Here is a 144,179-nt window from a genome sequence, read left to right on the forward strand (position 1 = left end):
CATTTAAAAAAATATGTCTGCTATGATATTTCTCTACCTTTGCCACAGAAGGAACACCTTTTCCTGGACTATTTCTTCTGTCTGATTTCAGGGAGGCTATGTCTGCCTTCTCATCTCTGTATCTAAGCAGTAGGGCAGCTGGGGTTCCCACCACCCATCTGGACCCATTGAAGACTGCTCCTCACTCCCAAGCTGAGAAGTTCTTGAACTAGAAAGAAGTGAAAAGCGCTAAAAATAAAGAGGAAATTGAGAAAAACATCATTTACACAGTCATTTATAAACCTTTTTTAAATACATTTTTATTAAAACATTTGCTTTTAATGCCTTGTAGAAATCCACCACCTTGGAGCCATCAGAAGCTGCTGACTTTCTTCAAACATGTCAAAGGAAGAGCAGGAATATCTCCAAATCCTGCTTCAGCAGAATTTTTTCTCACTTTTAACATTAACTCGTTCGATTTAGTAAGTTACTGTGAACTTGGCAAGATTCTTCACCTTGTCCTTTTAAAAGTACGCTTTAAAGAAAACTACTTTCATAAACAGGCAGTAACTACAGATAAAGGTTCAGCATGCACCAAAGGGCTGAAGTACAGGAGAACCACAAGGAGAACACAGATGTTACCAGATTGTGCTTTTAAGAAACTACGCACAGAGACAACAGTGAATGCAGATAAGGAAGAAGGAAAGACTACTTGCAACTGAACAAGGATTAAAATGTCAGGGTTACAACAGTTTTCAGGTCATCTAACAGACTGATATACTTTAAAATTCACAGTCAGTATAAACGAGACAATACGTCTGTGATGATGCAGGGGGACAAGCTGCAGTACAGTGCCTGAACTCTCACAGAAAGGCTGGCGTGCTGATACCAGGGATGGCATGACTCTCATTCACTCAGGAATTAGGCACCAGATTTGAAAGTCTCATGTTCCTACACTGGGTGGTCTACTTTGTGAGACGAGTGGAGGAGGATGGTTGGTATCTATATCTGGTGAAGGCAGACGGAAAACCTCCCTAACTCTGACAACACTGAGCAACTGCATTAATAAGCTTTGCCTTTTGTGGTCTGTTATCAGCTTCCTCACTCAGCTGTTCAGTAGAAGGCTACCAACACTCTGGCCCATTTCTTTCATTTGCTAGCTTTCCCATTAGAAAACATCAGAGTGCACCAGCGGATGAGTTTACTTTAAGGTTGACCCCTTGGTTACTTACACAATACATACATTACACTGTTGGGACATTTGTATATGCCCTTTATCACAGGATCAAAGTGTTCTGTTTATGCCCTTGGCACATACATACTCGTTTACTGGAGTCAGGATTGGTCCTGCATGGCCTCTAATCCGTTTTTTACTTAAAACTACAAGAATACATGTTTGGTTTTTTTAAAAGGGTCTTTCTCAGGTTTGACACACATGATAATTGGGGTTTTGCTGAAGCTTTAAGCCAAAAAAATAGTGGCTTAGGTTTTAAAAAAGTTTAGATATTTGGCAGATACTTGGTAACTAATTTGTGCAAGAAGTCCAGCAAGTTTTATTTCTAACACTGATTTAAGAAATGGGCTTAGCAGAAAATAGATGTTCTTAATAGTCCATCTTATTTCATTAATGAAATGTGCAGAACCTTGCTGTGTCTATTTACAGGAGGTTAGGACTTCCCAAATTTTACATCTCTCCTCTGCTCCCTACAGCCTTTCCTATTAAGATACTTTGATACCCAGCCATTTTAATACCACATGAGGTTTCCCAGCAAACCGACTGCCATATTTCCATACTTCAGCCATGCAAAGTGTTCACAAAGCCATATGTACCTTTTGAAAGTTAATCAGGCAAGTATCATTGTAGGGATTTCACAGATAAAACTAAGAATCATCATCTTTTGATATATTATTTTCATGAAAACATATTAATAAGAAACACTTGTATATATGCTTCCCTTTTGTTTGTTTGTTTAAATTATATTTGGCACAAAAAAATCAGCCTGTAACAAATTTCAGCATAACAAAGATCCATGGGATCACACATATGATAGAAGGTGACCTTCCTCTGTCACTTAAAGCTCCTGCTCTTCCTAAGAATCCACCTTGGGAAAAATACTGACTTTATTGTTTCTGCTGATTTTTCTTTCTGCCTTACACTTAGGCTGTTTCGTCTGGATTAGCTCTTCAGGGGTATTCCCCAAAGGAGGCAGGAGCCGCTTCTTACTGTTTCGGTTTTCTGACAGCCACTGTGGAGGCAGCTCGAAGGGTCCAAAACCAAACTGCATGGAATACTTGTCATTTACCGTATCAGCTTCTGTGGGCACGGCTGGCGCCACCTGAGCTGCAGAGTCTGCAATTGTCGGTGGTATAAATTTGTGAACCAAAGTCTCTCCTACCTCTAAACTGGTGGTAGGAATGTCTTTCTGTTGAAAGTCACCAGACCCAATGGACTTGGTCTCATTCTCCTCATCTTCCATTGGCTTGAAGATTTGTTGTTGCCCGATATGAAACATCTCCAGAAGCTGGCTCCCCGAACGGACACTGGGCTCCAAATTAGCATCTGCAACACCACCTGAGCTGACAATGTTTCTCCTGCTATACCTTCGGTGCAGCTGTACTATTGTCCCCACTAAGCACTTCCGTACCGATTTGTTAACAGTTAGAAATAACAAAGGATTAGCCAGCAAAGAGACCTTGGGCAACCAAATGGCAGTGAGGAGCAAGAAGACCGAAATATCTGAAATATTGAGTATGGTGCGGTAAATCACCAAGGTCACATAGGGAACACTGCAGAAAATAAATATCATAACCATGGAAAGCAGCATGGCATGAAGCTCGGCTTCTCGCTGGGAGGCATAAGGGATAGAAATTGTATTCTGAGGGGTCCTTAAGGCAGCTATGATGACTTTTTTCTTCTGGCTGGCACTCAGTGCCCTGCGAATAAGAATCATAAAAAGAAACACTACAGCCACTGGTACAATCACAGTGGTGATGTTATAGATGATGACATATATCAGGTGGCCAAGGGAGTAACTCCAAGATTCAGAACAGGTGGACATGGCATAAATATCAGACACATTGGTTACAGCAAATACTGGAATGCTGGCCACTATTGCATGGGCCCAGATATAGATAACCAGGTCTCGGGATTTTGCATCAGATATTTTTCTTTCCAGAGGGTATAAAACAGAGTAGTACCTGTCAAAAAAAAAAAATAAAAATTACAATTGATACAATGCCAAGGGCGAAGTCTATAATGAGCACAGTGCTTATGAGAAGCCTCTCAGGATCTGTCTGAGCATAATGCTCCAAATCCCTAACTGGGTTGACAACTGACTACCTGCTTATGAGAGAAAAAAAAACCCAAAGGTCTACACCTTTGCAGGTCTGCCTGTAGAAAAAACCTGAATATTCAAACTTCAGGATCAGGTTATTGGTGGTGAACAACTCTTTTAATAATTGTGACTACATCACTTTGGCTGATTTGTATAAACATTATTTGGAGATTTCATCATTTAATTACTTGTAAACTGGACAGTATATTGCACATGGCACAAAATTCCAGAAAACATGATGGAGGCATAGATATGTCACATTGAAAGGCAAGACTCATAGTTAATTTGAAAAGCTGCTTTATGGTAGATTTTTTTTCTCTGGATATTTGGAAAAAGCTGCTGGTCACAAATTACATGTACCCATCTACTAGAAGTACAATGGGGTTTTGTTCTGCACAAGTTCTGGTTGGCAAGGCCCTGAGGAAAAGAGCAGTCAAACACTGACATTCTGTGTGCACTAAACAAAAAAGTGCATTTCTGACGTGCACTTCAAATATTTCAGGCACTAATTCATTGTTTGCTTACTACTGTGGACTTTGAAGCTCACTGAATTTTCATGGGAGACCTGTCCTTTTACACTTACCATTATGAGCAGTAATAGTTTGTGCTTTTTGTGAGGAAGATCGAAAGTTTTACCGGTGAACAGCAGATGACAGCTGTTCCACTGGCAACACTGGTGTGCATTACAGATAGTGATATTGCATTTATCAAGACATTAGCATTTAAGTAAGAGACATATCACTTCATTAGGTATACAGTTTGGTTTTGTACAGCTAACGTAATTTGTGGTGAGATATAATAACAGACTAACAATAATTTTATCTAACATGTATAAATTCCCTGTTTTAGTAATGTAAACTGTATTAAATCAGTATCTACCCTTCCTTAAAAATATCTAACTTGAAGTCACTGTCAAGATGACAGAGCTGTGCATGTAGGTGGGATCAGTGACTGCTGGTAATAATAATGAGCAAAATGAATGGAATCCAAAAACTTAGACAGTCCAAAGGGCCACTTCTGTTTTAGACTGATCTTCTACATACAAAAACCTCTCTGAATGAATTTGGGTTGTATTCATATTGTTTGGTTGTTGTTTTTTTTAAACAAATCTGCATTTTAAATTTGAAATTGATGGACAATCTGCCTAAGGCATTGGTAAATTCTTCTAACAGGCAATGGCTTTCAGCTTCCACAGTTAAAAATGTGCACCTTATCTATAGTCTGAAATTGTCTGCTTTCAAGTTCCAAGAATCATTAACAGGAAGAAAGAAAGGATAAAAACTTCTCTGAAGACAAATCTATAGACTCAAAGTCCTTTATACCCAGAGATATCAGAGTAAACTGAAAAGTAAAGGTTTTCAATGTTACAGAGAAGAATATTTATCCCAATACATTCTAGAAAGAAGCTGTACGCTGTGAGCAAACCACCAGAACAAGAGTGAGAACAATACAAAAGGAAGAAAAGGGTTTCAAAGGGAGAAAGAAGATAGAAAGATCAAGGATCCTGGCAAGTTTGCTCTCTTACCTGTCGAGGGCAATGGCTGGAAAACTAAGGATGGTCACTGAGCAGAAGACTTTGTGCAGAAACTTGGCAATTCTGCAGAAAAGCATTGTATAGATCCACCAGCAGCAGTGCGGACTGGCACTAAGAGCAATGTCAAAAGGCACACAGACTAGGCTGGCACAGATCCCCGAGCAGGCCAAATTCTTAATGAATCGGTTTGTTACAGATTTAAGTACCGATGTTCTGCAAGTTGACCACAGCACCATGATGTTACCTGCAAGTAGAGACAGGAAGGATAAACAAAGAAAAGAAAAAAAATAAACAACAAAACCAAACCAAACCAAACCCAAAGAAACAGAAAAACACCCCTAAAACCCAACAACAACAATTTTAACAGATTTTAATGTTCCCTGGTACTGCAGATAAGAATACTTGTTTGGAGTCTGCCAGGAGTTACTGATCTGAATCAACACACTGCTCAAACTAAAAAGTCTGTAATGGCCAGTAGCTTTATCAATCAGATGACTGAAAACAATTACGCCCCAGCTATCTCCTCCCAGCTTCTGGTAATGAATGAATGAGGGGATTTCAGAGGCAAATGCCTAAGTAGGATAGCCAAACCATGTTTTTAGATGCTTATCTTGACTCCTGCATTAAATTAACCATCCCGAGTATTCAAATATAGAAAATTCCTAAAGTGCTCATATTTTAATAACTAGTGCATAATTATTTTTAAAGATAAAAGTACACTGTAAGTAAGTATAAATGTAATTAAAATACAAATATATGGGTTTAATCTGCTTGTCTCTGTGTGGAAGTGGATTACAGCAGTTTGCTTTTCTTTCTACTGGCCATTTCAACTGCACAGACAGGCCTGTGTGAAGCCACATCCAGAAGAAACTTGTCTTTTTTCTTTCTTATTTCCCCCCAAATGATTCTAGATATACATAATAACATGTAATTAAACAAAGGGTCAGGCAAAAAAAAAAAAAAAAGACTCAAGGCACATAACTTACATAGCTTCACAAAAGTACACACAGAATGCAACCCACTGTTTCGGATATTCAAGCCCTATACATTTGTTTCAAATAGGGTGAATGCATGGCAGTGAAGCAGAAGTACAGAGAGAAACCAGCATTAGCTAATACAATATTTTCCCTTATCATTGTATTTTATTCTGTCCAGTTCTCAGACAGAAATATCATATCATAGAAACAAATTTTCCATCGCAGATTTCCCTATATTTCTAACTAACACAGCAAGAGCGCAAGAGTCAATGAAGCAATCATTGCATGCAGCTCTGGGCCCCTTCTAATGCATACCAAGAAGCCAGAAAACTCACTCTCAGAATATAGGATTTTATCTCTCCTTTTAAAACCTGTCTTTAGCAAGATGTGTGCTATTTTTTTAATAAATAATAAAAAAAAAAGAGTACTACCAGGAAAAATAAGGCTTAATAGAAATGTGCAAAAATGAAGATGAATTTAATATTGAAGTCTTACCTTGAATGTCATAAGCCACCTAAAATTCTCAAAGCTTTTGCCACTTCCAATTAATACAAGTTAAAGATAACGCCATAGGTGAAAGAAATGCAGACACACACTACATGACCACAGAAATGCTTACTTGCCAAAAGTACATTTTACGCGCACAAAAGCCTCCCAAAGACAGGTCAGCCCACCACGGCTGTACTTAGACGTCTGTACTTAACCACTTGCTGCAAACTGCCTGGAGGGCACTAAGCTCCACGGACCCGACGTACATGGAACTACACCACACATTGTCTCAGCAATAGCTTTCTTGGTCTGCCTTGGTCTGCTCAGGCTGAGAAGTCCCTTTCCCCTGTGTCTATATGGGCAGAGGGGAATGATCTGAAGGAGGGAGAGGGCACTGAGGAGCAGACAGGTCAGGCTTCCCTGCTCCCTGTCCTCTTGGCACTGGCTTTACCCTCCCAGGCGGGTGACACCCAACAGGCAGCAAACTCTTAGGCTGATCAAACACTGTGGCAGACACTTTCTGTGGTCCCCAAGCAGATGGAGATGTACTAGTGCAGAGGTAAGGAGGCAGAAGGACCTCTGCTAGCACAGCTGAGCGGGGCGCACACATTCTACACCAGGTAACCTGGTCCTGGCTTTCCACCCCTGCCTGCACGGACACCATTTAGGCTCAGGCTCCAGCACCTAATGCTTGGAACATTTCAGTGCCATCTTCAGACAGTCCAGCTGAAGACTCACCAGCAGCAACAGGAAATACAAACTTTCAAACTGGAAGGCAGCAGATGAATGTGCAAGGTGACCAGAACAAGTTAGAAGCACACATTTTTAAAGATACATGCAGATCATAGATTTCTAAGTAAGCTGTCCAATTCACACTGAAAGGTGCCTAATGTGTCAGCTAAGTGTTTGTCACACAAACATCATAAAAACAGCACAAAAACACACAAAGTTTTCTGAAGGGTTTCACAAGCCTTCCTTGTAAACATAGAAAACATCAGAGTTATTTTCAGAAAGCATTCACCCTGTTATGAAATGATCTGACAAAAAAATGAAAGCAAACATACTTTATACAACTCCCCCTAGTAATTCTTCACAATGGTTTTAATGGAGAAAAATCTCTAGTGCTAGAGCCCGTATCTCTTGATCATACTATCCCCTAGCTAATCAATTCTAATGTAGATTATTAAATACCTCTCTTTCCGTACGACACTAAGCAATAGAGAGTCATTCAATCATCTTACCGGACAGCAAATCCAAGACAAAAATAAAATATAATAGCTCAGTGCATGAGACTGATTAAACTATGTTCAAATTTTCATACTGAAGAAATACTGCAATAATTTTTCGTTATCCAGTTCACTGTGCACTACACAAAAATTGTCCTGAATGACAGGTACTAGTGAGTTAGTAAAATTCCCAGCATTGGCCAAATTACGCAGCTGTTCTCAGTGCATAGCTCACGTGTCTGCTAGTTGTTTTGCACCAGCAGTAACTACATGGTAAAGGCCAGTATCATCTTAATGAAATCCGATTCTCCTTTATTTTATTTCTCCCGGAGACATACCGTGCAATATCACCAGATCAAACAAAGCATCGCTACCAGCATAAAAATACTGCCTGACGAGACAACTTTTACTCTGCTGCAGCTGGACAGCATGTAAAGGAGACTTTAGCTTTCTACCTCCAAGAAAAGTCAAGTTGTTCTTACTCTATCAAAACCACATGTTGTTGATACTGTATATTGTTGGCACTTACCAGAAGTTCTTTTGAGTTGAAGTGTAATTGATTTATAAGGCAGTCAGATTTATTAGTGTTTTTGTAGGGTACCTACAAATACACATAATAAGAGAAAACATCATCTTAAGCTGCTGATTGAGATATGAAAAAGCATCTGCAGTGCCCCACACCTCTCTCTGCTGACACTACCATTTTTTGGCTTGATTTTTCCCCTGCCCAATAAAAAACATCCCAAGCTTTTACTTGCTAAGTAGAGTTTTCCTATAGTTGCCCCCATGAAATGCCAGCAAGATCATATTTTGTTCATATGGCCAATGTGTATACCAAGTGGCAAGTACCCAGAAATACCAAAGTCAAGTTTAGCTCCTTGACAAAACAGTGCACTGTTTCAATAGAAGCATACAGTATTAACTTTAAATTCTACCCCATAGATGTACTAGTTAGGTCTGCAGAGCTTGAATGTCATTTAGAATTTAATTTTCTACATAATGCGTCATGTGTCTTACGCAAATTCCTTTTTGGTAGCTGACAAAATATTGAGTTACACATTTACTATCTGTTGTGTTTTAAAGAATGGTATCATCATCTGGTTTTGGCAGGTGCTTTGGGCTTGACAGTATATTCCACAGACAGTATTCAATCAGTTGTATTCAAAGCTTCCTAAGTTGCTAGGAGATACTCAAGTCAATCAAACCGTTTGCATTCAAAAATATCTCTAACTCACCAGTTCTTAAAGATGCACTTCTCATATAGTTATAATTATTACAATGCCCTGGAGTAGGGGAGAAGCTGTTTTTTTGGTTTGGGGTTTTTTTGTTTTGTTTTTTTTTTCTTGTTTGGTTGGTTTTTTTAAAGTGTTCATCTAGCTTGAACTGCATTGATTTTATAACCTTACTTCCAAAGCAAATTTCACCTCCATTAGAATGAATATAAATGAAGAATGGAAAAATACAATAAATCAGAGGGATTTTCATTAGTACTTCAGAAGCTGTTAGAGAACTCCTGAGCTATTCTTCAGGGTCCTACAGAGGAGTTTCATTCAAGACTCCAGATTCTCAACTGGTTAATTACTTCTACAAATTATGTCATATTGTAATTTACACATCAGAGTCACAAGGAAATGAAATTAGCTCCGGTCCTGACTGATCCTAAATGGAAGTGGAAAGAAAAAAGCATAAAAAAATATTGGTTCTAAGATGAGGAAGAACTCTTTAGACAGACAAAATAAAGTCAGAGCCTCAAAGGGGAAAAAAGGATAATCAGACAGAAGTGTCCACTTGGGACACTGGAAAATTATTGAGTGAATATCCCTCAGGAAATATTCTTTTTCCACTTGCAACTATGGGTAACTTGTACACCAGTAAGCTGCTCTGATGAACCAGATCAGCTTCAGGATAGACTGGTAGATCTTTCTGCTGATGCCTTCAAACCAAGTCTTTCCCTTCATGCATCTCAAAGTCACCCACTCAGAGAAAAAATTACACCAGAAACCTTGCACGGCATTAAACATTTAGAAGCTTCAGAACAAAACTGCATGCATTTCCCATTTCATCGCTCCTCACCTTTCCCCAGCAACTCCTTTTCATGGAAGAGGATAACAACGTTCCAGGCAACAAGGTAATTCAACAAGTATTAGCAATTGCGCTCTGAATCTTTTCGTAGTGTCTAGAGGTACTTTCCTGTTCTGTATGTATTTGTCATTCACTGCTGAACCCGTGAAAGGAACTACTCAAACACCAGTATTCTCCCTGGCTTACAACTGTACAGGGCTGTTGCACATCCTCACGGTGGGCAAAGCTGTCATTTTCTACCATGGCTTAGTTTTGAGGATGTTTCTGCTGGATAACTGGTCTAGGGCTACATAAGCTTGCATTCAAACTTCCTAAATTACATGGAATTGTACTGGTTAGCTGGGAGGCATTCAGGGAAAGTTAGAGTGAACAAGCAGCTGGAAAACATGGCAACTTGCTGTTTCCTGTAAGTCAATGCTGCTTGGGACATGAGTGTCACTTAGAAACGATCACATGTGACAAAGCATATCCCACACCGGTTGCACAGAACTCCACCACTAAAAGAAAAAGATTAAGTGATTTTCATTTGAAAAGGAAAAACCTATCTTTGGTCTTCTGAGAGAACAAGCTGTGTCTAAATAAAACCCTCACTACACCTGACATTAGTTGACAACCTTGTCAGTACACAGACTGAATGAGCAGGAGGCAAGTATCCAGCTTGTCTGTGCCTTTGAAAATTTCTCCAAGTAAAAAAAGAGGAATAGGAAATACTAAAGGTAACCCTTGCATGAGAAACAGCTCTTTTCACATTAGAAATAAACACATGTACAAAGCCTGCCAAACAAGGTCAATCAGGCTTCGTTTTATCCCCATATTATCATAAGTATCAACATTCAATAAAATCTCCATGCACTGTTTACCAATCCCACTGTATTCAGATTGGAAGGATGATTGTTTCCAGTCATCCCCTACATTTTTTTTTCCAATTGAGAAATATCACAGATAAGCAGCCACGCAGTACATGAAGTTGCACAGAAGTACACTGAGAAAGTAAATACAAGACTGGCCCAACACAACATGCTGCCCAGGCAATGTCCTTTAAGCCTTTGTAGTGTTTCATGTTCACTGCATCTGCAAGGATTAACGTTCTCTGAGCATGGAATGTTCTCAGAGTGCATTAATCTGATTCAAAGCAGCAAAAAAATATTTTTGCTCCTCTTCCAAGTTGTACCCTCCTTGGATTTTACTGCCAGACACAGTGTTTGACAGAGGCATCAACAGCTGAGACAGTTTTGAAATAATAGCTCTTAGCAATAATTCAAATAACGTGAAAGATTCTTAATAATACCTTTAACAAGTAGAAGGACCATCCCCATGGAAACCAGAGACTGTAATCTAAAACAAATGCATTTGCCATGCAGTCATTCAAAGAAAAGAAGAACAAATATTGCTCTTCGTTGATTAATGCATGGAAGCCGATCCATTAGCTGGGTATGACATTCATCTTACATTTTTGTTAATGTTAATCAGCACGTAATTGAATCAAAACAAAGTCCACACTCTAGCAAAATCCTCCTCCTCACAGCTTGCCTCCCTCTGCTTGCTCATTTCCCTCCCATCCAGAGCGGGGCTCTCAGGATCCAGCCATCCTTCCCAGCAGAGCCTCTGCCTACCGGACCCGTGCTCGGAGCAGCATTACAGGGAAGGTGCTGGCAGCCCTCTTTATTTAAAACAAACAAACAAACAAACAAACCACGAAGCAACAAAAAATATTAGAAACTGGGGTTTAGCCATTAAAATCTTCCATTAAAAGCAATTAACTGAAAAAGTCACAGGTTCTGTCAATGTGAAGAATGGGAAAACTCCTCTTGTTGAAACACCAGGATAACCACATTCCCAACCCCAAACTCTCTCTTTTTAAATATTTTCTGAGGTATTTTGAGGAAGGTGTTTTCTGCAGAACTTATTTTGTTAAAAGACAAACCTCACTCAAAAGGCAGCTCACTGGAAACATTTTTGGCAACCCATGACAGGTAGCTATCAAATACCCTTCTTATGTTAAAATGTCCGTTATTTACTTATTCATGTCCAGAGGGAACAGGGATGTGTCAGGATACATGTTGGCTTACATCACTTGAAGAAATGTGTAACTTTATCAAGGAATCACAGGCTGAAAGGAATCTCTGGACATCATCTGAACCAAACCCCTGCTCAAGCAGGGCCAAATTCTTGTAATTCTTTAATTCTTGTATATTTTAGTTTTAAAAAGTATAGTCATCAGACTGACAGAATTGCCTTTATAGATGATAGAAAAACTAAAAACAAAAAGTAAACTTCCTGAAACCAAATCCAGCCTTTTTTTAACATTCTAGCTATCAACTTCAAAATTCAGTGATAAAATAACAATTGCACTCCACTTAAAAGGAGTGGGCATTAACTTTAACTTAATTTGTTGGTTTAACATATTTCTTTCATTTTCAGTTTGTGCACATATGCAACCAAATGTTTTATATCCGAGATGAAGTGTCTGCTGCAAGAGAACTACCCTGGAACAAGGTCTGCTGTATATCGAAACGTTTTTTTCCTTCATAAAACAGGTGATCTCCTTAATTTTAAGATAATGTTTCTCACTCCTATTCTTAGTATTCTCATTCACATGTTCCCACTTACATCATCACTATTGGTTTAGAAGAATCATTATGTGAGAGATTTATCAGTGTGTAGCTCTGGTCACCAAACTCCGCTCAACTGAACTACATCAAGCACAAATTTGCCCAGTACAGAGTAGTTGCCTGCTGAGCGCTTCAGCACAGATGTAATTTATACATATTCCTTTCATATAAATTAAAGGAAGCCCTTTCATTAGAGTTTGATAATTGCCTACATGGTTTCTGTTCCCCAAAAAGTGTATATTTACAAGGTAGAAAAGATTTTAGGGAAAGAGCTAGTTCATAGCAGCTTAGCCCCGGAAAGCGAACGTAAGATTTCCTTGCAGGAACAGGTAAGTCCCTGACTTCTGTTGCGGTGTTGCCTAGGGCTAGTTCAAGGCCAATACCTGCCTACACAATCCACTGACAGCACCTGCTGTGACTTCCTGTGAAGATGGAGTAAAGTTAGAAAACATATATGAAGAAATTTAAAGTTGTTCTTACAGCAAACATAACTTGTGAGATACGATAATATTTGTAATGTCAAAATCGCTATGGGGAATGATCGTTAACGTAATTCCATTTTTGACATTTTTTACTGTTGTCCTTGGTATTTTATAAATTTATTGCCTGTAGGCAGATTCTAAAGTAACTGCATCGTGCTGAAGGTCTTGGATACCCCACTTGTATTTCTTTCAGACATATCTATCTGAAGGGAGATAATAAAGTGCTGCACCAATAATTCTCCAGTTCTTCACACCCATTGACAGTTTTTCCTACCTCACTTTTTCTACTTATTGCCCTGTTTAATGGACAGAATTTCGAGGTAGGAACAACCATTTTCTCCCTTTCGATAAACTACAGTCCTTCAACAGCCACTGCGATCATTTCAGCCAATCAAGGAAATAACCATACCCGCTTATTTTTCTGAAGTACACTTGAGTCGTCTGAATTCCTTGCCTCTATTTTAAAACCAATGTCCCCGAAGAACCCGAAGATCTTCAAGCTCCTGGGAAGGAAAAAAGTTTAAAGAACATTGTGTCTGCAACTTCAGGACCTTGGATTGGTCCCACGTCAGGAAAGTATGACAAATGTGTAGCATTGCCTTTGAAACCTAAGCTAGGAAATTAAAAACCTGAAAATGAATGTCCAGATTTACTGCTGTAATCATAACAGGAATATAAATCTTTTCAAAGTTATTAACTTTTTGAATCACAGTGCCTAAGGGACCAGCTTGTTTTACTTATTGCAAAAATAGAACCAAAATTTTTTAAACCCAAGGACTTTAAATGACCCCCATGTGAATCCTCCATGACATGGGGACCAATGTTTTTACCTTTACTATAGACAAAGAAAATAGAAATAAAGGAAATAGATATAGAAGACGTAAAAATAATGAATGTCCACAACATCATTAAATCATTAGCAGAAGTACTGTATCCTACATCTCCTTTGCCAACCAAGTGTCACATCTAGAGGACCATCTGGCCTTTCTTACACCAAGCTTTGGGCCAGTCGCCCTCAGAGAGCAAAAATCTGATGTTGTTACTGAAACACTACAAGGCCAGGGATGCAAGTGAAGCAGGTAATTTTTCTGAAGAGCCAATCTCTGTTGTTCATCATCCTTGTTACAAGAGGAATAGCATCTGTCCCTTTGTTTTACAAAGAACACAGAAATGGGCCATTTTGAACCTGTGTGCCATGAAACAACTGAGGGTATGCAACAGTAGCACTTCTTATGCAAGGTGATGTCAAGCAACACAGCAATTTACTTGAGCTCCCATGACCACTGCGCTGAATAATTGTAAATAGCAGTCTTAACACAGGGAGCAAGTACATTTAAGATTTGTTTTTAAATAACAGTGCTATCTGCCAGTACTTCTTTGTTTGTAGAGAGCCTGTAGCCACTTCTGCTGGTAGCCTCGCTATGTATGTCCATGCCTCTTCAGATGCTCCTTTTTTGTCTGACTTCACCCACATGCAGGCACGCTGGTGCTGTTAAGGAGATGTGGTCACTAAAATGTGACTTTTCACATCACAGATGCGGCTCAACTTTGCTTCATTTACAAGGCCAGCCCCAGTCCCTACTAGGTTCTTCCAGGAGAAACTTGAAGGACCCCTGTCCTCTCTGCATGACATGCCAAGGTGAGATCCAGGAGGAGACTGACAGTTTTGCACCTGTGAGGCTGTGGAGAAACGTAATGTGTTTTAGAGAAACTCCAGCATTTGTCCTGGGCTGTAAGCTGCTCCAGCATCCACAGCAGACTGAAACAACTTTCTACCCTCCACTCTGGACCTGATGACCTCCTGTGCTTTGCACAGTCTTACCCACTCCTGCCTTCACCCTCACATCCGTACTAAATGCTACCAGAGTAGAATGCAAGGCGGATGTGGTCCAACAGCATTGTGCTTATGCAAACTTATTTTTTCTGTATCTAATACTTTTCCAGTTCACTCAAGATATTAAGACAAAACTTACAAAAGAAATTAGTTGCTGTGCCACATTGTAGTATAGCGGATACGTGAGATCTATACTGTCTAACAGTATACAACCAACTGGACAACTGACTAAATTACTGGTTAGCTGATTTTCCCTGGCTTATTTATTGAGGAAAAAAACAGAAATACACATAATTTAAAATGAATGATACTTAACAGAGGAGCACAATTTAAAAAGCCTGTGGTAATTACTAGTAGTTGGAAGACCGACTTTGTATTGTCCTTGGTAATTGAGGCTATCTTGCACTCTTGATTAAAAAATATAATTCCTACCCATTAGCATCAATTTTCATCCTCTGTTGCAGCTGAAATTACAGAGTTTGTAGCTGAAAGACACCATAGTAACAGCTATCTCATGGAGCAGAAATTATTTTCTGGCCTACCCCCTAGTCTTGTGACCTTTTTGTCTGCTTTATACAACTAAGAAAGATCTGATGTCATTTCTAGATCAGTTTGACTGTGCCTCCCTTTCTCCAAAGTGCCAGGTTATCAGAAACATAATTTTATTCTTTATATAGTTTTGCCATGCAGCCATTCACCATGTCACCAGCTGGGCACATTTGCTCTTGATTCTTTATACACAGATGTCTTCAGACAGAAATTACATATGCTTAATACGTCCTGCACAATAGGATTAATTTATGTTATATTTAGACACAAGGTTTTTTTCCTCCCTCCACAGCTGACTCTGTAGTGAATGGTTCTCTCCACTCCTTCCAGCCCTGCAAATGGATTCAAACAATACTCACTAGGAAGAAGAAAGTAGAGCTGGAGGCTCTGACACACATCTGAAACACCATGAGTTATAAACTCAAAAAATCAGTATGACTGTAAATCAAATACGATTTAAAAAAAAAAAACCCACATGGAAAAATATTCTGTCAAGTTACCAGAGTGAAGCATTTCACTGAAGAAAAATGAATTTACAGAGGCAAATCAGATTTATTCCAACTCGCCAAAGGGAAGAGATGTGTTCCCATGGGATCCCTCGGGGCAGACAAGGTCTTCTCTGTCAAGATCACAGTGACTTTTCTGGCCTGACTGAATGCAAACAGTGGAGTTTTGGTTTGCGGTTTTTTTCCTTAAAACATACAGAGCCCTGAAGTAAAATTTGAGATTTTGTTGATCAAGCATTTCACTTACAAAAACTATGCTTGATTGAGACGCTCCACAAATTTCCTCTCTCTCATTTTTCTACAGTCCCTCATCTATAACAGAACTCCACTGTAGGACTTCCACAGTGTCCACTCTCCATTCTGCTTTCTTTTACTCCTTTAAGAACTGAGTTCCTTTTTCTTTGCTCAGAATCTTCCCAGCAAGAGACACTGTTGTTCCCAGCTCCATTCTCTGCAAGGCAGCACTACTGAACCCAGAATAGCATTGGGCTTAGTGAAATGGGCCACAATCATTCGTCCTTCAAATGCCTTCACAGAAAACACAATTAAAAATTAATATTATTGCTTACCACTTCCCTGTTATTAAAATAAGGAAGAAATTCAGCTTGATACACGTTTTGTAACTCCTCAGCAAGGCCAAAGGGTTGTAAATCATCTAATCAGGACTGATAACTGAAAATCCAGAGACATGCAAGTGCCCAGGATTGACTGAAATAAAGGGAACCAGATCCATTACACAAACTGAAATTTTTCTTGACTTCAAGAATAAGAAAAGTTTTAAAAATTCTAGGTCTGGACACCCTCTAGCAACAAAATAGTTCTGAGGGTAAGATAACCTGTAAAACTGTGTAACACTCACCCCAAAGACTAAGGAGTGGAAAGAATTTTTAAGTTTTATTTTAACCTTCCAAGAATCCAGGTGACTGCCCTACTGGAAAAGGAAGATAATATGGCCATTTTTACGGTAAGTCTCCTTTTCTTCCCTAGTATTAGAAACACAATTAGCCATCCATATATGGATTTCATAAGCTGCTGGGCCAAGCAGAAGATACTCTACACTAAAACCTGCCATAACACTGCCAAAATTTTGCCGTATGTTTCCTTGCACTAGCATAGGCTTATGACCTAGCATGGGCTGATGACACAAACTCCCTCATCAATCATCTATACACAGTATAAAATTTTAAACTTTTCTTTTGCTGATAGATGCAGCTGAAGAGAATCTTTTTGACGATATATGGAATTTTAGGTCTATTCGCATATTAAAATCAAACTGATTTCAATATGATTTTTCAATATGAAAAAAAATTGATTCAAAGCTGGAACAACGTGACCTAAAATTAGTTCCTAGTTTTATTTCTGAAACTAAAAAATTATTTCATTGTCTTGCTACATATATAGAACCTGGTAAGGTCTACCATGTATTAGCCATATGCATGTAAACGTTAAGTGAACCTAAGACACATGTATACGACTATGCACACAACCAACCCTACATAAGAGAGCAGCCACCATCAGAACGGAGAGAGAAGAACCATATATGCATATCCTGCCTCTTCCACCAAAGAGGACTGCACACAGGCAGTGACTTGTTTGACGGGGCCAATCAGGGTGGGTGTATCAAATCACAGCTAGCTTGCTGTGTTTTCCTATACACATATACAAATACATGCTCATTAGCAAAGCTTTCCAGGGTTCTTGCATCTGTTATCTGCATTCATGTGTAAAACAACATTTCTTGTTGTGGAACAGGCAATAAATCCACAAATAACCAAGGTGTTAGTTATTGTATCTTGACCTCTGCGTATTAAACATTCAGCCCACCTATTGCTACAAACCAAGGCATGGATTATTTATATTTCAGCAGCTGTCTTTCCTATTTCTACATTTCTTGTCCACTTCTTCCTTTTTGCTTTCCTACAAAAATTACCATGTCACAATGGCTGGGAATGATGATCAGAGGGCTGGAGCACCTCTGCTATGAGGACAGGCTGAGAGAGTTGGGGTTGTTCAGCCTGGAGAAGAGAAGGCTCCAGGGAGACCTTATAGCAGCCTTCCAGTACCTAAAGGGGGCCTACAGGAAGGATGGGGAGAGACTCTTTATCAGGGAGTGTAATGAAAGGACACAGGGCAACGGCCTCAAACTGAAGGAGTGGAGATTTAGATTGGATATCAGGAAGAAATTCTTTACTGTAAGGGTAATGTGGCACTGGAACATGTTGCCCAGGGATGTTGTGTTTGAGGCCAGGCTGGATGGGGCTTTGAGCAGCCTGGTCTAGTGGGAGGGGGTCTAGTGTCCCTGCCCATGGAAGGGGGGTTGGAACTAGGTAATCTTTAAGGTCCCTTCCAACCCAAACCATTCTGTGATTCTGTGTGATTCTGTGAATACTTGCAGGATACATTTGTATAATTGCTCCTCTCTTGTACGGAATTATCCACTATCAGCAACTGAAAATGTTTCACATCTCGCGATGCCATATGGAAACAAACAAACAAACAGAAAATAAAAACAATCCAGCAATTTCTCCTGGCTCCCACAGACAAAGTAGCACCAAAAATGTATGCCATTTATGTATGAAGGAACTAAAAGGTGTCCATTTACAGATGAAACCCCTTCAGCTTGTAACTCCATTGCCTGGATGCAAAATTTTCAATTTTAAGTAAAAGCTATATAATCAGTCTTGATAGACACACTTTGCACTCTTCAGGATGAATATGAAGAGCAAGATCAAGTTTGCATATTTTACTAGTCCCCAGAAAATTGCTATTGCAAATGCAAAAGATCTTCCAAGATAGCAGAGCTAAAGAAAATGCTCTTGTTAATTTATCTACAGGTGTTTGGCATACTTCAACTGGTGACCCAAATACATGAAAAATGTGTGGATCCTTTCCTGAGGCATTTAGAGATTTGCCTGTTGAGATTTGCAACAGAGATACTAAGATCAGTCTGAATGAAACATGAATGAAAGTGAAAGTGTGTGAATGCATCAAAACAATAAAGCAAGGGTTGAAAGAACATCTCCTATTGATAAAACAAGGACACCACTGGCAGCAATAAAACTGGTAAACAGGGAGGAATGTGCTGTTTGCATCAAGACCAGGAGGCCTGTGCTCTGAAACGGCCACAGCAGAGATGACTTGTCAGCAGAGGACTCGTGCTGTCATACAGGAGGATGGCATGGAGGTTGAGATGGAGCAGTACAGTCACCGCTCTCCTGCCTGCTCCAGCAGGAATACAGACCACAGCTGTAATGATCCACTAAAAACGATGGAACAAAGACAAGGGGCAGCGACCTTCCCAAGGAATCACAGAGGGTAACTAAGAATCACAGTAAGCAGGATTCTGAGGCAGAAGATCCTCCCATAGTAACTGTTGACTCCTAACAAGTTTAAAAGACCTGTTCAAAACCCATTTCATTGTCACCCTCCCCATTGCACACAAGTAACCCAGACCACTTGAACACACACGTGTTGGCGCTTGTGAGCACGTGCGAGAGAATAACGGCTGAAATCAGTGTCGTTTAAAAAATAAAATTTTATTTCCCTTTCATAGGGTTTCACATCGATTTTCGTTACACTAAATCCTTGTAGAATTTAAGATACCAGCTTAAATTTTGTCTTCCTTTTTTATTTTGTTAAACAGGAACCTCATTCTAATACTGGTATTACCCAACACCAACTCCAAAACACGTTAATGCCTTGCAATTTGGACATTAATTCCCACTGATGGAGTTCAAATGAAGAAAAAAGTCTTAAATGACATTGAACTTCTGCTCGCAAGGTGTCAGTTATAGTCTCAGCAACTCTTCACACGCCCAGAGCCCAGCGCAGCCAGCAGGAAATAACCAGGGAGCAGAACCCAGGCTACAATTAAAGCACCCTAAAAGAAAATCCGGGATTTGTTCCAAGGGCACCACACTACTATGTTACTAGGGGTTTTTTAATTTCACGATACCCAATTTACAGTTCTGTCTGCTTCTCACCTCATGGAGCTGTTCTTTTCCAGCTACACCACTCAGTATGATGAAATATATTATTCCTCCGCAGAAACCTTACCTTGCTTATATCCTTAGACCCCAGTAACGATACTGCATCAGATAGAGGCAGTCCAAACCACTTCTGCATTTTTTCCTGGTCTTAGTCAATTGGAGCTGTTGCACCTGAAAAACTGAATTCTTCCTTATTGAAGTGTATTTGCTAACTTTCAGAAGAAACCTTTAAGAAGCTATCAGAAGGTTTAGCTTTTTTTAACCACACATTATTATTTTTGATATGGACACATTTTTTAATTGCTTCAAAACATATCTTTTTGATTCATTTATGAGGAAGATTATTTGAATTTTTAGATAGCTTTTATTTCACTGATTATACTAATTTGTATCAGCAATGATCACAAAAACAACTTAATAAAAACGTTCCATATTTTGGACAATGTCCATGACAATACAATTGTGGGTTTTTGACAATTGTCATTGTCCATGACAATACAACTGTGGGTTTTTTAGTTGTGGAATGATTTTGCATGTGTATTTGTGAATGTATTTGGGTCGTTCTATTAAAATAAGTAACTATACATAAAACTAGTGTTGGAAACAAGCAAATCTCATCAAAAATATATGATAAATGAATTGGGGAAGAAAAAAAACCAAACAGGATTGTTTAAAAAAAAAATCAAAACAACAGTATTGTACACGGTGCACCATATCACGTAACAGAAAAATTACTCACAAGTCCATTACCAAACTGTCATTAAAGTTCCAAAAGCAAACCATTGGTGTGCTTACACTAAGAATAAACCATAAAAGAATCTCAAATGCAAACTAATGAATATGTATAGGAGTTGTTTTTCTCGTGTCAATTCAATCTGGGTAGGGCATTTTATTAAAAAACAAATTAAGAAAAAGGCATTACAGAAAATCTCTTTTTCTAAGCAACATTGTAATAAGCCATTCAGGTGTTGAAGTGCCAACGCAAGCATAAGTAATGCTTAATGAGGTGGCACTCAAGTAACAGCACACGCTACTGTCAGAGGTTACCTCAAGTCTTCCTTATTTTCCAATGGGAGACAACTGATTGGCAGTAACAGTTTTAAACAGTTTGCTACCAGATATGTACTGGGGAAAACCACATTAGAATCACTCTGTAAGCTTTAAAGACAAGTTTAATGTAAGCAAACAGAGGGGGGCTTCACAGCAATGGGCATTTTAGATTGCATAATTGTAATAACCTCTCTTTCATATTTTGAAAATTACATAGATATAGCAGAAAAAACAACCACCTGTGTTCTAAAATGTCTTCATTAAGATGTCTTCATTTTAGCAAACTAGCATACGGACTTCTTTCGGATTCTGTTGAGATGATTCCATTTTCTTTTTTTTTTTTTTTAATTAAAAAAAGATAGTTTATACTGACAGACTACAACACTCCAGTGCTCTCCTAAAAAACCAAAAATATTCAGTACAGGGAGCTATATGACAACGCTCTGCCCTGTCCCGCCAACCCACTCCTATGCACAGAGAAACCTGATGATGGTCCATATCCATGATCCATTTGGATCTTTGTGCTAACACTGTAAGAATGCCACAAACATTGACACCACTTTAAAAGCCTGCATTTATGAGAAGGGCCTTTAGAAGAAGTCTCTTCTAAAAGGATAGTAGAGGAAGACTTCATCAGTAAAGTAACAAACTTGGAATTTAAAAAATAAATATTTTGGATTGCAAGTAAAGAAAGAAAAAACAAAAAGCCCGCAGCATTTCACTGAGAGTCTACAATCTCCTCTGGAGCCTACCCAATAGAAATTTAACTGCAAAAATTAGCAGTATAATGATGAAAAGAAATAAATCATTACCTGGGAACTCAAAGACATGCTGTTAAACCCTGACTCATTCTACCATCGCTTGTGTGAGTAACACAAGAGACCACAGCAGAACCTGCACACTGAGGACAGCAAGGCTGTCCCACCTCTATCCTAAAGCAGAATTTACATGATACAGCACTTTCCTGATTCCTATAAAATTATTTTTAGTGGAGATCATTCATTTTTGTTCATGCCTCAGTGTTCCAACAGCAAATAAAACCTAAAACTCCTGGTATTTCAAGGATGGAAAAGTTAATTTACCATTTCAAGCTTTGTTGGTAAAATATGCTAATAGAGAGACGTAACTGACAACTACGATGGTTAAATATTTCATAAAGCATCTTTGATATATATAATAACAATTAATAATATAATAACAATGCAATATTAATGTTTGAATTGTATATACATTAATAATTACTGTTAATGAATTGCTGTTTAATAGCCTACTTATAAGTCTTAATCTGGCAGCACAGAGCAGCAAATACTGCTAGTATGTCAATAGCCTCTTCTGAGTTTAAATGGTTAAACTAAACAATGCCTCAATTGTTCTATATCTAATTTGCAACATGTCTGGGTTTGTTTTTTAAAAAGAATAATAAAAGCAACTCTCTTGCAGGCCAAATACTCAGCCAGTGAGTTCTGCCACATGGCTCATTACAATATTAATGGCAGTCATGTAGCTTTATCTTCTGCCATGTTCTGGAACCACAGATGTGCCTGCTGGTGTACAGAGAGCTCCCTTACAAACGTCAGTGGAAGACACTGTTCTCTCAAGGCCGTAATGTTTTTCGTGGGACCTGATAATGATACTCTGCAAAGAAAACAGAAATTAAAAATAAATTTTATAATGCCATAGACTAAGAGAATTGTGGAATGACCCAAAGGACTATTTCCATTCCTTGGAAATGAGCAGACTTAATTGGGAAGCATTTTTGTATATCCTTTTTTTTGTCATTCCACTGATCTCAGGCTGCCTGTTTTATGAATTAGTTGTAGAATATTTCATAACTAGCTTTCCTTTGCTGTGATGATGGAGTCTCTGTAGGGCACACAAGGAGACATACATTATAAATAAACCTACTTAGAAAAGCTAAAACCAAAACAAAATGCAAAACTGACTTGAAGCCACTTTTCATCCTTCAAGCAGGTCACTGTCAATTAATTTGGCTGTCCCATACTTGTTTAGATGAACATGATGACAAAGCTACCTTACTGCCTTCTCAACCCTGCTAAGACTGTGACACAAGCAGTGACAAGAAAGCCAAACTTGCAGGTCATCTCTAATTCTCCCTGCTACGGACAACTGAATGAAGAGGAGAAGAAGATGGACAGTTTACACTTTCAACCCTTTTATCAGTGTTTCTTCTGTGAAATACAAAGCGAGGGGGAAAAAAGGAAGAGAAGAAGAGACTGTAAGCGTATCACACTTGCCAAGTTCAAATTCTACTGGGAGCATAAAAGTATAGCTCTAGCCTCCCAGAGCCTCCCAGAGGCACAAACTCAGAGATTGATCTGTATTGATCTGATCACCACTTTTAGTTCTCTCTGCAACAAAGGACCTAGCCCAAGCTGCCATCATACACCACCTAACGTCACCTCGGCGTGCTCAGTGTTAACATACCTCAGTGTTCCTCTCCACAGCCTACCAGAGGAACCAGAAGGCATTATCTGGCTAAATTCCTGCTTCCTTCAAACATCACATTTAGATGAATACTGATAATATGATTACTGGATTCACACTGCTCTGAAAACACATAAAAACTGGAATTCAATGCAACTGGCACTAAAATTATTCCCTCTCCTCTATTCTGACTTTTGTTTTGTTAACTTATTTTACCAATTTCATGTTGCTGGGAAACAGAGCAAATATTGAAGAAGAAATGCATACCTCCTCCTCTTTGTCCACATATATACTCTTAGGGTAATTTTTTGTTTCTAAGAAATCTTTATCACATTTAGAAACAAGAAGATTCACAAAGACTGTTTTCACGCTGTGTTGGCTACAATAGATATTAGTGGGTAAATTTTTTTCCCCTCAGTGTATCCTCTTTCTGCCAAGTGTTACATTTGTGAACATTATTAATTCTATTTACTTATTCATTTTCCATTTTTACCCTATTTGAATTGTTCATGGTTGCTTGGTTTTTTAAACACATTTTCAATACCTATTACTAAAGCTATATTGGAATAGTCATGTACTTTTCATGGAATTGCTCTGCAGGTGAGGTCTTTGCATCTTTTCAGATGATGAAGGGGAAAAAAAATCTAATCTCAAATTACCATTTCAGTACAACAAACACCCACAAGAACCACAGCTCTGCAAAGTAATGAGAGGCAAAGATGGTACAGGAGGCAGTATCTTTTATTAAACCAACTGCGCGTTCAGGCTGCAGACAGACCTCTCAGACATGAGAGTTGTTCAGTACTCTTTGATCTATTATTTATTCTTTGATTATTATTTACAAGAGCTCTGTTTTATCTGGTTTAGCACAAACCTGGTAGAATATTTCTTACATTTACTGAAATGCAAGTAAACAAAATGCAAAATAAAGCAGAGTTCATGACAAATGTGAATACTAAGTAATCTTCAAAGCTAAGTTTTGTGACTCTAATGATGCTGTCATCGTGACAAATACTGTATTAATATTGTAACGTGTACACAGCTCACCTGTTTATTTGGATGCAATAATAGTACTTAGCTATTTCCATAAGCACTTTCCAGCATATTTACCTAAAAACGTTTACTTATGCGCCCTTAAACTTAAATTTTGTCTATTTGGATTATCATGGCACTTGCTCCACACAATACCACACAGCCTGCAATCAGAGCAGCTGGAGGTAAAACTGCAGTGTTATTTCACTTTTTTTATGTTTGGTACCAGTGGCAGGATCATCCAGAGCCCTCTATTTTGCTGTTTGTAGACAAAAATGATTTGTGCTTTTGTGACCTTTAGCAAAAAATGTTTAAAAAACACAGGGGAACATTAACAGTCAAATACATTAAGGAAATCTCTCATATTCTTTACTCTGCACCTTTCAAAATAAAATCTTGCAAATATTTACTGGGCCAGAAGAGGCTTAGTTCTGATCATGCTAACCCAACTGAATTAAGGATAAGACACTGAAAATAAACTAACTTGATTAAAGACAACCTCTTTTTTTACCCTGGAATAGTTGATAATCTACAAATTTACAGCTTTAACAATGTTAAAATTGCCTTTATCATGAAAAACCTGTATAAATGCAGAAAAATGTTTTAACAACACTTGAAAGGCAGGCCAACATTTCTATTTTTAGAAGCTTTGGGTCATCCCGAACTCCATTAATCTGCTGGAACAAAACAACCTTACAAAATGAGCCCTCTCAGTACGGCATCGTGCCACAAAGATTTTGTTTTGCAAGGAACAGCCATGAGGAGTCTGAATGCTTGTTTCTTAAGTACAAATCACATCCATGACTTCATAGCTTTGGATGCAGAGGATGATAAACACTTCAGCGTACTCCCACTGTACCTTGAGCCCACACAGTCAGGACAGAGCAGTCCCACTACTCCAGGGACGACACTGAGTTCCCTGACACCTACTCATTTGTGCAAGGAAAACCAAAGCAAACTCCCGTACTTTCTTTGTTACAGTTCTGAGGTCCTGGTTGGACCCATAAAAGAAAACTCAGACCTGCCAGCAGTTTCTGAGCTCAGATGTTACAAAAAAATATAGGCTGCTGTCCTTGTTAGCAGCAGTAAATAAAAGGTTAGCCAGTTATCAACTCTCACATTTATAACTTTTGAGCAAGTTTTCTATTCTATTTTGAAAACATTTTGCTCTGATGACTGACTTCCCTACAAATCTTCCTGTGAAAACCTTCATGAAAAGTAACCACGGCTAACAGCCACACCGAGATTTCAGTCTCTTTCTCTTACCAGTTACCAGAGGGTACGAGATGCTGCAGAGAGCTGAGTGTACGTTTTTCCCCTTATTATGCCTGAGTGACCAGAGCAGGGAGAGGGAAGCATATTACAGATCTGGCTGCACTGCCTGACGGGTTTTCAGCAAGGTACCGCACCTATCACTTTTCTTAGCTTTTTAAGTGGGGATGTAGATTGGGCAAGATTGGGCAAGAAAGGCAGAAAGCAGGCCACCCTCTCTCTGCCAGAAAGGTGTTCAGAGAAGCACTAACCATTGCCACAAACACTCAAAGTAAGGTTACAGATGTACCTTCACACAGACATAATGTCTTGTATTACCATTAATCTTGCACGCACGCTTTTTACGATTATGTGCCAAAGCGGATTTCACACAGGCCAACTATGAGGGCCTCAAGGGCCCCCACTGGCCTCACCTGGGACCACCAGCCCCTGCCCTTGGCTCCAGCAGCTGCCTTTACGCTCTGACCTTGGCACGCCGTCCTGGCATCAGCCATGTTACAGGTCTGCCTGTCTCTTGCCCTCTCTCTTGCATGGATCTCAGACCTATGTCACTTCATTTTCCAGTTAAAGAGATTGAACAGTGTGTGCTGCCCCTTTCCTCCTCCATAAGAGAGAGAACATCAAAAAGATAGCAAACATCTCACACAAAATCTACTCTTAACCTGTACGTAGCTTCTTTTTTTATTTTGACTAGAGAAGCTCCCTCTCCATTACAGCTGGGGTAGCTATCTCTGTGGCTGGTTTCCTAACATGAAAGAAAGTTAAATACAACAAATCAAAAGCTCTCATTTATACTTAAGAGCAAACCCAGGCTCCCCACTGCTTCACTGAAATGCATGGCACTGTCTAACATGTATTTCTTGGGTGCGGTGCAGGTCTATAAGTTATTAGCTGCAGTACTTATTGCTGCAGTACAAGTCTGTAAGTAAATACTCGCTGCTGACTACTAACATACTACTAGTATCCGTGACTGCTATTACATGCTGCTGTTGCAGTAGTTACCATGCCAAAAAGACAATTCTCAAAAAAATCTCTCTGATTGCACTCAGGAGGTTTAGCAACAAAGCAAGAGTCAAAAGGTTACAGGAAAAAGGAGATGCGAGGAAACTCTTCAGTCTGATTGCTGTCTTCTCCATAGACCAAAATAATTTTCTGTAACTTACCTCTGCATCTGCAGTCAGATTTCAGTCTTTATTCCAGTTCTTTACAAGCTTTGCAACTTTCATAGTTAAAACCACCCAGAATGATTTTATTTTTTTTATTGCATGCTCCTGTGATGGTCTCGGTTTATAATCAATCTTTTGGGAACCCCTGAGCAGCAGCAAATTGTTCAAAAGACTCCCCAAGTTGTGGCAGAATTATTCCACGCAGTGGTAGTACCCGATTAATCAGAGTAACTCAAAGCACTCAACAGCCAGCAGGGATGTTCTAATTAAGACTCTTCCAATGTAGTGAATCATTCTGCAAATCAAAATCTATTTTAAAAATAGCTTAGCTGAAGCAAAATAGAGTGGGTTTTTTGTGTGTGTGGTTTGTTTTTCTTAAATCAAAAGTATATGAAAATTTGATTTCTAGAGCTTCCAAAGGTACAGCCTGGCAACTGTCTAGAATGAGAGATCCAAAATAGAAGTATTGAGACAAGATCACATCACAGGGTTCCCCAAGTAGACACGTTACCTTTGGAAGTCACTTATGGCCCAATTTTGCAAGAGCAGATAATGATTCTGCTGGGTGACACCCTAAGCCATCAGGAGATGGTGAACATCCATCTGTACAGCTTCTCAGGACAGCCAGCCAGAACTCACTCATAATTTCCAACAACTTCGCCTGTATGGACATATATGCACACCACAACCATTGCTCCTTCTGCTATTAACCTTCACATACTCTAGCTTCTTTTACATGTTCTTTTACTCTTTGGGCTTAAGAAATCTAAACTAGAAGCTCTTCAGACAACTTCAGGCAAAATCAAGAGTGACTTACACAAACATGTTGAAGGGTTCCAAATGCTGGGGAAGCACAATTCCAAATATTGATCCATAATACACAATACAAGCTCATTTTGAGTTTAAAACTTAACCAAAATTGTTAAGTCAGGAAAGAATAAAAGAACAGTAAATTAGTTCAAGACATAGGTAAGGAAACCACTCTAGAAATTAGAAGCATTATAGCCATGAAGTAAATTGTTACAGCAAAAAGCAAAGTTACATAGTCTTGACTAGTCTGAGCACTTTCCATTCATTGTCCAAAGCATTTTGACGCCAGCTTAAACGCACAAAAATTTATTCATGGGGTCCATAGCTGATGGCATGCATGGACTTCAAAGTTAATTTACAGATTAAAAAAAACAAAGGAGAGAAAGCTAGAGAGAAGGGAAATAAGAAAAACTCTCCCCCATAGTGACAGGGAGGGGAAGCAATGGGGTCTCAAGACAAATGTCCTCCCTTTGGTGTCCTTGCGAGTGCAGTAGGTGGTGATGTTGAAGATGGTGAGGCTGCTGATGACTTTCACTATGCTTTTCCATAGTAAAAACAGTACTTTTCATCAGGACACGCTCAAATGCCACGATTCCCACACACGCTTATGACACTCAGCACTGCCTGGAGCACACCTCATCAGGTTTAAGAGCTGCACATTGCTTATTGCTAAGCTTTGTGTACGTACATGATTGGGGGATGCTTATCAGATATTTAAATAGCTGTAACTTACATTGATATTCACTAAGTCTTGTTCTTCCCCCAGTGTTAAACTAAAGGTTACAAAACAAGAGGCTGGAGAAGGCAAGGGAAAGAAGGGGAGAATTTTTTCCGCTAGGGCCAATCACGTGTGTGTGTGAAATTTTAATTTCATAAGTTTAATGACAAAAGTATCAAAGCTCAAGAGAAATGACTGTGCTATCAGAGTAAACTAAGTGGTTAAAGCACCTGTCACTTAATAAGGCCAGGCACCAAAAAACCTCAGCCCGGGATGCCAATATGCTTGTCCCCGGGGTGTGGTAGTTCAATTCAAGTGTCACCCCAAGCACACTATGGCTCTCTTACCAGGTGCAAGAGACCATTTGAACATTTCTTCATTTTAATCTGAACAGAGGTGCTGACATTGAATAAGAGTGATCATTTATAACAGGTATATGTAAATGAATGCACTTCGTGTGTTAACACAGCTTACAAATTATAATGTTAGCTAGTATAATAGCCTGAATAAGAAGAGACACCAGATAAAAGCTTTGCTCTTAGATGAGAGAGATAATGTATTAGGTAAATAATCTCAACTACTAGTCAGCAAAGCAAAAGTGTGTACAAAGATGGATACTGTCTCTTTTTCTTTTTTTAAACAGGAAGGCGAGCCTTTTGGGACAGTTTGCTCTCTCTCCCAGAAAACCCATCTTTAAAAGATGACTAGATAAACAGATTTAATTTGTTGCACAACAAAAGTATGTTCTTCTTTAGTGTGCTCAGGTAAGTCAGTGGTAAAGCCAAACACATCAAGTCATTAAGTCCATGTCTAAAAGAAAACAAAGATATTTGAGAAATTCTATACCTTAAAAGCAAACAATTAACCAAAAATTACTTTATTTAAAGAGTTGCTGCTACCTTATATTGATCATGTTGTACTTTATGCAATGCAGTAGCGTTTTTGCCACCTGAGGCTCCAACACAGACTGCATAGAGCCATTTACTTGCCATATAATATGTGTAGAATTGGTCACGTTGAGTCTATTCTTACTGCTTGGGTTTACATGTTCTTTCTACCCTGCAGCAACATAAGACAGTCATCTCACCCCAAGCTGCCACACCAGTCTCAGAGATAATCTACCTTCGAACTAGAGCTGGATATACAGCACAGATAATCCATAGAGTCAGATTTCAACATTTTATTGGATAGATATGACAATACAATATATGAAGATGGCCTTGACCGAAAACCAAAGCAGCCTGCCTCTCTCCCGGTCCACAGGGAAGCCTTGCAGACAGCCTGCAAGCATCTTAACTCACCTAGGGACAGACCTGAACCTGGTCTCCCTCCAGCCCTCCAAACAAAAATCAAAGAAATTCTCTTGCAGATGTCAGATTCTCGGGACTGCAAAGTTACCTGCTCTCTGAAAACAGCGGAATGTATGGACAGAGACTGTTAACAACACTGCATCAACGATGCTAAGATGCATCTAATTGTAACATTATTAAGAGACTACTGTGCAAATAGCTACCATCTTTGTTAGCTCTCTACATGATATTAAACGAAGACCACTTACTAGCAGCTCATATAGACACCAGAGGTTCTAGGGCTCTATTTGCCCTTCCTAGACACTTCCACATATAATTTATTTGTTTTAGACCCTATCACATAGACATGTCTTTGACCATGTAACCTGCGTTTTCAGCTGCGAAGCAATCACCTCTGACCATTGGATTGGCCCCATCAAATATAAGGTTTTCTCAGAGAGCTACTTATTTGGATCTGACCACATTATGCTCTTAGAAATTACTGGAGAAACAGAATCCAAAGAGTAGTTCAGTGTTTTTCAGCTCCTTTGGAACGTGAAGTGCAATTTTACTTCCTTAAACGCCTAAAATAATCAAAATAAGCCTCCAGAGTCTGGTACCACATCTGCCTCTGCCAAAGGCATGGATGTTTTAGTATCTCCTTTAATGAGATTCTTTTCTTCTGCTGACAATGTTTTAAAAAATGAATGTTACAGACGCTTGTTACAGTCAGAAAAGTTTCAGTGTGGTGTGGTGGCAGTTTATTTCTTTTTTCAAATTAAATTGCAGACATAGAATACTGAACTTAGCCAAATCTAGCATGAGCACTAAAGAACTGTACTGGATGAAAATAAGGATAATAGATAAAATTTTTTATAAGTGAAATAAAAGAACATTCTGTAATACACTATTGCACTCTGTAGCTTTTTCTGGAAGTATTATAGTAATTCTGCTGACCTGTACATGATGTTCCTTGCAATGTTCCCTTTTTCTATTAATGCATCAATGTTTGGTGAAGTGGGCAAAATAAGAACTGTATCTTTTAAAACATGCGCTCCAAAAAAATATGGACATGTCACAGAGTAGTGTATGTGGCAACATCCCAGTATAATTTCCTGATTATTAGTGGTCATATACACGGTGTTACTGTATACATATGTGTAATTTCCCAGACTTAATCTACACCCAATGGAGACACGATCTACCTGCAAAAAAACAGATGGCTGTTACGTCCAGCCATGACAAGGTATTTGTGCACTCCAAACAAAACGGGATGAAAGCTTATCTCTCTGCAGTGGGAGTACATGTAGCAAACAAAGACCAATCAAACAGGGCAGGTGGCACAGCTGTTTTGCCCAGGAAAGACAGGAAGGCAAGCAAGACTGGTGGGTTTGGGGCTGGCCTGCTTCCTTTGGTGGCCATGTGTTTTGGGTAGGTGGGAGTTTGCTGAGGCTGCTCTGAGTGTTTGACAAGCAACTGCAGTGGAGGGTGTGAGGGGCTGGGATGCAAAGGGGTCTGCAAGGTGGTCCCTTGATCCTGACAAGGGGGCTGAGCATACCCAGGGCGGAGGTGACAAGAGGGCAAAAGGCAGAAGCCAAATAACCAGAGGAGTGTAGTGAACGGGGCAGCCAAGACGGCAGAGTGCACCGGGAGCCTGCACTGGTAAAGGTACAGATGAGCCTGCTTCTCCACACAGCCTCACACACATGTGCACACACTCACTCCTCAGTTTATCTCATATATGCTACATCTTACTTCACTGCTAAGCATCTTTAAAAGGGTACAGTACAGTAGGAGGACATCAATCTTAATCACTGTAGCAAAAGACTAGCTAAACTAATAAAACTAAAAAACTAAAACTCTAAAATGTTAAGCTCAACGTGCCAAAGTCCAGAAACAGATAGTGCTACTGGCTGGAGTGTAGCACATGCGATTAACTATTCAGGGGCAAGGTTTTTGTCTGTGTGTGTAAAGTGCAAGGAGTTCCTGGCCCTCATCCCCTTCAGGTAGCCATGGCTAAATTGGAACAGCTCAGAGAAATAAAAAGGTCCCAGATAAGGCCTACAGGGACACTGCTGCATAGTCTCACCTCCACTGCAGCAGCTCGTGCTGGGGACACGAGTCTCAGGGAAGGACAGTATCCATCTGGGCAAGAGTGTCCTCTTGCATACTGGACGTCCTGCAGAGAAAGGACTCCAATGACAAGAAGCAGCAGTGGCAGGAGGCTGCTTTAGTAGGCACAGAGTTAGCTGGCTTTGAGATATCATAGAGGAAGGACTGCACAGTAACTTGCCAGTCAGTTGCAAAGAGAACGGACCTCCAGGGATCTCCAAATAGGTCTCAAGGAAGAACAGGGCCAATGCTCAGTCTGTATCAGTACTGGCGACACAGGGAAGTGTTGGAGGGACGTTCTGAACGCTCATTTCAGGCGATCAATCAGGATACTGAAGCCAAGGACCTCCATAACCACTTCCATTACAAGACTTTTTAAGAGCCCTGTATGTTAAGGGCAGGCAGAGATCTGGAGTCTCAATGCATGAATGAGATGGTCATGCTGAGAAGGGGGTTTTAGATACGTTAAGAAATGTGATACCTTTTGGGACAAGACAGACCTGTAAAAGAAAGACAGGCTGGCTGTACCTTAACCAAAATGGAGTCAGGCTGAAAACTGTAGCAAAACATTTAAACTAAAAGCTGAGGAAAGCCAAAAGGCACAAAGGGGTTTCTGATTTAGACTGACACAGTCCCAAAGGGGTTGTAGCTAATGCTCCTCTGAAAAGTCTAAGGGAAATAAACAGCCTAATACAGCAAATGGAAAAGGCGAATCAGACTACCCTTATGTTCTAGATACTGATTAAAATTACAGCTACTAGAATGAAACAATCACAAAAAACACCCTACCTCAATATTTTCCACTTTTTCCAATCAATTCAGGCAATAGCAGTAGAAAATGTATTTTAGCTCCCTGTAGGACTGACTTTGTTCTTTGTTCTACAGTATCACAGAAATGATCCGGTTATGCCATAAGAAACACAGGCACACAGCAAAAGTAAGGCCTGCTGGCATCTGAACACAAGCCGAGTGATACAGGAGTTTACATGAGAAGCAAAATCACTTCATATTTTATCAGTCTCCTGGAAAAAATTGTTGAGTTATTGCATGGAATTGCTTTGACAGACAAGAGAGTAAGTCAAAGGTGGTAGAAAACAGCAGACAAAAACCAGAGCCTGTCCGCCCCAGAAATCACAGGCTTTTTCCCCCCCACCACCAAGAGAATTAGGAGAACAGAAGGAAGGACCACATTTGTCAGGAAGTCAGCCAGACTATTCATGATGGAGAAGACTGTAAATTACAAGGTTGAATATAATAACTAATACAGCATTTAAAAAGGCAGCAGCCCACAGCAATCTCCCAGCAATTCCCAACAACAGCAAAAGACCACGAGCAGAGACGAAGACAATTATAGCCCTCCCTGCCATCACCATTTCAGCTTCACTACTGCTTTTGTTACTACCCTAATTGCCATTTGCATTGTCTGGTTGATCTAATGCCTTACCATGAGAGGTTATGTGACTTCTTATCCAACCAGCCTTCCAATACAGGATTTTCTCCTTATTGCAATGTTTTTATGGAAGCTGGCTGACTACAAGGCATCACTTCTCGTCCTTGCTTCCAGCTGCTAAATTTAATTTAAAGATGCTAAAAATAAAAAGGCTTACATGTAATAGTACTGTTCAGAAAGCAAGAGGCCGTACTTCCTACAGGGATAGCATTTAATCATCAGTGAAATGAAGAGAGGTACAATACAATAATTGTTTCACTGTTATTTCCGCCATTTGCAAACATTCTAGCGGTACCTAGCCCACTCTGAGAACATTTTGAGAACTCCTTCTATGTTAGATATTGAGACAGCAAGTATAAGAAACATAACACAGAGAAGTCCCAAGTCTTTGGACTTCCAGTTCAGGTGTTGCCTCAGTGACCACCTTTACTGGACACCCAAGAATGCAGAGTCATTTACAAATTCGAAGATGGACCAGGGGGGAGGGGGAGAATCAAAAGAAGTACAGCAGGAAAACAAAATATTATCTCGATTATTTGGGAATTTTTCCTTAAATATATACAGGATATGTATAAAATCCACTTTTGGTTTTCTCTGCAAAACACTTCAAATTGATCCTCCTACTAGTATGCAGAGCCTCATTATACTCAAATTATCAAAAAGAATTGCAGTTTGTAGCTTATATTAGGAAACGTGGTTACAGTCTTGTCTCTATAAAGAAAAAGGAGTAGAAAGGCACAACAGCAGGTGGGGGAACCCCAATAACCCACCTACTCAGGGAAAGGAGCCCCAGCCCCTCCCAGGGCTGCTGCTGCAGGGGAGCCTCAGCCCCATGAGCCAGAGGTGAACGTCATCCGTGAGTGTTTGGGGGAGGCTCTCTGGGACTTCCTTCAGACTGAGAGGGTTTAACCTTGGGGTGTGGGAGTCATTGTGGGATGCAGGGGACGAACATTGTGGGACTGTACAAAACCTATTGTGATAAGGGAAAAAGGGAGAGTTCAAGGTGGTTTGGGGAGAAACAAGTGTGGGAGACTAGAGGGAAAAAGGGATAAAAGCCATCTACAACTAGCATTTGGTCAGTATGCTTGTCTGGCCATGCCCTGCACCTGATTAGCACAGTCTATCCTGTCTTCTCATTAAACTCCGTTTTCAGCTCTTCTCGTGGGTGAGGGGCTCACTACTCCATGGGTCTGTGTGCACGCAGAGATCCAAGTGCAGTAACTGGGAGTCAGACTACGAGGCAGTGTGCATTTGTGTGGGTGTGTACGTTGGCGTGTAATCACAACTGAACATCAAGCTATACTAGCCAGCAAGTAGGACAAGATGCTTAGGAGGCAAGTATTGGTGTGGCCATAAATCTGGGCTAGATACCCGAGGGGGACAAGAGGGCTCTGAAAGTTGACTAGTCGAAGACCAGAAGGTCCAAGCCAGCTACCAGAGAGACCTTGGGATTTGGAGGTCAGCTACTGGTAAGGTCAATAGTTCCAGGCCAGCAACTGGAGAGATCCATCTACATCTGTGCATCTTGTGTGTGAGGCAACAGGGAGACTAGGGAATCCTGGGCCAGCTACTGTATAGATGGGTGTCTAAGACCAGCTACTACAGAGGGATCCATACTGATGTGCATATATATATACGCTCACATATTTTACACTAATGAGCTTTCATCCTGAGCGACCAGAGAGGGGAAGATGAAGAGGCTGTTGCTGCTCTTTGTGTTTGCATGAGTGCTGCATTTTCTTCTGTGTCAGCGTGGCTGGCTGCTCATACATGTATGTACATATGTTATTATGTGCCTGTGTGCCTCTTGGAAATATGTGCTCAGCCTTGCTATGGCTGGACCCAAGGACACAGAGCTGCAGTGGGCTCACCTCTATTGGCCGCTGGGGTTCAGCAGCACCTAAACACTTAGCAGCATCTTTTCTGAGTGGGAGAAAAGTATACAATTTCCTAGATCTTGAAAAAGTGTTCCCAATAAGTGGCAAACTTACTTTTTCCAACTCCACACAAATAAGACATTAATTACTAGAGATGAACAGAAGAAAATAAAAACCTCATTTGATTGCTCATGGCACCTTCTCAATAGCAAGCCAATAAATGAGATCAGCAACAGAACTAACACCATTCCTAAGTGCTTGGGTTCATTCAAGCCTGAAACACTTACTGCCCATAATATCCAATACAAAACCTTGATGTATCTAAACTTTCATTGAAATTCAAAACAGTCAGTGATATATACACCAGCTGGCATTTGAGCAAATGTAACTCACAATGAAAAGCAAAACATGACATCCAGTCACTTACTTAAACAGCTCATAGTTGTCATTAAAGTGCTCACATGGGGGCTACAGACAATAAAGTGACTGATATCAATCAGTTTCAGCCTAAACAGGGATCAGTTTAACATTCTCAACCACAATGTTTAAAGACATCGGCTAACACAGTATATGTCTGAGGAATGCTCTAGCATACAGTACCCCCAGAATACCAGGCACTTGCATGACAAGTATAAATCACTGCATCTCACACATTTCCAGACTGGGTAAGTCGTTATTTTCCCCATATCTCTCTCTTAAAATACGGTGGTGCTATCCAAGTAGCCCCTCAGCCAAAGCCAGATAAGGCGCCTCTGCTGAAGCCGAGGAAGAAGAGAGGTCTCCATAGCAACGGGGACCACGGGGGCTCTCACAACCCCTCCTCTTCACCCACTCCCCAAATTCAATTTTTCTTCCAAAGAGAATGGCTTAGTAGCCCACCTGAAGACGCACACACAAAGCAAAAGCATAATACCTATTCCAGACAGACTTTATCAAGGGTGCGGCCTGAACTGAGCTTACTGCTGCAGGGCCCGTTATTCCTGAGGCTTGGAACCACCCATAGGAAAATGCACAGGAAAATCGTTACTGCAATGATACTGTAATATGTTATTACTGTGCAATTATTATTACATGAACATATTACCACTCATATCATTACATTTGCCTGAGGCTTCTCATTAGACTTGGTTTTCATTCACTTTTTGCTTTGCCGAACTTTAACTATTCCAGCTGATCACCCACAAAACTCCTCTGTGCAAAGTGCTTGGTTTAACAGATTCCATCTAAAACAATCCTAGTTTTTTAAGAGTGACACCAGTAGAAACAAAACATCATCCTTCCCATCCCCAAATCATTAGTACACTTTTTTTTGCCCTCTGATGGTTCCCCTTTTTGGGGGGCAGGGATACAAATTTTTGCTGGAGCTATTGCAGATGTGCCTCTCCTTCTTTAGAACTTCACTCAGTCTAGCCTTTAATCGTGTACCTGCAGTATTTTTTACTGCAAGACTCCCTGCTTCATCCTTTAGAGAAGATGCTTGTGGCAAACTTCTCTGGTAGCTATTTCAAAATACAAACATTTATTCATTACGCTACTATGCATTTGCCTTTACAAACACGTTACCTAGCCTGCCAGATAATGTAGGATTGTATCCCGGAAAGGATCCATCCCTTTATAAATTAGGTGCTGTAACAATTCCATTTTACATCTGCTGTGCACAGATGTCAAGACAGGGAGATGAAAATCAGTTTCAAGAGCAGGGAGACACCGGAGCCAAACAGCTCATGGGAAGTGCTCAGGAAAAGGGGTGAGCCTGAAGCCTTGCCCCTGCTTGTCCTGCAGGACACTGGGAAGGCCGCAGGGCTTCACTTTTCACTTGGAAATCTGGTATCTCTTTCAAAGCGCACTGTTTTCTTTCAAAGGACACCTCCCTTGGATATCACCACAGTGTGGTTAGAAACCAGGAGGTAACCAATCTAACCCACAGCTTCCCAAAAAGTGCTGTAACCACTAGATTAGAGTGCAAACTGTATCAGAGCATCCTCAACCTGTCCAGTAAAGTTTCCTTCTGTACAAGACAGATTTGGGAAGACAGAAGAGTAAGTAACAAAAGAGCCTCATTCTACAAACCCTAATTAAGGCACTGATTTACAAGGTTTGGGGAAGCTTCCTAGATTTAGGATTTTTTGGGATATTTTCTGTGCATTTTTTACTAACTGTAAGATGCATATTCAGTCTGAGGAGTAGATACTGGCACTGAGGACATCTCTCTCTCATTATAATTTTCATCAATTGTCTAGGGTAGGGTGTTTTTTTCCTGAAAGGAATGGTTTTGTAAAGAAGAGATTCATGCAGTTTTACCTACGTGGCTAACACGAAAATTATGAAAAGACTCAAATAACCTCAGGAGCACCTGCAGACTCTCAGAGCTGGGAAATATGAAAAGAATAGAAACTACAAACCATGGTAATGGGATATAATCGCACCTAAGCCTAACATGACATGAACATTCAGCTACACGCAGGCTACCGCCAGTAACAGCACAACTCATATAAGCTCCCCCATTTAACTGCAGTTATAATAGTATGTAAATTTGTACATAAATAAGTGTCAAAACAGTCATTCCTGGTCTTCTTTTTCCTTCTCCTGAGAATAACGGAAGGTCCATTGCATTTCATCCATCAATTTTATCTCCTTTTCAAGTTAAGCTCAATGTGCATGCTGGCTACAAGCACTCTTTGGAGATTCTCTTCTTCATTTCCAAGATCCCCTCTCACTGCTTGCACTCAACTGCAAGCAGCTGCAGCCACCTCCAGTGACCTCTCCCCAACAAAGCTCAGAAGTAATACTCCCTCTTCCTTATGTCAAAGATTTGGTTGCTGTGCTAAAGTAATAATTAATCTCTGCAGATTGATCACCTCTAATGGCAAGAGAAAAAATAACCTTTGTAGAGCAATATTGATGTATTCCTATATTCACTGCAAATCTGATCTCAAGAATCTTCTTTGATAAAAAGGAAGCTATTAAAAATTTACTCACTGAAAAGGAGCCCTATGTCATCCCTAGCTTTAAAAAAAAAAAAAAAAGCCATTCATCAGTTAAATTGTCATCTATTTGAAAGTTATTGTCCACATATATCCTTTTTCAAACCACAAGAGTAAAAGCAGTAACTCCATATTCTAATGAATCAAATAGCTAGTATTCTTTCACAGTTACCATGTTCAAATATTCTATTTTCATAAACTGTTAATTCATGTTTGAAGAGCAGCCAAGAATACACTAGAGCTTTTTGCCGGTTTCTTTTCATGCTGGAGGAGGGGGTGGAGGGAATAAATTATCTGAATTTAAAAAATACTATAAATTTCAGGTTACAAATTTAAATTCTTAAATCAAATTAAAAACAACCTATAAACTTTGCTCTACCCCTCTGACCTCGGACTGAAAGATCTGAAGCCTCTATTTCTTCTGACTGTGAGTGTGTGGATGAGTAACACCAACAGCATTAATGATCCCCTTTGCAGCCTGGCTGCTCTGCTGTGCGTTGCTGAAACATACTGCAGTCCCAGTTGCAATCCTACCATGCTGCAGTTAATCCTCACAGCATGCTCGGTATATTAGAAGCCCACACAGCCTGAGACTTGCCCCAAAAAAAATGGAAGAGAGCCCACTGCATGAGCTCCATCTCACTATATGGTCTTCACAATGAGAGAACAAACGAGAACATGTAGAATGCACCCAGCTTACTCAGGTCTCAGGAGGGGGAGAATGGAAAACAAAAACCAAGACATCCTTTCCTAGGGTAATATAACAGAATTGCTGCGCAGCATGCTTCTCAAATAGCAGGAATTTCTTTACCTTAGGGTACTCTTATATGTAAAGCCACTGCAGATACATCTGCACAGCCAGATGTAGCTCCCAGGCTATTAGTCACTATGGGAGAAGCCAGTGGAGTCTCGCTTTCCTGGCACATTGATCTCAGCCAGTCAAATCATACTCTTCACCACAGCAGCAGGCAACAAAAACTGGTCTCCCCTTGAAAGGCTCCTGAACTTCCCGGTTCCTCACCTTGCCCTGTGAGGACAAGCCTATCCACATACGGTAAGGTACAGACGAGCTAGCATAATGATGGTCATGGGCACAACCACCAGTGCCCTGCATTGCTCTGGGACATGCCAATCATTATGATCACAACAAACTATACAAAAGCTGAAGCATAACTGTTCTCCAGCAAGGGGAACCAACTTCCCATGGACATGGGAACACTATAAACTTTCCTCCTCTGCCATTCAAATCGTACTTGTCAGTCATTTTCTAAATAAATCCCTACACAATCAGCACAACTCATCAAATTTCTTTTTTTGATTTAAAGAAGAAAAAAAAATCCCAAGCAGAACTTTACTCCTGCTCAAAGTGAAGCAACTTTAGAAACTACATGAAAAACTGCGCTTTTGTTATGGATTTGTATCTCTGATGCCACTCTGCTATTACGGCAATAGGTGGCAGAACAACATCGTGGACAGACTCAGAAGACTCTGAAACAAGAACCCAGAGACAGACAAACAGGGTAACAGGCCAAAAAAAATTATGAGGATGGAGAATGCAGTTTCCATCTTCAAAACGTCAGTAATTCAACAAGACCGTAGTTATAAACCTAAATTTTATTTACCCTTCCTTTTATCAACCTCACATGAACAGCATCATCCCTTCGATAGCAGCCATTTGAATTTGCCAGCTAATGACCCTAGCCAGTAATGCCGTGAGTGCAAATCATCATTCACGTGCACAAGTAATCCTGACTGTGTCATCTTAGCCACATCCACTTGGTGGCAGGTGGAGGCAACTGGCCTGAAACACCGGTGAGACAAAGCAAAACAGTTCCTGCAGTTCTTACAAGGCAGTAAAAAATGGATCTACCCTGAGTCGGGCAGAATACTCAGGGACCCGCAGAGCAGATAGATCTGTGCAGGATTAGCGGAAGTGAAGCAATCAATCTCAAAGCGATTCTCCACCATTCTTGTTCTTCCATTGACGACTTCTACATCCTTTCAAAACAAGTTTGGACATGCAAAGCTCGAATCTCTTGACACCTTTCACCACACAAGATTAAGTCAACCACAGGGAATCAGTACTGACAGCATGTGTTGCTGCTCATGTCACGCTGCTCCCATCTGCATCATTCCAGTGGCCACTAAAATCATATAGTTCTTGCCATTGGTGCCTTTCAGTTTCCCTCACATTTAAGGTAATGAAAGTTGCTGCATTACACACAGAAATTCAACACATCAGCTTTCCTTTTGCTAAGCCAATGAGGGACAATTGAGGGATCCAAAAAACAGGTAGTCAGACGACAGAGTTGACAGAAGCAGCATAATTATTTTAGCTTCTATTCTCCTATAGTAACTTTTCTTAGAAGCAACAGATTTAATCATACTGTACCTGCACAACTATGGCCTAAGCATACTACTGAGTGCAACTCACCTGACCCTACACCAGAAACACATCTCCACACATGCGCTTGTCATTCCAGAGTTCCTGACGCACCCGCTCTCTTGATTTCAGGGAGTACGAAGTACACATGTGGATCAGCAAAGGAAAGTGGTAAGGAGAAGTTCCTAGTCCTAGTTCTTCTGCTGATACTCAGCACACTTGTATTTTTTTCTGTAACATGGTCCACAGTCCCTGATCCAAGCATAGTTCAAACAGCGGAACGAGAAACATCGGTGGCAAGTGTTTGCACTGTTTTCTCCTAGCCCTGCCCTGAGTTGATGGCTTACAGGCTAGGAAATGCCATTACTATGAGAACTGCCATTACTAGCCATGGAGCTGCACAGGAAGACAGTGTTAACAAGGCCTTCTAGTCTCATACATACTTGGTACCTCACCTCGTGCATTTGGTAAATAAGTCCGTCAACATGTGCAAAGAATTTAAAGCTCCCCAGATGAATTCCCCAGTTCATGCACTCAGTTAAGCGTCACAGAAATGCCTTGCAAGTCCTGAATATACTGCAAATCTTTCCTTCACAGAGGCAAACCGAGCCGCTGATCAGCATAACTAAATTGACCAAATTCCTCCCTCCAATGCTTCCTGTCCTGTGCAGAAACCTCGTGGTAGGCTACAGCCAAAGGAGTGCGTAACGGGCAGTACCAGCTGGGTTCAAAGTATAGAGATGCAGATTTACCCCATCTTATTCCTCACTCCTTGAATATTAAAATCATAGGTAGTCTGCTAGGTGAGAACTTCCACACAAGCAGTGGAAGAGCAACAGTAGTAAGTTTGTGCAAGCAGACTCAAAGTCACAGGAACAGCTATTTAAAACTGGAGCATATAAGCACATCATGGCTTCATTAACTCAGTAGCTCATGACCAAGTTATCTGAAGAACTCTCATCTCTAAATGCCCTAAATTATAAGTGATTTTTAGACTAATAATTATGTTTTGTTCATTCCAAACATGGAATAATCTGATTTTTTACAGAATCAGAAATCTTTAACAATGAAAACTTTCTGCAAATTAGGACAAAAAACAGTAGGAAAAAAATCTACCAATTAACAAGCCTCTTCTTGATACTTCTTGTTCATTCTACCAGTTAGATCCTCTGACATGTATGTGAAGATCACAGCCAGGTTCAAGCTTTGGCAAGCTTGTGACAGCTACATAATCCCTTTTAAAGACAAACAAAAATTCTAAAGTCAGGTATCATCATTATTGCTTGCTAAAATAAGTAAATAAATAAATTAAGGATGTGCTTTCAATGTATTGTAAAGTAACCATAAGCAAGAACAGTTTGACTCTTTCTTGCCCTTCGCAGGTATCATGAGACACTCACCATAGCCCTGTCCTTTCACAAAACAGCAAAAACTAACACAAGAATTTCTCATAGTGTTACAAGTCTCCCCACAGGCCTCTAATAAGGGTCTTAAACAGAAGAAAAAAAGCAGTGTACATCTCTCTCACAACTGACTACCACATTCTTCTGTGCAACAGGAACCCAAATTAAATTCACAACCCCGACTGTGATTCATCCCTCTTGTAGGACCTGGACCCCTCCATGCTGTAGACCGCCGCTTATGTCAGAGCCCAGTATTCACTATCAAGACTGAGGCATATACGTTTGTTCCCTTTCAAGCTGGAAGTAGAAATCATTCCTTCCTTTTAAAAGGGCAGAGATATTTTATCCAATAGCAAAGTGGCCCGGATGTACAAGTTGTGCATCCACCCAAACCAGAAAGGATTCAAGCACGCACATCCTACCTCTGAGGAGAGTGCTCCCCATCTCATGCTCTGGGGGAAGGAGAGTCCTAATTCCCCTTTAAGGGTTTCCCCTGTGCAAAGAGGAACATGAGACTCACCAGACCAAAGAACTGCTATTCTGCAGCTCAACTGAGGGGCCTACCTGATGGAGAAAAGAGCTGGATGCCACCCATGCTCTAAGGACCATGGCAGAGAAAAAATGAAGATGAAAACTTAATTACTGGCATTTGTACAAGTATAAGAGTGAGGTAAATATCAAGTTGTTTCCATCACTGTAAATTCTTGAGGCCTGCTGCTAACATTTGTCATTGGACTACTGCATTTTCCTATTTTAAAAACACGTTTCCTCTCCTGTTTTGCTCTTTGAAGGGCCTGGTGAAGTTACTAATCTGGAAGCTTCATCAGCCTCCCACACATCCAATTTGCAGATAAACCCCTTATAACAGGTCTAAGTCTTTTCACAGAATCTACATCTCGAAAGCAAACTGCAGGACTGCCAAACCATGACTTACAGTAGTCTTGCAAAATGTATAGCTATGGTATTTTTTGGCTGGTTGATTTTCATAAACTCCTGGCTGCTGAAGGTGTGATTCCTTGAGAGCGTCTGTTTTTTTCTTCAAATAAAATTCAAGAATCCATGCTCATGAAAATAAGTCTGGACATACGACCCAAAAGATAATGAACTAAAAGTCTGACTTTTCTCATCTAATCTTGTTATTCTTAGGACACTATTTGCTGGCTACCATTTTGTGCCAGGGACTATCCAACACATGGAAAAAGACAGTTCCTTCCCCATACTACCTATGCACTACATAGAAGAAAAGCAAGAAACATGAGGATTAACCCCACTGAAAAGAGGAATAATTGAGGCCAGAAGACTCAGTGACTCACAGTAATAACCAGTAAGCGTATTGCTGACTGACCTCAGAGCTCAACGCTGTTTCAAGACTATGCTTACCATCTTCTTCAAAATTATTTAAGTGATATTAAGTATTACCAAGAAGAAATTGATATTAGAATTAATTACCATGACCACAGAAACAGATTTTAGCATTACTCAAGATCAAGAAAAACAAAACCAAATCCTTGATAATAAGAGCCAACGACCATCAGCAAAGTCCTGCCGAACTCTCCTAAGAGAGCTGGAGACTTGTGTGAAAAGCCTCACCATTTCCAGTAACCAGCTTTGAATGATTTAACTAGCAGTGGCATTTTACTGAAATCCAGCCTACTGATCTCCCAAACAGTGCTAACTTGAGCTATGGTGAGCTAACAGTGCTCACCATAAGGCTTATTTTGGTTTTTGGGTATTTTTGGTAAGAAATGCACATGTATTCCTAACAAATCAACACTATAAGTAGCTAGAAAGCAAACATACACACATTCGCAAAGTTATATGGCAATATATTACTTATTTACTACCGTGTATCTAAAATGTATGATTCCTACTTTGAGGATAACAAGTAAGCAAAACTGCACGTGGTTATACATATTTACAGCATACAGTACTTTCAAAGGATTAATTTAAATCTGCAGGACACAAACACAGAATTACTATAGCATGAAACCAACATTCAGTAAAACTTGTTTAAAACACTCCGCATCTTTTTCTGTGGTAAAGACAACAGATCCCTTTACAGTGTAATATAAGGGTGTAACCAACCCATTTTGGTTTTGCCTGTTTAAATTCCGATAGAAAAGTTTACTAAGCAATACAAGCAATACACGCATGTAACGTACCAGTTCTCATCTGTGATGAATAGCATTTTATAGCAATAGCTTTTACACATCAAAAACCCACAAGGAACTCGAAATCATACACCTGTGGGTTTAAAATGCAGAAAGAAGAGTCACTAAGGCAGCAAATGATGGTGGTTCCCATTTGGTCTGCAGTCCCTGACCGACAGGATAAACAAACCTCATCAACAAAAAAAACTCCAGCAGCGCTCACTCACCCAGCAAAGAGCCAACGAAGATGACGATTTGCACGGTGGTAGTGAAATGACGGTAGGTCTGCTCTTCGCTGTGCTCCTCGCTCTCCGGCGCGCCGGTCTGGCTGCCGTTCCCACCCTGCCACACCATCTGCCCAGTCGAGGTGTTCCTCATCTCCAGAGCGCTACCGGCAGCCTGGAACGGGGCGTGATGGCTTTCGTTCCTCGAGATCCAGCTTTTGTCGTACCCCATGGTGAAGTTCCTGCCGTCCTCAATGCCACCTGATAACCACAGGTTATTATTGAGCCTTTAATGACTGAACAGAGCCCACAGGCAAAAAAGCGCTTCTGAGGATAAAGCCCCCTCTCTGACACTCGGAGGCATCTTCACCACATTTCTGTGTCCCAGAAAGCAGGGATGGCTTTTCACGTTTCTACCTCGTAAATCATCATAGCCAGTACAGAAAAGCAGAAAATAAAGCAGGCTCCTCCTTGCCATCAGCTGTCCCATATTTCCTCCTTCACGATACCAGAGCGTTTCCTCAGCACGCTTTACTGCAATAAACGTGAGCGAGAAGATGACAATCCACACGGCGGCTCATCTTCCCAACCCCGCCAGAAGGTCACCTGGCGCCCGCCGCGCACAGGGGCTCCCTGCACACCGACGCCGCTTTGGGAAAGTTGGTGGACAATCCGCTCTGTCCCCCCCGCTCCGCCCTCGGCGTTAAGCCCTGAGAAGGCAAGGACACCCCTTTCCCCCTGGCACATCTCCTAGCGCTCCCTTCCCTCCTCCTGCCTGCTCCTCCTGGGGCAAGCCATGGCTCTGTCCCTCCTCGCTCTGCGCCGCGCTGGACGCCCAGAAGACCCTTACACAGCGCCCAGAGAAGTAAATGACTGCTCAGTGGCTTCCACTGCACTCTCGGGGAAGATTAATTTGCTTTTGAATCCCAAGGCGGTGGGCACTCGAGCCTCCAATGAACCAAAAAGCCTCCGTATGATGATCCCGCTCCGAGCGCGGCCCGCAGCCAGCGCGGCCGCCGGTGACACCCCTGCTCCTCGTACGTGCCCCAACATCCCGGCCCAGCCGCCGCGCTGCGCCGCCACCGCTGCCCGCCACCCCGCCGCTCCACACTGCGGACGGCCGCCAAGCCCCGCCACCCGCGGGAGGCGGTAGCCCGGCGGGGCGGGCTAGGCCGGGGGCGGGCCGCCGAGCTCCCGCCTCCGCCGCGCTCCCCAGGGGCGGGGGGCGCCGCCATCACGTGGCCGCGGGGCTGGGCAGGGGGTGCGGGGCCGCCATTTTGAGCGGGAGGCCGGCGGCTGCGGCCCGGCCTTGCGCCTGCAGCCCCTTTTCGGGAGGCGAGTGCTGTCTGGGAGTCACAATCTCTAAACCGGTATTTTAAAACAGGTCCGTAATTTCGAGGGCAGAATTTCAAAAGACAGTGATGACTTCTAGACACGCTAAGGCACAATTTGCCAGGAAGGCTCCTCTGTAAGCGTAATAAGTTTGTGTTTTAATTGTGCAAAAAGTGTGTATCCACATAGCAGGTGCACAGTTGCCTTTAATTTAAACATTTTAGGAGGACAGCTAGACAAAATGCCAAAATTTTTTCAGCTGTTAGCCGGCAGATCTGGAAGCGCCTGCTGGAAGAAGAGCTGCCCATGAGCAGAACCCCCACACAGCGAGGCCGCCTCAGGGACCCCAGACCGACAAAACGTGTTTCCGTGGGCTGTCCCCCATCTGCTGTGAACTGGGATGATCCAGAAAAAGAGCTGGGTGCTCTGCCCCATGTTCAAAGACATCTGCTGACCACAGGGAAACGGGGGCTGCCACTGCTCCGTCCCACCACAGGCCCTGAGGCTGTTGGACAAACCTCCCTTTTGCCTCCCTGCTTTCAGGGCCTGCCCTCGGCAGCCTCCTCTTGCTCCTCTGGGAGCCCAGGTCTCTCAGCTCCCTGCTCCAGGCTCTTTTCTAGTAATTTATGGCTTTCCCCACTCCCAGCCTGGCCCCAGGCTCACTCACTCTCCTACCCTTTCCTATCCCAACCCTTTCACCTTGTCCAGACAGTCCCATATGTATCCCAGCTCCCCCAGGCAATAGCAGCTTCCACCTTGCTTTCCCCTCATCCTTGTTTCCTGGGACTCCTGAATTGGCTTCTTCCTCCTTTTCGTCCCCCAATCTTCCTGTGGCCATTCTGGCCAGTCTCTGTGACCAGGCTGTGTCCTCCCCCCCCTTCATCTCCCCACCACCCACAAGGTGCTTCTCCTCGCACAGCTCCTCCCTCTGGGACCCTTCCCCTCTCTCAGGAGACTCACCTCCTCTCACCATGCCCAGGGGGAAGTGAGAGCACACTCTCACCTCATTACATTTTAGTGTTGTGGGATGCAAGAGTTTTAAATTTTGGAAGGGAAGCTTCTGTCCGGATGCAGTCTGGCACATGTTCAGGGCAGGTGGACTCTTCAATGATGCTCACTGTACTCCGGTAAATCTGTGCAGAGCATGTGAATACTTACTTTTTTTTTTCCTCCCCAAATAACAGAATTTGGTTTACTTTGTGCAGGTTTTCACAAGGCTAGTGAGCAAAGCCACAGCACTGAAAAACGTTGTCTCTTCGCCCTCACTCATCAAATTTTCACACTTCTGTTGGGGTACAAGACTTTTTAAAAGAAATCCTCAGAATGCTTGTATTATGATGTTATTTTTCTCTGGTTTCTTCTTGGAAACAATGAATCATTGTAGAAGAAATTAAGAGCAAAAAAATTAAACAGACTGAGGTAGACGTCTGGTCTAGAAGATTTCATCCCAACTGGTTAAAATTTTGCCACGTCATGAAGAACGGGAATCATCGGGCAGCTTTAACAATGCTTAACGTTACCTGACCCACCCATCATTACGCAATCTAACACGGGAGAAGTTTCCCATGTGCTGGGCTGCGTGCCCCACACAAAACCCCATGATTTGTGTTAAAGAACATTTTACTCAAGTTTCTTAATTACTTACTGCATCATGTCTTCAAATTGGCCATTCTTGCTGTGTCTTTGTGGGGGAGAGAAGATGAATCTGTGGTCTGGAAACTTTTATTTCTGGTCTTTAACACAAAGAGACTATTTATACAAATTGATAGATCAGCATACCCAATTGCAGCAGTGGGTCAAACATAGCAGTTACTTCTAAGAAAGTGCAAGAAACTACTGGACGATTCCAATCCCCCAGGTCACATTTGACTGTGCAAAAGAAGATTTCTGGTGTTGTTAGATAAACACTACACAGCTTTGGTCATGCATTTCCCATCAAAAAAAAAAGATGAGACAGAAAAACGCTACCACTAACGATACATTCCAGGCATTCCAACGCATGGTAAGGAACAGAGAATAGCATCGGAACAGTGATACAGTTTAAGATTTGGTTTTGGTTAGATACTGATGACATTATGAAACTGCCAGTTATCAGATAAATTATAATCCCAGCGGGGCCATAAGAATTATGGAAATATAAACAAAAGTATGCATGTAACAAGTTTTCAATTTCAGAAGGACAAACTGAGGGCTACAGAAATTACTCATTAGAGTACGTCCCTCCTTAAGTATCTATTAATAACAAAAAGTCCGTACTTGAACGTGAGGGATTAACGTGAAGATCACCAGAACTCCACTGCTAAAAACCTTGTAACTAAAAAGGAAGCATCAGAAGATGTTCCATGCAGTTACAAAACTAAAGAAAAAATGGGTCTATTATACTGCAACAGCAGAGATGTAAAATAATGCAAGTATGGCTCTGAAACTTGTTTTAGAGCCACACTGGTTTTCAATTAAGAAGAAGGAATTTGATCTTTAGAGAAAAGATAAAGTAACTAATCGGGATCCTGGTACGAACATGACTAGGTCTAAGGCAGAAGGAAAACTCCCAAGATTCAGTTAATTCCATTTCAGAGGATCACACTTGTTCCCTACATTTCCTAACAAATGAAATCACCTAAGTATGTATAGTCTGTGGGTGCATGGTAGCAAGCTACGGACTACTCTGGCATTTTTCTTTGCCTGGGGATTACAAACTTAGTAGATAATTTACTTGGGGGTTTTTCATTAAGAACCCAAAACCTTACAGGCCACATCATCTTGTGGCAATCCTTCACTAGTTAGCACACAAAGTGACTGAAGAAAAGCACATTTCCTTCCCCGCTTGCTGCCACTCCTCTGAAAACCCCCAGCTGCCTCTCCAGCACGTCCCACCGAGGAGACCCCGGGGCTGGGGGGTGCGCACAGGGTCTCGCCTGGCTTTGTGTGGGCACCTCAGCCAAAGACCGATACTGCTCACCTTCTACCTCCTCATAGTCACTGAAGTAATCCTCAGTGGAAATGGGTTTTTTTAGTTTCCACATGGGTTTGTATCCTGGCCCAGCTCTACGTGAAATCCATTCTCAGTTTTGTGGTTCTTTTTCCCCCTTTGCTAATCTCTCTCAAGGTCTACAAAAGAAATCCACAGTAACTATTTGTATTTGTTGTTGTATCTCTTGCAGATATACCTGGGGGCGTATCTTGGGGAAGCTCAGACTGGACGTTGGGAAGAGGTTCTTCACTGGGCGAGCGGTCGGTCTCTGGAAGGGGGAAGGGGCCACGGTACCAAGCCTGAGAGTGTTCAGGGACCGTCTGGGCGATGCTCTTAGTCACAGGGCTTAGTTTCAGGTAGTCCTGCGAGAAGCCGGGACGGGGACTCCATGATCCTTACGGGTCCCTTCCGACTCTCGGCAGCCCGCGATTCTCTGCGGCACAGCCACTCGAGGCCTCGGCAGCTGTGAGGGCCGGGACGAGGCAGGCGGGACCACCGGTGACCGCGGGGGCTGAGCGGGGCACGGCGGCGGCAGGCAGTGCGCCGCGCTCCCTCACCCGGTGGCTCCGCAGCCCCTCTTACCGGAGGCACCACCCGTTCCGAAGCGCGACGGGCCCACCCTGGCCCCCCTCGGCTCCTCCTCCCGCCGCTGCGGAGGCGGGGCTGGGGAGCGCGGCCGCCCCTTGGGCCGCCGCCACTTCCAGGGTGGCAGCGCGGCGGGTCCGCCCGCCATGGCTGCCGCCCGCCCCCGCCCGGGGAGCTGACATGGCCCGGGCGAGCGGCGCCCAGCAGCTGCCGCGGGAGGTGGCCGCCGAGCCGCCGGAGAGCTACCAGCTGCGGCAGGAGAATGAGCTCCAGGTGCTGGAGTCCATTTACGGGCAGGACTTCCAGGATCTGCGGCAGAACCAGGCCTGGAAGGTAACGAGCGGGCCCCCGCGGCCGGCCCGCTGCCTGCGTGGAGCTGGCCGGGCGCCGGGGCGCGGGGAGGCCGGCGGGGTCCCGCCGGGCTGTCCGCCCCCGCGTCCCTTCTCTGTCTCCCTCGCAAGAGAGGAAGAGCCCCTGGTTCTCCTCCCTGCCGGGCCAAGGGGGAGTAGCAGGAGGCAGAGCGGGTCCTTGTCGTTTGCGGGGCTGGGTGGGGGCACCTCGGTCACTGGTGCTTTCCCGTTGCTGTCAAGTCCCTTTATTTCTTGCCGGGCGCATCCCGGCCTCTGGCTGTTTGCCCCTGTCCTCCCCCGCCTCGGTAGGCGGCCGTCTGACTGGCCGCCTTCGCAGTTAATCCTCTCGATCCATGCCTTCGCGCTGTAATTAGCGCTGTGGCTGTAACCTGCCTTTTGATTAATTGTCAGGTTTGTTTTTTAAATTGCCTCTTAATTCATCCCTTAACCAACAAATTACATACTTGTTTAGTTAATTCATCTCATTGGTGTATACGTGTTGCTGATTTTTGCACATTTGTTATATACTGTGGTTTACTCAAACTGTGTGTTTTCATGAGAACTTTTATTTTTATAGTTTTGCTTTGGGTTTGTTTTGTTTTTGTTTTTTTTTTTGTTTTAATTACAACTAACTAATGTTCAGGTCTAGTACTCAGTATTCTTTCCCATTTCTCTTTCGTGTCCACAATGTCTAATTGAGAATTTTTTTTCCAGCTGCATCTGTGGCACTGTTTTCCTGTACCTGGAGGTACTTGGTCACCCTTTTCAGTTCCCCAAGTTCACTGTTACTGTCATATCTGCTTCCGTTCTTTGGTCTTTTAGTTTCTACGAAATGTCGTAGCCCGTGCTGTTGTTTTCTGCTATGAAGAACTTGAAATTCTTGCAGAAGCCTATGACTTCTTTTTGTTGGTCGTGGTTTTGGGGTTTTGTTGTGGGTTTTTGTTTTGGTTGGGTTTTGTGTTGTTTTTTGGGGTTTTTTTGCACAGTTTCATGTGAACACTGTTAGTAATTTGTTGGATTTTCAGAAGTGTTGCAGATCTCACTCTATTAAATTCATACCTGATGTACTCTTGACTTAACCTGTTCTTTTCCCTGTTAGAAATGCAAAGGGAAAGCAGAGGGGGTAGTGACCATCTTTTAACCTGTTTCCATATTTGTCATTACATGTGGTGTTACTTCCTGACCTTTTTGTCAAGTTACTAAGGTCTGGATTGTTTTGTGGGTTTTTTCCAATTTTTTTTTTTCTAATTGAAAAGAAAAAGTTTAGAGTGTTTATACAGGCATGTTTTACTTTAATCTGATTTTGAGTAGGCAGCTTGAACAGGATGGAGAGGAATGGCAATACTTGTTAAAATTCTGGTTTATGCCAAACATGAAAATGTAAATAGGAAAAGAAGTACTGTCCATTTGTTTGGCCACACAGGGTGTACATAGATGTGATTTTATAGTCTGTTGTCATGTCAGAAAATAAAATATTAACTGGTGTTTTATCAGTGATCCAAAACAAACACAAAAGAAACAATATTATTCTTATAATGAGTGGTTTAATTTGCAATATACCATAGACAACCTGTGTTACGCTTATTTTCCTACTACTAGCTTACAGTAAGCATAATACAAAGACTGTATTGTAAAACCTCTTTTTTGCTCAGTCTGAATTATCTTTTTAATAACTCTAACTACACTTATTGAAGAAGTTCTAAAAATATACTGGCTAAACTGTGATAATCAGTGAACCTGTTCACTCTCATTGAACAACGTCAATACATTAATATATTTTTTTCATGGTTTGGATGGTCTAACCTGAATTCTGCCATAATACAGGTTGAAAGAGTTGTGTGCTTTCATTAAAACAAAACCAAAAAAACCTTTTAAATCAAACATTTTGTTTTCCATTTTAGGTACGACAGCCTCCTGAAATTAATTTAGTTCTGCGTCCTCAGGGATTGACTGGTGATAATGAAGTATATGCCAAAGTTGATCTGTGGGTCAAGTGTCCACATACTTACCCTGATACGTGAGTGAACATTAAAATACAGCCTTTTTTCCCTGAATATTTTTTCTGTTTTCCATAGTAAAGTGTAAATTGAAAAAAACCATATAGTTTTATTCACCTTATTCTTGCTTTCTGCATGTCAGTATTTGTTAAGCCTGTGGTATTTCATAATAGGTGACTATAAAATTTGGCACCTGAGTTGGATGTGTTGTCATGTGCAATGGAGAATAATAGGGGTGCATTTGTTAGTGCAAGACTGCAGCTCCAGTTTGTAGCTTGAAGAGGCATAAACTCAGGTGTACCTGCTAGCATCTTAGTCCCCTTTTTAAACGTTTTGAGCTCATGAACTGCTGAGGGAAGGACTGAATCTTCGTTTTTAAAGCAGTCTGGTGTTCCTGTTTATTGCTGGGTTAGCGTTTTGGGAGAGTTCTCCATGCAAAAAAAAATTGCAGGTGATGAGCCCCCCCCCCGGCTTTTTGGGCTGGCAAGTGATTTCTGGGTTAACAGTTGCTCTGTGAGCCTAGTTTTGTTCAGTCCTTATGCCACTGGTTGTGTCCACAGCATAACTCCCCTTAGTTCATGCATTTGTGCTGTGGCATGAGCAGTGTGCAGGGGAGTGCTATTCCTTACCAAGTGATAACTCAGTTATAACCTGTAACAAGGGATATAACAGCCACTCTTATTTTTTTTTTTAATTTAACGTAGCACAGCTACAGATATTTTACTTGTTTACTTTATTATAAACATTTTTGTAATGTAGCTGGTATTTATTTATTGCCCATTTTTCTTTAAGTTTGTGTAACCTATATAGTGGTAATAAATTTTAGGTACCTGAACGTTGTGCTAGTAATATTTTTAAAGGACTGTTATGTAAATTACTGATTAGAGCTGAATTATTAGTGTCAGGAGGGTTTCTTTGATAGTTCTTATGCTAAGTATAACTGACAATCTGCAGCCAGAAAATTTAATGTCAGGAAATATAAAACATTATTTCTGGCTTTATTCTATATTGTATATGTAATATTTATATACTGCTTATTTGAGCATTGGCTAATTGACAGGTGACTACAAACTCCATTCCTTTTCCCTCACCTACAAATTTTTATCAACATTCTGTGTCTTACACAATTACTTTTTACATTCAGTTTTTCTAATGAGGACTTTTCTTATGTTTTGTTGCTGTCCCCCAGTGTCCCCGAAATACAACTGAAAAATTCAAAAGGCTTGTCAAATGAGAAAATCAATGAATTAAAATCCAGACTAGCTGAACTGGCAAAACAGCGCTGTGGAGAGGTAAGAGCTTTTTACTTACTTGAGAAATATACTCTGGACCTAAATAGTTCTAAAAGAATGCGTGGTATAATATAATGAAATACTTAAATATTGGAAGTATATATTTCATTGCTCCTAAGGAAGGAGACACTTACCTTCTTTCTTAATAATGTTTCTGATTAAGGAAAGTTCAGAATATGCACGCTGTTAAATAATGCGAGCTTTGTCCCTGTTTAAAGGCAGATTTAAAGGTTCATGTCATTCTCAGATTTATTTCACAGTATGAAGGGCAATACTAACTCTAAAATAGTTTTCTGCACTTTTCAGATAATTTCGAATATTGTAAGTTGCTATACTTGTTTAAGCAAACAGTTATTACTTGGGGAGTTTTTCAGTGTGATCTTGTTCATCTAATGCTGAACTGAAGAGCAGGAGACCTTAGTTATAATGCTTGCTCAACAGTTGACTTTTGTGGCTGTAGCACAGTTACTCCGTGGCATTATCCTCTTTTTTTTTTTTTTTTTTCTACTTGACTTCCCTCTGAATAGGATAAAAAGAGTAAGATGGAGAAATACGTGAAGCTTAGAACTTGTATTTATTTTAAGGGATTTTGTAAGTCCCCAGGTATGTTTGGTATTAACAATACCTTTCCATTGTTGCGGAGGACTGAAATGATTCAAAGAATTATTAGCAAACATTAAATTCTTGGCGAAAGGGCTTATGGTGTGTTCTTATCACTATTTGTAAATGTTACAGGTGAACTCATTTGATTTGCTTAAGTTTCCTTTTTAAAAGTGAGAAATACACAGCTGTGGAAGTTTATTATATGCTGAAATGGGATAATAGTCTGTTTTCAGTTTATGAAGCCTGTCAGCTTTACACGTTTGGATGGGGTTGCCCATCGTTTAGTCTTGCCACATGAAGCCTTTTTTCCATTTGTATACTATACTTCTGGTTTGATTGTAAATTTTTATGCAGATGCCATCAAAAGAACTGTTTTAGCCACATAATGTTTTGTTCATTCTGTTCAGTAACCAAGAACTTCCTAAATTTTTTCAGTATCTTTGGAAATTGGCAGTTTAACAGCATATTCTGGAGTTATTTTTTTTTCTTTTTTGTAATGACTGTGCTATGGACAATTGATAGGAAATACAAGGCTCAATTTCCCTAAGTAACCACTAAACCATGCGATATATACTCAGTCTGCTCACACTTGACCCCAGGAGAGCTATTGGCCTATAGGGCTTCAAATCCCAGTTTGATTTCTGATCTCATTAAAAGGAGATAAAAATGTGTCATAGGTTTTCCTAACTTTTATTTCCCAAAGCAAGAACTGTGCTTGCTCCAGCAATGTGTAGATGCAGTTATGAGTTACAGGTATGATACACATTTTTGGTGAATGACGTACACAGTACAGTCCTGAACTACTTTCTCTGCAGGGAAAGGGAGATAACTGTTCTCTCTGCCTTGACAGGTATTCTCTATTAAAAGTGTATCATGCAATATGTAAAATTTGAAAATACCTCAGTTACCTGTCAAACTGAACAGCAGATTGTTTGTGGTTTTTTAATTAATTGAGATTCATCCTTTTTTTTTTTTTAATATGTGTGTGCGGGCATGATTGATTGCCTTGCCTTCTGAATGGTAACCTGGGAAAGATATTTTAGTTTGTACATGTCAGATACATGCATATTGTGCTATTCTTTCTGTTCTGACTTGCCTCTTGGCTTCATTCTTTTTCAAGCAGGGGATTCAGAGTTTGAGAATCTTCTAAATGTCAGCCTGTTACAGGCAGATGGTAGAATTTAGTTTGGCTGTTCTCCCACCCATACATGCAGATCCAGCTCAGTGCTGCTGCTGACTGCTGGGATGCATCTTTCTGACATACTGCTCTTTAATTTTGGAGATATGATGGTCTGTTAGCACTGTGTATTGCTTGAATTAATAAAGGGATGCTACTAGACTGATGAAAGCTTAAGCCCTTGACAGGTCAACAGATCATCAATACATACCCAGTTCAAGTAAACAGTAACTGAAAATCGATTCCAACCTTGCAGACCATGTAGCAGAATTCAGCTGATACTTCAGTGCAATCTTTATTTTAGTAGTTGTGGTTATATCAAGGCGGAATGATTTAAGTGGCTTTACAGTTCTAGTTAGAACTCTAACTGGGCAGTCCAGTTTGCAGAGGAAGGATTGGATTTCATGTTAGCAGTGAAAGAAGTATTTCATAGCAGTAGATACAGTAATAGAAAATTGCAAAGGATTTATTCTGTTGTGGCCCATATGTCATAAACATATCCTTGTGAATGGCAAAATATGCCTAAAAGAAGATGAGAAGAGGAAAAATTTTTTTAACTTCAAATTTTTTTTAGAAAAAGAAGATATTTGAAGTTGGCTGTCTTTCAGTAATTTTTGCTGTATTTGCTACTGTGGTCAGGGATTTTTCATGTTACAGTTTATTAATAAATAGTTCTGACAAAAAATACCAAAATACAGTAAATTCTCCCTGATAAGTAACAAAATGAGCAGTTGTGGTGCTGCTGTGTTGCTTTTTTGAGTTGGGTGTCATTTTACTGTGTGATCTACTTGTGATCCCTGCGTGTGATTCGTGTTTGTTTTCTTTCAGGTGATGATATTTGAACTTGCTGACCATGTACAGTCATTTCTCAGTGAGTACAATAAACCACCTTCCAAGTCTTTTCATGAAGAAATGCTGAAAAATCATCAAAAAGAACAGGAAAGACTGGCTCAGGAGGAATTGCGTAGGGCACAAGAAGTTAAGAGAAGAGAGGAGCAGGAGGTAAGAGAAATTAAAGTGTGAACAACTCCGCATTCTTAAAATAACATAAACAATCATGATTCTGTAAATCATCCTGCATAGCAGTGGGTTTTAGTGAATTATTACTTTGTCAGACCTGTCAGTGTGAGTTGATCAATGTGTACTATATGAACTATCTGCTGCTGCAATTGTAATATTTTAATTGTGTGTTTTTAAACCTGAGAAATAGTTATGCCTGAAACAAGCCTTAATGTTGATTTCTGGTCCTATGGAAATCACTTACAAAGAGGACCTTATACAAAAGCATAAGCAAATATATATATTAAGTGTGTTCCATCTTAAACTAGGAAGTATTAGCTGCAGAGATATGTAATCATACCTTCATTCACCTATAGGGTGACTCAAATGTTCACTGTGACAAAATTCTCTAGAGAGCATAATACATTTATTGTAAGGGGACCTTGGACCCACATACATTCTTCACTAGAAATGAGGGGATTTATTAATAGTCTCACAGAGACTAGTAGCGTGGAGTCTCCACGCTGGGAATATGAATAGAATATATCTTTTTTTTTTAAAAAAATGTTTTAGCTTATTCCGCAGTGTTTCCTGTGTATGAAACTTTATTGCTGGGTCTGTCAGGAGCAGTAATTTTCTTCTGTCAACACCTCTGTTCTCCTATATTATACAACTAATGCTGTTAAATTGCTTAGGAGAGATAATTTGACTTCTATATTTTTATTCTTGTGAGATCCACAAGTTGTCTTTAACGCTTTTGAAAAATCAGCATAAAATCGTTTTTTGTGTTTTGTTTGTTTTTTTAACCAGGGTAAAATTAGCAGTTATATTTTATGTACTGTTGCATCTCTAACAACACTGAAATTAATTTCAGCAACGTGAAATCCTTAAAGAAATTCAGAGAAGGGAAGAAGAGAAAAGAGAAGAAAGAAAAAAGAAAGAGATTGCCAAACAGGTATTCTTTCTAAGCAGGCGTGCAAAAACCATCGCAGTAACTTTTTCCCAGGACTGTAGCATATGCTTATAAAAATTTGAGAAATTTACATGACTGAATTGTCCTGGACATCTTTTCTCATACAGTGCTTTTAATAGACCTAGGTTAAAATAAGTTCTTGATTATATGGGGTTTATTTCTGGAACAAAATCAACTGTAAGGCAAAGTAATTTAATATATTAGCATCTTAAGTGTACTGAGATGGACATTTTCAAGCAGATGTAGAAAAAAGCCAGTGTGTTAATGTTTCCAGTTTCATTATAAAGAATCTTTACTTCTTTCCCATGGGCAGTGCTGAAAGGTATTTTCTAAATCTCAGCACATCTTTCTCAGCCTATTTCTTCTGTGATCTGGGTGACTTTATAGAATGGTAGTCAAGTACAGGCATATTTTGAGGATAGGAAGCAGTTTCTGTACTTATTTGGTGTTTTTCCTGATTTATAGGAACGTTTAGAAATAGCTGCTCTGACAAATCAAGAAAATTCTCAGAGGAGAGATGCTGCAGGATATAGAGTTGGTTCCAGTTTAAATGGGAGCTGTTTGGAACATAAAGTGAATAATAAACACCGACCAAATTCAGCTGGACGTTCAAAGTAAGTATGTCTGTTTGCATGTGGATTTTTTTATTAATTTTTTTTCAAACGTTAGATTTCAAAGTGAAATTTGAAGGCAAGAGAGTAATGTGCTGTGTTGCTTAGCTGTTTGTTTTGGTCTGCCCCCTCCCGTTCCTCCCCCACTTCATTTGTTATGGTTTAACTCATTCACATGCTGTAGTTGGGAACTTTCCAATTAAGAGAGTCAGCTTGGCCCTTAGTTTACCTTAGAAAGTATTTGGCCATCATTGGAAGGTATATTCAGGGCTTACTTAGTTTCTTAAAAGTATGCAATATATTGGCAGTTGCAGAAAAAAATGATTTAAAATCAGCTAATGAAGGTTTTGTAATAGCACAGTAACTTAAAGCTTGTATTGATCTCAAAACATTTGCTGTGAAGATACATCAGTATAAAGTTCCTTGTTGGAGAATGGGATAATGCTGATTGCATTTGCAGAGCAACTTATTGCAGGGAAGATCAGAGTTATTGGAGGATTCTTTTGCTGGTACATAACTTATCTAGGTGAGGATTGGTAGGTTGGGGTTTTGGTTTTGTTTTGAGGTTTTGGGGTTTTTTTTAATTTTCTTTTTTCCCCCCTTTCCTGTGTTCATAGCTAATATAACTGTCAAAGACAGTGGAGATATCCTGGTATTAATTTTCCTAGTTTTCATTCAGGTTGTGCCAATGACTTGTTATTTGGACTGCTGTTTTAATCGAAATAGTGCATTCCTGCTTTTTTGTCTTGTCTATAGACTTCAAAATTGTTTTCGCATCATGCATCAGCAACACTGGCTACCTGAAGCAGAAGTTTTTCTTTGATCTATCCTACTTTGACTCTTGCTGTCATCTCTTCCCTTTGCCTATCCCAAGTCGTATTTGGCAGTTGTTTCTATATAGTGTTTGATAGTCCATAAATCTCTTTCTATCCTCTTGCTAACAAATGAGACACTGTCTGTGCTTGCGGAACATGATGTGCGTCTCAAAGGTTTGTTACTATGCTTTAATGAAGAGCACAGTGGACTTATATTGACTTTCCACACAAATTCTTATATTATGTATTCTTATTAAGAAAAAAACCAAAACCTAACAAAACCAAAAAGGCAGAGTTACTTATTTTAACAGTGGTGAAAATAATCACAAAGGATTTTGAAATGTTGAAACTTCTAATGATGCCATGTTTGTAGAGTTAAGCAAAAGCTAGATGTGTATAGTTTTGAGGTCTCTCTTCACAGGAAGAATGGTGCTGTATTTTTATCTGTTTATGAAGCCTGAAACTTTGGATATTGTGGTACAAACTTTTAGAAGACTATTAAAATCTAAAATAATTTCCTTTATAAAATATATATATATGAATTCAGAAAGCCAGATGCTTTCTTTTGTCTATTTTTCTTTATGAAGCAATTGTAAGAAGTTCCCTGTGGTACCTCCTTTCTATGTAGCACTTTTTACCTCTTTTTGTTTTCTTTTAATAAATTCAATATTTTAAAAGAGCGTCTACATTACCCTTCATACACTCCTGTGATCTCTATACGTGATTGCATTTATTTGGAGGATACTCTTACAGTGGTGATATTTCTATTAATTTTTAAATAGATTGTACCAAGAAGGAGTGGAGGTTGATTTGGTTTAGTGGTCTTGAGTTCTTTCTGGTCTTGAGTGCAGCTCCGTACATGAACGTGAGAAGAAACACCCTAATCATACTTGCTTTGAAAGTTTTTTGCAAAACTTCCCTTTTCTTGAAGGAGGAGTTTAGGGTAGTAAAGGAGGCAAATGGGAAATCCATTTTCAATTAGGAAAAATAATTAAGCTAAAGCTGGAATGAACTTCCAAAATTGTATTTATTTGCTTTGTTTGTAATGTTTTGAAAGAGAACGCAAATCAAGTCAAACTTATGTATTTTTCAGAGCTGTAAAATGTTTACTATGAGTGTCATCCTAAGATGCAGAAGTTTTCAGTTTTGGGTTCTATTTCTGGCTTTGAATATAGCGACCCAGTGTAGCATGAGGTTGCTGCTAAAATGCTGGATTTCTAATCAAACATATATCTTTGCACTAACTCAGTGTCTTTGAAATCAGTGGATATTATCATTGGATGCAAAAGTCTCTGAAAGCTAATCCTCTTGCAAAACTGATACCTTTAAGGACTTAGGGACTGCAACAATAATATTTTTGAGGTGGAGACAAATGTTCTGTTCACATTGCAGACGAGAACGCCACTTTTCCGTTAGTAATAACGAAGAGTCTCCTGGAAATTACGAAGTTTTGAACTTCAGCACAAGTGGTTCTGGACAACTTATTGTCCATAAAGGAAAATGTCTAGGTAAGCAAAATTACCATTGCAGCTCGAAATATTGGGGTTTGGGCTGTTGCTCTTTTTGAGAGGGAGAACTTAAACAATGTTAAGAGGTAGTAGCAGCAAGGGCGGAGAGAATGTTGTTGTGGAGTGTGAAATGTCCCAGTCGAGTGGGAGAGCGTACTAGGAAAAGTTACTTTGTGGTAAATATTTTGTATTTTCTTAGGACTATTTTAAGTAAAAATTTGCTTCTCCGGATACAATTACGTAACTGAATGGCCATACAAAAAAACCCTGCACTTTCTCAACATTTTATATTCTCTATGTAACTAAAATAATACTGAAAACTATTTACTTGTAAATTTAAATAGCTAGCTTGTCAGATACACATGACTACCAAGCAAGAAGTCATTTAGCTTTCAGTAACGTGTGAAACCAGTGATGAGCACAGGGTTAGAAATGCATGCTTACTGTCCTTCCATTGCTGCTGATAGCAATGGCATAAAAGCAGACATTTTAGCGAAAACATAAATACAGGCAACGATATGAGACCGTCAGAGCTGAAAGACCTCCATGAACGAACCATCAAATGTTTTCATTGTTGATTGTTAACATAGCACTTCCTCAGTGCTATACACCTTCAGGTATAGCCAGAAAGACTCTAGGGCAAAGAGAATTTTATTGTTTTGCAGTTTGAGGATAAACAATTATGTTACTGAGTGTAGAGCTTGGGATTTGCTCAGCAGGAAGAGTGTTCGTTTATTAAAACCTGTAATTCTTTAAAATGTGCAGCAGTTTTTTGCCAAAGTGTTATTGCTTTCATTTGACTACTGCCGCATAGCATTCAGTCTCATCATACCATTTTCTGTACCTACCATGGTGGGTATGGAGCTTGTTTAGTTGTAATTAGGTTTGTGTTTCTGAAATTGTAGAAACAGGCTTACTGCTTGTTTGTTTAGCATTTGTAGGAGCTCTTGTCAAGTCTTTAGAAACAAAAGAAGCCATGTTCCTCTTCTTTCTCTTTATGTATAGGCAAAGATGAACAGCTTGGTAAATCGGTCTACAATGCCTTGGAAATTCGCAGTGGAGACTTTGTTTTAGTATATGAGTGGGTTCTGCACTGGCAAAAAAAAATGGGAAGGTTTCTTACATCGCAAGAAATAGAAAAGATTGAGAAGTGTAAGAAACAGGTAATGCCCTTATTTTGTATTTGGCTTAATAAAGCATAGGTGGGGTTCAGTGCTTTTTTCTTGAGGCTGCTAGTTCATATTAAACTTGAGAGGGTGATGATGAGCTTGAAAATGCTAGGGTTTAGAGTATCTGCACCACGGAAGATGGGCGTATTGGGGTATTCACGAGTTCATTTACAATAAAATAAATGGAAGAAAGTGTATTTGCAAGTATGCATAAATAAATTAATAAAATATTAAAATTCTAGAGAAAGAGGGAATCAAGCTTACCTGGCAGAAACCAAAGTTGTTCTTGCCCCTTGTGTACAATACTTCCTTTCCAGAAAAGGATGAGAATGTCATATACTTTATAGGTATTTTGTATATGTTATATATTTTTGTAGTGGTGTGTTCATGAGGTATGACACAATGCATGTTATGTTGTGTTTCTCTAACAGCTTCAGGGTGCAGAAACAGAGTTCAGCTCACTGATGAAGCTAAGTCACCCAAACATAGTACATTATAAATGTATGAACCTTAAAGAACGGGACGATTCAATTGTGGTGGACATTTTAGTGGAGCACATAAGTGGTTACAGCCTTTCTACATACTTACACAAAGAGACTCCAGTTCCAGTTGAGCAGTTGCGACATTATGTGACCCAGATCTTGTCAGCTCTTGACTACTTGCACAATAATTCAGTAGTGCACAAAGTTCTTTGTGCTTCCAGTGTCCTGGTAGATGCTGAAGGAAACATCAAGGTGACAGACTACAGCATTTCCAAACGCTTAGCTGATATCTGCAAAGCAGATGTTTTTGAGCAAACCAAAGTTCGTTTTAGTGAGGATGGTCTTCCCAGCAAACCTGGAAAAAAAGGAGATGTGTGGAGTCTGGGCTTGCTTCTGCTATCACTCAGCCAGGGCCAACTAACCAAGGAATATCCAGTTGCTGTTCCTACCAGTTTACCTGCTGACTTCCAAGACTTTCTGGAAAAGTATGTTTGTTGCGTTCCTCTATCTTTTTGTCTTTGACTTTTTTCTTCTTTTTTTTTAAAGACTTGAACGTTTTTTTGAAAGAACAGCTAAATCCCCCTGTGTCGCTAGTCATAGTTTTTAGAGAAGAGGTGGTTGCTCACTAATGGCTCAGGCTGCTACTCTGGGGTTCGGGCAAACAGGTCTGGTGCTCTTTTCTTCTCTGCCCTGCCACCAACTCTGTGTGTCACTGCGGATAAGTCATTTAGTCTGTGTTTGCTTCTGATTCCCATCTGAATGATAAAGGTGATAATTTCTTAAATATAAGGAGACCTCTTTGAACATTTAGGCCTGCTGTGGAGTAGAGCTTTGAACAGATCTCTCCTTGGTTTGCTAATAGATGCGTTTGCTTGGAAGATAAGGAAAGATGGACTCCTCAGCAGTTGTTACAACACAGTTTTATAAACATTCCACGAATGAAAATACCTGTAGCTGAAGAAAATCTAGATGGTAAGAAACTTGGTTCTTTCTGTATTCTGCTAAATAAATGGACTACATGCCTGCAGTAACAGAAGAATTGAGCTGTGCTAGAGCTTCACAAGACTGCACAAGTGTTTTATATTAACTAACCTAGAAATTAAAGACCATACTAGCTTTTATATCCATGACTAGCTGGTGTAGGCCGACTGCTGTGGTCTCATCAATAGAAGCAGCTGATGCTTTAATTAAGCCTGTAGATTCATCCACCTCCTGCATGGTGTAAATGTCAGACTTAACTTTGTCCTTGGAAGATGCTGTTCCAATGAGACTTCTTTCCTCATTATGTTCTTGTTAGAATCGGTTCCTTTGTCCACCATAATTAATGTTAGTAATTAAAACTGTATTAAGGTTTATTCTTGTACCAGAGCTTAACTCTACACAGCAGAGCACTTCTGTATTTTAGGTTTTAGTTGCACTTGAGGTTGTTTAGTTTTTATCTTCTTCCTGATGCTTATTTGTTATTCCCTTGTGCTTTATCCCCAAGGCCCCATACTGCTAGTGGTGGTAATTTTGATGTCCTTGTTACAGATTCAGCAGGTATAGATTGCATCGAGACAGTTGTACCCAGCAGTCAGATATCCAGCGCTTCGTTCTTCACAGAAACACAGAGACAATTTTCACGCTACTACAATGAGTTTGAAGAGCTGAAATTACTTGGTAAAGGGGCTTTTGGAGCAGTCATCAAGGTATGGTAAAAAATTACTTCCTTCTGTGGAATCCTTTTTGGGGATGTATTTGTTTTCTCTGAAGCAAAACGATATATTCAATGTATGCATGGTTTTATTTATTACTTTCTAGTGTGCTGTGCCTGTGTTGTGATTTTTATCCGGAATTCTGTAGGCTGATAAGTTTTGCGAGAGATTGCTGTGAGTCTGGGGAGAAGCCTGTCATTATGAGGAAGCTTGCCTTTGAATTGTAGTCATTTCCCAGGTGGAAGGAAAACTTCCTCTTCCATTAAATCATTCTACGTCTGGCTCTCTTGGTAAGACATTTATAAGCATTTGACTTTAGATTTATTTTAATTTTGCAGGTGAGAAATAAGCTTGATGGTTGCTATTATGCTGTGAAACGTATCCGCATAAACCCTGCCAGCAAGCAATTTCGGAGGATTAAGGGGGAAGTAACATTACTTTCCCGCTTGAACCATGAGAATATTGTGAGGTATTACAATGCTTGGATAGAAAAACATGAAAGTCCTGTTCCCGCTCTGTCATCATCTGAAACAACTGAAGAGAAAAGAGTGCCTACCAAAGCTGGTCTCTTCATCCATGCTGCTGAGGAGACAAATGATGTGGAAGCTAATGCTCCTCCTCTGGTTTTGACAAGTTCAGTTGAGTGGAGTACTTCATGCGAAAGATCCTCCAGCAACAAATTCAGTGGAGCTGATCAGGAGTCCAGTGATGACGATGATGATGGTGATGGAGTGTTCTCGCATTCATTTTTGTAAGTAGGCTTCGGTATTGGCACTGTAGTGAATGTCAGCAGAGTTGGTTTTTCCAAGTTTGTGTCTTTTATTCTCACTTCTTTTGTCAGAGGTAACTCACTGCATTTCCATTGTGTCCCCTGGTTCAATATCAGTGTATTTTCCAGCAGTCAGATAACCAGGGAGAGGAAAATTTGTAGCTAAAAAGTGTCAGTGTAAGAGGAAAATTCTGATTTAGGCTTCTAGAAGTTTCATAGCATTTGTGTCAGAATGCACAACTTTATGTTGTTTACTTTATGTTGTGCTGCCTTTTCCAACCTTGAGAGTGAAGTTTTTAATAAACAATCCTGAAATATTAGAAATCCTGAAAAATATCTTGTCTGCCCTTTTTGTTTTGATTTTTATAAACGTAAGCCATACCTGCCTCTGTGTATGGAGTGGTTCTTTCACTCATGGTGTTTTTTTGTTTAAGCAGGTAAGTAAACTTATCAGTGTTGCTTATTGAATATAGAAATTAAATTTTACTGATGCAAATATATACCTTTCCTTTAAGAGACTGGGCTGTCAAAGGAAGTGTTGCTTTGCAAGCAGGATACTTTCTCAGGTTTTGTTTTGTTTTGCTTTTTTGTTTAAGGCATATAGATCATCTTCAGCAGAAGCTTAGACTTTCTTTTTTTCTTTTTTTTCCATAAATAGTTTCCATATTTTTTAGTCAATATTTCTTGGTAATATTTATCTAAGGAAAACCAAAACTTTAGGGTTTTTTCTTTGTCTTTTTTAAACAGGCCAACCACAGATTCTGACAGCGAAATAGTTTTTGATAACGAGGATGAAAACAGTAAAGATCATCCTCCAGTAAGTATCAAGATAGAGCTAGTGAAAATGAAAAGCTCATAAAATAGTCTTTTACAAGCAAACAGGTTAGTTGGGAAGTTTTGTTTCACTGCTGGTGTAAGTACAGAACCACATAAGGTTATGTTCCATCAGAGAAAATGTTGTGCCATCATGAGCTGCGTTCCATAGAAATCATAGTCTGATGCAGCTAGGCTAGACTCTGTTTCCCATAGTGTACATTGAGCTAAACGTGTGTTGCGCTTTAGTCATGAGCCTGGTTATTGCAAGTTTAACACTTCAGTATGTACATGATTTATCAGTTAACCATATGGATTGCCTTACATTATCTGGAAGTTGAAATTCTGTTCTGCTTTTAGATGATATAAACCAATATATTTGCTCATGCTAGTCACTTTTTTGAAAGTGGTGACAATACGTGTTGCTAGCAGTCAAAAAGAGATGGAAAGTCAGGATAATGTGTAAGGTTTTAGGTGATTATAAGAGTTTGTGCCACAGCACTTGCTGTGAACAGTCAGGGCACTGTTTCACTGGAGAGCTAATGCACAGTTTTACTACAGCATCTAGAATCTGTCGTTGCCAATCCCAATGATCTGTAAGATGCTCTTATTAAAGCTTCATCTCCTTCCTCTTTCTGTTGTAATGTACATTGGCATGAAAAAGCTTTCAATGCCTCATTTAATCATATGGTAGTGCATTTTGTCACTATATATGCTATACCAAAATTATTGCTTGGGGGCGGGTGTTGCATGTTAATTGCATTAAGTGAGCTTTGTATATTTTAGTTTCAGATTTTTTTATTTTTTAATTTTTTTTAAAAAAAATGATGATATGCTTTGAGATTTAGGTTTCATCCAGATCTTCTGGAATGTTTTTCCTCCAGTGTCTAATGATGGCAAAATGTTACATGTTCTCACTTTGAAAATGAAAGTTGGGTCACACCTGTTTTTCTAGTTTATTTAGAACTAGTGGCATTACAGAAATGTCAATATATTATTTTGCTGTTATTCAAACCTAGCCGTGGAAGGTGAGTTCTCATCAATGTGTTACAGCCATTAAAAAATAGTAGTATGCATAAAAAAACTCTGGACATCTTCCTGTAGTAACTGTTCTGTTACTTTTATTGTGATAAAGGATGAAGAAGGCAATGAGAAGAATAGCCATGGAGGAGAAGACAGGGCACCAGTCATTCAGACAGTGCATTACCTGTATATTCAGGTACAAATGTGCTTGCATTTTCAGATAAAAGAATATTGTTTTTTCCAGCCTGCAGAGATTAATTGCTGGTTTTCATGAGAAAAGTAATGACCTTTAAAAAACGCGAATGAGACTGGGTTCAGTGTTGGTTTTACAATAGACTGGTTTTGTGGAAGGCACTGTGCAACGCACATGGCTTGTTATGCCTTCCAAGGTGCCGTAGTTATGCCTGGAGAGAGCAAAGTTTTGTAGTGCCATGGTGTGTAATGGGATTGCTGCTGCGGCTTATGTACAAGTAAAAGTTAGCAACTCCTGACCTAACCTTAGAACAACCCACCCAAACAACTGGTTTGAGTCTGTGGCTTCCAAAGCATTGTTTGCCTTGTGCTTGTTGTTTGTTTAGAATATCCACCCAACCCCATAACACTGTAGCTGGCGTTCTTCGGTTTGGTTGTGGTGTTAATTCCCAATGTGGAGTTGAAGTCTACTGTATTAACTTCCAGAGGTGAAGTTGTATTTCACAGATGCGTTCTCTTCAAAGGCATTATGTTGTGTATGCGCTTTCTTTTAACAGAAAACAGTGACTTGCAAAGCCATTGTATGGCCCTAACAGTAGGCACAAAATAAAATTCCTGCAGGTTTGCAACTTCAGGCTTTACTACTGACAACATCTCCTTTGTGTTAGGACTTAGACTGTTTCTGAGAGAAGTCGATTATGATAGCTAACTGTTCTGTGGTGATATGTGTTTTTTTTTTTATAACAGACAATGCTAGAGCTTGTCTAGAAGAAAGATGCAATTAATGGAATTAGATTTTAATAAGCTTGTTCTGCATATGTTCATAATATAAGCAGTTAAGACGCCAAGTAAAATAAAGCCAGAGATTCTTTAAAGTATGGTTTAAGGGTACATTATGGCTTGGCTGGTTTCACCTTGTTCTTAAAATTTACTTTAGAGAATGTACTACTCTACAAAGTCTATCATTGTCACAGCAAATGGGGTAGGACCTGTAAGTGAGTGCATGTTTTCTAGCTAAAAGACAGGTTTCGGGAAAATACCAAACAGCTGAATGTTTTGGTGGTACTGTTTGCTCCTGAACTGTGTGTTACAGAACCAGGCATTAATATGCACACAGATTAAAAAAAAAAAAGTTTCTGATAGTTTCTTTTCTTGACAAAACTGCTCTTTCTTCCCTCTGCCCCCTTCACATGCACGACTCAAGATGGAGTATTGTGAAAAGAGCACGTTAAGGGATACTATTGACCAAGGGTTATATGAAGACACCAGTCGGCTCTGGAGACTTTTCCGAGAAATTTTAGATGGGTTAGCTTACATCCATGAAAAGGTCAGTGAATATGACAAGTTATGACCTGTCTGTAAAATCTGTGTTGCACCTCTTTCTATATGGATTTCTTCACGTTCTATTCATTTTTGTGTGCTTATTAACAAGATTTGTTCCTTGCCATTTATTAATCTGTTTAGGGGTTTAGAATATTTTTATCATAAACGTGAATTATTGTAATGAAACACTTTAGATTTTTCCCTTTGTCACAAAAACTTGACCACCTTTAAAAACATTTTGTAGGTATCTGGTAGCACTGAAAATTGTTTCTAGCTTCTGGGCTACAGACTATAGTCTTACTTCAAAATTAATCGTCGGTGACTTAATGCAGTAGACTTCCTACTGTAAGAAAAGTATGTAATACAGTTTTCCAGTCTGTTATAAAGAGAGTTTTATTTTCAGTTGTGTTTATTGTTTAATATTCCGTGGGTCTCCTTTTTTTTCTTTTTCCTCCTGCTGTAACAGGGAATGATCCACAGAGACTTGAAACCTGTGAACATTTTTTTAGATTCAGATGATCATGTCAAAATTGGTGATTTTGGTTTAGCTACAGATCATCCAGCAAATGCAGTAAGTACAACTGAAAGTGAATGAAAAAACTTGAATTTACTGTTGTATTAACATGAAAGTTGAAAACAAAACATAAAAATATAGTGCTCATTGGACTTTATATTGTGAATCATAGAATCATAGGGTTGGAAGGGACCTCTGGAAATCATCTAGTCCAACCCTCCTGCCAGAGCAGGGTCACCTTAGAGCAGGTTACACAGGAACGTGTCCAGGCGGGTTTTGAATGTCTCCAGAAACGGAGACTCCATGAATGCCATAACTTTTTTAATTCTGAGGTTCTGGAATTAAACCATGTACTGCCAACCAAAGCGGTAAGAAAAGCCAATAGAAGCATTTCAGGTGTCTGTTTTCCTGATTTCAGGTGGTCTCTAAACAAGAAGAAAATCACTCGGATAGTTTTGCTATATCTGACCCATCAGGTTAGTTTACATAGCAACTTGTTCTAAATTATTTTAAGCAAACAATTATATTCTGCAGTCTTATATACTCTGTTAGAACTTCCATTCATGCTTTGAAAATAAAACCTTTTTTATGGGGGGTGGGGGGGGAAGCAATCACCAATTTTTCGGTAGGTGTGTTACATATAATCTGGCAGTTTTGTCTGTTACCTAAAAATTCATTTTCTTCCACTGCTAGCCTTCTGCCATAGATAAGTGATTTTCTTATGGTAAGGTATATAGAGATCCTGTAAAAATGTTCCATCTGCACTTCCATTTTCCTGCTTGTACGGGACAATTTCAAGACTTCAGGGATTTTTTGTTTGGTAGGGTTTTTTTGACACCTTCCGTAACAGGTTGAATTTTGTGTTTTGAGAAAACTTTACTACATTATGTGTCTTAAGATGAGTGTAATGGAAGTGAAATTTAGTTGTATCACTTGTGTGCTGACCTACTACAATTCTGTAAAGCAGTAGATAGGTTTAGATGCTACAGGCAGACGCAAATCGTTGACATGTGAAGGTAAGACGTGTCTGTTCTGCAAACTGTTCTCGACTGGGTCTCTCTCAATAAGGAATGCATTCCAACCTAGAAGAAATTAGGACAGAAGATGAGCAAGTATTTTCTTGACTTTTGATGCTGCATTTCTCTCCCACTTTGTCAAAACCAGCACTCTTATCTTTTGCCATGTAGGTAATTTGACGGGGATGGTTGGCACTGCGCTGTATGTCAGCCCAGAGGTCCAAGGAAGCACTAAGTCCACGTACAATCAGGTAAGATTAAGCAGGCCTAGGAGAAAGATATCGTGGAATCTAAGGTACCATCGACAATTTGCGTCATTCCTGCTCAACAAAAGTGAATTCGAGGTGGAATGGGGTGTGATGGGACTGCTGTGATAAGCAAGGGAGGGAGAAATATTCCTCTGAGAGGAGACCAAGGGTAGAAGGATGTGGGCTAGTCAGTTTTTATGCTGGTGCTGTGATGATGACTAGGTGCAAGTGACTTCAAGTCAAAAGCGTGTAATCATGGAGGACCTTTATAAATAAATTGGATAGAAGTCTTGCAGTCTTCAGTTAAGGTAAAATGTCATAATCAGAATTATGTATTGCTCTCATGAATTCCTAATTTTGGGAGGTGGGGGTGCGTTTTTTTTCATCAAAGAGGATCCTGCTTGTACGCAGAGATGAGCTGAATTTCAAAGCAAGACTGCTTTCAAAGTGGGAGTCCTTTGCGCCATAGCAGTGCTGTGATGATAGAAGGCATTGAAGTCTACCAAATCTTACTGGATCATGTTATTTAACAAAAATTTGAAAAACAAAAACAGCAGCAACAAAAAAAACACTCCTCTCTCTGGATGTAATATATTGTGACACTTAACCAAAACATTATTATTTTTGTTATTATGACACTTATATATATATACATAATATAATATATTATGACACTTAACCAAAACATATCATCTTCTGCAGAGAATTCACTGGTATTACATTTAAGTTTCCATTTTTTTTCTTCCTTAGAAAGTGGACCTGTTCAGTCTGGGTATAATATTCTTTGAAATGTCTTACCATCCCATGAGTACTGCATCAGAAAGGATCTTTGTTCTTGGCCAGCTAAGACTGGTAAGTATACAGATATAAAAGGTACTAATTCTGTGCATGAAATAGTTTAAGAGAAGGAAAAGGATGCAAAACATGTCAAAAATGTTTTCTCAGGGAGTGTTTAAAAAAAAAAAGTTTATCTAATGAAAAGTGAAGAATAAAGTTTGGAGCTGGTACTGACATTGCCTTCATGCACTGTGTATTTTCTAATGGTATTATCATCAGTCAGCGTAGCTGATAAATGCCTGTGATTATGGACTGTATCTTCATTTTATAAGACATCATAAAAGCATATCAGTGACATTCTTTTCCCTTTTAGCTCTTTAAACTAAATTTGCCATGTGTTTTCTGCTTTCTCTGCCCTGCCCACGGGCAATAAAAATGCTTAGTTTCCTTGTTTAAATATGTAGAACTTAAAAATAAGACTAGGCTGAGCAAGGTGGACTGCCTGTTATAATTCAAGGGTTTTGTTTTTGTTTTTTATAGCCCAGTATTGTATTTCCTAAAGACTTTGATGAAGTCAAGAATGCAAAACAGGTAATTTTGAAGACAATTTAACTGTTAGGTATCCCTGTCAAGAAACGGTAATTATTATTTTTCCCACTTAATTTTACATTAGTAATCTCTGCCAAGTTCTTATTATGTGACGTTAGAACAAAATAAGAAAAAAAAAAATCTTGAAAGAATATACGAAGTTGATGAGGAAATATGCTTACCTACAAAATGCCCTGAGCACAGTCAGGAAGAAATGCAGAGTTCGCTGGCATACCTTTTAAGCTCTGAGGGACAATTTTCATTTTTTAGGCTCAGACAAATGGCAGCTATATTGTCTAACCCTTAATTTAAACTTTGAAATCTGCATCACAGAACAGAAAGAGATCTGCAAGCTAAATTGACTGCTCTGTGTTTGTAAAGAGCTGTTGTGGATGCTTCTGTGGCAAAGAAATGAAGTGATAAGGAGCAGTGTAATCTTTTCTGCACCATGTAGATAAGTTTTTTTTCCTTGTGCTAGTGGACTCTTTCAGTGACCATTAGCCTTAGCTTTTTGTCTCTTATGCCTGTGGAACAGCAATCTGCCTGTTACTGGTACCATAAAAATGTTTCTATCTTGTACAGTTTACTGAAATATGCCAGGAAGATTTGATTCGCCCTTCTTTAATATCTGTAACTCTCAAATCTTTCTTGTTGTGCCTATGATTCTGCTTTCTCTTAACTTTGTTAATAAAGAGATGCCAGAGCTAGCATAACATAGAACAACAAAAGGATACTACATGTTATGTCATCCCAAGAGATAAATTTCTAATAATTTGTGTGGTTTAGTAAATTTTATTCAGATAGTAACACAATAAAAGATATTTAGAATTTCATAAGCAAAGAATATCCACGCTAAAGATTTAGGTCCTGCTTTCTTTTTTGTCCCTTATACAGTCTCATAATTTTTTTTATTAATGTATGTTTGTTGTAAATACTGCTAATATATAAAAATTTTCTGAACTATAAAATTTTGATTTAATTTGTAGAGATCAGTTATTACATGGCTCCTGAACCATGATCCTGCAGCACGACCAACAGCTGTGGAGCTGTTAAAAAGTGAACATCTTCCACCACCACAGATGGAAGAGTCTGAACTCCATGAAGTACTCCACCACACCTTAGCAAATGTGGATGGAAAGGCCTACCGGACTATGATGAGTCAGATATTTTCACAGCGTGTATCTCCAGCTATAGACTATACCTATGACAGTGATTTGCTGAAGGTTTGTAGGTCTTTAGGGGATGTGTAGGGTTGTTTTCCTATGTTGGATTTTAAAAAAAATGTTTTGATGGGTAAACTCAAAATATGTTTGAGAGAATTGCGTTATCTCTTAACCTTCATGTTAGTTCCCATTTAAAACTACAGATCTGTAGTATGTGGGCTTGAATTATCACTTCCTATTTGAACTTTACGTTCATTCTTCAGTGATGAGAGTAGTGTTTGATTGTAGCAGCTAGAGCTTTAAGCTTCTGTCCAAATGATTACTTTCTTCACTCTTCATTTCTATCAAACTAATGGTACTTGCACCTGATTTGCCTGTGACTGTTTTCTTCCCTTTTTAATCATGGCAATTGAAGTAATTCTTGGTTTCTCAATTCTTAATTCTTTCTAAATCTAAAGAAATACAAGGTAATGTGGTACAGTAATGCTTCATATAGCTATGTTTTTTTTTTTATTATGTAAGCATTACAATTTATTATAGTGGGACAAGATATCAGAATGCTTATTGCCTATATTACATGGAGTGTTCTTGGTATATGAATTATATATGTTCTTTTTATTTGTGATGGTTTCAGGGTAGTTTTTCTATTTGGGCAGCCAAGATACAGCAGCATGTATGTGAGATTGTCAGCCGGATATTTAAAAGACACGGTGGGTGTGCTTACAACAGTTGTTCGTTTCCTTTTTCGTGACTGAATAGATTTAAGAAAATTGTCCAGACACTATGTTCAGTAGTTGCATATCATTTGAAGTTTTCCATTGTTTTTTGCTGTTATTTTGGCATCCCAGTAATAGCTGTTAACTTGAAATCTGAATTATTTAAATTTTCTGTAGAAAGAACAGTGAGAATCTTAAGTATATCTTCGAATGTATTTGGTTGTTCTGGTAAGTCTGTATGAGCTTTTAGAGGTAGGGAGTGTTGTGTAAAATCTAGATCTAAGTATAAGGATGGCTCTATGGTGAAAGACCAGGCATCCATATAGCACAGTAACCTGTGTCTGAACATAGCCAGGATGGGAATGGCCTCAGGAGTGTGGAAACAGAGCAAGTGTTTAGTGGTACTTTCAGTGATACTGCTTTTAGCAATAATTGGCTGCTCAGGAACTTCCTGATCCAGAGCTGGTATCATGGTGTTTAAAGCCTTTTCTTTCCAGGACTCTGTCCAGTCATTAGTAATAGTATTTGCTTAAAATTAGTTTTTAAGAGACGAAGAAAATTTATGCGCACAGTCACATTTGAAATACTGTAATGATTCATGATATTATCTTATATAAAATACAGAATTAGAAACTGAGAGATTTCCTAATATATCATAATATGATGAAGCATGATCAGGGTTTGATAATACAAAAGAATGAGAAACTTAAAAATGCAATATCAAGTAAGGAGAAGTTACTCCTCCAGACCACCCATTTAAAGCTTGACAGACTTTGGAAAGTGTTTGTCAGCATTTTAGAGATTGAAACGTTTTAATTCATTTTGAAAAAAAATTGGGGTTTTTTGGATATGTATTTTCTCCCTTAGTTTGTATCTGCCATCTGCAATGGATAGAAGTATTTTGTTGTATTTGAGGCTGGGGTTTTTTTCCCGATTTAAGTGCTTATGTTGAAATCTAATTGAAGACATGAGTAAAGCCTCTATAATAAAGTAGCTGCTTGAGAATCAGTAGAGAATTTAAAACAGGAAGGTATTTTTCAATTATTAGCAATATTATTAATAGTAAGGATTCATACAGATAGAGGGTTGCAAAGTATAGTCAGCAAAAGATGGTATTTATGAGGTTTTAAAATGAACCACAAACACTTCCAGTATGTTTTTGAGACACAGGATACAACATTTCTGGACAATACTTGTTCTCTATGGAAGTGCCTCTGGTCCAAAACAGCACTATTGGTATCTGGAGAGTTTCTCATCTGTTGTGTATGCAGGCTTTTGTGAAGGGTGGTGTTTAAAGAGAGAGGGCAAGGTGAGGATTCTGCTGGGGCTGTGGAATTGGCAGTTCTCTGTTGGGCTGCCTGCTGAGCCCGAGAAGTGTGCAAGATAGAACATCAAAGTTTATTTGGTAGCTTTCTTTAAATGGTGGAAGAAGAAAGTCTTCTAAAGACATTTAAAATAATGTCATTTTTTTAAGGTGTCAGTTGAGATATCATACCCTGCAAGGCTTTTCATGAGCTTGTGAAAAAGCAGATGCTGCTTCTGAAATGGGAGATAATGGTATTTTACTGGTTTTATGCAGGAGCCATCAAGCTGCATACTCCACTGCTAATGCCCAGAAATAAAAAATTATATGAACATAATGAAGCTTCGTATTTCATGGATCACAGTGGGATGCTGGTAATGCTTCCTTATGACCTCAGAGTAAGTAGTATCATCTCTACAGGCAAAGCTGGGTTTGAAGAGAGCTGTGGTGTTTGTAGATACCTTTGATTTGCTAGTCATAATTTTGGTTGAGGCTTATACTTCTGACTGCTGAAGCAGTGTATCTGTCTTTCAGTGTCATGTTTGTTCCTGTATTCCTTAGTGCCGTATTCCTGGTCTTGATAGCTGGAGCCCTGATTGCACCGGAAAGAAATATACTTTACCTTTTTTTTTTTTCTTCCATTTCCCCCCCCCCTTTTTTTTTTTTTTAAACCTAGGTGAAAATAATGCCATATTATAAATGTGATAGATGTCAGTTCTTGGTTTTTTGGGGTTTTGTTCTGCACATAGTAAGAGACAAGAGTTTTCCAATGGCCAGTGAAATATTCCCATCCCTTTCTTATCTGTAAGTCTTTATAGAGAATGTGGGGAACAGGCAACCCAGTCTTATGTTCCTCAAACAGGTGTTGTCAAGGATCATTCTACTCTTGAGAGGAACAGCTGTTTGCGCGGTTGAAATTCTACTGTCTGGGATTCCTCTATCAGTACTACCCAATTATATGCAAGGTTGACCTAGTTAATTACCTTGTATTTAATTTAACACCTAAATGCTTTAAGTTATATATTTTTTGTTTATTATTGACAGTTAAAGAACCTGACTCTTTATATTCTGTTCCATTAATTAAAGGTCAGTTAAACTCACCCTTCCTTTGCATTTGTAACATCAAGCTATACGATATGATTCACAGTTAAGGATTTGTGCAGGATCTAAAAATGTGATTTACCGTTGAAATTACTTGTTTTAGAAAATGTGTTGACCAAAGACTTACTGAAAAATATTCCTTTACATCTTTACGTAGACAGCAAAATACCTGTTTGTACATTTTAATAGGCTTGTAGTCAATTTATGATGTATTTTGCATGTATTTGGGTAATTAAGAAAGGTCCTTGTGTCCTTCTCCAAGCTCTTCTAGGAACTTGGGGGGCGGGATGTTTTTATTTAAAATCTGCAGCAAGGATGGTTACATTAATATTACTTGGCTATGGTAAATATTTAAGGCATTATTACACATGTGAGAGTACAAGTGTTACTGAACAGTAATAATTTATACCAAGTTTAGGAGTCTAGTCAGACTGAAAGTTTTTCTTCAATGATTTTTATGTACTTTATTTTTCAGATTCCTTTTGCAAGATTTGTAGCTCGAAATAACATATCAAACTTGAAAAGGTAAAGGACGGAGAGGTGATGTTTTGCACAGATGCTATGCTTTATGACAGTGACCACTGAAGATGCTGATTCGTTCTTCATTGTTTCCTTTAGATACTGTATAGAGCGAGTTTTCAGACCTCGGAAGTTAGACCGCTGTCATCCCAAAGAACTCCTAGAATGTGCATTTGACATTATTACATCTACTGGAAATAGCTTTTTGCCTATAGCAGAAACAATTTATGCCATTTCAGAAATCATTCAGGAGTTTTCAGTGCTACAGGTAGATTCTCTAATCATCCCTTTTGCTCTCTTTTTCTATCCTAAAATTTTAATCTAAGTAAATATTTTTGTCTAACGTGCTTAAAAAGGATAGATACTTTAACCTTAGCAAGTACAGAACTGTTTTCGCATTTTATCAATAGTCAGTTATAGGACACTGTCATTTAGATAAAAAACATGTTTCATAGGTAAGCTTAAAATGAGGCATAGGTTTGTGTGCAAAGGAAATAGTAATTGAATCGTTACAGTGCCATTGAAATAGTCTTTCTTCTGTCAGATAAGTGATTATGGTAAAATAGTACAAGCCTTGCCTGTTCTTCAGCTCTAGATGGAAGGTAAGGGGGTGGAATAAGAAGTCTGACGTTAGTTTTTAACTACTATTAAATATTTAGGAAAAACCATTTTTCTTTTTTTTCTTTTTAATAAAATGGAGTGGAAGTAAAACTTTTTTTTCCCTTTCTTCCTTTCTTTTTTTCTTACCGTTTGTTAGGAAAGAAATTACAGTATTTACTTGAACCACACTGCCTTACTGAAAGCTATACTTTTGCACTGTGGGATACCAGAGGATAAACTCAATCAAGTTTACATCATTCTCTATGATGCTGTGGTAAGATATTAGTTATTAACCTAATCTCTGTAATCATCATTGTAGAGTATCTTATTTTGTGGAGCTATCTCCCGAAATGAGTAACAGCCCATGGCCAGCATAATAAGGAACATCCTGTTGATATATAAAAAGACTGTCGATCTTTGGGCTGTAAACTTAGATTAATTACTTTTTTGTTACTTCTGGATTGGGTTGTTTTAAGATGATTTTTAAATGTGTATTTATGAGAGAATTATACCCCTGTGTAAGAACTGGTAGGCTATTCAATAAAAACTTCAAAATGTATCTTAATATCATGTTGATCTTTTCTACCTTATAAGCAGAGAAAATAGATTAAATTCATTTGAATAATTAAGCTAGTGTGTAAATCCCAACAAAATGCCTATTTTATTTCCCTTAATTTTATTCTTTTTTATTTACTAATTTACATAAGCATTTCAGTATTTATACAGCAGTGTTTTTCAACAAAATCGGTATTTTTATACTTTTTGTTGCTTCTTGAAGCCAAGACGAATGTGGCCTCACTACAAGATAGGTGGAAAATGTGTTTATTGGTTTTGTTCTTTTACAGTATTACTGCAGTTTGAAAATGCAACCTTTAATTAAAGATACTAAAGTTGTGGTTTAATTCTTCTCGGCAATAGTAATTTAGTTTTTTTGGTAACTCAGTTGTAGAAAACATTTGAATCTGTTTCTCTTGTAGACTGAAAAGCTAACGAAAAGAGAAGTAGAAGCCAAATTCTGTAATCTTTCTCTCACATCAAATAGTGTAAGTAATTTTAATTCAATGTTAATTTCACTGTAACTTGACATAAGTCAGCAATATTTTATTTACTGCCATTTAATCAACCAGAGTAAGAAAAATAAACTGTACATCTGCTGTTCCAAATAGATCAGTCTCTTTCATAGTGGTCTGATTTTGTTCTCTATCCTCTCTGGAAGTCAGTATTGCAACTGTCCAAGTTTCTTTCTTCTTTTAAATGTATTTTTCAGACTGTGGAAACAATTAAAGAATAAATGGAATACTGTACAGTGGTATTTAGTAAAGCAAACAGAGAGAAACTTTACAAAAAATAATTGCAGATGTTGAGGAATGTGCATAAAGAGTTGAGGTTAACTCCTGGACGCCCTGATGAGACTTGTGCCTGTCCATTCCTTTCCTCAACTCACTAGGTAAAAACAGGCTGATAGGCAAAACAAGCAGAAAAGGCAGATATTTTACTTACACCAAGTCAAGTATTTTTTTTTTTTTTTTTTAGATGTGACCTATTGTGAGTGCTGTCAGTGATGCTACCTATGGCTTTTTTATTTGCATTTTGTTTTTAGCTTTCTCGCCTCTACAGATTCATTGAGCAGAAGGGGGAAGCAAGCAATGTATTTCCATTTTTAAACACAATGATAAAACAAAAGCCAGGTGTCACTCAGCTGTTGAAGCATGGCATGAAGGATTTGGAGGAAATCATTGGTCTGTTAAAGCAACTTGGAATAAAACTTCAGGTTTGTAGAATACTCTGCTAATAAATTAATGGATTTATAGGCTGCTGGGCCTTATAATTTGCCAGGAAACAAAGTAATGATATTTTAGAATAGAAAAAGCACATCAAAGTGTCTTTTGATGACAAGTAATAATACTGGTGTTGATTTTTTTTTTTTTTTGGTTGGTTGGTTTTGGGGTTTTTGTGGGTTGGTTTGTTTGTTTGTTTTAAAAAAAGATGCATTTTAAGAATAAGACCTCTTCCAGTCAGAGGTCTCTGTCTTAATTTCTTTCTAATGACACACAGACTTTTTTTTTTTTCTTCAACTGAGGTCAAAAGCCTTACCTAGAGCATAAAGGAATTTTACATTTTGAAACAAACTATAAACATTTTAAAAATACAGAAAGCTGATGACTACGAAAGGCCTCCCCTCCTTTACCTTCCTTGAGGCTTGCTGTTTGGGTTTTGTGCTATAGGTCTCTGTGGATGCTTTAAGATTAAAGCATCATTTCCTTATTTTTAATTGTATTTTAAATTTCTGGAGATACAGAGTGTTTCCGTATGTCTGTCTGATGTGAGAACAGCGTTTTCAATCCATACTGCTAATAGGAAACTGATTATATTAACTGGTAATATTGGTACAGGTCTTGTACACATATTCATTTTTATTTTACAGGTATCTATAAATCTGGGACTAGTTTACAAAATACAGCAGCACAATGGTATTATCTTTCAGTTTATAGCATACATCAAAAGAAGACAAAGAACTGTGCCTGAAATTCTTGCTGCGGGGGGCAGATATGATCATTTGGTATGTGCTCATCTCTTATAATTAATTTAGATTATTTTTTCTTTTTTTTTTGAACCATGAAAATATTAAAAACCTTTTTGACATTTTGCAAAGATAACTATTTGGGTCTTCTGTGTTGTTTTGTTTTGTTCTGAGATTCCACAATTTAGAGGGCCGCAGATGGTAGGACCAGTTCCTTCAGCTGTTGGAGTCAGCATAGCTATAGATAAAATAACTGCTGCTATTTCCAGCATGGAAGAGTCTGTAAGTCTGGTTTTTGAGGGGGGGGGGGGGGGGGGGGGGGGTTGCTTCTTTGTTTACTCCTGACAGTTCAGTAACCTAATTGTAGCCACAGAGGGGCAAAAATAAAATGTTCAGATGTATCCCAAAATAATACCATACTGAAACAGACAGCAAACATCAAGATGACCTGTTTTCTTCTGTTACTCTACATAGAATTGGTTAGTAAAATAAGAACTAGGGGAAGAGAGGGTCTTCGGGCTTATGCCCTTTTATTTTTAATTTAAATGGGACATTTTTCTCAGCCTGTGGATTGTTTCAGATAGAAGAGTACAACTATAGATATTCAGCTATTGTTACTTTGCCCCTACCACTTCTGCCTTTATAAAAGTATAGAAGGTGGAGAAGGAAGGAAACTTAAGAAAATGGACTGCTTCGTACAGTGTCACACAACTTCACTTGGTTGTGGAATGTGTATTTTATTAACTTTTCTTTATAAGAATAAATTAACATTGCTAGGTAGAGTGGGAAGGAAAGAACACAATAGGCTAGGGTAGTTTGCAAGCTGAGGCTGTGCAGATGCTTTTCGTCAAAGATAAAGCTTCAGTGACTTTCAAACACGCTTAGTTAGATGGTGGCTCTAAAAAGAGGTGTATGTAATCCCTTTATTTCAGTTTGATGCATTTTGAGAAACATTAGTGTATTTATCCTTTATTACTTTAACTGCCTTATGAAGGGGAAAAGATGGTCTTGTGGCTCATACTGTCTCCCTTTGTTTTTACTTTCCCTTCAGGTTTCTGTCAGCTCATGTGACCTGCTGGTTGTAAGTGTTGGTCAGATGTCAATGGGTAGAGCTATCAATATTGTTCAGAAACTCTGGACTGCAGGAATTCCAGCTGAAATAATGTATGACTGGTCCCAGGTAGAATTTCTGTTTCTGTGCATAAACTATATTATTGTTTGCTAAGATTGGTGCAGCCCAAGACCATCCTTTTTCCATTTTTTTCTAGTTTTTATTGAGTTACAGACTCATAAAACTGAGCGTGTAGGATGCTATTCAGGTACAGTAATGTTAAGAAAGTCTCTCGGGCCTTGCAGCATTCTTCCTCTCTGCCTCCCAGAGTATTTTAAAGTGCAGTGGAGGATCTTTATGTGCTCCTCAGAGCACAGAGGCATTAAGTGACCTTCCCAAATAATTATACACTGAGTGTGGAGTCCAAGGCCTATTGAAATCAAGGAGGAAAGTCACATAATGAATTTAAAATGAGTCCCTTTAGCTCCAATTAAGTGAAGTGAGGATGCTTCAAAGTAGAAGCATATTTTGTACCAGTAAAGGCAATAAGTTTTCCTTTCAGTGAGGGCTGCAAGTGGCATCCCTGAATTCATGAGTTAATCCTTAATAAAGGGCACATCTGGAACAGAACAGTAGCATCAACTTTTAAACACATCCAGATGGCTGAAGACTGTCAGGTTCAGAGGGAATATTGACATCATTCTACTGTTAGAAAAGCAGTTTAGTGAACTGAGCTATTATATATGCTCTGGGGTCCCCATGTAGTAGATGCATGGTAGGAAGGAGAGAGAGTGTCAAGCTGAGTTCTGCCCTCTTTCCTCCAGTTGAAACCACGGAGACCTTTAGCCACTACTGCCTCACTGGAGTAGTCAGCTACACGGCAATGCTGAAATCCCAGTTATCTGAGTATTACAAAACTGGTTCACCTTTAAGTATGCCAGTTGGTGACTAACAAAAGAAACATGGTGCAGTTGTCCATTCTGAGTCATGCGCTGCAGAGCAGACAGTTTTGAGCTCACTCACTTAATTGCCTGACTTCTTTTGTAATCTTTTGGCATAACATTTTTGACAGTTTCAGTCCTTCAGAATTGAAGAAAATCCAGATCTTTGTGCTTTTCCTGTGATCACCCTGGGTTCTCTTCTTTTTGCAATTCTTAAGGAATGAAGATTTAGGTAGTTACTGACACTGTCTACTGCAGCACTAATGCGACCCACTGCTAAGTCAGCAGAGCGAGCCCTTCAGTAAGCTCAGCACTGAGGATGATGTAAGTCGGCCTCAGGTTTACATGAAACACAGCTGGAGTCAGCTTTCATGACAGAGTACCAGTCATGCAGGACTGAGCTATGACTGAAAGTTGCAGATGGTGGGGTGGTAACTGTTTGATTGACGTTACATTGCGCATCTTTAGTTATCTAGACGGGCACTTCTAGCTCCAGCTAGCCCCTTCCATGTGGGAACTAGAACTGCAGGGCCTAGGCATTCTCTCTGTCTAGTGTAGGCTTAGATTTCAATTTTTAAGGAGCATTAGGTGGATAAATACAAGCATAATGAAGTTTCACCTCCTGGAGTTGTTGTTAAAGCTTTCCTCTCTCAGAAGCTTATATAACTGGTGTAACTGCTGCATATCAAGTTATTTTAATGAAGGACAGGAGACTTTGATTACTTAAGTGATCATTTTATGATCTGAAAATTTCTGTCTCATTCCCCTTCCCCTGTTCCCATTTTAGTCTCAGGAAGAACTGCAGCAGTATTGCAGATGCTCTGGGATTACCTATGTGGCTCTTGTGTCAGATAAAGAAGGAAGTCATGTGAAGGTAAGTGTGGGACCAGAGGATGCTTGATGATGTTTCAGATTTATAATCTGTGGTTCTACGTTTCTTTTTTTTCCTTTAAGATCATGATTATTTTCAATAAAGTATTTAAGTAGATGGAATTTCAGGTAAATACAGTTTCAGTTGCTAAGTAGTAGAAAGTTATGAAGTAGCCTAGTTTTTATCCCTCTGTAACACCGTTACTCACAGGCCTCCTTGAACCTGGAAAAAGGTTTCTGTTGTCTCTGATTTCTTTGAATCTACAAAATTAATTAGTTGACTAAGTCATCTTTCCATGTTACACCAAAAAAAAAAAACCACAAAAAACCCCAAACAAACTAAAATGTAAATCTAAAAAAATCCAAGTAGTTTAAACAGGGCAGAGTCTGAACCACATTCCTTATCTCTGAAAGAGAAGGTTAAGATGGAAAGACTGGACTGTGTCACAACATGAACTACCACCTTCTGTGCTCTGCAGCCTGTGGTTCTGGTACCTTTTTAGAAGTTAAAAGTTTTAAAATAATCTTGATTACGAAAAAGGTTATTATTCTTTGAATAAAGATTGATTCTTTGACTGAAAAAAAAGTAATCATTTGACAGATTGTGGCATACCTAGCCGATGTGTATTACTGAAATATTTTTCAGTTGTTATTCACTCTCCTTCTCATTGTTAAAGGAGAAGCTGCTGCCCGAGCATTCACACAGCATTCAAGGAGTTGCGCACACTACACCCTTGCAATCTGTACCAGCTGCTAGGAAAATTACTAAGAAAATTAACTCTATTGCGGCCTAAAGGCTTCTGCAAATCTAGCTACTTCTGCTAAGTAAAGCTAAGCAAATGGCATAAATCACACCATGTTATAACCCTAAGTAATTTTTTATTCTGAAACTTAAGCTAAACAACTTATATTTCTCAACAGTCATTTTAACAGCAAATAACTGTGCAATAACTATGAGCAAGTAGATTTTGATGATGAGAATGCCATATATCAATGTCTTCCACAAGACTATTGCAGAGCGTTTTTTTAAATACAGCTTTATTGAAGCAAAACTAGCAAAGAGCATGCTAATGAGGTTAGTGGTGGTGTTACTGATTAATATCTTCCCAGTAAAGATGGAGCAGAGTCTAACTATTGCAAACTGAAAGGCAAGCCTTATTCTAACCTAATTCTTAACTAAAAAAAAAAAAAGCTCCAAACCAAATATGCTGCTATTAATATGGTATTTGTACCTATAGGCTATTCTGTTAAAAAATTAATTATCACATAGTAAATATAAGTAGCCAAACTAGTTTAAGCTTTGGGAATGCAGAGAAATTAGTTGGTTGAAAAACAAAATAAAAATCTAATCAAAGATTTAATTGGCAGTGATTGATTGGTAATGATGATAGCTTCCTACCTTTGACTGCTTCACCTCCAATGGGTGAATAATCCGGTTTGGTTTTGATTAAATTTGATAAGTGTATTCGTATGCCATTTTAAGAATCAACAATCTTAAGAACCACTGAACTACATCATAGGTGAAATCCTTTGAGAAAGACAGACAGACGGAGAAAAGGATTTTAGAATCTGACTTAGTAGATCACCTGATCCAGAAACTGAAAACTAAAATCTGTGACGAAAGATGTAGTAGGTAAGTAGCATAACATGTCAACGTGAATCGTCAAAATCAGAAGTGAATGTATGTTTGTTTTAATGAAATAATTTTAAGATATGCTCAGTTAAACCTTGATTTTGTTTGATAAAGAATAAGAGCTTTGCTGAATTCCTTTTGAGGAGGGGAAAAAAGCAAAAGGCTTGGTTATAGAATTTTAGTGGGATTAATAAAGAGACTGATTCTTCCCTAGCTGCTGTTACATTCAAACGTCCATAGTCCTTTATAAATTAAAAGGTCTTGCAGTTATCCAGCTCAAACGCTACTAGAACACCAGTACTGCTTGTCTGGCAGGACTGCCTGCAAGTCCCTGCTACTGACCAGACATCCATTACGGTCATGTACTGTGTAATCAAAGAATTAAAGCGACAAATCCCTTTCATTCTGAAGCTGTGTTGGTACGGTAAAAGTGAAGGTGTTAATTGTAGCACACCTCTACACTTTGGCTGGCACAAGTGAAAGTAACACCCGGCAAAGGCTCAGGGTACACAACACCCCATCATCCTATCTTTGTTGAAATTACTATTTATTGTCACAAATAGAAGTTAGTATGGATATCACAGGAGAGGCTACAGTCACTCCTGTGTGCATAAGCAGTGTAACTGTTATTCACTCATATCCCTTTGTAAATACATAATTACAAACACATCTATATATATTTATATGTGTGTACATATATATGTATGTAGTGGCAGCAGGAACAGATGTGGCTTTTTCATACAAACTTGATTTCAGAAACTAACAGATTTGACATCCATAGCATTTCTGAACAGAAAATTAAAGAAATTAAGGATTTCCGTTTTTTTTTCCCAACAATTAAGGAAATTGTTAAGCTGAGAAATGCTTAACTCGAGCAGTAGTTTGTGCAAGCGGCTGACGTCTCCTGCTGCCCACCTCTTCCATCTCTTTTGTCTGGCCTCAGCGAGTCTTGGCATTTAACTTTGGAACTAACCTGATTCTGGTGTGTTTTGTGACAGAGCTACAGGATCTATTAGAAGCTGTGAAAGAAAATCATTCTTTCTATGAGTTAACTTATTTCTAGATCCTGAGAAACAGAATAGAGGAAAAACCTGTATTTAGTAATACTAAACAGAGAAATGCAGTAATTATGATTGTAGTAACACTGGCAAATTTCTTTGTTAATGAATCATGAATGTGGAAAGCAAAGGGGTCCAAACTAGTAATTTAAAGCTTCTTTGAATATGTGTGATCTTAAATATAAATACTACTTTGATACGTTAGTATTATCTCACAGAAACCTGTAAGAAATTATAGATTAAATCAAGAATTTAGAGAGAATATTCTCATAATACATTCTGGTATTAGGATCTAAATCACTCTTCCATGATGGAGAGCATATTTTTTCATATCCATAGGAAACATAAAAATTGCATCTAGATCAGATTTTGTAATGTAATTTTGTATGATTTCCTGTCTGTTCCAGAATAGAATTTAATCTGCAGATATGTGCTGGGATGTCTCCATAAATTTCTTTGTCTGTTGGAATTAAATAAGTATGTTTGTGTGATAATCTGAAACCATGTATTATTACAGTATTTCTTCAGTATTGTAAATTTGTTTCCCTAACTAGCTTTGTTTATTTTTAGAGAAACCCCGGATAGTCTTTCAGTACCAAATCAAAAGGGATCATTTACTAATAATTCAGGTATTTAGTCTCTAGTTATAGAACATACAATCTCTTTCCCTTTCTGCTTAAAAACTGTATTATAAGAAAATACTGCTGGAACATGCATTTTAGAAGCATCACCAAAGTCAGAGCAAGAAAATGTTTTCTAGCTGTGCTTCTGGTTAGACACTTCCTCCTAATCTCAAATGTTGTTCCAAGTGAACTAAAACTGAATTTTTCTCCAAACTAATAAAATAAGTGCTTAGGCCAACAGACAGAATATTCCCCATACAAGCATTCATTGATGCAGTGATTTGGGGAGGATGAGGAGGCCAAAAATCATTAACGTTTCCTAGCTGAGGAGAAATTAAATGTCATCTTGATGAAAAATGTCGTGACCTGTCATTTGTGATTGGTACAGTGTCGAGACCTGCTGTTCTACTAAGATTTTTTTTTTTCTTCAAATGAAAACACCTTTACATTTCTAGCTACAGATTTGCACTCCTTAATCCGACAGTAGAAATTTGTAGACAAAAAATAAGTAAATACTTTTTGTGTGGATACTTTGCCATTTTTGATAATTATTTTATTAAGTACTCATATAGTGGGTGGTGATTACTTTTTTTTTTTTTAAGAAACACTTCCTCCCATAAGCCATTTGGAACCTTTTATTATTTTCAGGGAATGCTGATGTAAAATACCAGATTTCTTATTCTTAGCAACTAGTCTTTCAAAGTCATAAGTGAGCACTGAGCATTTGAGAATTTACATGCACATGTTTTATTATCCTATCTACTTGACTGACTTTGGGGGTTTTTAGCAGCTTTTTGAACCTGAGTTTATTAATATTTTTGAATTTTCTGTTTCTTCCTACTTCTTGTATAAGGAAAAATATAATCTAAAACTATGTTTGCATTTTAGGTGTGTTTGAATCGCATGGAACTCTTGTAGTACCTAATGTTAGTGTTATAGCTCCTGAAAAATTATCTGCCAGTGCCAGGCGTCGTCAAGAAATTCAGGTACATGCACATCAAATAAGTATTAAAAAGCGACACTTAAAGTTAAGGAATGGTAGGATTCATATTTTCACTATCACCTAACATCTTTGGGCAGAGAGAAACCTTATGAAGTTCAACAAGAGCAAGTGTAGGGTGCTGCACCTGGGGAGGAACAACCCCATGCACCAGTACAGGTTGGGGGCTGACCTGCTGGAGAGCAGCTCTGTGGAAAGAGACCTGGGAGTCCTGGTGGACAACAGGATGACCATGAGTCAGCAATGTGCCCTTGTGGCCAAGAAGGCCAATGACATCCTGGGGTGCATCAAGAAGAGCGTGGCCAGCAGGTCGAGGGAGGTCATCCTCCCCCTCTACTCTGCCTTGGTGAGGCCGCACCTGGAGTACTGTGTCCAGTTCTGGGCTCCCCGGTTCAAGAGGGACAGGGAACTGCTGGAAAGGGTGCAGCGGAGGGCTACGAGGATGATTAGGGGACTGGAACACCTCTCTTATGAGGAAAGGCTGAGGGATTTGGGTCTCTTCAGTCTGGAAAAAAGACGTCTGAGGGGTGACCTTATCAACGCTTATAAATACTTAAAGGGTGGGTGTCAGGACGATGGGGCGAGGCTCTTTTCAGTGGTGCCTGGGGACAGGACAAGAGGCAATGGGCACAAACTGGAACATAGGAAGTTCCACTTAAACATGAGGAGGAACTTCTTTACTTTGAGGGTGGCAGAGCACTGGAACAGGCTGCCCAGAGAGGTGGTGGAGTCTCTGTCTCTGGAGACATTCAAAACCCACCTGGACGTGTTCCTGTGTAACCTGCTCTAGGTGACCCTGCTCTGGCAGGGGGGTTGGACTAGATGATCTCCAGAGGTCCCTTCCAACCCTATGATTCTATGATTCTATGATTCTATGATCTTGTTTGTTATTTATTCATAAAGTAGATGATGAACAACACAAAAGGTTGAAGGCAAACACCCCCTTTATTTAACGTTTCGGATCGTGGGGATTATCTGTGACATTGTTGTGGCTCAGCCATCATTGTACATATATAGGCTAGAAATCTTACTTTAGTAGGAACCATGGTTCTGGAATTTTCCATTCTTTTATAAATGCTGAAGTGTGTTAAAAGTGCAAGTTCAGCATACTTTTAATTTGCAACATGTTTGTGACACATATATCTCATTCTGTTGTCTCAAACTAAAGGCCTAAGAAAAAATTGCAAATTTAAAAAAAAAAAAACAACCAAAGCAACAAAAACCTGCCTAAAATATGCTATAATATAATGCAGGAAAGATTAAATGATGCTAGAAACAAATGTCAGAATTTGCTCATTTAGGACTATTGGCTTCAAGATACTTAGAGTACATAGTAAAACAGAACTGTAACCTTATCCCCTTCTCAGTTGAAATTTGGGTGTGCAACAAAAAATGCCCCCTATAAATAGTTCTTGGCACCCAAATAAAGAAGTGGATGTTATTCTCTGAGCTTTGAGCTAATCGGACATTCTGCTTTCATGTTTTTAATATACAAAAGCTTCTCTCTAAGGTACAAAATACAATGCAGTGCAAGGCTGCTGCTACATTTTGTAAAGTGCTGTCTTTGCAGGGTTACAGCTTGCTCTGGAAAAAAGTGTTAGCAGGCATGGCCCATACTTTGGTTTGGTTTTCAAATCTTTCTTCAGCTAGAGGTGATTCACTGTATCCAGCCACAGGTTCTGACATTCCTCTGAAAAGTTATCTAACACCCAGAAACAGAAATGCAGTTTTTCACCACGTTTGTGGGAATTCACATTGTAACATGCAGTTCTATCTGCTTTACTACCATACCAGTATTATCAAATCTTTACCATTGCTGCAAGAGTGGCTCAGCCCCAGTCTCCTTCCTGTCTGCTCTTCAAGGATTGTTGTGGAATTGTTCCTGAAAATTATATTAAATGTGAATTTTGGTTTAAATACGATGTAGTTTACATCTCATGTTAGGTGCAGCCTCCTCTGTTCTCATCATCTATGAAATAGAAAGTAAGTGTTCCCAACCTGTGTCACAGAAGCAGTGTATTTTACTTTTGCCTGTCTTTTCTTGGCAGGTGCAAACAAGACTCCAGACGTTCATTTCTAGCCTGCAACAGAAAACAAGTGAGATTGAGATTTTAGCAGTAAGTATTTGTCAGAATCCTGAATTACTTTCAAATTCTTAATTGAATTGGATGATGCAGTTGCTGTCTGGAACAAACTACTGCCAATAGCCTCACTTTAGAGATACCAAATGAAACAAACTTCTGCTTAAATGAGAGCCATGGCATGTTTCTTTAATGCTTGAAAAGTATCTCAAATTGTGTGTATTGGACAGTTTCATAGAACAAAATTTAACAAGTATTCAGTTGTAAATTCTTAATCTGTACTTACGCTAACTACTGTGGTGGATTTAATAACTTGTAAGAGCAAAAGAGATTTGCTCTCCTATTTAAACCAGCGTAGCTGTTGATTTGCTCTCCTATTTAAACCAGCGTAGCTGTTGTTTGTATATAGCTTTTGGACTTCACTGACCATGTCACAAAGAACTTCAAAATGGTATATGCTTTTCAGGAAGCATACTGCCTATTTGCCTACGCCTATTTGGAACTTCCCATAGTGGAATCTGTCATGAGCAGAGCAAGTTTAAAAGCTTGGTAGACTCACAGTTCTATCAGCACAATTGCTTCTTTGGCAAAGTCTGACTCCCTTAAGTACACCTAATCTCCAGTTGGCAAACTGGTAACAGAAGAACTTGAGAAGTATTGATTTCTTGATAACGTTTTTGCAGGTAGATCTGCCAAAAGCAACTGTGATGCCCTTCTTATCATTAAAGGTAAGCAGTTAAGTAGTGTTGTTGAAACTCTAATTGAACAATAGATGATAAATTCTGTTCCTAATGAGGTGGAACATAAAATTCAGCCATTGTAGTTTTTCTCCTTCAAGGAGTTTGAATTAGGCTTTAAAACTTGAAAGGATTTTTTTTCTTTACCCAAGGAGCTTGACTGAGGCTATAAAAATCTTTTTGTTGAATACCCAAATTACACAAGACACCATTAGGAAGTCCTAATCCAAAGCTGTTTTTATTTCCAGGAATAATTAACTGAAATTAAGTCTTACTGCTCGTTTTCAGAAACCAATAAGCACTAATAGCAGTTTCAACAAAGGTGTTTCTTGAAGCTTAGTGAAGGAGGACCCAAAACACAGAGGGAATTGTTTTGAGTACAGTAGCTGAAACATCTCTTAGTGAAGCCAAAATAAAAAAGGGATGCATAACCATTACGTTGACACTCTTAACAATTCAGAAACTGCTCGATAAGGGGGGAAAAAAACCCACCAAAGACAAAGTTCTTTTCTTTCCTCCAGTGACAACAGTAGCTTTAAAGTCAGAAGTTCTTATTGGAGAGATGGACACCTCCCCACCGCCCAAAAAAGCAAACTTGAGAATGGCATCCTGCCTGGAACCGGATGTAGGACTTTCACACCTTACAGCTGCTGCTCTGACGCAGTGCTTGTCTGGTCATCAGACCCCAGTGAAACATTTGGAAATATTTTCAAAATACTTGGTTCATCCAGTCTATCCAAATCATGGAGATAATTTATCACCTTTTACTTTAAAAATAAAAAAAATTAAAATAAAAAATGTGCACTATCAGCTTGCATCGTTCACTTTTGACTACCCCTACACCAGTTCTCATATTCTGTCAAGCATCGCAAAACTGATAGAGCCCTTTTCGTTGCTTACGCCTTTTTATTGCTGAACTATCTGTGTTAAGAAACTGATCACTAAATTCTTCATTAATTTTCTTAAAAAAAAAACCCCAAAAATTAAAAAATCAAGTTGCACATGTTGTTTGTATGGATTTTGTTTGAAACCTTTTTAATAACATGTTTAATTAAGGAGCATTGACATTACACAATGTTCATAAGGCTGAATCCAATCAGAAGTATTTCCTTCAAAGAGAATAAGACTGTATCATGGTTCCTTGTCAATTTTTTTTTTCTTAGTTTGATGGAGATAGACAAGCCTTTGATGCTGCTGTGAGACAACTGATGTCACGATGGCCAAAACAGAGATGTTCATACTTACAAGCAATTTGTGATGAAATTTACAGTATCAAAATGGAAAAGAGGTAAATTTTGTTAAGTTCTTAAGTTACATAAGACATCTCAATTATTTTTTGCATTCAGATTTTAATAAATAAGCTGCTCTTAATTTGTCCTCCCCTTTCCCTCTCCCTGAGGGAAAAAGAACTGTTCAGGAAATGTGTGTACTTCCTTGGGTACTATTTTTTCGCTAACATGAAACAAAATGGTAGGATTTTACCAGACATCTAATCCTCACTTGTGGTAAAATACTCATTTTTGGTCATGTAAATTCTTAATTTTTATAAATTAAGAAATTCTAAAATGTATCCCCATTATTATCTCATTTGCTGCTTTGTTCATAAAAATGAAAAGCAAACGACTATATCCATTCAGGTATACTGCTGTTCTACTACACAGTGACCTCCTTTTCTCGTGGAGGGGACTCGGCGTGCCTTTTAAAACTCTGGAGCACATTGAATTCCTCCTGCTCTAAAGGAGTACAATGGGAATCTGGCACAGATGACAGACAGCCCATCTTTAAGCAAACACAAGGCATGCTCTCCCAGTGTGTACTGTAAAGCCTGTTTCTGTCTTTTAAGCATAAAAACATTTATGTTCGACTCCTAGTCTCCTTGTTGGATTCTGGCGAGGCTGAAACCTGATAGTCTGGGCACATCTAGTTTTAAGCCGCAAATCTTCAACTCTTGTGTATACTGGTACAGTTAAGTGATAGCTGGGTGTTTATGCCCTATTGTGGGCTTCATTTAACATGCATTTTCTTAAACCTGTGTTCAGCTTGAAGGTACTACTTAATCTTAAAATGAGACTAAAAATTGACTTTGATGCACCAAAACTGCTTCAGGTTTGCTAATGTTCACTAAGGCAACTAAGTATCAAATGAATCACTTTTTTTTTTTTTTTTTTTTCTTCCTGGAGCTTGCAAGGCTGTAAGCAACAAAACCCAACTACTGCATATGAATAATGCTCCACACCGTGTTGGATATGAATGTAATGCAGTCCCTGACAAAGTCTTTCTTTCCCATTTGATGCCTGCACACAAAACGCTGCTTAGCCATAAGCCTTCAACATCACTGAATGAAAACTAAACAGGCTAGATAAATGGAAAGAGAATCAAGGGGGGAATTGCAGCCACAAAGGAACTAAAACTTCCTGCTGTTCTAGCGAACCTTTCTTTCTAGCTTGTTGCTAAGATTTGCCACAGCTTTTGAACCTGCAGTTTCAAAGTTTAAAAATATTCTCTTTTCCTTCCTTCTGCAGGGTTCCTGTGCTTATCCTGTACAGTTACCGAGATGAATACAAAGTTTTGTTTTAGTACTTAAAGCATCTTTTATGGGATGCTTTCATTAAGAGACAACAGTGTTTTGTTGAAGGAATTTCAAAAAGCTGTAATAACGCAAGACAGGCAACTGATGCTTCTTTATGTGTCCAGACTGAATTTCATATGTAACATAAAACTGTAAATTTATGTCAAAAAGTGGAAATAAATGTTTTATAGGCACTTAAAGAGCAAGCCTGACTACAGCTGGAGATATGTATTATCATGTAATTCTTGTCCCCTTATGCCACAAAAAAGGCATAAAACTGCTTTCTCTTTTTACATGGTTTCAGAATGCCTTTTATGTCAATATGCAACAGTAGTACTGAAATGAGAAACTCAGTTCAAGGATTAGAGAAGATGAATTATCTTCAGCTGTAACTGTTTTAAACTTTTTTGAAGAAGGGTTTTTACGTAATAAAAGGTTTGGCTACCGAGCCTTCTTGAAACGTGTAGTGCAAGCTTTTTGTGTTTGTTTTTTAATAAACCTATTGGTTTAATTTCTATATAAGAGAGAATAGCTTTTAACTTGAGTTGTTGCAAGCCTGGCTGCGTATGCTTGTCCTGCCTCTACTTTTGCATTAAAATCAAGCAGTGGCTTCCTGGGAGATGAAATAAGATCAGATACATGAAAAACGTGTTTCAGACCTAAAATGAAGACTTTTAAGAGAAACAGTAACCTGCGTGTGCTAGAGTCATAACCAAAGTTTTGAACTAGCTTTCTTCACTTGGGTTGTCTGATTAAGTTTGAAGTTAAAGTCATAGTAATGATGGCAATGTTGTAATTATCTTCTTGAAGCTGAGCTGTAACACAACCCCATCAAGACAAACGAAGCTGAGTAAATCTGAAGATGAGTTACAGCAGCCATAGTTAACTATGCATTGTATTTCACATCAAATTGCTTATAATACTGGAGCAAATATGCAGGAAAAAAATGTCAGGGATTTGTGGAAATACACTGGTGTCTACCCTCCCTCCCCACCTGGTACCTTCTGTTTAAACAGCTTACTCGTGTGTTTTTTTTTTTTTTCCTTTAACTCAAATGATTGCCTTTAGCACTGCAGGCTTATTGCATTAAGAAATACTACTTACTTTTCCTGCCCTTTTCTTGTCGTAAAGAGGAGGGCAAAGTTAAAATATGTAAAGAGGTAACTTTAAAGACAAACACAAGAACTTCTGAGCAACATACAAAGTAGCATCAGGGGAGTTGGTCCTAAAGGCACAGATAACCATACTATGCCCAGCCATTCACTAAGATAAGTCACATCAGTCATTACAATCAAATCCATTTTTCATTGTCTTTAATAGAAACAATTAAGTATTCGTCTTTTACATCTGCTCAAATGAAGGAGCTACTTTAAGATGTGAAGTATGGGGAAATTCAGATCCCTGAATATACTAAAGGATGAAGCTTTAAAAGAAAAAGTTTAGGAGACATGAGCATTTTCTGAAGGGAACATGATACAGAGGCCTGCCCTTCCCCCAGCCTGAGCCAGGGTCAGCACAGCTGGATAAGCATGGAGCAACGGCACAGCTGCCTGGCTTTGAAAGAGCCTTAGGGGTATCTGCACTGCATCACGTAGGCGCATCCCTCAAAATAAGACAGAAACAGGAAAGCTGCTGTTCCTGATAATATGTTGGCACCCACCTTCCCTAGTACTACTGAGGCTTATCTATAAAACTGGGCATCTGTCACGGAGACTCCTGCTCTGGTCTCACTTTGCTCCTGGCACAGTGCATTTCTCTTCACCCCACGTTACCCCCCAGACAGGTTTTTTACATTGCCCACTTGTATAATACAAAACAAACAGCAGTATAAGTACAAAACTAGTTGGCAGCTGAGTGTAAAGCTATTTCAGTATAACCCTGTAAATACTGCTGCCGTACAACAATCCAGAGAAAGCACCTTCTGCTCTCAGTTTAAGCAAAAGTACTGATAACATCCCAGTATCCTGCTGGAAGGAAAGCCAAAGACAAGTGGTAACTCAAAAAGAAATGGACTTTGCTTTGAGCAAGGGTCAAGTCTGTTATAGTGATGGTAGGACACTGCTCCGTCACTGTGTTGCTTTACTCTTCTTGTTTTTGCTTTTCTTGTCTTTTTTCTTCAAGCCATCCATGTTAGCTCTCAGCAAATTTGAATATGCCTGCAAAAACAATTAGAACCATTACAAGAACAAATATGTAAGCGACAATATACTAGAGGTAACATTTTATATATTGATAATGAATAGGTATCTGCATTTTCTCAGTTAGAGAATCATGCTCTTACACCCTACACTGGGAAACTATTGTTTCTAAACCAATGCAGAAACTTAGATAAAATACAATGGAATTTTTATTTCTTTTTTTTAAACAAACGCAGATACGTGGGTAGTCCAAGGTTAATCTGTATGGCAGTTCCGCACTGAATCAACCCGTTCACAGCTGACCATTCCCCCATACCTACAGAAAAGGAAGATAAAAGGCATACAAAACTTACCATCTGGAATTTATTTACTTCCTTTGAGCTCACCTACAAAAGTAATACTGGAGGTTAACCAAGAGAACACTGGTTATTACTATTACAAACCAAGTATCGGTATGTGTTTACCCCCCAGCGACCATCCAGTCTTTTTAGCAGCAGTTGGATCAACTCATGACATTCAGTGGAAGGTAGGCTGTACTGACATGTCATAGGACTTCGCTGATTTAGAAAACTGAACACACTCCCTACTCAATTAACAAAATCCTCTGGTGGCCATTTGTCCCAAATTCCTGTGTTTTCAAATGGGAAGAATGTGAAGAAACATTCTAAGGAAGGTTTTATTTACCTGTGGGGCCATAAAACTATGTCGCAGCCCAGATTCTCTCAATGATTTCTCTAAGTAACATTTTTCCTTGGGTTACATCACAGAGGAGAGATGAAGTCAGCTAAAGCCTTTCCCAGTCTCTCACTCAAAGTTGTCGTGGTTTCATTTGGGACAGAGTTAACTTTTTTATTGGCAGCTGGTATAGTGCTATGTTTTGGATTTGGGATGAGAAAAACTTTTCGATAGTGCACTGATGTTTTTAGTTGTTGCTAAGCTCTCAAGGCCTTTTCTGCTCCTCACACCGCCCTGCCAGCCAGCAGGATGCGGGGGGCACAAGAAGCTGGGAGGGGACACAGCCGGGACAGCCGACCCCAACTGACCGAAGGGATATTCCATGCCGTGGGACATCGTGCTCAGTATATAAAGCTGGGGGAAGAAGAAAGGGGGGGGGGGGGTGCATTTTGAGTGATGGGAAGCAGTGAACGAATGCCTTGTGTTGCTTTCCTTGCGTGGCTTTTGCTCTACCTATTAAACCGTCTTTATCTCAATCCTGAGGTTTTTTTTCCTCACTCCTACTCTTCCAATTCTCTCCCCCATCCAAACTGGGGGGAGGGAGTGAGCAGCTGCGTGGTTCTAGCTCCCAGCTGGGGCTAAACCACAACAAAAGTGGTTTTCAACTTTTCAGCTTTTCAACTTCAGTTAACGTTTCCCAAAATACAAATAGCTCTGTAAATGAGAAAAAAATAGGTATGCTAAGCAAGATTAAGGCTTAAAAGAGTCCACGCACACCTACACGTTCTTGCCAGGCAACAAGGATCCCTTTCCTACTGTTTTACAGCCTGGGAACATCCTGTTCTTTCCTGGATTGTAAGGACCTTCAGTAATTCCATCAAGGTCTATAAGAAACTACCTCTTTGTCACCTGAGGCTTAAGCATAGGTGTGCAGGACTTTTCTTCTCCTCAGAGCCACACTGTTTGTCCTCATACTGCAGGTTCCGTATCTGCCCTGTGTCCTTCTGCCCATGTCTCTGCCCTTCCCTCCAAACAGTTCCACCCGACTCAAAACAGCCAAGGTTGCTGAAAACAGGCAGGGTCCCTTTCTGCTGTCCTGCAATACCACTTTGAAGCAAAATCCAGCATACAGAGCAAAACTATAAACAACTGACCCATTTGTAATGCTGACTGTAAGTATTAAGACTTCAGGTAAGCGTAACACTTCAGCATCCCAGCTTCAGTTGTGTGTTTAACTACCATATGGTTTCTCTGGAATGAAGAGGGTAGTTCTCATGGAATTCATATAAAGTCAAATTTCACTTAAAATATGGGGCATTAAATAAAAGACAAGCAGGGCCACTAATCCTTCTAATCCAAGTCGTCACTTACCACTGTGCTAATTTTCTTCTTTCCATCAGTTGCTCTTAGAAGACACTTATTGTCTGCTGGTTCAAAACTTTCTACATGGCCTTTGCGTGGGACTGGTTTTGTTCGGCCATCATCTGTATTGAAAGAGAATGTTTATTCATATTTCACTAAAATCACTGGATGCTTCCTGACATGAGATGTTAAAAATTGCTCATGAGAAGATCTGTAAAACGCCTTGGAATTTAAGGTCATCTGAACTGACATTGCTGCCAAATTGCTGACAGACCCCTTCCTCTGTAACCCCACCAGGATCTGTTCCATAAACTACATCTGCCGGGAAAAAATGTAAATCCTTCCCCTGACATGCTGTATGAACCACCTGCTCCAGCAGCAGTATGTTTTAAATGCATGTCAAACTGCAGCCGAGGACACTTGACTTCTCGGGCAGCACCAGCTAGCCAGAAACCAGAGAAACAGAGACACACAACAGCAACGCTATAATTCTCCTTTTATAGAGATCTCAGGATCTCCAATTATTGTTCAATAACTCTGAAGTTCCAATATTTCCTGCAGTTTGAAACTCAGTCTTACTTCAAGGTTATTAATACTGCAGCTAAGATGATTCATTTGTCCATATGATTTCTCTTGTTTGCAGACACTCTGAATTACAACCGCATCTTTTAAAATACATGCTAACAACACCATACGTTTGATTTACATGAACACCTCTTTAATCGAGCAACAGACTTAAAACTTACATTTCTTCAGCGTTATGAAAACACTCCCCGAAGTCCTGCACTTCTGAAAGAGCCTGGTAAGCTCTGTCAGGAACTGCAAGAGAAAGAGACCCCATCCTTGGCCACCTCGCAAGCGTTTCACCCTGCGCAGGGAGAAGCCCGTGGAGCAGCCCCGGCCTCGCCGTTACCCCAGGCCGGGCTCCCCCAGTTCCGCGGGAACAAGCACCAAGGAACGGTGAACTCCCGGTTTTCCCCACCCAGGAGCTGCGGGACACGAGGCCCAGCCGGAAAACGAGCTCCAACACCCGCCAGACCTGCCGCGGCCCCAGCGTTTTTGCCTCTCCCTCGCCCAAGTCACCGGGTACAGCGATGCTGGCTCCCCTCCCCCGCCGCCGGGGCAGGCGAGGGGCCGGCCCAGCGCGGGCCCGCCGCACCCCAGGGCCTTGCGGGGCTTTCCCCTCCGCCACCAGCAGCCGGCACAGGGCACACCCCGGGCGGCCAGTCGCGACGGCGGGGACCGCCCGGGGACCGTCCCGGCCACCCAGCCCCTCCCGACCTGCTCGCTCTCCAGCAGCACCATCCTGCACCGCCGCGCCGGAAACGCCGCGCACGCGCGCACGCACGCACGCAACGCACGCACGCGGCGGGAGGAAGGGAGCGGGCGGAACGCGCCTCCCGGGGAGCGCCACGTCAGCCCCGCGCGGCCGCCGCCCCGCCCCGGCCCCGCCCCTCCGCGCGGCCGCCGAGGAGGAGGAGCCGCCGGTCCCCGCCGGGCTCTGCGGCCGCCGCCGTTACACGGCTCCCCCCGTTATACCCCCCCGCGGCGGCACGGTAACGGTGACCGTGCGCCTCCTCACACGCTGCGTTACCCCAGCAGGCCCGTGGCCGCCTCCCCCGGGCGGGCGAATCCCGTCACCCGCCGGCCGGGACGCGGGGCTGAACGACTCGGCCGCCAGTAGGCCGCGGCCTGCCGAGGAGCGGGGCGCTGGCCTGTGCCCCGCAGGGGCGGGGGGTGGTCGGCCAGCTCGGACTCCTCGTCACTGCAGCGGGTGGTGGCCGCCGGCCGTGGCTCGGCGACCCCGGGCGCCCCGTTGGCCCCCCGTGAAAGCAGAGAAGTGGTTGGGCCGGCGTTACCAGCGAGGGGGTGAAATGGCCGGGGGAAAGGGGCTCGGCGGCTGGGCGGAGGCTCGCAGGGTGAAGGGAGAGGGAAGGAAGGAGGCCCCGAGGGTTGCACAAGGAACGGGGAAGAGGAAGCCGGCCTCTGGGTGGGGCGAGAGGACACCTCCCCCCCGGCAGACTTGAAGCTCCTGAGGGGCAGGTTCTGGAAAGGGAGTTTTCAGTTAGTTCATGCGGGAAGACACAGAATTACCATTTGATCTAGTGCCTCTTGATGTTTCTCACAGGGACAATTGATGCCTTTTTCCTCCAGGGACTTAACAAAAGTGGAAGATAATGCCTTATATACAGATAAAAGGGAAAAACGGTCAGGCTATGGGTGCTTGAGCCCCTGAGGGACTGATCCTGTTAATTCAGGAGCTCGGGAGTGCCTTCTAGACGGAGCTGAAACACGTTCTTTCTTTTCCCTTCTCAAGGCGGGGGCTTTGTTTCATGTATAAAACGACACTTCGGAGAGTCTAGTCACTCCAAAAGTCCTCTTTCGAGTTTACATCGTTTGCTGTCCTTTTGCAGGTTAAGCAAGAGGCAGTAGAGGGTGCTGTGATTGCACACACACAAATGAAACTGCCTAAAGAACAAGGAAATGCCCAAGAAGCAGGTCATCACAACACGGCCGTGGTTTATCAAAATCTTATCATTTTATTAAATTAAATCCATTATGTTGGAGTCAAAGCAAGTGCAGAGATCCAACACTGCCTTTCCCTAACTGTGGATGGTATTACCCTCTTGATGTTTTTGCAATTGAATTATTTGCAGTTGAGGAGGAAAGGCTTCAGAAAAATAATTTTCATTGTTTCTCATAGCATTAAAAAACTCATAAAAACTGAAGTGAAGAATATATGTTATTTAAGTCTTCTGAAAACAGGCATTCTGAAGGGACATCATCAGTGCTGTGATTAGAAGTACCGACAGGCCAAAGCCTTGTACAGTTGTAGAAAGTGATGGTCCCTGCCCCTAAAAGCTTACAGTCGGTGCCCGCAACAAGTGAAGACAGGTGGATGCAAGGAGTCACTTGCTGCTGACACGTTTCTTCCTCTCACCCTGCCTGGTTGCAGGAGCAGTTATAACAGGTTCCTAATTACAAGAGGTTATTGTACCAGAAATCAGAGTGGGATTGTGTTTTCAAGAGAGCTCTGAATGAGGACGATGCAATAGTGCACTAGTCTTGCAGATTTTCATAGGCAACTTGTGGAAGAAGAGAAGAAATTAAAAAACTAAACCAGTTGCAACATACTGCCCCTTGGAAACTATCACGGTCACAGACAGTGGAACACGGAAGTACGTTTCCACTCGTGTTTGCCAAAGGAGAAGATGGGTGGTCTCCTAGCTGAAACACGGGGACTACAACTCTCGCCTGAATTCTGACTTTTGAATTCACCAGAGAAGTCTTGTGTTGCTTTGAACAGGTCTCCTGATTTCCCTGTACCACAGCTTTTATTTCGTGAAGGTGGAGAAAGATACGTAGTTATTCTCTATACCTTTTATGCAACAAAACCCATCAATGCCTGTGGGATGAGCACCATGGAGTTTTTTTTTCCCCTTTTGCACAAAAATCTCAATCCACTATTAGAAGCTACTTCTGTTGCTGAGCTGTGCCTTCAGTGCGCTGTGGACACAGTCATGTCCACCTTGAGGTATCAGTAGCAGTGTCGTTATAGCATCAGAGACCGTACAAAGATCTTCTGTGTCTACCTATCTAGGTAGATTCCTTGCAGGAACCCGTGGCGCCAAAGTTTCTGGTACTGCTGTAGGCTGGAAGAAGGGACAAAGGGGAAACCACTGTGAAGAACTCCAGGGAGTTGCATAAAGTTTACATTTTTCAAATCTATTGTTTTATCAGCAATTTTTCTGAAAATATATTTGTCTCACTGCTAACAAAAGAAGTGGCTCCACGGAATTGCTGAATTTCTTTCCATAAGGAGGATTTTGTGTGTGTGTGCATGCATGTGTATTAGCTTATCTTCTTGATCTTAAAGTTGTTTTTCGAGCCAGAATGTCACAATTTAATTGGGGGAGAAGCCTTCATCACAACTTGCAAACAAGGTGAAAATGGAATATTTTAAATGATTCTTTTCCAAAAAATAGATGGAACAGGGGAATGCTGACATTGCTTTACTTTTGCCAAAGGCTGCCAACACTCAGAGGGAATAAGCTATTCAGCTGGCGAAAAAGTGCTGAACAAACACTGAAGGAGCTAAAGGGATACTCCCAATCATGATATACTTGCTTTCTACTCTGTCTCCTGCCCCAGTCTAATGCCTTCCCCTTCACCCTCTGCCCTCAGAAAAAAAAAAGGGGGGGGAGGGGGAGAAGAAGGCGAAGAAAAAAGAAAAGACAGGTTGGATTAAAACAGTAGCAAGAGGAATTGGTGGATCCTGAGAGCTGGCAGGGGTATTCGTATTTTGTAACCTGATCTGTCATGTGACTAGAGCCAGGCAATAAAAATAAGTCTCCTACCAGCCCTCCTGTTTGCTCAACTTTATTATATGGTGTCAGTAGAGAACTACTTTTTTTTGGCAAAAATTTAGCAAATGAAGCCACCTGAATCATTAAGTCCTGAAGGAAATCTGGCAGAGAACTGGAGGAGGTTGTTGCTGCGCTTCCAAGTTTTCCTGGAAGCAAGCGTGTACCGAAGAGAAAGGGAGAAGGTGAAACCTTCTCCTCTCCTAAATGTGGTGGGAGGGGCAGGAAGCAGAAAAACAAAATTATTAGAAGTAAATTAAAATCTTGTTCAGCCTCAGTAGGGATTGGCAAAGGTCTATTTGAATTAGCTAGCAAAGATTACTTCTCGTTATGGACTATCACACACACACACATTCAGCTGCTGTACATCACAGTGAGCAGAAATGTAATAACATACTGTAAATTACAGTTTGCTTACCACAGTGCTCAAGATGAGTTAATAACAGATAATGGCCCACAATTCACAAGTGGATCATTTTGGTAATTCTCTTTGATCTGTAAGTTCAAGCATACCAGTCAAAGTACAGCTATGTGCAGGAAAAAGAGTCAGTGTTGTAGCAACACCCCAGTCACAGCCTCCCCCCCCTTCACAAGTCTATCATTAGTACTGTAAAAACAGAGATGCACACCTCACTGCCTTACTGGCCTCACCAGATCTGAGATTAATGGGCAAAGGAAAAGCCTTCCAGAGCCAACATTTAACAGCGGCTGGTTGGGCAGAAAGACAATTAACCCTGGAATAGCTACCAAAACATCCCCAAGCTCTCTGCCAGGCAAACAAAGAGGAAAAGTTCTAACTACAGCAGTGAACGGTTTCACTCTTTTCTAGTGGTAGGTGGGCTTCCAACAAAGCGGTTAGCAGGTTACATGGGTATAGGTGAATGTCAGTCCCCAGATCAGGTCTTAACGCTCTTTTTAAGTGTCCCTTGAGAAAAGAAATAAATGACATGCAAGAGAACGACGATCAGAGAGCAGTTGAACAGGACAGACCTATGTGCACAAAATGGTATTCTTTGCCTGATCAGCTGGTAGCCGTGAAAAAGAGACATGTTCTGAATACTTTGTAGATTCAGACAGAGAACTACACAAGGTATTTTTGAAAGATCTTTCCGTGACCAGGACATGCCACCAGAAAGCTGCTGAGCCCCTGGTGAGAAGCTCAACTTCCACAGAGAAGCGGGAGGTGTTCTCTCATGTCTTAGGAACTTGTTCATGTACCCCAAGCTCTTTCCTAAATGTTTCTGTTCATCTTAGTGAAGTTCTCCTATTTTATTTAATATTATGTTTTATTTACACAAAATGAGTTTCAAAGGTAGGTTAAGCGTAACCTTGAGTTCAACAGGCACTGACTTTCGTTGTGTAATAGCAGTGTTAATGGTGATTTATATTTTGTGAGGGAGACCAGGAAATAGATAGACATGTGTTTCTTAAAACTCTAATGCACCACATTACTATTGTAGTGGAAACCAAAGCCTGGCTGGAGTGAGACACAAAAAGATTGTTTGTTGGAAAAGGGCTTCACAGTTTTGAAGTACCGTCCAGATTTTAGAAAGCTCTCTGTCAGGGAAGATAAGGGATGTGTATTTACTCTGTTGCTAAGTGTCTCGCACATGCTCAAAATGGTTTTGTGACGTGCCCCTGTGTCACAAATAAATGGGGTGAAAAAAGGCCCAAAAAATGGCAGCCCGGATGCTGAATTGGTCATCTGTACAACTGATGGTGTCATCTGTGGTCTCTAGGGAAACCCGGCGGCACAGCTCACCCTGGGGACGATGCAGCAGAGAAGGTGCATCCCTGCAATGACACGTGTGTTATGAATCCGTGAAAAATGCCGTAGGGCAAAACATGCCTCTGGGCACGGTGAAATTAAAGAGGCAATTCCGTTAACTCCCTGGGTGTGAGGAAGGACCTAGGGAGAAGAAGCAACGTGTCAACAGATGTGTTTACTTTTGAAGGACATGGCAAACAAAACACAGTCCCACAGAGCTCCAAAACCAATGCAAAACACTGCAGTACAACAGTCAGTAAAAAAAAAAAAAAGAAGAGATATGCAGTATGGGCATCCACACTGCGTTTTGAAGGTACGTTTGTCCCGATAACTTTCAGTTGCGAGCAGAGCAGAGGGAAGTGTAGGAACAGCCTGTTGTGACGGAGCGCACCTGTGAGGTGACGCAGCTGAGCTGCCCTGTCCCCGCTGCCGCTCTCCTCCCACAGCTTCTCCGCTCCTCTGCTGCCGCTGGCAAGAGACACCGCACCGTACGCACGTACGTGGGCTGGAGACTGCGTGGCCGAGAGTGCTGCACCACGTGGCAGAACGAGTCTTTAGAAGTGACTTAACAATAGCATCGGGTTCGAGTTCAGATACATGAGACACTCATATAGAAACAAACGAAAATGTATCAGGATGTGCTCATATCCTTGCAACAGTGAGGTGTTTACTGTGGTTAAGTTCCAGTTTATCTTCTCCATGGCCAAAATTATAAGATATTATATATCTTATTGTGATATTATATATTATAAGATATTATATATTATAAGATACTATATATCTTATAAGCTCATATTATTTGTTACTCTTAAAACTAGTGTATTTTAAATTTTTAGGGATGTGAAATTAATTTTCAGTGTATATCTCACATATTTTTTGAGGGATACAGGGCTACTCAAATGGCAGACCTTGGTCTGTGTTTGAACCAGGAGTGAGTTTTACAAGGCGTTCGGACATGTCCCCTCCACTTTGGGGTATGAACTTTCACACAAGGGACTGACTTTCTGAAAAATCAACCATCAAATTCTTCTTCCTTGCAATCCCGCTGGCATCAGTACAGCCGTAGTGGTATACAGGAGGTCAGAACTTGGGAGCTGTTAAGGTAACTCCTGTCTTTGGAGCTCTAACCTATAAACCACAAATGCACTGGGGTTAAAACTTTGCTATTATCTTTAAACCAATTTTGTGATATGAGCTTTCAGCATGGTTTCAGTGGGTCTTTGTAAGTCGTCTGTGAACGCCAGTGATGCGGGATCGGGACTGTACAATACGATGCACCTTCTAGGTGCTCTAGAAATGATATTTACCAAACTTCACAGCTCATCTCTCCAGCAGGAAGAGGGTATACAGTCATCACTTCATTTTGCATGGCAGATTTCTAAGCAGACACCGAATGTCTGGTTGAGAGCTGTACAAAGCATCAGGGAGGTAATTAAGTTGGAGCTCAAGAGTAATGAGGTGACAGAGATTGGGTTGAGCATCATTTCTTTCACGTCGATGTGTCCTACTTTCAGAAACACAGAAATGCAGTCGTGAAAAATATCCACCAGACATTCCCAGTGAGGTTATAGGATTTTTTTTTTCTATGTAAGTCTTTAGGAGACAGAATGAAGAATATCACACCATGTTAAAAACAAAACAAAACACAACAAAACAAGTCAATGGGAATTCTAGGTCAGCAGAATGTCACCAGGGAGGACAACATTGTCCTTGATATCAGAGAGCACCAGGGGATGTGCAATTAGAAAAGGAGCCACAAGGTCTTTGCTATCCTCCATTTGCAGTCTCCTCAGAAGGACAGAAACCCAGGCAGCCTATAGTCTCTTGATACCGTGGGGTGTTGCTTTCTCAGGAAGAAAAGGGTCACCTACCACCTCACCAGCACCGTTTCCTGCCTCTGCTAAGGCTGCCCAGTGAAGCGAGACCTGGCTGGACTTCTGGGATTTAAGGATCACAACACAAGCTGCGGTGCCTGTAAAACAATAGTTTCTTCACAGCCTAAGTGAGGATGTCTGATACAAGAGCTGCACGGCACAACAAAGAGACAATTAAGTTAGTTACCAGATGAGTGAGGTGACCGAGGTTGGCTTAGACATGATTGCTGTCACTTCCATAGGCCCTAAGTGTGGAAAAACAGAGATGGCTTTGACTGTTACCACCAGGTATTTCCAGTATGACTCCCGTCTCGTAAGAGCTGCCAAGCGTACCTGCTTATTCAAGCTTTACTGATATTTCTTGCTCTTCCCTAAGGCTCCTCCAAATGTCCAGACACTTTCTAGGAACCGGGTGGCGTGGGGAGGCCACTCTGTGCAGCCAGCAGCTGCCCTGGGTTGGCCGGGTCAGCGGCGGGAGGAAGCGGCTTCCTGTTTTGCTGGCGCTCAATGCCACTTAACAATAGGGGGAAAGAAAAAACTGCAGGATCTAAGCAGAGTAAAACTGTTTTCTACATGAGCTGTCCTCCTGCCTCCCCGCTCTGCCCTGGCCGCCCCCCACCTCCTGTGCCCACCCCGGCCAGCAACGGAGGAGAGGAGGCAGAGGCACTCAAGGCGGTGGTAAGGAGAGCTTGTATGTACCCCTGCCATGTAAGTAGCCTGGACCCTGTGGCAGTGGGTCTGAAATAGCAGCTGAATATTACTAGTTTGTGTCTTTCCTCCTGCCTCCCAGGAGAGAGAAAATGAGATCCACATGCAGCGCTTCTGGAGCATCAGTGTCAGCAAGAGTCGCTCATGCCTTCTTACAACACCTAAAACATCTCATCTGTCCTAGTAGATGGTTTTCAGCACCATCCTGAGATAACCATTTCCAGCCGTGGTCAGTTCATTAGAGCGGGAACGGCATTGGCAGCGATTCCTCACTCTGCCTTTCTTAACATCATCCTTCTCTAATGGTTTGCTCAGTGCCAAATCCTTAATCCACCCTTATCAGCTCACAGAGTGCCTTTACTCTCCTTCTCTCCTCCTACTGCCTACACACTCAGGCAGCATCCCTTGCTACCATGCCAGAGCTGGCTTGCATGATCCCCGTTCTTATCCAAACCCTACCTCATTTACTGCCCGTGTTTTTCAAATGCATCTTCTGCGATTAAGGGTTGCAGGGGGTAGCTCTGTAAAGGAGATGAAACTAACTAAGCATCGTAACTGCGACTGGAGTCACTCAGAAACGGGAAATGCAGGTACCCAAACTGTAATCTGAGTTGGTTGCTATCCCTGTCCCTTTATTTCTGCCTCCCCCTCTCTGTTTCTGAATACATGTTGTTTTCAGACACACACAGAGCAGCAGACAGGAGCCCCAGGCAGATTGGAAGTCACAGGCTCTTTGTTAGTGCTCAGGCTATAGAAATCCCAGGTGAGTCACCCCGGCTTGCAGTAGCAGGTAACCCAGCCATTGCCAATCAAGCTCGCAGAGCCTTGAATACAACCCTGCCAAGGAAATTCTCAGCAGCAATGCAGGTATTACAAATGCAATTCCTTTGTTATTGCCTGTAGCCTTAAAAAAACTGTGACAATTGAGTCCTACAGCTTTTAAAGCTCAGGAGTGGCATTGCTTGAAGATACGGCATGCAAGTCTTGCACTAGGTTTACAGAATACCATGCCAGAAACCTCCACATCGAAGGATTTCTTTTGTTTGGCGTAGAGCTCAGTCAGTGAGACCCGGTAACGTAGGGCGTCTGTCACACTTAAACCTCGTAATGACCCAGCGGTGTTTTATCATCACTTGAACACAACAGGAGAGCTAGAACCCCATTGAACTCCATTGGAGGAGGAGTGCTCTGGGTCTTTATGAAGAACATCACAAAATGGCTATGTTCAAGACCAAAAAACCCTCCAACATATCTTAGGATGAAACTGGCTTCTTCTATGCTAAAGGTTTACCTAACATTATTTTGCAATCAAGGCGTGATGTTCTCTCACGTTCGTCTTTTCTTTCTTTGTTTTCCCAGACAAGACCGAAGATTATCATTAAAGCAAGTTTCTCAGAAGGCATCTATCACCTGTCATTTGTGTTTATATGCCCATACTTACTGTGTGCAGTCTGGGAAAATCCCATGGTGCTCTTGAGGGAGGACAAAGAGCACAGGGATGAGCAGTGGCATGACATCAGCTACACACGGGGCAGCAGCATCCCGAATGTTGCATTGCACTCAATGCTGTCAGGACAAGTTAATTACCAGGTTAGAGGAAGATAATCAACATAGGAAACACCGCCATTATTCAGCGAGACATCAAATGTTATCTCAGGTGCCTGTTACTCTTGCTCGACCAGTTCGGTCTTTACCAGTGTATTAGTCATCTGACCACACTGAACATCAATCTTTCACTCCTCATTACGCACTCAACTACAAGCTACACTGTAGGCTTGCTCTATCCTGTAATTACAATATATACCTGTGCTATAAAATCTATTATGTCTAGAGGTCAGACTCAGAAACAAATTAATTAATTGCACTTTCTCCACTTCTCAGCTAAGATAAGATTTTTTTGCTCCTTTTCAGTAGAAGGCTCTGCTTTTTCCATAACACAAATGCTTTGCCATAATAAGCAGCTTGTCAGCAAGAAACTCTTCATACAGAGGCAAGCAACAGGCATTTTATCATCACAGGGCGCCTGATTATCAGTATTATAAAGTTATCTTTTGGCAGAGAAGTCTTGGCAGCCAACAGCCTCTTCAATCTGAAAGAGATTAGCAGTTCTGTACCGGGCCAGTGCCGAAGTGACAAGTCAGCCTCCGGGTGTGTGCCGTGGTGGAGCGCTGCGCTGGGGACGCAGCCCTCTCCACAGCTCGAGTGCTTTTCCATTCGGCTTGGTGACAAGGGTAGCGCTTCATGCCTTTCAAAGTCATATGAGTTGAAATGCTGGGTGTAAATTGGATGGCAAATGATTTGTCGGATGGCGCGTGTCGGGGTGGCCTTTGGACTGTTTGAACACAAGAGTCTGGAGAAAGCTAGTATTTCGGTGGCTCTGTAAATAAGAATTTCCCTGCTCTGTGGAGGGCAGGACTCCAAAACTGGTTCCCGAGATTCTCACTGCTTGGGGATCAAAAGCGTGATCCTCCGAGGGACCGGGAGCACATCGTGGCAGGAGAATGCATCCTGGGACAGGCCTTGCACTCGTGGATGCTCTGGTTAGACAGTGCGGCTTCAGAGAGGCACCAGAGAGACACCCCTACCCCGGCTGAGGAAGATGGTTCTTCTCCCAGGAATATTTTTGCCTTTTCTTTTTCTTGTTTTCCCACATACACTTTTTTGGGGGGGGGTATGTTTCAATTCCTTTTTTTCCTTTCCATCTTTTCCCTCTTGTTGCTCTCATCTCTCTCCTCCCCATCAGTCACTTCTCTGTCACCAGTTGCCATTCCTCGCTGCCCCCTGTCCTGCACCTGGCTGCTGCCACCCGGGATGGGTTCTGCTCAGCAGGGCAGGGCCTTTGCCAACACAGGGGCTTGCCTGCCCCTGCCCCCGCCCCCGGTGCGAGCTGCGGCACCGATGCCGGAGCTGGGGTAGCCATGGCGCGATTGACCTTGGTGGGTGAATCCTTTTGCTGTTCAAGACAGGACAATTCTTACATCATAGCGATGTGAGAAGAAGAGCCGTTGTGGAAGGGAGAGCTGTTGTGCGGGTTACGGTGCAGTGTTATGGTTTGGGTCCGGGTTACTGTAAGAGCTAGGAGCTCCTATATAAAACAATGGTTGCCTTCCCAAAGCGCTTACAGTTTAAGTGACTTTCATAAATTAAGCATGCTCAAAATCTCTAGTGAAAGCTGCCATGCGTTCAAAGAGCAAGTTGGGGAAGTCCCGCTCTCTGCAGAATGAAAGTCCCGTCTTCCCGGGTGAGAAAGACGACATGTATCACTTTCTCTCCTTTCCTCCACTGTTTTGCTGCTGGTCGTAAGCTACAAAACAAACCCAGGATTTCAGGGAACATTCAATCTGCAGCTTGTTCTCAGCTGATCCTGTTGCAGGGAGCAAGTTCCTGGCTGATTCACGAGCAGTAAAAATAAACACAGTCTGGGGAAGGCAGGGAGGAGGGAGGGAGACTGGAGGGTACGGAGGAAAAAGTAGGAGCTACAGCAGCTGGTGTTTTCTTTGCTGGTTCTTTTCAGAGGATTTAGGCAGGTTGGAGATGTAAGTGATTAATGGAGAATGATAACACCTCACCCCCCTCCTCCTCCTGGAAGGAACACGAGTCTTTATGGATATCACTGGTCTCTCAGCTTTAACCTTTCCAAGATTTACGCGCTCCATCCACTCCAGTGCGGTGCTGTGGGGCTGAGAGCACATCTGGGTGTATTAACTGTACGCTCTGCGGTTTTTACAAATGCTTAGGGTTTGTTCTCAGTGTTTGGAAATGCTGCACACAAAGCCCTGAGACTTCCCCCATGCAGCTGACCAGACCGAAGACGACGATCTGCCACACAAACTCGAGACTGTGGGGTTTTCTAGCTTCTGTGCTTGGAGTAAAGGGCACAGATAGGTATTGCTGAACCCTGGTAAAATGTGCATGTGCAATGGCTCCCAGATTGCTCTGGGATAAAGCACATTTGGGAAGAGTGTACAAGTAGCAGAAATCCTTTTCTGTCCCCCTCCATAGGTATGTCAACTGCTTTGCCAAGTGCATCAAGGGACCCTGCCCTCAGCTCTTCTCAGGAGTGATCATATCATGGTGTGCTTCTGTTCTCTGCTGCGTGGTTAAGAAGTCTGCTTTCCTCTTGCCTTTCTTGCACTGGAGAAAAATATCCAGGAGAAACAGACGGGGAAAGGTAGATGCATAGCTTCTGCCATTGATGAAAAGCAGTTGCAACAGAAGTTTTGTGTTGTAACTTAAGGAATGAGGTGCAGGAATAGCATAGGATGAAAGTTAAGGAGCTTTTGTTATCATTTGTCTTAAGCAGGGCTGATGGAGGCAGCATATTATTATTATTATTATTATTATTATTATGCTAATGAAATTTACTGAAGACAACGTGTATCACCAACAGAGAGGACAAGTAGAATATCAAGAAAAAAGAGATGGTGTCAGAAACTCACAGCGCAAAAGGTCATACACCTAGGCAGCAGGAATTCCTGCTGTAAAGACAGGAACACAGCATTCGGAAGAAACAGGGGTGAAGAAAGACCAAGGTTGTGTCATCCATTACAGGGTAACTGAGCCACCAGCGTGACAGCCGTGGAAGAGGTAAATGCGGTTACAGGATGTATTAGACAAGATACTTTAGCTAATGAGAAAAGCATTACCGCCGTTGTATAAGGCAGTATCAAAACATCATCCAGAACAACATATACAGCACTTGTCACTCATATTTACAAAAAAAGATAGACCGGAACAACTGATGATCAGGGAAATTAGAAGTCTCTCTTAGAAGTCCATAAAATAAACTGATTTATATAGCAACAAAACAACAGGAATGGATAAATAGGGACAGAAACCTTTCAATATGTCAGAGGAGAAGAGAACAGAGAGAGAAAACTAATTATTGAAACTAAAGCATGACCTTAATACCAGAACAATATGGCATAAAACAATGACTAGGGGAACAAGCTTGTATAAAAAAAATCCGTTAAATTTAAAAAAGGCAAATCAGAGAACAAGCTTAGGTTGGAGCTTCACAAATTATTAACAACTTTTTGTGATGTAGAAGGCCCATTTCCAGGTCCATGTAGAAGGCCCTTTTCCATTCAAAGTCCTGGTGTGGACCTTATAGATGCATATGCACTCAGAACAGCATGGGTGTTTACTCACGTGGTGATTTCATTTTTAAAGATCAGGACAAGATACCATTAGGTACTGGGGGTAAGAACTGAAACCTGTCATATCTCGGTCCTTGACCAGGCTGTGTGTGGCTGGAGAATTAGAGCTTTGTCACTTTGTCACTTTTTGTTGTTTGGTAGCTTCTTTGGAAAATGAGCTGCTGCGCAACTCCTAAGATGCAGTTTTCAGCATCGTGAAACCACCACCGCCAAAAGCGGTGATGGTGGGAAGTCTTGCAGGCAATCTTTCTAGAAAGGCCAATGATTGCTTGGACAGGGAAAGCGAACAAGGCAGTAGCTGGGTGGGGTGTAGCGGAGGGTGGTGGATGGTAATCTTGCGGCCGTCGGCTGATGTTACCTGCCCTGAGTACAGACAAGGACCCTCATCGAGGTCCCTACGACTGGCGGCAAAGCACTTGTTCATTTGACATCCCCACTGAAAACATAGACCAAGACCAGACTGGCATGGCGATGCCCTGTTGTTGTCCCACCACTGGTGGTGTCTGGCTGTGGGGCACACGCGTTTACACACCCTTCGCACACATGCATTTCGCACGTGCACGTACACACATTGCAAAGCTCTGATTTATGAGAGCACAAACTCACTGGATTTCCCTTCAGTCTTAAGATCCAAGACTGGCTTTTGCCAAGACGTGTGCTGGCACATCCCGCAGCAAAAAGGAGGGGGAGCGCAGGGGAGGTGAAAAAGCTGGGTGGAGAGCGAGCCCAAGAGACACGACCGATTATCTTTTTTCCTACTATGCTGGTCCTGTGAGAGAGGAGGAATTTATAATGCGCGTACATACTCCCGGTTTTAAAAAGGCTCTCTTTAGCTGTATATCATATTTCCAGGGGTCAAATGTTTATGCATTTTGTCTACAAGAGTAAAAATGTGTATTTTTAATAGGGAGTGACTGATCACGTGAGTGAGCCAGAGTGTAATACACCGAAACAAAGGCGAGACGCTTCCGTTGTGCTGCGAGGTTGGTTCAACGGTGTAGGCTTTGGGCCCTGTCTTGACCAGAACTTGTTTATCAGTCAGACCGCAACACCTTGACTGCGTTGCATTTTTACTTCCGAACAAAAGCAAACCGCCTTGAACAACACCTGATGAGACTTGTTTATTAGGTTTATACCGGTTTGGAGAATTCTTACACCTTTTGATACGTGAACGCTGTGCTGCCTCAATCTGCCCACATCACTTGTTCAACCCACAAGATGCCGCAGTTGCAAGCAGCACACCACATACCCGTAAATGATGCTGTAGCCAGACGGGTGAGCTCTGTCCTGAAGGACACTCTGCAGGTCTTGACACAAGGTCAAGACAGAAGGTCTTAAACACAACTGAACTTACCGTCCATCTATAAAAACGAATGTAGCTTTTCTAAATGAGTTTTGAAGGAGTAATGTAGTCAGATCTTTAATGTTGAGAGGAAGAGGGGGAATTAGGAGAAGATTACTGCTCTTTACTTACTTTTAGAAAATGAGAAATCCCAAGCACTGTTTGGATGCACACCACTATGAGACTATGACTATAGGCCACTGAACGCAGTGTATCATCCAAACAGGTTTTTATCCAGTTCCTTTTCAGGCGTCACCCCGCCATTCCTACATAGGGTGAAGGAAGGATCACTGCTTCAAAACATGGAAATTACTTATGACTCATCTTTATTGAGCAAGTTTCAGAGAACAAGGTGGGATTTCTTCTGCTAAAGCCAGATGTCCTATTAACAGCCTATAGGGAAAGTGGATAAACATTTCTCACAGAGTAAACAAACTGCTGCTGTCTGCTCCTGCTTTAGTCACCTCCTCCAAGGTATATAAAGACAATTTTGTTACTGTTTATCAACAGCCTGTCTCAACATTGATGGTCAGATGCTTCCCATGGGACAGTGAGCCCTGCAGCCCTTCAGGCCGCTCAGTCGTCCTGCACGGGTCACGCACGTAGCAAACCCAACCAGCCTTCTAGCTCAGCTCCGTCTTCTCCTGACCCCTGGGTTGCCTGCTGCGAGGGGCTTGTTTTCCTCAGCCACTTCAAGCTCTCTCCGCTCACAACTCAGCAATACGTGGGGACTTTTTGTAGCTGCCCTTAAAATAGACTCACGTGGTCTGTCCCAGCTTGGCCTCAAGTATCCTTCTGGGTAACCTACTGCACACTATACAAACACAGGAGCTTGCTAAATCACCAATTCAGCAAAGAGCAGGCTGAGGTGCGGGCTGTTAAATACGGAGGATCTGCAAGAGCTGACAACATCCTTGGCACAGCAGAAGCCACTGAGGAAGACAAAGCCCAACCTCAGCGTGAAACCGTACCCGACTCCCATGTGTGTTTGTACAAGGCAGGCAGCTCTTGAGGACAGTGTCATGCTTTCATGTGTGTTTATACAGCGCCTAGCACAACAGAGTCCTAATCCAAACCGGAGCTCTTAAGTATCACAGTAATGCAAATTAAATAACACTAATAATACGCTTTCTCTCTGTGCTCACCAGGCCAGGCACGAGGGAAGGACCCTTGTTGTCCTTGTTGGGAAGGACCAGGGCTTCACACCACGCTGAGATGCATCTTCAGGCTAACCTCAGCGTAGCGAGTCGCTGCCCATCCGCCGAGCTGCTCTGCCTGACCTGCAATCACGTCTCCCGCTGTGAGGTGAAACATGTTAGTTTATACCCAAGAGAAAAGTTAATGTCATTTATCTTGTGTCTGCCCCAGCTAAAAGCACGTGTTCGGACAATTACCAGGGTTCAGCTAACACTGGTATTTTAGTAAGCCACAGCAACTTGGCTGTGTCAGAGCCTACAGGGCCCTTTTTTTTAGAAGACAGATAAAATGGAGTTGGTAGAGAAAAGCTTTCTGCAGACGTTTGCTGAAAGTGTTTTCCCTAGTACTTTATAAAATAATCAGCGTGAGCTGCTGTCACAAAATTTAATGAATATTTTAGAAGTTCTAGCAAAATATTTCTGACTCCGAAAGAAAATATGTTTCAGTCATTTCCATCTATTCTTTAATCCGATGTTATTAGTTGGCCCCTTTCCCGCCAGCAGAGAGCTGTACAGCAGGTAATCCTGCAGCCCTAAAGCTTGTAACGGAGTTCACCTCCTGCCACGAAAATCTGTTACAGTGAATGAAAGCTAAGGGTCTGCACCTGAGTGTGCATTTCGCCGCTCCTAGTTACAGGAGGCTGAGAAGAATTATTAAAATAATTAAATGTGCACACCTACTTCATTAATCGATAACAAAATTCTAGCAGAATTTTGACAAAGTATTTGACTACTCACTGCACTTGGCTGACAGTGGAAAACCGCCTTCACAAATAACATCACTGTCAGAAAAACAGAATTAGATCCATTATCCCTGAGTAATATAGAAAACAATACGTATAAAACAAATGTGCAACGTTCAGATAATTGCATCCAACAGATGTCTTCAGTTAGCTGTTCATATAAGGGGGATATCATTTGAGAAGAGGAGACTCCAGATGCTACACAAGATCAGCATTGTACCTTTTAGCACTGCAAAGTTTTAAATAAAGAGGTTTAAGAAGGGAAGCAAGATTGTAATTTTGCTTATCGGGAACAGCTTTTTCAAAGGTAAATGTTGAGAAAGATGAGCGATCCTAGGATAAGATTAAAAGTGTGTCTTTTGGTCGGACATTTGTTGGTAAGTTCTGTAGGTAAGTGCGCTGGGTTAATGGTCTCTTTCATATTGTAACAGTATCCTCAGTGGGATTTGCTTCCTCGGCTGCTCTCGGTCCCCTCCCCCAGCGCTGTGAAATGAGAAATGCAGTGTTTTTAATGACTGGAGCAGGAGGGATCTTGTTATTGTGGCTGCATCACCCCTCCAGGACACAGTTCAGTAGAAGTTTGTCACGTGGCTGAGCAGAAGCGATGAATGCAGGTTTTATGAAGTTCATTCCCCAAATACAAAGGAACAGGGTGGGGGGGGGGAAACACCCCACCACATTCATGGCTACAGGCTGCGAGAGTACACAGTTCACAGCCTGAGCTCTACATTGATCACTGTCAAGCTCCTGGGCTGTGATGCACCTGCGAGCTCCCCCCACTCGCCCAGCAGCAAGCCTTTACCTGCCCTCCCCCCTCCATCCACAGCATCTCCCCCCTTACACATCTTTCTCACCCCTCTTCCTTTCCAACTGGGGGCATTCAGTGCTTTAGTGTCCCCTCGTACCTAGCTGGGATATGGGGAGAACTAAGAGAAGAGAACTAAGACCCCTCCCCAATCTGGAGGCAAGTCAATACCCCCCCACACTTGTTTCTCGGCAGCCCCGCTGCCCGTGGCCTCCCTCACCTCGGGCATTGCTTCGTTTCCTGTTTGCTGCCTCCTTTGCCTCAACTCCCTGCCATTATGCAGGCTAATATCAAACAGGTGGAAGAGGTAAACATTAAAAAAACCAAACAACCCAACATGTCCTTCCTCTCCTCAATGGGCACGATGATATTGTCAGGAAATGGGTAACAGCTGCAGGTGCTAGAAATGAACTACATGTATAGGAACGTCTGGAGTCTGGGTGTTGAAAACACATGGGCAGATGATATTTACTGTGAATAGGTTATTTTAAATGGGTAAGCACGAATATAAAGTCTCCTTGAGAAAACACTCCATGCACACTCCTGCTGTACCAGCAGCTGTCTCACCCTGACCGAGCCCCCTGAAACACGGGTCTCAGGGCAGCCAGGCTGGCTCCCTGTCCCTGTCCCTGTCCTGATGGCACAGGACAGCAGGAGGGAGGCGGCCAGCATGGCCCCCAGCACATCTCGCAGGGCCAAAACCCATCACGGGAACTGCCATGCCACCACCTCTCCGCCTGCCACCTTAGCCTGAGCTCTCTGATGGATTTTGGGGCTTGGTGGCAGGAAGGAGGTGGCAATACTGAGGAAAAGCAAATGCCTTCCTGCTGTGGTAGATCCCTATGCAAGTCTGCATGTACCTGTGTCTGCGTGTACCTGTGTCTACACGCCCCTGTCCAATCTGACTGTTTGAGGTTCGTGAATGCATCAAAATGCTGGGCTTTATGGGTCAGGCACTCACCTTAACAGTTTTACTACATGAGCTGGATCATTCCGTTTATTGACATCTATGTGAAAATCGCTGAAGGCACTCTTTTCCCCAAGGAGGAAGGGAAACAGGGCACAGTGATCTCAAGAGTCGCTCCCTTGGCTTTACTTGTTCACCACTGAAGTCTGTGAAACCATATCCCTGAGCCCATTCCACCAGCTTTCTTTTGGAAATTAGTATCATTGTCAGCTGTCAATAACTCACTCCATTTACCTGCTCTCAGCTGCTCAGGAGGACAGCAGCGCCTAAGCCGGGTAAGGTTACCGCGTGATAACAGCAATCCTGAAGTCAAAGTGTATAATGAGGCTCTCCCTAGACGGTGACAAGCTTTGGATTGCTTATAGAAATGGGCGATTGTGCTGTGTCTGCTTGTGCCTGCTGTGTGGTGGACTCTCCCCCTCTTCCCCTCGGCAGGTCTGGCTCCCCAGCCCCAGCCCCAGCCCCAGCCCAGCAGTGGTGGAGCTGAGCGGCTGTGGGCACTTGATGCTGATTAAATTCTGCTGACTGAGGAAGATGTCAAATTCTACCCAAAGCAGAGAGCCGCCAAGGAAAAGCTGCTTTTCTTTGCTTTTGACAGCTGGAGCCATGAATTTAAGCAGAGGTCTCACCTTCAGGCAAGTCAACAGCTGGGCAGGGAGCAGTCTTTCTTAAAGAGAGAGTACACCGTATTTTCTGGAGTTCAGTGTTGCCAGGAGGTGAACGAGTTTAAGTGCAAGAGAACATTTATGTAAAAAAACAGGTGCAGCTGGGTTTTTTGTTGTCGTATATATTTTTTTTTCTTTTGCTAGTGAAGGACCAAGTAACAAACAAGAAAGAGGAAATGAAAACACAGTCTTAATTCCCACCCTTGGTCTTTCTCGTCTTCCATTTCCCCTGCGGTATGTACAAGGAGGAGACGCGGCCCACGTCTGTACAGGAAGTTCCCAAAGTCCCTTCCCTAAGAACACCATGCACTGCGTCACATTTACTTTTATATTTGTGTGCTGGCCATGCTGCAGCGATCGGTGACTCTGCTGAGCAGTGATGGGGTCTGTAAGACCTTTCCTTGTTTTTAAACCTGCCTGTGCCCAAGAGCCATCCAAAGCTCTTACTGCTGAAGAGCTGCTCACTTGCCTTTACGATGGGACACCTGTGGGCTCAGTTCAGTGGGCAGTGGATGGGGGTTCCCATAACAAAATATCACTGCCATAACTAAATGCCCATCACTGCCATAACTAAATGCCCATCACTGCCAGTTATTACTGTCAGTATCACCTAAAAGACTGAGGACTGAATGGCACCAAAATATAATTAGGCTTCACTCCCACACTGCACTTGCTGGGTCCAAAAGAGGAACTTTGTCACTGCAGGGCCAGGCTTTGCGATACTGAATTTTCAGTCCCATGGAGCAGAAGCCAGGACCCTGAGGAGGTTCAGACCTCCTAGGAGGCAGGGACAGACACAGCTCTGATCTAAGTGCAGAGGGAAATATGTAGCTCACAGTTGCACGACCACTGTCGCATCACGTAATTCATGAGTGTGTGGTATCTTAGCAGGTGCAATTGGCCAAAAGTGTGAAACGCAACGGAGCCCTGCTGTTGCCCTTTCCTACCCCTCCAGCCCCATAATGCCACAGCTTCTTGGAGTACACTGGCCACTAGATGAGAGATTTGGGGGTACTCCCAAGCTCTTTTGTTGGAAAGACAACTTTAGGAAAGGATTAGAAACGAGTTGGACCAGAAGGAAAGTACATAACTGTTTAGTTTGCACTCAGGTGGTAAGGGACACATTGGGCTCCACATACTGATCTCAGGGCTGTTTATTTGGGTACTTCATGCAATAGCTGCTTAGTGCAAAATGCAGAAGCAATCCTGAGGCCGGGCAAGGAAGCCAAGGCTGTGGCTAGGCAAGTGCTCCAGCCACTAGGCATCACAGCCATGACCACTCTTCTCTCTGACATAGTGAATCCAATTTTCTTTTCCTTCCCTGCTGGAAGACCTACAAGAGGAGAAATGTCCCACTCCAGTCTTGCCCCTGATCATTATAAAGCTTTCTAGGGAGGTAGGAAATGTGGATTTCAAGTCCTTCAGAAAGGAATTATGTCCATCTTCCCAGTAGCTTGGAAATAGGAGCAGGACAGCACTCCCCTTGGTTAGAATGGAAGAAGTCCTAATGGACTTCTAACTGTATTTAAGACTGTCACTGACTTTGTGGTATCTAATGTATATCCTGGGAAGGCTGATGCAACTGCCAAGCTCTTGTGTGAAAACAAAGGTTCATCATCATCATCATCATCACTATTGCTTTGAGGCAAAATAAAAAAAAAGCAGCAGGCATCATCATCCAGCCCAACAGGGAAAATGAGGGAATGCTGGAGAGAAGAGGTGTTTTGTGTCTGGATCTCCACTGACCTTTGTTGTGGGGAGTTGTACTTCTCTGACCTACGAAGACTGAAGTGCTAGTAAGCATGTGTAGATACAGAACTTTAAGAGTGCTTAGGATTTTTTGATACTAAGAGCTGAAGCACCTATTGAAAGTAGGTATTTGCAGAGTTAAGCAGTAGCTGAGGTTATCAAAGTTAAAATTTAGGGTATACACACCAAAACTCCATCCAGGCCACAACGTAAATACAGGTAGGCCTTCTTTGGACTTAGCCTGATCCATTCAAGCAATTTTTCCTAAAATTTTTCATCTTTACTTTATCTTCACCAGTGGTAGGAAAAGTGGAAGCTTTTGAAGGCAAGTGACTCTGAATGTGTTGTCTTATTTATCAAACAGACAAGAAGGCAAATATAAAAAGAAGTTTTCATAACTATTTTGTTATCATGACATAGAGAGAAGATAAAATTCCACTTCTGCCATCATTCCAACTAGCTGCCACCCTAAACCTTTGCTGAAACTTGTGCCAAATCTAAGTTTTCAAACGTTTGTAAGTGCAAAGGCATTTGGAAAACCTGCAGAAGTTATATTTCAAGTAGAATCAAAAGACGGAGGCTACTTTCTGCCCTGCTTGAAAGCAAGAAGGCATGGAAATCTGGTGCCAGACTTCTTTCTTACTAGACTTTCTGCCTAGTTTTACAGCCTCCTACTGTTCAGGTGGGGCTCTGTAAGAGCGGAAACTTGGACGGCTAAGTATTTTTCTGAATGCCATTTTTAAATGCTTAAGGAGCATCCACCGTCACCATCTCAAGTAAGAAAGGTCCTGGGTATGACTGAAACTGGCCAAAGACATGAAATGAAAAAGTACAGTTTGTTGTGAGGCTTGCAGCTAGAACTGCCAGCTTTGTGATTTTAGAAGAGAAACTTAACCATCAGCACATCGTGACATTTTCGGTGTGATGCACGGTGATGTGTGGGTGGATTGCAATGCCACATGTTGTTATTTCAATGCATTATCATCACCAGGGTTTATTGAAGCGTGGCTGTGTTTCAGCAGGACGTTATCTCCTGCAGCAGCTTCAGCTCAGCCAATCCTACTGGGTTCACAGATATTAAGTGTATAAAAAAATCTACTTTGCCTAGATTTGCATCTTAATATTCTAGGAAACCAGATAACTGGAAGCAATTTCATAGAAAATGATTTTAAAATGTAGTTATATATACACGCGTACTGGAAGCCTGATTCTCACTTCAGTCTTTTCAGAGAAGGGAAACATGCCTTGTTACTTTTGCAAATAATCATGCAGTTTCCATTCAGACAATAATTGTAATTATAGAATATATTAGAAGATTCAAAACAGACAATTTTCTTGCAACAAGAAAACTCTTCTAAAAAAGTACCAATTATGATTTATTCTTCTAATTCCCAGGCACCTTATGGGCACAAAGAATGATCCCTCTGCAACTTTTTGTCAAGGAGAGATGCAAATAACATGATTAGCTTGTTGAAACAATGGATCCAATCTTGAAATACTGGGGGAAATATCAACTATGCCTTCCAGACACAAAGCTTTAAACTGACACTAATGGAAGTCATAGGATGAAAGCTTTCCCTGCCACATCGAAAACATGGGGCACACAATGCACAAACTTAGCCGAATTTGAAAGAGAATTCAGAATATTTAGTCTGTAGTCCTTTAGGCTAGGATCTGTTAAGCACAGTCGTGTATTCACTTGGATAGTAGCTTCCCATACAGGCTGTGTCCTGTAACGGTGCTGAGATTATTTCATCTGCCTGAAGGACCTCTGTGTCCCTATTACCAGGAAATAGTTAATATTCTTTCCCACTGGGGCCCATATGCACCTGCACAACTGTGGTGTGTGGTTTCTTCTTGCAGCTGCATCTGTGACTCTGCTGCTGCCTGTGTAGAGGTTTTAAAGTGTAAATGGAGAGTCGGTGAGGCTACCCTTCAGTGGTAATGCAGCCTCAAGGGCTGCTGCAGAAGCAGTGAAACCACTCTGAGTAAAGCAGCAGTTTCAGCAAAGCCTGTTTCTCAGCTGTTAATGTTATGTCCCATCTTACCCTGGAAAATTCAATGCGTGTTATAAATACCAGTTCATGATGTATCCTCGCAATGCCATTCTGGAGCGGCTGTCTGTTATTATCTTGATTACTCCAGAAGAAGAAAATGAGACCGTGAGACCTTAGCTAATTTTCCTAAGGGTCACCGAGAGCAAGCCTGTGGCAGAGGCAGATACGCGATGCAGATCTTTCCCAGCCCTGGAGTTTGGCTGCTCAGCCACTCTGCTGCTCCCTTAGTTTGCTATCTGAATTCCTTGAGCAAAAGGAGGACTATTTTTGTCGCAATTGCTAAAACCCATCATTCACAATATCTGCTCCTTCTCAGGAATGAGAAGATTATGGGGGTCAGTAGTCAGAAGAGAGAGTTATCAGCTAGCCCTGGGCTCCAGGAGCGGTGATTAGGATCATCTGTTATTAACTGCAGACGCATGCTCTGGAGCAGAAGCGTTCAATTCTCCTCTGCATTCGTGTGAGGGTGATATATGGGAGGGAAGAGATTGTGTCCGCTGATCCTACAAGGTGATGTGATTTAGAGGAGCTGGATGGTTGTTTTACTCTGTTCCCACCATGTGATCCCCTTAAGGCTCATATACCACTGAAGGATCGCCAGAGCCAAAGGACTGCTTGCCCTTTGCACTCCTTTTTTGCACCGTTCCTTCCCCCGGCATGTTCCCCATGGTGTGGTGGGAGAGTGACAATTGGCAGATGAGCCAAATCTGCTGCTTTTGGGATGATGGAGATTTTTCTCCTCCAGGCAACACTTCTAAGCCAAGGATTTCAGCGTCAATTTTGCTTTTAAGAGAGTGTGTGCTGTTATCTTTAGGTTTACAACTTTCTGAAAAGAAACGGAGATTTATAGGAAGAAAATGAGAGTGCATATGTGCACCTTATCATGCAAGACAGGCAGACAAACGTAGCTACACGAAGAATTACTGCATGTGGTTGTTGGTGCAGGGTTGCACAGGGAGTTTTACTTCGTGTTCACGCACAAAGCTGCTCGTTTCAAGGAAAAAGACTACCAGGGTGAGAGATCATGTAAGTGGAAAGAGATGCTGGCTGTGTTTTCTGTGTGTACCTTTTGGTGTAAAAGTTCTCCTTGTCTGATCTCACAGTAGCTGCATTTAGGTTAAAAACACAAAATGCCTCAGCATAAATCACTGAGGTTTTTCTTTCTTTTGGAGACTTGATTTCCCCCCTCCCCTCCTGCTTCTTGGCTTTGTTTTATTTAACCTAAAATAAAAGTCTCCTGAGTTTTTTTGCGAGTACAAAAAACCTGTCCCTCTGTTGCACAGCAAGTGACCCTCGCTTTATCTGGTTTAGAAGAACAAAAGTTTAAGAAAAGATTCCTGGGAAATGTCTTATTACTGCCATAGCCCTAAGCCTTGATAAGAACCCCATTGAGCTGACATACCCACAACATACATATGTAACAGGTGGCCCCTGCTCCCAAACAACCTGCTCCCAAAGAGAATGAGGCGTTTTCTCACAATATGTAGGTGCTATAAAGGTTTTGAAGCTCCTGCTCAGAGTCTTCATGTACACAGTCAAACCCCTGCTGAGCAGCAGCTGCCCCCCCGCCACCCCTCCCCCATGCTATCTGAACGGCCAGGCCACATTGCAGCAAGTCTAACTTGGAGGAAAGAAAACTGTAAGACAAGGCTTCATGGTCACCTGCCCTTTATCACGCCCAGCGTTCAAACATCAGAGCTTCCCTTAAGGAAATGAAGGATCCACCTCTCAATTTCTGTTCTGGTATCTGGCACCTCTGAGGAGAGCAGCTTCGTCTCTGTTTAGGCTAACAAATGTCCTGAACGAGTCACTTGTCTGTGGAAGCTTTTCCACTTGTTATAACTTATGCATAGGGACTGAACACTTTCCTGCAAATAAATACCCTCTGTGGGAGGCAAGAGAATCAGGGTTTTTTTCTCCCCTTCCATTCTATGTCTGGCCCATTTTAGGCAGAGGGCAAGAGCTTCAGCAGAGAAGCAAATGCTAGTGAACCTTTTGCCTCAGCTGTGGAGCACCTGGATCCAACATCTGTTATTAGCCAGCCTGAACAGGTATTAAAAAAAGAGAAAAATTGCCCTACTAATGACTCAAATCATGGTGGGAGACACCCAGCTTGGACATCTAGCTCAAGGAGAGCATCGCACAAGTGGTAAGGGAACAGCAAAACCTTCCTCTGCTCTGGAGCTAAGGCACTTGAGTACTTTTGCAAGACTTGAGACTGAAGGTTGCTTGGTGGCTGGCTTGGTGGCTCCTCAGGCCTTTGCTGGACACTGAGGTTCCTCCTCTCTATCAAGGAGAAGCAGCTCTCCCACTGCCTGGTGAGGAAAGCCTCAACGCCTGACGGTTCTGCCTCATCCTGGGCCGCCGCTGAGCTCTGCCTGGATGGAGGTCAGGTGCTGCAGCAGAGCAGCCTTCATCCCTTGCATCTGCAGCCTGGCCATCACCTGTTTGCGCCCCTTCACCTCAGCGGGTGTCACGTTTTATCTGTGCCCGATGCATTTCAAATCTGATATTAAATGCAATGAAGCCATCTGCCTCTGGCCATACTGAAGAAATTTATACTACTACCAGTAACACCAAATAAGGCAATAAAAGACATTGCTTAGTTTGCACAACCTTTTATTTTCCTCCCTAGAACTATTTTTAGTTAAACAATTTTCTGCCAAAAAAGCTCTGTCTGTGTCCAGAACTGCCCTGGTCATCGGCGCTGTTACCAGGGACTCGAGCTTTATGGCCCTCATAACTGCGGAGGGCGAAAGGTCGAGCCGTGGAGCCTTTGTGTCAGCTCCACATTTCTCTTTAAACACATGTGAGAGACAAAGCTCCCCCGAGACCCCCATGGAAACTGCCTCCGGGGGAGGGGAGAGGGTGAGAGAGCACTGGCCTGGCAGATAAAAGCAACATCAAAAGGAGCAGGGAGCAGCTGTCCATCTGGAGAAGCAAACTTTTTTTTTTCCCTTCTCCTTCTTTTAGCAGAAGGAGACTGTCTCAAAGGACAATCTCAAAAAATTTTGCATGGAAGGAGGAAAAAAAAAAAACCAACAACCAACCCACCGGCAAGGGGGAGGGCAGAAAAGCCCCCGCAGCAAACAGAAGGAGGTGCTGCTTGGCAAAAATCCCAGGCTGAATCATTTAAATCACTTTTAGTGCCTCCAAATGCAAGTTGCTGCCTCTGTTTATAGAGTCACAGCGAGAGACCTGAAGAGAATACATTTCCCAAAGCAACATCTGAGCTTGGGAATGAATCAAAACTCACTCCACGCGCTGCAAACCCCCTTCCCTCTGACCAGGCTTTTGTTCTGTTGCTGGGTTCGGTGTCAGCTTCCATCCCCGCAAGAAAAAACCCACAGCTTGATGACCAGGCAGCTGAGCGTGTTTACGATAGGGAGCATTTCACTACACAGGCTCTCCGGTACCCGTAATTGCCAATAACAAACAGTCTGCTTATAGGTAATTGTTGATCAACACACCAATATAGGTGTAATCCTTCTGTTTTCAAACTGACAAATTCCACATCCTTACCATCGGAGTTACAGACACAAAATTGTATTCTCTATAACTATGTAACTATTAAAATAGATACTCAAACAGTGCACATACCCACCCCAAAAATCAAAAGAAAACTGCAGTCAAACTCAACAAATTCAGCAGTAAATCCCACTCTGCATCATAAATGAGGCCAACAGGGCTACATCCCACTCCTGCCCTGGTTCAAGGGCTTCCCATCACATCTACTTGCACCTGAAGACACTTTAGAAGATGCTGACAATATATTTTGCCTTTCAATACAGGTTGGAAATACGTTTTCAAAAACAGACAATGAGTGAAATAAAAATTATGAAAGCCTAAGTCTCATTTTTCACCAGTCCAATTCTTTCCATATTGTGAAACTGAAGGTTTGAATTTATTTGAGTACCCAAGGTGATGTCACGCTGCAACTGTTGGAAACTGTTTTAAACTTCATCAAAGGAAAGATGTTGCACGTGGCCTGTAACACGTGGCCTGTAACACATGCTTATCTATCCTGTGTGAGTCCTGACATGAAAGTACCTGGTGGCTTCCCACACATCCAGGAACATACCCCGTACCGAAGGGAGAAGGGATGAAGGATGGATACAATCACTCTGTGCCCCCCCGAGGTGGACGGCACCCCGGAGTGTGGGCTGGGGAGCCCCTGCCCAGAGTCCAGCATTGCCTCGCCGCCCAGATGCAGGAATGGGCATCCTTCCACTCCACAGTGTGGCTACAAGCCATGGCTAGAGGCAGGCACCCGGACAACCAAACCAGACCAGCAGTCTGCCCCACAGCGGCAGTCCCCGACACCCCGTGGGGTGCTTCACACTATGCCTTAAAACAACTCAGCAACAGCATTTATGCGGGGCTTTGGCACGCGCGGGGAGGCGAGGGGGAGCATCACCCCTTGTTCACCCTGGGACACTCATCGGCATCTCTGCATGCCTGCCACAGCCTCCCACAGTGTCACCCTGGGGTGCTTCCAAAAACCTCTGGTGGCACCCAGAGGACAGGCCAGTGTGCCCGAGTGTGCCCGGCATGCTCCCTACAGCACATTGCCGGCAGTGCTGCAGACCCCGCCAGCCTGGTGGAAGGGGGCAGGAGCCGTGCGGAGATCTCCTGGGAACAGGGCTGAGGTGTCCTCCCAGGCAGCGCAGGGGGAGGGCAGGGAGAGGGGATTATTTTTGCCAACTTTCAACAACAAGCACCTGTGGCACCCTGGCGCACCTCAAGAAGATGGAGATCTTCACACGCAGCGCCACGGCTCCCGTGGCACCCTCCTGCCCCCCCGGCTCAAGGTGCCCCTGAGGGCAGAGCCAGCCCCTTGCCTTCCTCACAGATAGATCCCACTCCCGACTCACGCCTCCCCGCTGCGGGGATAATAAATACCTCCCGCCGGAGCGCAGCGCGGGGCTGGGCCGATCTCTCCCGCTCCCCGACGGCACGTCCAGGGGCGGCAGATTGGCAGGTTGCTGGCGCAGGCGAACCTCACGGGCTGGCGGGCGGCCAGGCGGCCGTGGCCTCCTGCCACAGCCCCTGCATCTCACAGGGCCAGCCTGCCAGACACGTCCCCCCGTCGCGTGACAGGCCACTGGGTTGTCTCACGCGCTAGAAAAGAGTTGAGAGGTCTGCCTCATCACTGAGAGGCCCGTGCAGGGTCCCCTCTGCTGTCCTCACTCAGCCCGGGGCTTAGAGGGGCTGGCAGGTGAGCTTCCTCCTGGTTTTGGTCCAGAATTGGTGCCCAGAGCACTGCAGATGACTTCAGCTCTTCATCTCTCCTGCTTTCTGACGGGGATACTTTGTTGTTTACTCTTGTTTGTGTTTTGCAGTCCGCTGCCAATGTTGCCAGGGCAGAGACATTTCCTCCCGGTTCCCCATCAGTGCAGAAAGGCATGGGGACCCAGAAAGCCCTGGGCCCACACCGACCCACCCACGGGGACATCGGTACGGGTGAGCTCAGGTCAAATTTGGATGCAGAAAGCCAGTGGTTCTTCACACCTGAAGGGTGTCCGTAGTCGCTGGCTGATCCAAAAGTCTTTTACCCGAAAGCCGGGTTCTGTGTGAGTCCCCACATGTCAAACTGCTACTGCCAGCCCCACTGTCCTGGCATGTCTCCAGTCCCAGCTTCCACAGTGGGAATAAGCACAGAGCTTCTCCTTCCAAGTGGCTCCGGCGCCCGGTCCCGCTCGCAGCCGCACAAACCCGAAAGTTGGCTCTGATGGCCTTGGTGAAGAAGAGAGTGCTGTTTTTTCCTCAAGAGTAGGCTATCTGCCATGAACCACAGATTCAAATTGTGGTGAAGACTAGGGCTGGGCTGCCCATACATCTACATTTTCAGATATGTCCTCATTTTCCACACATAAATATCTCCAGTTGGATCTTTTTGGATTTTTTTTTGTTGTTGTTGTTTAAGCTTTGTAGATTTCTCATGGTTTTCTGAATATCTGGTTGGTCCATCAGGTCAAAAGCCCCTTGCTACACTGCAGCACATCTCAGAGTCTCAGAAAGATGCCCGGGAGTCACCCTGGGGTGTTTGGGACAGGCAGCACCCCAACTCACGCTGTTGTGCACATGCTCTGTGCCAAACCAGCCGCAGGGACTAAGTCCGACGCACAGGCCTACCACATGTGTACTGCCCGATATATCCAAATATCAACCTAAAATGCAAAGAATAACTCAGCAGGGCACACGCGGCACATCCGACGATACTTCCTGGAAGCACCAGACTTAACTTCCACCATGCACTTACTGTGCATCTGTCTGCAAAAACTTGAACAGAAATATGGGAGCCCTAGAGGAGAATTCGCTGCAAATGTGTTACTCAGGCCTACTTGGTCTATTCTTACTGTCTTCCCATCCGTAGTAACGGGTCACATTAACAGGTTGGTACTTGCGTGATCTCTTGGATTCCTCATGATCATCTCACGCTGTGTCTGGAGCAGAAGTTTCTGCCGTTGTTCGCGACTGTTGTGGCCACTTCTGCTCATGTGGTTCACACCATACTAAGGCTACTCATCTAGTTTCCCCATGACCCCACAGCACAGGACTTGCACCCCACAGCTCCGCTGGTTTAGATGGAATTAGTCCAGGCATAGCTGAATATAATTTTCATCAGAATCTGGCCTTTATTTTAACTGCATTTAGCCCTTGACTGTATTTCAAGTATGTTTCATCTTCTACGGACTTTTAAAATACTCTCGTACTTGTGCACTGTTGCAATGAGTGCAGCCCAGGAGCTGCTCTGACCCGCCGGGCAGAACGTGTGGATGCAAGACGAGGTGTGTCTGATGGCTGGACTGGAGCTGAGACGTGTGCCTCTACTCCATAGCCGTCTGAGCCTGAATCTTGCCCTTTTTAGCAAGCTTCATTTGAGCATGTAAAAAAAACTGCTTGCAAAAACATCTGAAAAAAATCCTTCCACTTTTAAGGGTAACCGTCCAGAATGTTAATTTATTAAAGAAAGTCCCGCCAGACATGGACGGGCCCTGAAGAGAAGGCCCAGAGGAGCAGAGTGGACTGAGAGCAAGGCCTGAGAGTCGGTCAGAGCTCTTGTAGGAGTCGCTTTCTTGCTCCTTCCTCACCGCGCACCCCGTGTGCTCCGCAGCATTTGAAAGACCCCGAGGAAGATTTTTGTGGCCTGCCTCCGCGCAATGAAAGCGCTAGTGTTAATGCAGCACCCTCGTCGAGCACGTGAGGCTTTCCCCAGGGCCTTGAGAAGCCCCTACCCTGCCTCTTTGTTTTGTTTCGCTAAAGCTCTGCCTGTACTGAAGGGGTTACTGTCTCGTACAATATAACAGTGGGGCTGACTTGGCTGGAACAGACATTAACTTCCACAGTAAATCTGGCAGGAGCTGGTAATTACAGAAAAAGCAGCCAGGGGTCATGGCCAGCCAATGCTCTGGAGTAACAGAGCAGAAAATCAAAACAGAGGGGGAAGGGAAATCATATTCATCATAGTCTTAGGGCTGAGGTCGGTCTCCTCCAAACTATCAGGAGCCTGTCGTCAATTGTTATGTTTAGAAGGAGCCTCTGGAAGATGAGGTAATAATAATGTTAAACATTAACTTGTTAGTGCTCCTGCTGCACTGGAAATTCACCTCCACCCCAGCACAGCTGGGAAGGGGGAACGCACGCTCCCTGGAAACAGTCGGGAATACGGTTCGCTAATTGCACTCCTGCATTTGTCCCGTTTCTGGCAGGTTTCTAGCGCTAACACGCGACCCAGAAGTTCCTGCTTCATGAGTCCTGCGCTCTCTCTCCTCTCCCCGCCCCGAGTCCTGCATTGCTTCAAGATGCCCCAGCACACCCTTCTCCCCTCGCCCCGCCGCGGGGTGCAGGCAGCGAGGGCATGGCAGGCTGTCTGCCCGCAGCCCTGCCTCCCAGCTGGCAGGGACAGCACGCCTGCAGTTCCTTCACAGGGCGGCAAAGACTCACACAAGGAGCAGGAGCAAGTACCAAATGCGTGCACGGCGTCCTGATAAAGCCTGGGAGACAAGATAAACCCTGGGAGCAGCGGTACCGCTGTCCTATAGCTCCTCACAGCTCTGCACTCCAACATCTCTCCTCACAGCCTGGGTTAAATTAGTGGCTGCCCTGGAACTGTAAGCGGACTAACGCTACCTGAGAGCCCATCCATGAAGGAGTGAGGTCTTGGCAGGATGGGAAGGGCTGTAAAATGCAGGGCGACTAACAGGTAAAATAGTTACTTTGCCACTGGAGAAGCCAGCAGCACTTCAGCGCTTGTTTGGGCTTCTGCTTGGGCTCTCACACGCACACAAACCATCACGCCGTCCTGCTGGGAAACCCCATCCCTTGACAGTTGCCTGGATTAAACAGACAATGTCTCATTGCAGAAACAAACAGAGGAAAATGAGGCTTTATCCCTGGCCGTGATGCAGCTTGGCACATACCCTCCAATGGCTGCCTGGCCTCACCCAGCGCTTCTGTAAATGTGGGGTATAAAACCTGCCTTAAAGATGTGCTGAGGCTTAAATAATCCTCAATTACAGAGCACTGCTGACATCTCCAGAAGATGAAAGCCACTAAAATGGAAAATTCAACTATCAGTGGTAATACAAAGAACTTGGGGTCTAATGCACAGAAAACATGGACTGACTGATGGGGGTTGAGGTGGCCTCTGGAAAACGTCATTGGCACAGGTTGTGACCCACAGCCTTTGTAGACAGTGGCAGCCCCTTCTTCGAGGGACAAGCTCCTCACTGGCTGCTGTGGAGGGGGGCCAGGCCAAGAGCCCCTTTTCTGCCAGGCTGGCGTCCCGGCTCAGGCTGAGTGATCCTGGATAATGCTGAAGAAATGGTTTGTTTACTCATTAAATGACTAAAGAGGTGGCCCCTATCTGCCTCTCTGCATGTCAGACGTTGCTCAGTGGAGCAGAGATGCAGCAGGCGAGCGGCTGCCGCTGTTAAGATGCAGTGGGCTACTGCCTGCCTTCAAGAAGAGGCCACAGGAGCCATGCGCACCAACCTGCTGGTCCTCTCCTGATCAGCTTCCCTCTCACAGTAGTGCTGGTTTTGCAGTAATCCCATAGGCAGGGCGCAGGGTGGTAAAACAGGCACTTGTAAGCGGATACCACACAGGAAAGTGTAAATTATGGCTTTTTCAGATGCATACTTATAGCTGCCCCACTGCATCTCACCTTTGCATTCATAAGAACCTTCAAAAAAATTAAAAAAAAAAAGATACCAGGCTCAGATGCATTTTTATCCATAGTAGCCACTCGCTACTGTACTACACACACCACGTTGCAGGTCACCCTGTCTCAGCTTTCGCAGTCTCTTTAGCCATCTGACACACAAACAAGTTGTTAGTTTAATATGTGACTGCATATGGAGGGAGCCTTGGTAACTGCCTATCGGTAGATGATGGGTAACCAGTACGGTGTCTTCAGTTGCAGGAGATGCGATTGAGCTGCCAGGGCACAGCTTGTGGTGAGGAACGTGGGCAGGAGGCCAGTGGTGGGCCAGTGTTGGAGCTGCATAATAGCCAAACTGTGGGCCCAGACCGTGGTTTACTGGTGTTCCCAGGCTGCTCAGCAGCTGCAGTGCACACCTGGGGCTGGGGCTCTGGCTCCCTCTCCTAGTGTTTCTTGTCAAATCAGAACTGGGAATTACAAATACGTTTTCAGGAGATTTCTAGCCCAATTTTTGCAAGCCCAGGGTGTTAATGTAGGCTTCAGGTGTTGTTCACAGAAACTCTGGAGCACTTCTCTGAACTGCAGCCTGCTTCTCTCACGATGCATGCCATGCCGTTCACCGACAGCACAAGCCCACACGGCTGCAGCCGGGGACCCACCGGTTCTCTGCCTCCCCAGGCTTCCAGGAGGTCAGCCGGCAGCGGCCCAGGCGGACATGCTCTGGGGCGGTCTGAGGGAAGCCAGCACTGCAACTGCCCACGCAGCTCTCCGTTGTCTAGGCACAGTTCCTCCCACGGAGTGTCAGCAGGCATCGTTTGCGAGAATTAAATACCTCCAGAGTAAAAGGTCCAGGTTGAGACCTCTCTGAGGAGGGCCAAACCAAGCGCCACTTGAACTTTTTTAAACCATAAAACGTAAGGACACACAAAAATAAAAATCCAGGAAACTTCAGAAGATGTGGGAACAATCCTTACTTTAAATACAAGTGCAATTTTCTCTAACCTCAATGTCATGATTCAGCATTTCTAAAGTAAATAATTTACAATAACAAAAGCAAGAAACTAAGAGGTTCGTGTGGGATCAAGGTAAAAATGAATTTTGCAACGTGAGAGAGATGAAAGGTAGATTATCATGAAAACAGGACATCTTGATCTCACCACTAAGGAAAAGCTGAATGCTCCACCACAAAACCTACTCTGAGTCATTGTTTAATGAACCAAGCATTGCTCACAAAAACTCAGCTCCGAGCTCTTTTTTTTTTCAGATAATAAAAACAGTGCTGATATTTTTATATTGAGTTAATGGTCTTGAAGAAGAGCCACAAAATTGTACTTTGCTGTACAAACTCCTGCTGAAGAGGAGAAGTAAATCTGGAGGGTAGCAAAAAGATTCTGGATGCACTGTTTACTTAACCCCTCCGAACCTCTTCTTTCCCTCCCACACGAGCACCTAAACCCACTCGTGTGCTTGTTGGGAATTACGAGGTCTGTTCTCAGGGCTGTGGGGTTTTACAGTATGATTCAAAGAAAAGTAGAAATTGTCCTGCGCTCTCCTTGTGTCTGCCAGCTCTACTGACACCGAGGAGGAGGATGCCAACATAGCTTAAATCTCAGCAGACCTTTACAGAGTTGGCTCAGTGTTTCTATCCACATTTTACAGCTGGAGAAACACGTTCAAAGGCAGGACCTTGACAGTACCAGTGTGCTTCTACTAAACTGATTCAGCTGCCCCAGCGTTAGCAAGATGAGACCTGGCATAGGCAGGTCTCCTTTTCTGGCAGCAGAGTCCCAAAGACTGCTGAAGGCCCCCCTGTCTACAGCCATCTCCCAGCAGTGCTAACGTTGCTGCTCCAGTATTAGCAAGAAGGGAATTCTATGAAAATTTTGTCCGGATGGGGTAAAGCTTAAGCGATTTGCCCACGACCAGCATACAGGTTAGTGTCAGAACCAGGAAAGGTAGCTAAATCTCTGGCTCCTTACAGTTAAGGATGTGTGTAGACAATTGGGCTGGGAGCTTGTCATCACCTCTTATGAGGAAAGTGAAAGGGGGAGGCCTCTTGGAGAGCATTAGTGCTTTTATTGCAGAGAGATATTACAAAAGATTGCACAGTGGAACATGTTCCAGAATCAGGAGGGAACTCAACCCTAAATCTTTTGATTCCTTTTGCAGCTGGAAACATGTCACAGCAGGATCCTCTGCAGGTCCTAGTGCTGGAAAACAATGGAGATAAACCGTACAAGAAGGTTTTTCTCAACTAAAACCAGCACTTTTTTTTTTTCTGATGTGAAATTGTTTTCACACCAGGCCTCTCCCTGACACCAGGAGAAGGACTGCGACAGGCTGAGGGATGAGTGGATGTGGCAGGTGACGTGAAGGTGGAATTCAGCAGTCGATTGGAGAGATGTTGATCTAAATTATACTTCACTCTACCACTGTGTGACCCTTTTCCTTACCCTTTGACTGGGCTTTCTGAGTGCTTCCGACACAGATTTCCATACTTGGACCGCAATATTTCAGATACCTGCAACTGTAAAACTCAGTGAGGAACAGCCTGAGAGCTTGACTCCCTCACCTTGAACCTCCTTGGATGTGGCCAGGGCGTAGCCAGCCACTGATGTGTGAAAGCCAGCATTTGCTTGCTCACTCATTTGCTTTCAACCGCCACCCCCCATAGCCATTGAAATGTTGCTTTTGGCAAGAACTGGGGCACAGGGGAGGGACAATTACCACGAGTAGTCATTGTTTGCAGAATGTTTTTCTTAATGCCTTAGAAAAAAAAGAAAAGGGTCAGGTTGAAAGGTCAGCCGACCTCTTTGTTTTCTTTGGAATGAGAGATTCAAACCCTTCAGAAAATGTTTTATTAGCTCTTCTGAATTTCACTTTCCGCAGAGGTTTTCTCTCCAGGCAATGTTTAGAGGCACCAGCAAGGAGTGCCCATGCTCATCAAGCTGAAGGTGATTTAAGGAGAAGAACAAAATCTGCGCCTTGGCTAATGGAAAGCAATTCTTTGCTTCAAATTTTGTTATGAAAGAAGAAAACCCAGTTGATTGCTAAGGAAGAAGGAGCTTGGGGAGCGAGCAAAAGGGCTGCGGAATCAGTTTTACCTTAGCCCTAGTCAGCATTAACTGGAAGAGTCCTCTCTTTGACCCAACCATCAGCTCCTCACGCTCGGAGCGTTTGCTGTGCCATGCATAGATAACCAATGCTTACAGGACAAGTCCACACAAGTCGCATTCGGCATTTGGGCCTCTGTGGAGGGGGGTGGGCTGGCGAGGGCGCAGCGGGGTCTGAGGACTGGGGGGCTGGCACTGAGCTGAGCGGGGCTCTGGGGGGCTCAGGCTACACCCGCGTGACCCCCTTTCTCCCTGTGGAAAAAACAAAGAAAATGAGATTCCTCTCCTTTGTGAAGGGCTTTCAAACCTGATGACAAAAGACAGTATTCAGAGCTGGAAACTATTATTGTTTTTCTTTGGGGGCATTCAGTCCGGGACAGGTTGGGGATTCAGCAGTAAATGAGGATAAGAAATGCCATTTATTCGAGCATATATGTGAAATAAAAGACTTCTTTCCCTTCATTTCAGTAACTTTAGTGACCACCGTATATTTAGCGAAGTGTGTTTTCGAAGCAGTCCAGGTAGTTCCATTCACGGTAATGGCACTAAGAAAGACTGATTTCTTCCTCTTTTTCATTTCCAGGGTTGCAGTCTTTGAGATGTAAAATACATGGGCTCCAAAGAGAGATGTTCCTGCAGTTACGGCCATCAAAACGGTATGGGGGCCCCCCAGGGATGGAGCTCAGCCCCCAGTTTTCTCACCGTGTATGAATGAGAAGAGGGTAGTTTAGCACACAGCCTCCCTTCTTCAGCAGACACTGAAGAAGCTTGAGTTTTTCATTCATACTTCTCAAAATGCTGCACAGCGGGAGTAGGTATCACTTCCCCCTCCACCTATACTCTAGCACACAAGTGCCAAGCCCACCTGATGTTGCTAACATGTTTATAGCTTATTGTGGGGATGTGGGCTGCAAACAGGCATGTCTGTGCATGGCAATGAGCAGACCCATGTCAGAGATCCAAGAAGCAGGTCTGAATAAACCAGTACAACACCAGGTGAAGAAAGTAGCTCAGCTCTTGGAAGCAGGACAGCCATGTCAGCAGAGCATCTATTCACGCTGGAGGTAGCCCAGCTGATAAACCTGCTACCTGAAGTTGCTGCAGCGTTCATCTAGCATGGCTGCTGGGCTTCCAAACTCCAAGGTGATGGTTCTTCTGGTTTAGGAGAGAGCTCAGGGGCTGCTGCACCACAGTCCATGAAGAAACGCAGACACCGTTTCTGTCGATGTGAGAACTGGGGGGATGACTTTTACCAGCTGTCCACAGTCCCTTCCTATTTACACCTCCTTCATTAGTGTGTCTGAGTGACAACTTTTATCCAGCTTGTGAAGAGGCTGGCTTAGCAGTAGCTCCCCACAGGTGTCAGCCATTAGGAGGGCCCTCAGTGCCCTCAGTGCAAGCGATTAGGAGGGCTTTCCTTCCTCAGCAGACCTCCGGATTCAAGCCCCAGCTCAGAAGACAAGCCCAGCTAAAGCTTTTCTTTATGGAAACAAATCTTGCTCCCCCGCCCAAAACAGCACTGCCCCGCAGCATGGCCTGGCTGTCCCCTTTCCAGTGCCACCAAGCCCTGTTCCACCCAAGGAGACCAGTCTGTGGTGGAGAGGACAGGGATGGTGCACGCTTGTCCTCTGTGGTTTCACCCAGACAGGCGTTCTGGTCGACTGCCTCAGTTTGGGATGGCAATTTGATCCTGCGGAATATAAATCTATGGATTACAAACCAGAGCAGCGTGAGTTGTGGAGATAGGCACCCGACGTGAATACGAGCTACAAAAACAGAGTCCTGACCCTCTCCTCAGGCAGGGGAACCAACGCCCTGGCAGCTCCGCGAGCGCTCCGGCTCTGTTACCTAATCTCCAGCTGTGGGCTCCGCGCCGTGCCAAGTCTCCTTTGGCTCTGTCTAGTAATAATCGTTTCTGGAGTCCCGCCAGGGCCTCCTGCCAGTTCCAGTCACACTCTGCTAATGCGAGAGGCAGAGTTTATTAATTCATCGCCAAGGCCCATTGTCTGGGACACTGCCTGGCTGTTTATTTACTCCAATATGGTCTGTATTTACTCAGACAGAGCAAGCGAGGGGACTTTGTTTAACTTTGCAAGACCTTCTGCTGGAGGAGACATGTGACCTTATGCAGAACTTCAGATAAATGTTCAGAGCTCGGGAAGGACCTTTTTTTTTTTTAAGTGTGGCCTCAAATAACACCGGTAGCCAGTATTGACAAACTGTAGCAAAGTGTAATAAAGGAAAGGAAAACATAATAGAGTTCTCATTTGAAATACATTTGTGAGTGTTTTGAAGATAAAAGGAGAAAAACAAGCGCCTACCCCAGGACTGAGGCCACGAGATAGGGGTTTGCAGCGAAGGGAAAGGACTTTGCCTAGAGAAAGGGACAAGTCAAGACATGTTAACCTGAGGCCGCCCTCCCCTTTCCACCGACCTCCAGCAGCTTGCGGCTGCGATGGGAGGTGGGAAGAGGCTTCTGCAGCGGGCACATAATGTCACCTGATGGCAGCACGCTGGCTGTGGTATGAAAGAGTGCACCAGGAGACCAGTTGTAAAGCCCAGTCAAGCTTTGCCCATCAGGAGAGGGGTTTTCTTCTGGGCAATGCTGCTGTCCGGTACAACCCTTGGTGTGCGTTTTGGTTGGAGTCAAGGTGACTTCTGCTAATGCAATTGAAGCTTAAACATTACGTTTTCTTCAGCGCTAAAACCTATTTAGAGAACTCCTGCCTTCTCGTCCTTGCTCTCACCTTTGCGCTGTTCTCAGTTGCACCTTCATTTGTTGTGAAATTGTGCTGTAGACTGAATCTTTGCAAGGATCTCAGTATAGGAAAGAAGAAAACTTCCAAACAGCAACAAACTTTTTCCCCATAACAGGACATTTGCGGTCCTGGCTAAAGCACCTTCATGCACATGTATATTGGGTAAGCTCGGTCCAGAGAAAGGCTACTGTATCATTTTAATTCTACTGATTTATTTAATGTGGTTAAAACTGTGCATGTATGTATGTGTGTATACAAACATACACTACTTACATGCACGTGTGTATTTATGGAGACGATCCCCCTGGGAGTGGGGGTAGGGAAAAACACAGCAATCTGAACAGTGCATGCTCTTGTCTGGCTTGTTTTAAGTCAGATCCTCAATGCTATTGTAACATGGTTTTGTATTTAATTTCCTGTGTTTGTAACTCAAGCCAACTTCCAGTGTTGCTTGTGTGAGTGTTTGTTTGGGTTTCTCTGAGGGCCTTTCTTTTGTTGGAAAGTGTGAGGATTTTAACATAGCTGTTAACACCGCACTAAAAAGCCTGATCTTGTTTTCATTGGGGCAACTGCTAAAACACCCTTCTGTTCGCAGTGGGAGTGGCGCTGGTTCCTGAGTCCAGCGTCGGCATCTCCGCACGCTGGCCCTAAGTCTGTCTGGGGACACCATCCAGCCAACACCCAGGGGGAGGTTTTGCTCCCACTTTGCACCAATGTGAAAGACCTGTACGTCCTCAGGGCAGCAGCAAGCCAGGCTGGGACTGACAGAGCAGGTGGATTTAGTTCCTGCAGCTCCAGAAGTTTTCTTACCTTTGCTGGACATGCCCCCACCTCTGCAGGGAGGGGAGCAGGACACGCTGCACTGGCCACCCCCTGCCACTGCTTCATGTGTTCCTGCAAACCAACTCAATGTGCCCAGTTGTCAAGCCAGCGCGTCAAAGCCTCTGTGCTTTCCTCTTTGGCCTGTCCAGCGAGGTGTCTCTGAGCATGGACAAGGACACCGTCTCCTCCCCGACGCCTCCAGCCAGCCCCCAGCCTGCGCGCACCCTGTATGCAGGGACAACCGACCTCACAGCATGGATGGCTCCAGCTGCGGGACACCGCGCTTGCCGGGGGTGCGTGGGGGCAGTGTCTGTGGCTGCCAGCTGACCACCGCGATGGCTTGGCTTCGGGTGACGGGCTGGCTTGGTCCTGTTGCCCTGCCATACCACAAGCGGCAGAGCTGGTCTGCGGCACGGCCGCCCCTTCAGCCTGCTGCCAGCGGGGCTGCTTCCACACCCCGCTCCCTCCCCGGGTCTGTGGCTCCCACCCGGCCTCCTCCACAAGCCAAAGCTGCCTCTCCAAATATGCACAGTGGCTGATACCACTTGTTTGTTTACTGGGGAATTTTTGCAATGGAGTGTGAAGAGAGGGATATAACTTTCAGGGTACCAGGCGTGGGGTAGTGCCAAAACAGTGGAGGGGAGGTGATGGGTGGGTTTGTGTCTCCGTGCAGAACACGACACATTGCCTCCCACTCGTTTTCCTTTTCAATGGGAACCAGCAGCCTCCATGGTGGAAGGGGGAAGGTGCAGGAGAAGTCTGGGACATTGTGGTCTCCTGACTTGTGTTGTGTGGAGCACGATATACTTACTGTCCTTTGAGCGGCCTTCTCGCACAACACCTAGAAGTGAGAGGGTGGGTTCCTTGGGAGGTGGACACCTGGGCTTGGCAGAGTCCAGCGTTTCCCTGCCATACCCCACCATCACCCTTGCTCCTCTCGAGCACCCGCAGTAACACCTGCTGGCTCCATCAGAAGAAGAGTGGCCTGGTGCTATCAGTGAAGGGTCCCCATATATATTTTCCATACCAGCCCATTTCAGTCCAGATTACTGAATTTTCCATTCTTTCAGGGCCTGGGGCTGGTATTCCCCAGTGGTTTATTTGGAGTAGCCTGCGAATCCTAGAGGATGTGTAATCTTATGTTGACCATTGGGCCTCATTTGTGTATTTTATTAGTTAATTTTTAAACACTGACCTAGAGCTCTGGATCCATTTTAAAATAGTCCAAATTATAAATAAACAGACTGCCTAGCATGGGCTTGGAACAATAAATCAGGAGAAAAACAATTAAATACAACAGAAAAAAATTGGTCTTGAGAGAAAACAGACACTGAAAGAAGAAAAGGCACACCGACATATATTCTAGAGGGAGAAGCAGGAATAGTACAAGACTGAAAGAAAAAGAAAGAAAGGTAAAGAAACTTCACATGCTTTAAAAAAAAAAGAAAAAAGAAGGATTGTATTCAGGCAATAAATAACGTAGCATTAGCACGAACATCTCTGTTAGGCTTAATTACAACAGATTCATCTTAATGAAAAATCAATCCTCTAAGCAGCTTTTAATATCCACCTTTGCATCTTGTACCTGCTGAGCCCGAGTGTAACACGAAGAGCCTGTACACGTATCACGTTAAAGATTACAGGCAGCTGAGCTTCACCCTCCCTGCCAGGGTGGTGGAGGCAGCCCCACGGTGGGGGCGGAAGGCGACCTGGGGAGCAAGGGGAGCTGGGGCAGCCATGGAGGGGAGCAGAGTGGCCCACCACCCTCCCCTGCGAGTAGCCCAGGATGTTTGCTGCAGATAGGGGAGGGTCAAAGCAAGGGTGGCTTTTCACATGGCCAGCTGATCTTTATTACCTCCAAGGTTGGGGACACAGGCAACAGTATTTTGTTCTCACTTCAGGAAACATGTTCAGCAGTGCAGTGGGGGACAGCTGTTTGTTTCCACTGTGGCCCATTGACTCATGGACCTGAAATGTCATACCTACACGTAGTCTGTTTGTTCTGGTATCATCTCTCTGGCAGCAGCCAACATTTCTTTTTCCAGAAGATGCAAGAAATCTTCTGCAGTAATCTATCCTGGGGAAAACTGCTTCTCTGTTGCCAATAGCAAGAGTTTGATTTATGTTTTTCATATCACATCTCTTTTTTAATTTAACATTGAAAGTCAATATTCTTGCACAGAACCATCTAGCATCGTTTAGTCACACTTGGACACAGTGATGTGGCAGTGAGTCCCACTGATTAATTACACACTGCATCTGAAAAGGAAAGGCAGCGCTTAGATGGCCCAGCATACCACTGCAGCAGCAGCAGAGTGCTGGGAATGGACTGGCACCACAGCACCAAGGGGAGCGAAGTCACCACCATCCCTCCTGAGACACATACACTCGCAATGTCAAGACACAAGCATTTTGCTAGGCCAGTTGGGTCAGAAAGCACAGGGCATCCCTCATGTCCCCACCAGGACTGGTATTTTCAAAGCATCCATCAAGCTCCTTGTAAAAGAGCAGAGAGGACCACTTCTCCTCTTGAGCAACGCGTGCTTGGCGTACGCTGCTGCTGCTGCAGTAAGACCAGAAGGGAGCCTGGTGGCTGTATTGGTCCATAATCCACTAAATTTATGAATACTGTGATTTAAATGGGCTACAGCACTGTGCCTTCTTCAGTTTTCCATCCCTTCCCCTCTCACAGGCAGAAAAGCTGACACATCCAGCTGCGCTAAGGTCCAAGGATGAATCCAACTCTGGAGAGACCCACAGCAGGTCTGGCACACCCTGCCCGAAAGCTCCAGGCTTGCATCAGGGAATGGTCTAAATCTTCACAGGGCATGCACTGGGTTCAGCACATAACATGCAGACTTTCCCCAGGACTCTAAAGCAAGTAATCCTGCCCCTCAATAGCACAATATGTAGACCTTGGCGAGAGTAGTGAGCATCACCGGCATTTCCCCACCTTGGCTCCTCTGCACTGCAGAACAAGCTCCGAGCTTTGCTTAGGAAGAAGGAGGGGGTCCAGGACCCTTTTCCAGCAGTTCACAGCTTATCCTATGAATCACAGAGCCTTTCTGTATGCTGGTCCCACACATACACATGCTCTGAAGCATGTTCCTCTCTTCCTGACTCATTTTGCTAACCGTCCTGTGTGGCCTGGTGGGTTTACCTGGCCCAGACTCATCTCCATGCTTTCCACCAGCAGCACCTCCGAGCCTTCCCTCTGCAGTCAGGGGTTTCCCCGGCTTCATGCGAAGGAGCAATGTGCTTCTCCCATCTTTGGCGAAGCAAACCAACATCCCACGGTGTTTCCAGCTGTAAGAAGGGCCATTTCAGGGACACACACACTGTTGTGTTAGATCACACCTGAAAGGGATGTGAAGCAATCAAGGCCAGCAAACAGAGGGGTTTGCCCATATCCCAGGCACTCCATGAGACAACAGCTCCCCCTCCACCCACCCCACTGCAAGCAGGGGAATTCCCAGTGGGACAAAGACAGATGTCTCCAGGTCGCCAGCACTTCATCATTTGTAAAACACTTTGGGATCCCTCCTGCATTTCAGTGAGCTGCATGGTATATAGCCGGCTTTCCCAAATGTTTAACCAACAGAACCCATAGGAGCAAACATCCAAAGATTTGCTGACGTGATGCCTGCAGTTGTGAGGCTACCAAAGCACTTGGCAGGCTGAAAGGCAAAAGAAAGGGAGAAACTGTGCGTACAGTGCATTTGTGGTTGCTTCCTTCTGGGAAGCAGTGACCTGCCTGTCCCAGCGCAGTGCAGCATCTTGGAGCAGAATATCCCAAAGCGTGAACAGCAACGATTTGCATCAAGGAATGCTCTCCCTCAGGGATATTTATGTCTGACCAGATATCCCTGAACCCCACCGTACGATGCATTTAGCACATTAAATAATTACAAAGGGAGGCTTGAATCAAATGTTTTCAGACACCAGAGGTATGCCTACTCTGCAGCATAAAGACATGACCAAAGACTTTGTAGCTGCGCAAGAGCTAGCTTTAATTACCTAGCGCAGGTACTGATAATGTAGCAGAGATTAGCTGCTCAAATATTTAGTTTTCTCAGGCCAGTTTTCCATCCTAGGCCAAGTCTCACATGGTTACAGGTAGACTGTTAGTTCTGGCAGACCCCGCCTAAACAAGCTTACTCCACCATCTTCCTCAGCCTTTCACTTCTCTATCAATGATTGGAAGCTGGCACACTGTGGGAACAGGTACAAAGCAATCCAAAAGTCCCACCATGCCACCAAGCTCTTCCCATTGTCCCTTTTTTTCCTGAGTATACTTCGTATGAACCTTGGATGAAGTCTCATGAAAGGCAACCACGGGCAGGCTGCCCTTTCCATCCTTGGCCTTGTGGATAATTTGATGTCTCTGCCTCCGGCGTGACGCATGTGGTGCCTTCCATGGGTTCTGCACTCATGGCCAGCATGTTGTTTGCAGATGTAGGTGCAGGCTAAGGGGCTGTGGACCCAGCACTGTCTGGCCGAATGAATTGCCAAAGCAGCTCTTGCACAAGGACCAGGGCGTTGTGGGCAGCAAAGGCAGAAGGTGCAGATCTGCAGTGGCACAGTTGGTCAGGAAAAATCTGCTGCTTCAGCATTCACAGACCAAACCAAAGTAATAAATAACTACTATAAAAGGTTGAGCTGGGGACTCCAAGTACCTGTAACACGATAATGTTTGGAAACGAGCGGCCTCTGGAAGCACTGAGTAAACAGGTCAGGAGGTTCGGTGACTTCATGTATTGGAGAGACTAAAAATTACACATTACAGAATGAGGAGGAGCCAGATACCGCGCCTTGCTAACAACCAACTGAAGGCCAACATGGCAGCGCAAGCTTCACGCGAGTAGGGATTCAACACCAGGCTTTTCACAGTGGCCTCTGAGCACCTGCTGTTGCTTTGTTATCTTCTTAGAGGAAAGGATCGGGGCTTATTTTTCTGTATCTCCAGCCACCTTTGCTGAGGATCCAACTGCCTCAGTTTTCTTGCACAGGCAGCGAGAAGCAGTTATTTGCTGGGTCAGCTTTAGATCCCTGGCTTCTCTGTGATTCTCTCACTGGGCTACTTCTATTCTCAAAGAGCCTTCTAAATAACATATACAGTTTCAAGCCAAAAGGGAATTATGCTGTCCAGGCAGCTGTGGTTTATTTGTGTCAAGGTGGGGGCACTAATGTGTATTTGGCCATTCGGAATCACAATTCTTTCAACGTCTTCTAAATCTCAGCTTCATCATTCCTACAGAAACAGTGTCTGGTAACTATTCCAACAGCTTAACTATTCAATTGCTGGAATCGGTTTCCTCTTTCCCTGCCTTTGTGTATGCTTTTTTTTCCTCCCAACAGGTTAAAAAAAAAAAAAAGGCATGCATGCAATTTCCCCCTCACCCAGGATCAATATGACAAAACTTGTCATTTTCATGCAGTAAAGAACTTTGACGTTGAAAAGTTGGGTGCAAGATTATTTCTTTGAAAAGTTGATGTTTCTATGCTGCTATCATTTCTCCAACTAATATTTCCTTCTGTTCTCTAAATTTTCTTTCCTTAAAGCTCTCATTTTGTGGCCCTGCCAAGCTGTCTATATTTTCTTAAATTCTCATTTCCTCTGGCACGCGTTTCTTGCTTATAGTTACAGTAACTAAAAAAAAAAAAGGAGAGAAAAAAAAGATTTTGCACTGAGCCCAATTTCCAGTCTGTAATCTTCTTTTTTAATATTGCTTTACTACCCTCTTTATTCTCATGTTTCTGCTTGCTGCAAATTTACCTGCTAGGTTTGGAAACTATTAATTCTCTCCATTTTCAGAACTGTTCAAATGTTCAGAAAGAACTAAAAAAGCAGCATCCTGGTCTGATGCCTTTTATACGTTTCTGTTTGCTGTGCAAGGGCTTAATTTGTGCTTTGTTCTTGCTGGTTACTCAGGGTGTCGCATCTCTTCCCTCTTACACCTCGCTCTGTTTCTCACACCACCAGCGTTTTTGTGTTACTCTGTCTCTTAACTTCCTTCCCCCCTCCCCAATGTAAGTGTGTGTGTGTCTGCGCGTGTGTCTCATCAACACTTAAAGCTAATTTCTGCAACAGATGCCAAGCTTTCTGGGAGATCCGATCACCACCTAGCTCAGTGCTGAATTAGGTATTCTATGCATCAGCTTAAATAGCAAGATATTTTGGGACTCAAGATTTTTTGGGGCTAAATGACTATTCCCTGCTTATGCAGGAAATGGCAGAAAAACATTATTGGAGAAAAAAGCAATGAAAGTAGCACTCCTTTCTTATGCAGTGTTAACACCATGAATGAGGTGAATGACCGAAGATTTAATTTATAATAGTACTAGGAGCAGCAATTTCCCCCAAAACGCTTTCTGAAGTATTCTGAATCTTCACAATACTATGAAGAAATAAGTATTTTTCAGCCATTATTTACAGAAATAAAGTGAGTCATCAAGATGTTATTGCCCAGACTTCCAAAACAACGGGATCATACTTTGTGCATTGAGCTCTCCATGTGCTTATTATCATAATTGCAGACTTAATCACAATAAGGATACACACACGTACACGGGAGGCATAGTCAGAGACACCCCCAGTTCCCTGAAAACGCTGCACCTGTGCCAGTGGCGGAGCTGGGAAGGACCTTGGCACCCAGCTCTCCCAGGCCTCACAGAAGACCTGCGCTGCCTTCACTAATGCAATGTGCAGCCAGGACTTGTGGAAGACTTTGCTAGTATCAGTCTCTTTCAGCATGCAGGGAAAAATAGTGGCAAGACGATGTTATTTTCCTAGGAGAAGTAAGAGGAGGAAGGTAGCAAAAGCAGCTGCACCAAACGAAGATTGCCTGTGACAGAGCCGAGAGAAGAGAAGGACACCCTTTAAGGGAAGCAGGGAGATGAGCATTAGGACGAGAAACAGGAGATCATAATTTTTACACTTTGTCTAAAATTGCAACTCTCCCCTTCCTTTAAACATTAAAAAAGTCTGGCATCCACCACGTGCTCCCTTCGGAGCAGCTTTCTCTCCCTGGTGCTGTACTGGGAGGGAAAGAGCAGGTGGCAAGAGACGGCCCCAGTCAAAATGAGACCTGGCTGCCCCTTTGGAACCAAAGCGAGCAAGGAACACCCCTTTGCTCCTGGTGTCTTTTGGACGTACATCACAGCAACTGAAACTTCAGAGCTGCTGGCTTTCAGCGATTGCGTTTTCACTCCCGGTGGGAGGAGTGGTGCTCATAAAGCCTGCTCCAGGCTTGTTTACTTTATATCGGAAAGACCTGCTCCTGTTAGGAAAGGTCTCCCCACCAGCCATCTCAAGTATTTCCAGTAAGCTTTTCTGATCAAGAAATATTAAAAAACAGGTCCAAAAGCCAGACGTAAATCAAACTGTTCTACCTAAAAGCAAAGGACATTCCTTTTCGTCTCCATTTTATTATCTTTTGCTCTGGTGATGGAGGAGCTGGTTGTTTTCAATTTTACATGTACTTATCATCTTGCTGACATGAACTGTTGCAGAGGGAAGGAGATGTTGAGCTCCCAGCCGGGAATTACTTAGCAATAGCATCTCCTTTTGGAGACAAAGCAGGAAGTCCCTTTAGGGTTGGGTTAGAAAAAAGTGGTGAAGCATAAAGAGAAGGCAAACACGGACAGCAAAGACCCCCAAGGTGAATCCTCCTTGGCTACAAGCCCACAACACAAAGCTGTGCTCCGGTGAAATCTATTACTTTATGAGCATAGTACCTTTTAATGTTTCTGAGTCAAACACCCTTAAGCCATTTTCCTCTAACTTCGTGATTTTTCTGTACACATTCAGTGCACTGCAAAAGAAGGCAAAAATCCCAGTATGTAAGAGAATTGTGAGGGCACTTACAAGCAGATCTTGGGAGACACCACTGGGAGCTGAGGTGCACTCTCCTGGGCAGAAACGCTTTGGTGGCTCTTGCAGGAAGAGCTACAGTGACTACGCAGAGCTCCTCCTGAGAAGACCAGGTTTCTGGTATACTGAGATCTTGATGGGGAGTGAAAGCTTTTGATAACTCTATAGGAACTTGGCGTCCGTGCGCTTTTCTCTCTCTCTCTGGATAAAGTCTTGGCAGCCACTCCCAGTCTATTTTAAACAAAGCCAGTGATTTCTGGAGAGATGGAAAACACATGAAGGGCACAATGAAAAACAAGCAGAAAACCTGACTGCAGGACAGAGGGAAACAAGAGTGATAAAGAACACTGCTTCCTCCTCCGGCAGGCAGGAAGGCAGGCAGGGCAAAGCCCCCTTCACTGCACACCACCACGCCAGGGCTTCTCAATAGGCTGCTGTCATGGGTCCTGCTCAAAACTCAGAGCTTTTCCCAGTGGGCTCCCCTCCCCTTTGCTGGTGACCCCACGCTGCACGTCCCTTGTGCTGAGCACCCAGAAGCTGCTGGCGGCAGGAGGTGGCAATTGTGGCAGAAAAAGGGAGCAGGAGACACAAACAGCAACGCAAAGGCCAGGTCCATTACAAAAACTCTGGTACCCAAAACAAAAATAAGTTATCTATGAAAAACGTAATTATGGTCAAAGCCATACATCCGACCTAGGGCCAAGAAAGAGTTGTTTATAACTGTCAGTACACAGGGAGATGAACCTGTAATTTATGTGTGCTGAAACATTATAATTTCTGATCCAGAAGCCTCCTTTCCTGTTGAAAAGCTTGGTAACTAAACCTTGGTAACTTGGATCATGTGGGATATCCATGCAAATCCTTTTACTGAGCCCAGTTTAAAACATTACGTATGTGTACAGTGCAACCAGTGGGACATGTCTTGGCTCAGTGACCTGCCCTGGGCTGCGTCCCTCCTGTCCCTGACATGAAGTGCTCCCAGGTTCCTCCCCACGCTACCTAGTGTCCAAGATAGGTAGCCTCAATTCAACCCAGGCTTGTGCTGCCTAAAGCTCCCTGCCCTTGGGACAAGCAGTGCGGGCAAAAGACCGTATGTTTTTTTCTGCCCCATGTCCCCTGCAGGAGGGCAGGCGGGGAGCTGCAGGTGGCAAGGCCACCAGGCTGACCCCAGGGCTGGCCAGCACATCCTCCAAGACTCACCTCCCCTCCTCTGGGGGCACCAGGGAACTCCAACAGGCCAATAAAACAGACAGACGACTAGTATGTCCTCACATCCATCTTCAGGTCCTGGCTGCACAATCCATATGATCAACTGCCTCCGTTGCTTCCTATACGCGCAGATTGCTATTATGTTCTGGGTAGTCTCTGTTTGCACTGTAACCTCTGTGGGACAGGGAGGCTATCTTTGCTTTGTTTTGGAAGGCACCCAACTTGCTCTCAAGCATTCAACAAGCAGTCAAGAAATGATTCAGATGGAGAAACAGAAACATAACTTGCCTGGGCTTGACAGCATTTCTTTATCAGTTCTCTGTTCAAATCAACTTAAGCTGGCAATGACCAAAAGTAGCGACTGTCTGGAGGGTGTTTGGTAGCTCCCAAAAGCTGTTGCTATTTTGTTATTTTGGTGCAATTTTTTTCAGGAGATGTCCACAATACAAAAAAAACCTGTATCACATCTGCTACTGGTTGGTATCCTTAGAAGCCATCCCAAAAGACAGATCAAGGACTGAATAAGCATGAAAACTTTGGAGACAGGATTAGATGAAGGATAAGATATATTAGGTTTGGCAACACTGTAACCTACCACAAATTTAAAAATTGTGAGTCAGACTCGAAAAAAACCCAAACAAAACCTACACAAAAAAATCAAGACTAGAAAATGCTTTAAAAAAATCCTTTTTCTTCTTTGTCCTGCCTTTCCTTTTCCAATTCTACCTGCCCACTCCTAGGGTCCCTGTCAGTTTACTAACATTGCCAACACTCCAAAATGTCTTGCAAGTGAGACAGCTTTGTTGAAAGTTGAACATCAGAAATCTTCCTGCTATTCTTGGCTCTGTGAGCAGATTGTGGTCTAGTGGTTACAAGCATCATGGCCAGCTGAAACACACCCATGTTTGGGTCATCTGCAAGACATGAACCATGGATGTCTGGTTGCAAGAGCATGAATTTCCAACCTTAGGGCTAACGAATAAGATGCTAACACAGAAGTAGGAACAAGGTCAAATTGCTTCACGAACTTCTCTTGCAGAAGGGTGACAACAAGGGTTGTAGAAGGTCCTAATTTGGGATTTCCTTTTAAAAGGCAGTGTAGCAAGTAGCTGAGACGTAGTTCTGTGAATTAGAGAGCTGGGCACCAGTCCAAGCTTTGCTCAAAGTGTTCTCGAGTCTCCTAGCTGTGAAGTGGACCGTTAACCCTCCAAAGCCTTAATACAGGGCTCAGCATGCTGACAGACACCTCGGTCAGCATAGGTACTGTAATTGAAACTACGGATGACAAGCCTCTCCCTAGGCCAACCTCTTGTAATAATTTTTTCCCCCCTGAACTGTCAAGAGGTAAAAATTGTATCATCATGGGAATTCCTGCAGCAAGGGACAAAACCACATTCTT

The 144,179-nt window shown here is 42.2% G+C and overlaps 3 protein-coding genes across 10 annotated transcripts; 1 reads left to right on the forward strand and 2 right to left on the reverse strand.

Annotated features, from left to right (window-relative positions):
- Nucleotides 1–317: 317 nt before the first annotated feature.
- Nucleotides 318–44,675, reverse strand: GPR176 (G protein-coupled receptor 176). The gene is made up of 3 exons (XM_063334020.1): nt 43,963–44,675; nt 4,840–5,092; nt 318–3,177 (listed from the first exon to the last, which is right to left on the reverse strand). Exons 1-3 carry the CDS (start codon nt 44,189–44,191, stop codon nt 2,070–2,072), a joined length of 1,590 nt encoding a protein of 529 aa, XP_063190090.1. The 5' UTR covers nt 44,192–44,675; the 3' UTR covers nt 318–2,069.
- A 4,296-nt stretch (nt 44,676–48,971) lies between these two features.
- EIF2AK4 (eukaryotic translation initiation factor 2 alpha kinase 4) lies at nt 48,972–91,420 on the forward strand. 8 transcript variants are annotated; one of them, XM_063331422.1, is made up of 39 exons: nt 48,972–49,180; nt 51,099–51,214; nt 52,384–52,486; nt 55,095–55,268; nt 56,140–56,220; nt 56,704–56,852; nt 59,057–59,172; nt 60,178–60,335; nt 60,773–61,308; nt 61,686–61,795; nt 62,354–62,511; nt 62,856–63,268; nt 64,034–64,103; nt 65,235–65,318; nt 66,519–66,641; nt 67,104–67,208; nt 67,570–67,627; nt 68,339–68,418; nt 69,166–69,267; nt 69,733–69,783; nt 70,767–71,003; nt 71,578–71,653; nt 73,239–73,360; nt 74,539–74,588; nt 74,682–74,850; nt 75,340–75,456; nt 76,160–76,225; nt 76,783–76,953; nt 77,608–77,742; nt 77,878–77,985; nt 78,755–78,883; nt 80,483–80,569; nt 82,086–82,198; nt 83,827–83,885; nt 84,768–84,865; nt 86,928–86,996; nt 87,644–87,688; nt 88,861–88,985; nt 90,220–91,420. In XM_063331422.1, exons 1-39 carry the CDS (start codon nt 49,028–49,030, stop codon nt 90,272–90,274), a joined length of 4,971 nt encoding a protein of 1,656 aa, XP_063187492.1. In that variant the 5' UTR covers nt 48,972–49,027; the 3' UTR covers nt 90,275–91,420. The 8 variants fall into 8 exon arrangements, 2 of the variants coding, with proteins under 2 accessions (XP_063187492.1, XP_063187493.1); XR_010070647.1 differs by lacking the exons at nt 83,827–83,885; nt 87,644–87,688; nt 88,861–88,985; nt 90,220–91,420 and having other exon boundaries at nt 86,928–86,978; XR_010070648.1 differs by lacking the exons at nt 82,086–82,198; nt 83,827–83,885; nt 87,644–87,688; nt 88,861–88,985; nt 90,220–91,420 and having other exon boundaries at nt 86,928–86,999.
- A 142-nt stretch (nt 91,421–91,562) lies between these two features.
- Nucleotides 91,563–95,871, reverse strand: SRP14 (signal recognition particle 14). Its single transcript, XM_063331424.1, has 5 exons — nt 95,723–95,871; nt 95,188–95,260; nt 94,451–94,563; nt 92,758–92,790; nt 91,563–92,422 (listed from the first exon to the last, which is right to left on the reverse strand). Exons 1-5 carry the CDS (start codon nt 95,744–95,746, stop codon nt 92,333–92,335), a joined length of 333 nt encoding a protein of 110 aa, XP_063187494.1. The 5' UTR covers nt 95,747–95,871; the 3' UTR covers nt 91,563–92,332.
- Between the last annotated feature and the right edge of the window lie 48,308 nt (nt 95,872–144,179).

Source organism: Chroicocephalus ridibundus, chromosome 4, assembly GCF_963924245.1.
Source record: "Chroicocephalus ridibundus chromosome 4, bChrRid1.1, whole genome shotgun sequence".
Lineage (NCBI taxonomy): Eukaryota > Metazoa > Chordata > Aves > Charadriiformes > Laridae > Chroicocephalus > Chroicocephalus ridibundus.

Bases quoted from the DNA above. Each gene is read 5' to 3' on its own strand.
- GPR176 (XM_063334020.1), bottom strand. From the start codon at position 44,191: ATGGGGTACGACAAAAGCTGGATCTCGAGGAACGAAAGCCATCACGCC. The intron at 5,093-43,962 runs GTGAGTGAGCGC...CTCTACTTGCAG, and splicing joins CTTCGTTGGCTCTTTGCTGG to GTAACATCATGGTGCTGTGG. The intron at 3,178-4,839 runs GTAAGAGAGCAA...TTTTTTTGACAG, and splicing joins CCAGCCATTGCCCTCGACAG to GTACTACTCTGTTTTATACC.
- EIF2AK4 (XM_063331422.1), top strand. From the start codon at position 49,028: ATGGCCCGGGCGAGCGGCGCCCAGCAGCTGCCGCGGGAGGTGGCCGCC. The intron at 67,209-67,569 runs GTAAGTACAACT...TCCTGATTTCAG, and splicing joins CAGATCATCCAGCAAATGCA to GTGGTCTCTAAACAAGAAGA. The intron at 67,628-68,338 runs GTTAGTTTACAT...TTTGCCATGTAG, and splicing joins TGCTATATCTGACCCATCAG to GTAATTTGACGGGGATGGTT.
- SRP14 (XM_063331424.1), bottom strand. From the start codon at position 95,746: ATGGTGCTGCTGGAGAGCGAGCAG. The intron at 94,564-95,187 runs GTAAGTTTTAAG...CTTTCAATACAG, and splicing joins TTTCATAACGCTGAAGAAAT to ATGATGGCCGAACAAAACCA. The intron at 92,423-92,757 runs GTAAGTTTTGTA...TTGTTTTTGCAG, and splicing joins AAGTAAATAAATTCCAGATG to GCATATTCAAATTTGCTGAG.